At 37.2% G+C, this 106,575-nt stretch overlaps 1 protein-coding gene across 1 annotated transcript; it reads left to right on the top strand.

The window, feature by feature from the left end:
* The first annotated feature begins 999 nt into the window (after window positions 1-999).
* On the top strand, window positions 1,000-92,257 carry LOC100539913 (leucine zipper protein 2-like). Its single transcript, XM_031553359.1, has 9 exons — window positions 1,000-1,118; window positions 43,993-44,161; window positions 45,622-45,692; window positions 48,247-48,328; window positions 53,834-53,896; window positions 73,319-73,381; window positions 75,065-75,127; window positions 86,906-86,980; window positions 89,987-92,257. The coding sequence occupies exons 1-9, from the start codon at window positions 1,000-1,002 to the stop codon at window positions 90,236-90,238; spliced, it is 957 nt and encodes a 318-aa protein (XP_031409219.1). The 3' UTR covers window positions 90,239-92,257.
* The last annotated feature ends 14,318 nt before the right edge of the window (window positions 92,258-106,575 follow it).

Raw genomic sequence — 106,575 nt, forward strand, 5'->3', positions numbered from 1 at the left:
GGATGGGGCATCCACAACCTCCTTGGGCAACCTGCTCCAGTGCATCACCACTCTCTGTGTGAAAAACTTCCTCCTAATATCTAACCTAAACCTCCCGTCTGAGTTTAAGACCATTCCTCCTTGTCCTCTCACTATCCACCCTCGTAAACAGCTGTTCCCCTTCCTGTTTATACGCTCCCTTCAAGTATTGGAAAGCCATAATGAGGTCTTCCCAGAGCCAAGAAGATGTGGAGGAGGAGAAGAGAAAATCATGTATTTATGTGGAGTATAACACCATTTAATATATCTCTTTCCTATCACCCCTGTCTTTCACTAAGGAAATCAGTGCTAATTAAGAGTGGACTCTTACTTTAGGCAGACTATAGTAACTGAGCCTACTGTTGTGAATGATGCTCTCCTTTTCCTTTTACATGCTTATGTTAATTAAAGGCCTTAAATTCTCAATAAATCCAGAAAAAAATAGTTAACTTTTCAGAATTATTCTTGATAAATGCCAGGCACTACTGTCATATGTTTCAAGTCTGCGGGTCTTGGAAAGCTATGGAAAAGAACTGTATTACAATACTACGATGTATCTGGGGAACTGAGTTGAAAATACCTGTTCCAGCTTTCATTATAGGATGAAAGGAGCAGAGACAGAAAATGAGGTCAAATTGAGGACATAGAAGGCTGGTAATGGAGTGACAAGGACTGAGCTTGAAATCCCATTTATCTATCTCAGTGCTGTGATATTCAGTGATGTCTAACGTATTAGCGTCAGAAAAGATTCAAATGGTTTCATGAGACGGCTGACATACACTGGATACCACAGTGAGAGACAAAGTGCTAATAAACATTTTGATCTCTGAAAGTGAGGCTATAACTAGGGATTTTAATTCCTTTATGGGCTGAAGCACAAGGTGAAGAACAAGCACTTGCTGAATAACAGATAAATGCTGAAGAACAAATAAATGGTTCATTTACCAAGTTGTGTTTGATAAATGAAGCACAACTGGGACAATGGTGCTGCAAATGGATGTGTTTCGTTCGTTGCTCTCCTATGTCTTTAGCTTGATGATTTGTGCAGCTCTGAAGGGAAGCAGTGTGTCAGGGGCCTGTGCATTTGGAGGTTCTGACAGGTGAGTGTGAAAGGTTTGCTCAGCTGCTGCTTGGGAAAGGAATTGCTGCTGAAAACCTAACTTGTAGAAATACAGCTGTCATCCTGCAGTGGAATTGCTCTTTCAAACAGGTAAAAGAGAAAGAACAGCAGCACTTGTGGAGGAGCTGATAAGTAGTTAAGGATGAAGATGAACACTTCTTGACAGAAACAGAAACAATGGGCTTATAACAGACTGAGCTATAGTATTGGAGTTTCCTTTAAGATTGACCATAAAACTGTAGGAAGATTTACAGAAACGGAGGAAGAACTGAAACATGCATACATTTCTCTTAATTCAAATAATGAATGACTATGAAAGCCTTGCTATTTTCAGTAAAATGACTGAAGAGCCATCTCCCCCCCTTTTTACAGTGGGATTGAAATATCAGACCTGAAACATGCTTTTCATTTCTGTAGAACATTGTCTGGATGGAGAGGAGAAAAATAAAAAACAAGCAAACAAATAAAAATAAGGCCTTCTGGAAGAAAAAACATTAGGCAGATATGATCCACAGAAATTAAATGGGGAGCACTTTTAAGTCAACTTTGAGCCAAACTCACATCTTTGGGGAAGTTTCCACTCAATGATACAATGGAACAGTTCAACAGTTGGCAGTGCTGTCAAGTAATGCCTGTGTGAGTGAGATGTTACAAGGAATGGATTGTTTGAAGGATTTTTATCTTTTGAAGTATTTCTTTTTAGAGGTTCAGTAGGAAGGTGAAGCATAATAATATACAGTGACTTACAGAATTTACCAGACTTACTGGTAGAATAAACAGAAGGGACCAAATCCAGCCTCTTCTAACCAGTCATAAATGTTTGATTGTTCACTAGTTAATTCCTATAACTTCCTGTTGAAATTAGTGAATTGAAATAATTTTGTTCCTTCATAAAATGCTAATGTGCAAGATCTTTTACTGAAAACTCAGTTTCTGATTAAATTTGGTATTAGTATGCCACTGTTGAATTCTTTAATTAAAAGTGGTAAATTGCTTCCAGTGGAAACAATTTGTCATTATTTAATTTATGGTGATGTTGTTCAAGTTTTCTGCACCTCATCAGTTGGAACTTGGAGAAATTTTAGTTTACGCATGTAATTTTCATGATCAAAACTATTATGCTAGAAACAATTCTGTTCTGAACAGTAATTGCAAAATTATTTTTATTTAGCTGGTATAGAGTCATAGAATCACCAAGGTTGGAGAAGACCTACAAGGTCATACTGTCCAACCATCCACCTATTACCAATAGTTCTCACTAAACCATGTCCATCAACACATCATCTAAACATTCCTTGAACACCTCCAGGGCTGGTGACTCCACCGCCTCCCTGGACAGCTCATTCCAATGCCCGACCACTCTTTTGGAGAAGTAGTATTTCCTAATGTCCAGCCTGAATCTCCCCTGGCACAACCTGACGCCATTTGTACAGGCTAGTAATGTATTAGCTTCTGCTTGTGTGATCTCAAAACTTTCTTAGAGATTTTTAGGTCAAAATCATATTTCTTTAATTTCTTTTGATAGTTAAGTATTGTTAAGACTTGACAAGGGCAGATTTTTTTTTTTTTTTTAGTAGCTTCACAAATTCTACCCTTGTTGAGTCACTGTACTTGACTTTCAAAAATTCACCGTTTCATTAAATAAGAGATGTACTTTTTTTTTGGTGGTGTCTTTTCATTAATTCTTTCTGGCACTTTATAGAAGAAAATGTATGATAATTTCTGGGGAGAGATTTCTTAAGCAATTATGTAATGGAGGACTAGAAATTGGATAGAAAAAGTGAGACCTGATCCTGTATTGACCATAGCTGTACTATCTTAGTTCGTAAAAGATGACTTGTTTGTACTTCTGAAGTAAGGTGCTTCAGATTTTATGCATCTTTTCATTCTCTTTATAGGCCCTCTGTTGAAGCTTATGCTGTTATCGTAAAGGTTATGTTATCTTTAACTGTAGCACTGGTACAACTTTTTGATCTTCATGAATTGTTTCTTTTCTGTTTTATATTTACTCAATAATGATGGACATGGTATTTTTTTCTAGAAAAAAAAAAAAAACAGGGAAGGAAAGCTTGAAAGCAATAAATGATAATGTTTTGAATTTGGCAGGTTAATTTTTAGAGAGATCTGTAGGTGTCTATAAGCACTCATTGATGTGTAAGTAGAAATGATAAAAATAATGGAACTATGCTTTGAAAGTAATACTTAGTTTCTGTGTTTTATGCACTGAACATTGTTATGACTTGAAATCAGAATGAAACTATGTCATTTACCAAAATCAGTACTTGTTCATAGTATCAAGTGCTATCTGTGAACAGTTATTGGATTAATTCCTCCTGACAAGAGTTGAGCAATAGCAACACAAAACCTTGTTTCCAATTTTACTGAAAACAACACTAAATTTCAGCTTTCTTATGTGGTTAAGTTACATTTCAGACAGTAAAATTAGACCATTCAATTGATTTTGCTGTTGTGAATTAACGTCTACATGTTCCACAGAGTTTATATCTTAGATTTAAGTAATCTCTATGGAAGTACTTGATTCATATATCCTTTAATGTGTTTCTAGAAACAGTAAGGTACGGTTACATTTAATATTAATGCAAAGAGCAAGCAAGTAGTTAAGATGTTAAGTACAGCTATGCAAACTAATGCTTAGCTGCACTCTGTTGCAAGCCATAAGGAAATTTAAAATGCAGATTTTATTGCACATAAGAGCATTAACACAGGAAATGGTTACAGTAGCAGAGTTAAAGCTGAGGAATGCTTGCATCCACTCCTAGTGGGGATTATTGCTATCTCAACAGCTTTGGTACCCTTGGGTGCAAATGATGTTAAAAAGTTCAATTAGCCTTGTTAAACTCTGATGTGAGGTATGAGGTTAGCTTCCAGTTGTGAGCATATCTAATTCAGAGTACCATTCTACTGCCTCAGAAAGAGGGGTATAGCAGGTTTTTTAATTCAGCTTGCATGCAATACTTGTACTGTGAGCTGCTACAAGCAGAAGTTAGACTTAGCTCAAAGGTCTGTAGAGACCCTTAATGTCTTTTGTGATATCTAGCTTAAGTGATGATTTCTGAAGGTGATGGCACCAAGAGAAATAGTCATTCTTTTAAGTCCAATTGTTGTAATTTGGCTACTAATTGTATCTAGTCTCCAAGCAGGCAGAGATCAAATATGCAAAAATGTGAATAGAGATCTATTTTTACTTTTTTATAAAGAAATATCTTTTTGCAGTTAAGGAGATTTTTTTTCTGCTCTTTTTTTTCCCATTCTGTTTGTACTATATAGTAATCCATAGCTTGTTTCCAGACTTTTCAGAGCCATCTTCTACTGAAAATGTTTACTGGATTTAACATCATCTTTTCAAGAGATTTTGTCTATGACTGCGGGCAAATGTGGCTGCTTTGTCCCTCAGTTTTCTGACAGAAGGATGGTGGGAAGTACTTTCTTTCTCTGTACCTTTTAATTCATTAAGCCTATATTTAAACCTCTTTGGAAACCGGTATTCATTCTAAGTGTGTGAGGTGAGGTCAGAGCTCCCATATATCATGTAGTTCTGTATGCTGTACATTGGCGTGAAATACATTTGTGAAGTGTTCCTTTAGAATGATTTTGTCTTTAATTACATAATTGGAAAGTAAGCCAAAGGGTTAGCATTCCATAGTATAGCCTATATGGTTTAATACATATCTGCCTCTGGTGGAAATAGAAAATTCATTTTAGTCTTTTATATGGATAACATCTACAATATCATAGTTTGGCTACGAACACTTTATAAAGCTATTAAAAAGAAAAAAATAGTACATCTAATTTGGAAATAACTATTAGATGAAAGAAGCTAGTTTCAAAGATGAAGTAACCAACCAAATGACAACATGCCAACGAAGTCTACAGATGTGGTAATAAAATATATACAATCTACATGCACACTTTTTTCAATAATGGTATAGATTGAGGGAAAAATACACCCACAAGCCTGTCAAGCTAGTATTTGTGCTGTGCATTTAACCTGCCCAGAATTCATGCAGTGATGAGGACAGGGTAGGCCTCTTAAGTGAATTCACCATGGAAGAGTTTGCCTTTTAATATCAGGAATTCAATAGTTTTTAATTCACCCACTCACCTCATTAATTTTAATACCAATACATCTCAGCAAACTAGCCAGCAGTCAGAAAGATGCTTTCAAGTTTAGTTACTGTTAATGTTGCATATGCAACAGTGCCCAATTAAACAGCTTGTACTACTACATGTAAATGGAGTAATCTAGTGACAAAAGCAAAATACTGTGGATACTGTGAAATTTATAGAAGAGTGTTTCAGACCTGCTTTTTCTGGTTTTCAGCATTAATCAGGAGCTTCAGTTGTGGACACAGTGTATGGTTAATGATCTTTGATGGCAGCTAATTATCTTTTCAATTACAATGTGCAGTGCAAGTAATTGGAAGATTTTGTTCACATTATCAGAATAATTCCTTTTCCTGCAAATATAAAAACATGACATAAATGTCCATCTAATGGAAATAGAAAAAGGACTATGTGTATGAGTCACTTCTTTGTTATTTTCTAATGTCACATCAAAGCTATTTTTCATCTCTTCTTTTCCAGATATGTCAGAGCTGTAGTTAAGTTTTGCCAGGAAAGAAAAAAAAAAAGGAGGAAGATGTATTTGTATTTTCTTGACTAGTATGTCATTAGACCAACAAGTCATATTTGTTCAGTAGAAATATATAGTCACCGTTAAAAGAACTGCATGAATCACTTTGTTGTTTTCTATTCAAGTGTGGACTTAAATGATCTGATACCAATTTGCTTGGTTTTATCTACTGGAAAACACCAACTTCAGGGAAGATTAGTGAATGATAAATGACTCTAAAATAGACTTTCTGTTTGCATCATTAGCAAAGACTTCTGTGTCTGTTCTTGATGAATTCAGTCACATGCAACAGCTCTAGTGCAGTTAAGGAAATGACAACTGCATTTTTTCTTTTTGTCCATTATTCTCTGCAGCCCCTTGAACTGACAGCTGAAGTATTTGGGAGAATTTTTTCCTAACAGCAATTGCAGATATCACATATATTGTGATCAAAAGTGTCCAAGTCATGTCAGTGAGACCAATTTGACGTTGTGCATTTCTGTACAAGTGAATGTGAGTGTACAAATGTGAGAGGGGATTGGAATGTACAGGATTGTGAAGATTTTGGATGAGGTAGTGGGTTATTATTGTGGGAGTGTGCCTTGCTAAGCATCCCAAGAGACTTGGAATGGGCTGGAGTCCTGGAGAGGGCTAATGAAGAAAGGTGGGAAAATAGCTTTGTTGCATTTTACTTTTGTTCTTGCAGTCCATGATTCTTAAAATTGCAGCACAGATTTGTTCATTTTTATGTAGATCAACCACAATAAGTAACAAGGTATGGATTTTACACTGCAAAACTTAGAGCATGTTGAGCATGCAACAAAGCCAACTAACTGTATGAATAAAGAATAATCATAGAATACCTTTTTACAGGTAGGAACAGCTGAACTATCTCATGAATAGATACAAGTATTTGTTGTGTTTCAAACTGTTTCAATCCACGATAGAAATAATCATGATGTGAGTGTTGATGGATAATACCCCAGCGAGGAACTGGTACTTGTTTCATAGTGATTTCTAATAGTGTCGTTGTTTTTCCACATCAGATACCTGGTTGTCTGGAGACGATATAATGTATGTATTTAGGAACATCTTATAGTCACTGCTGTTGGATGAATAAATGTCAGTGGAAGAGGTGACTATCAGTAGGCATAACTTAAAGTTGGCTCTTCCTGTATTTATGAGGCTCCAGTTACCTGGAGATTTTCTCCCTTGTGAATATTTTCTTCTGTTGACTTTCATGTCAGTGGGAGAACATCTTGGAGTTTCTCTAGTCTGCAGTGTTCTCCTTAAAGAAGAAATATTTTATATTTAAAAATTTCTGTATGAATAAATGCTAGTGAGATGAGCATTAGGTAGTTTAAAGAATCATTTTGAGAATTTCTCATCTTCTTCTAGCGTTTAGTACTTGGCTCTTTCTTTTTCATATTTGAGAACTGCTCTAGTGAGAAGTTGCTAATATATGCATTTATGGCCTAGCTCTGCTGGGTATGAGTAGGAATGGAGTTAACTTCCTACACAGCAGCTTATATGGTGCTGTGTCTCAGATTTGCTGCTACAACAGTGCTAGTAGCTCACAGATGTCATCACTCTTGTGGTACAGTACTTGCAAAGTCCAAAGCACTTTTTAGTGCTCTGTGTGTTGGGGGTGGGCAGGAGGCTGGAACACACAGCATGGGGTGCTGACCTGAGTGGGGCAGAGGTGTTTGGTGCCATATAGTGTGTTGGTGTCAGTTCACTCCATTGTCACCAAGGTGTGCATCATGCTTGAATAATAAGTAGGATGGCTGTCTTCCAATGCAGCTGTTGCCTGGGGACTGGGTATGGGTCTGCTTGTGGAAGGCAGTCTGCATTGCTCGCCTTTGCATCACGTTTCATCAATCTATTTATTTGTTGTTGTTTTTCCCTTCCTTCCTTGCTTGACCTATTAAACTGCCTTTATCTTGAGCCACTGGTTTGTCACTTTAGCTTTTCTTATTGACCCCGAGGACTACGTGTGTGCATGGCTGCTGGTTGAGGTCAATCTACACTGTGGTCAAAATACTTGCAGACTGAATGCCTTAAGACTGCATTTAGAGATGGACATTTAAAGTATCTTATAAAGTGCATCTTATTGTCCAGGCCTGAAATACAACCTTGATTTATGTTTATGATTTTCCCTCAGAGATTGGTAATATGTCTGTGCTTTTTATGATGCGTGAAAATACTGTTTTGAGAAGATATATAGTCATCCATCCACTAAAAGGCAAACATGAAGAAAAAAGAAGAGAGTTGGTTTCCTAATCATTCAGGAGATTGTATCTCTCATTCATTTCCTGTAACACTCAACTCCATAATAATATTTGTTGTTACTGCTCTATGCAGTGTTCAGCAAAGTAGCTCCTGTTTTCAGTCAATAAATAAGAGACATTTTAACATCTTTCACTTACTGTCTGAACTCTATGGATTTTTTCTGAAGCAGATACTTTCCTCCAAGCTGCTTTGTTTAGATGGGGTGGAGGTGGGAGTATGGGGTATTTTTTTGTTGAGTAAAGGTTTTTTATGTTTAAGACTAAGCAAAATCCCTGTCAATTGTATTCTGAGGAATTCATGCTTAGGTATCATATGCACTCCTTTTAAGTTGTGCAAATTATTAAATTATTCTTATTGTAAATTTTGTGTATCTGCTGTTGTTCAGTGGCTTCTGTAGGAGTAGCATGCTCTTGTGATCTCTTAGGCCCGACCCAATGCTTCTTGTAATCTTCTGTGGACTAGGAATCAATAATGGGAAAAGGCCAACTATTCCCATTGTAAGTTAAGTTTACTCAAAAGTGTGTGTGTATGTGTGTGTGTGCGTGTGTATGTACTTATAGTATTCAAATACAAATTGGAAATACTCTTTGGGAATGAAATTCTTGTTTGGAAAAATGTTTTCAGGATGGTTAGGTTCTAACTTCAGTATTTGCAAATTCTTCATATCATATGGATGGCAGATGGTAGTATCACATGGATTTTGTTGAAAGAGCTTTCTTTTCCATTATCTTCCTGTTTGCATCATTCCTGATTTAAGCTTGTGCAGCACATGAGTGTTACAGAGTTGAAGGATTTAAGAACAGTGTAGTGTCCACAAGAACCTAAAAATAAAAAAAGACCATACATAAGCTTTTATCCTAGTTGGATCATATTTAACTCAAGTTAATTTGTTTTATTTTTAAAGATAGGATTTTTCTGATGCAAGATCCCAAATGCATCTTAAGTTATACCTTAAATTTATTCAAAAGAGAAAATAAGTTTTCTTGAATTTCTAAAATTTCATTTATGTTAGGCATGCTTATCATCTGGAAGCACTTTTTTTGCTGTCAGACTATATTGGAATACTGTGATACAGCAGCAATTCAACTGTATAAAAGCCTCTAACACATTGACTTGATAAGTTACCACGTAGGTATCTGAACAGCGTGTGGTTTCTGTATTTGGGAAATGGGCACATTACTTGATTGCTTTCATCATGAAGTAATTCTAGAAGAGAGCTTAAGTATTTTAAGCATGAAAGATGATATAATTTAAATATAAAGTTCAAAATAATGTAAAGCTGTATTGTACTTAAATGCATGATACTGTAGCTGCAGCGTTCATATAACACTGTTTACATGTTCTACTTGTGCACTGCACAAAGATAAATTCGATACCTGTGATCCTTCTCAGACGTATATTATGATTCTATGATGAGCAGAGACTTCAGGAATAAATCAGCTGCCTGAACTCTGAGGCTCATCGGCAGAGCAGAAAATCCTCATTCTTTCTCACTGGTTGACCTTACATCAATAACATAACTTGTATCTCAAATTTTCACAATAATGCTTAAAATCAAAATTAAGAAGCAGTATAGTAAGTTACTCAAAGTGAGGAATTATGTAAAAATTGGCCAAAATTATCAAATATCAATGGAAAACTTGAAGCTGTTGCATCTCTGGATTGGGAATGCTATTGAAACAAAAGGTGCCTTTTTCTGGTTTTAATATCAAAGATGTCTTGGGAACTAAAATTGCAGAATCACAGCAAGTAGTAAAAACTATTTTGTATCTGAGATCAAATCTTTGCTTAGAGAGGTTGTTGATGCCCCCTCCCTGGAGGCTAGGCTGAATGTGGCTGTGAGCAACCTGGTCTAGGGGGAGGTGTCCCTGCCTATAGCAGGGGGTTGGAACTAGATGATCTAAAAAGTCCCTTCCAACCTAAACCATTCTATGATTCTAAATCTATTTATTTATTTATTTCCCATAGAACTTTCATTATGTATGCTTTGGATTTCATTAGGCACCATTTTGGTTCATGCTATTGTGTAGGAATCATGTAATCTGCATCTGTAATTCCTCTAGATTGCTAAAAATAAATGTAACTATGAACAGACTGGGGGTTGCATCAAGTGCAAAAACAGATTTCTTGGCACTAGGGATACTTCAGAACTAATTTAAACATTATCTGGGAATCAGGAAATCACTTGAAGAGTTAGTACTGTATATTTTATTTAAAAATTCTGTCTAAAACCGCTTGAGGCAGTTTGTAGATCCATTCTCACGTGAGTATGTATTGGAATTTATTCATACTACTGTTTTACTGTAAGCACGTGCCTGCTCAGTAATTGTGGCATCTTACTTCAGCTTCCTGCCTCTTACCTGCTGGTGTTATTTACTGGCAGTCATATAAATGTTCCAGAAAGGAAGCAAATGAATATGCCTGAAAGCATCACAAAATTTCATTTCAGTGCTATGAAAAATTTTAACCAATGAAGAGCCAGGTAGAACCAAGCTTCATAACATTATTGTGTACTTATCAGTGTATCATCTAATACAGAACGTAATTATTTCAGCTTAGGTGCACAGCCATAAATTTACTTCTGAAGTTGCATGGTTGTTAAGCTACATTTGGTACTGACTAGGGGGTTTCTTTGCCTGTCTCCTCAGCATCAATAAGAAGCAACTTTCTGAAATTAATTGTGCAAATCTCAGACAATTTCTGTTTAAAGAATTGTGATTATTAAACTGTAATCAGGATTGTAGTCTTTGAATAATGGGAGTAAGATTTAATTTGAAGTTTGAGTCAGACTGAGAGATCCCCATTTATGAAGTCAGAAAACTTAGCAAGACTTTTTCCTCTGCTGTACTGTCTTCATGGCAGGCTCCTGTCTTCAAGCTTGTGGCAGAAGCAGCAGAGGACAGCAGATGATTTCTGTGATTTTGCAAAACACGTTCCTAGAAACGTATTTATACCTCAACAGGAAAATATTAAATCTGACTTGGCAAAGAGACGTGGCATAGAGTCATAGAATCATAGAATCACCAAGGTAGGAAAAGACTTCCAACATCCAGTCTAACTGTCCATGTACCACTAATATTTCCACTCTAATCCATGTCCCTTAGCACCTTGTTTTCACAGTCCTTGAACACCTCCAGACTGTGACTCCACCACCTCCCTGTTCAGCCCATTCCAGAGCCTGAACACTCTTTCAGAGAAGAAATTTTTCCTAATGTCCAACCTGAATATAGATAAACAGCTTTTTCCAACATGCTTTCCTTTTTTCTACTTCAGGTTTCATCATCTTGCCAAATGTCTCATTTAATTTCATGAAGATGTTTCATACTTGTTATTTTTTCCTAAACATAAAAGAACATTATTGGATTGATGTACCATCCTCAGATGAAAATGTAGTTACTTGAGAATAAAAAAAACCCAACCAAACAAAAAAGGCAGATGTTTATCCTTTGGTGGTTGACACAATCATTTGATTTTTGGTGGATTTACAGGGCTGTGGGGTCTCTTGTTTGTTCTGTTTTGGTTTTGTTTGCTTTGTGGAAGGTTTTCAGCCATGCTGAGGGAGGCTTTGCTGTCTGGTGGGAGGCAGAGTGTTTTACTTTCTGGATGGCTTTTATTGTTGTCAGTTATGGAATCCTTACAAAAGAATTTTTAAAGAAAGATTTCAATTCCTGAAAGCTCAATCATTTTCTTTTCTTCAAAGGAAATAACAACAATGGCATGTGGAGGTCATTTAACTCCCTGAAAGCATGTTTATGAGTTAGTATAAAGACAGTATATTTCAAGCCACCACTGAAAGCTTAAGCACCTTGTCTACTATGAATCAGTGAATGTAGGTGGGAAGTATCTGAACTGAACTGCTCAGATACTTCTGTTATTCCTGTTCATTGGAAATACCAGAAATATTCAGCAGTACACCTTTTGTGGTTCTCTGGTGTCACCTTCCAAGCTCGCTTTGGTTCCCTTGTGTGACTTGGCCTTGTTTTCGTCTACTACTTAGTTTCATCTACTATTCATCTACTATTAGTTTTAATATTACCATAAGAATGATCTATTAATATAAAACGCACTTAGGCTTTTAAATTCAGGTATAAGAAACAGAGGGAGGCCAGATAGCGAGTTTTGCTTTTAAATGTATCATTCTTTATGACCTTGTTCTACACTTTCTTTCAGAATACAACACTGAATGAAATTTATTCCAAGATTGTAAGCATTTTAACCTCTTGGGAGAATAATACAGCGCAGAAATAATAATAATAATAATCAGACATTTCACAAAAGACAGTAAAAAAAAAACGGTGAGAATTATTCCTATTTCTTTATAATTTTTTTCTGTAGATGTGGTAACGTCACTTCTATTTTTGTCATCTTTCTGCTTTCTTTTCTTCAGTCCTTTCTGCTATGTTGCTGAGTAATGTTTGAGTATTCAGTAGTATTAGCAAACCAGTCAAAATGCTCTACAGTGAAGAGAATATAAACTTTTTTAGCGGTAACATTGAGCTTAGTAGGCCAGTTGAAAACTGAACTATGAAACTACTTGAAAGCTAGAAGGCTAATTGGAGAACTAGAATCATACAATGGCTTGGGTCGGAAGGGACCTCAAAGATCATCTAGTTCCAACTTCCCTGCTGTGGGCAGGGTTGCCAACCAGTAGATGAGACTGCCCAGGATCCCCTCTAGCCTAGCTTTGAACACTTCCAGTGATGGGGCATCCATAACTTCTCTGGTCAACCTGTTCCAAAATGAGCACCCTCTGAAGAATTTGTTCCTAACATCTAACCTAAACCTCCCCTCTTTCAGTTTAAGTCCATTTCCCCGTGTCCTATCACCTGCTACCTGTCTATCCGACCAAAGGTTGGTCCTCTAGAGTCAAGGTGCTCTTTGATTCAATGTTTAGCTTGAAGTGTCTACATTACTATGGCAGGAAAGCTGATGTTTCTCATCATGATTCCATTCCCAGTACTTCTAGAATACTGTTTGGGTTGAAATAGTGAGAACGTAGTGCATAAGCAGAATGGGTTGGCCATTCTCTTCATACTTAATAAACTAAGAAAGCAAATGCCAGGAGGCTTGGTGGTAATTACTATGAACAATTGCTACCTTGCACAAAAGCTCATTTATTCAAGCAGCCTTTGTTAAAAATAGGCCAAAGTATTTCATAAAAATGTGTTATAAAAACTCTGTTTACTGAGTAGGTGAAATTATTTTATATTCAGACATACTCAATTCAAACCATATTCAGGCTTAGGATTTAGACCTTATTTTAAACCTGACAATCTGTTCAAATTTTCAGTTTTGGAAACTGAAGTAATTTTGGTTAAATGTGAAAAATGAAGTCTTCTGTTACAATGAGTCTTAGTACTGTATAAAATACTCATTCTTTAGGAAGTGCTCGAAGCCACACTGCAATCTGTTTGCTCCGTCTACATATATTGTGTGCACATGTGACAAATGAAAATATCAGACTTCCAGAATCCTATTCCTCTGTGTCTGTAACAACTGGTGTGACATCATGTTTGCATTAATGAATACAAATGACAATTCCAAATTTAAAACTTAAAACCATTTTGATTGAAAATTGACATATTGAATGCAAATTTAACTGTGGAAGCAAAAGCAATAATAATAATAAATCCTTTTCCATTATCTTAGAGCATAAAGATAGTCCTAAAAAGATGTATCCAAAGATGAGGTTTTCTGTCACTGGAGGTGTCACCAAAGCTGTCACAGTAGGTGTTAGCTTGCAGGGATTTATCTTGGCACTATCCTCAATCAGTGCACATGGTTGAAGGATTGAAACAAAAATGAGGAGACATGACGATTGTCAGTACAGTCAACACAAAAGTAATAACTGTGACCTCGATTTTAAGGTTAAGCATACATCTTTCAAACAGTAATAAGATTTTCCTAAACATTTCCAGTTCTGGACAAGCTGTTTCCGTTTCCTTACGTTGATTTGTTGAAACTACCTTGTGAAGACATTAGAAACATTTCATTTATGGGATGGCACTGTTTTTGAGTCCACTGAGTATCACTAAAGCATCCCATGAAATATGCACATGACATGCTTGCCTCCACAGCTCTACCAGCTGAAGGGTATTTAGTAGTTTGTATGTTAAATTAATAGTATATCCTCACTATGCATGGTAAAAATAAGTAACAGGTGACAGTTAACCAATCAAAGTAGAGGTAACTGCATGGTTTTTGCTATTGACAGTAGGAAGTCAATAAAGCAGAGCAGAGTACTTCGTAAACTCTTACTGAGTAGTGTAAGCTACAGAGTCAGATGAGTATGTCAGAAAAAATGGCACGTTTATGTAGCAATACTTGGCAGTGTCTCTCTATGAAGTACAAAAGAACTCGAAGTGTGAATCTGTGACACGGGTATTTCAGGGAGAAGGTCAGCAGCTATCAAATCAATAATGAAACAGGGTTTTTCTTCATTTATTAATGAGTGCATCAAGCCAGATGGCATAAGTAATTACTACAAATATAAAGCAACCGGTATTGGTAAGAAATATGCTAAATTAAAGATATTCACCTTGAATATTTTGTTTGCTTATGATTTTAAAAAGTTGAACAACTGTGTTATCTAAAATTCTGTGTGCTCTTGAGATTTTTTGACAGAAGAAATCAGCAAACAAAGCTAAAAGCAAGCAATGAACTGTGGAATGTAGTGTTATTTACTGAATGTTTATCTTTAGTGCTGTGAATAATGTAAGAGGAAAAAAAGAATTAAATCCATTGGTTCAATTGTTGAATTCCTACTGTCTTAGTGTCAAATTGAATTCTGAAATAGTCACATTATAAAATCCTGGGTAATGCAGAAAAGGAGTCCGAAAAACTGATTTGTGTAAATATTAGAGCAGCTTTCTTTACTCTGATCACTACTTTTCAAGCAAAAGTTTTCCACTCGTGAAACTTTGGATATATCATGTGTTAGTGGATACTTTTGTAAACTCTTAGCATAGGTGAGTGCTGAGATACAATTTTGACTTACTGTAAATAGATGTGAGTGACTGAAAATCAGTGCTAAGGCTCATTTTAAGAGATTAACCATTGTATTCTTACAAGAAACAACAAAAAAAAAAGGAGTTTGAAATAGGAGGATTTTGTAAAAACTTAATTCTAAACTTAGAATTGATGATGTGCTCTGATCTGTGTGCATACAGCCAACAGATCCATAGTTTTTTGAAGCGGGCCATTTGGCTGTAAAAAGAAACTCGCAAACCATTAATTAAGAGCATGCTATGTATTCTAATGTACTTCTAAAGCAATATATAGGTTTTAATGTGCAAATGGAATATGTTTAAAAAAAAAAACTTTCCTGAAAGGCAGAAATATCATGCAGCAAGAAAATGAGCTATCTATCCCTGGTGACTTGAGCATTATCATGTGAGAATCACAGAATGGGTTGGGCTGGAAAGGGCCTTAGGCCCATCCTGTTCCAATCCCTCTGACATGGGCTGGTTGCCACCCACCAGTTCAGGTTACCCAGGATTCCATTAGGGTGTACAGAAGGCAAAATTCATTAGCAGAATGATACAAGGATCTATCTACATGTCTAATTTTCTATGCTTCTGTTTCCTGTGTGAGAGCTGAAGAGAGAAGTTAATGATTAAGATGTTGAAGCTAACCAAGGGCAAGCACTTGCCTGGTGAGCCACTCTACCCTTGTTTTGGGATCAATACCTGCAAATAGCATGACTTTGTACTGCTATAAAGAATATATTTAACATATATTGGATCTTTCAGCAAATCTTTCACATGTTATCAGTAGTTGCTTAGGTTTTAACACTGTCTACCAATGTAAGTAGCCCTTCTAAAGTAAATCCAGCACAGCTGGTCAAGAAAGAACTGCATGTGCCTGCCACATGAATACACAATAAATGCCTGATGCTCTTCTCTTTCTAGAGAGGTGTGAAGGCAGAGGAGTGCTTTAGAAACTTAGGTCACACTTAGACTTGGCAGCTATAGGCAAAAGAGTATTGCAAAGACAAAAATCCCACTGCTGCTTGTCCCCCAGCATCTCTTGTCACTCCGATTTATAGGAGGGAGATGAGGTTCTTTTAATATTATATCCCCGGCGTGAGATTAAGAAACAACGGTTCATATGTTAGTCTAACCAGTTTATTATAATCTTAATCATGGAGACGGGGAAGGGAAGGAGGGCGATAGAAAAGGTAGGAAAGAAGCAAGGGATAGTAAAGCGGGGATAGTCACCACCAGGATCCACCAGCGGTCCCATTGCACGACGTTTCGATGGTCCGAGGTAGAAGCAGCGGGGGGGGAGAGAGAAACAGCGTGGCCGGCCATGGGCAGCAAGCAGGTGGCAGAAGGAAGTCGCGGAGCCGATCCAGGACGAAGCAGCAGGACTCAGGCAGCAGGCCAAGGGGAGTCCGTCAGCATGCAGGAATTCCGTGGTGAGGATCTGATGGCAGACACCTACTCTCATCGTTTTCGGTTCCTACTTTTATCCTCCTTTTCCTCCTGCCTACGTGACATCCCTGGGCGCTTGAGCAAGTCATGTGAGTATTCCCCGAGATGGCCATCATCCTGAGATAAGTCCACACAAAAGACCGCTTCACAGCTATTTAGCTGCAGCTTCTCTCTCTCTCCTTGCCCCTGGCCTTGTCCATCAAAGTTCTCCAGACAAAGGATTCCACAACCTTTGCCCAGGACTTGCCTGGACTCGGACAAGTCCATCTGTGTCCCCAGCAAGCTTTGAGACAAGGATGTTAACAGAATAATATCGTACATCTCTCAAGTAATCTCTCAGAGGCTGCTAGTGGTTACAGGAATACTACTCTATATTTTGAGTAAATAAAATTGTATCTTCATCCTAACGATGCTGCATAGAGAAGGGCAAGTACTTTGCATTCAGATGACTCCATAGCATACAGAAAATCATGTGTCGCTGTAGCAGGCAAACAAATCATAGAAAAATCCACACAGGCAGTCTGCCTATTCAGCAGTGCTCTATAAGAAGGAATGACTAATACTACTGTTTAGTAAGTTCCTAAGTCATGTGATATTTAGGAAAGTGACAAAGCAAGCATTTGTGAAATGCCGATCCATGGCATAATAGCATGCAAGGTTTACATAAACAGCAGTAGATGTACATGAGAGTGAGAGGATAGAACAGTTGTACAAGGAAATCATCCTACTGGAGCTAACATCACTTACAAGGAACAATAAATACGTAAATAGAAAAGTCAATTTACCTTCCCTTCATAAAAATGAGGTCTAAAGCATACATCATTTCTGTACCTGCAAATGAAAGAGAAGACTTCTTATCTAGTGGAGCTGTTGTTACTCCATCAGCTTGCTTAAGCTGCAGAAATAATTATTTATGATCATAAGCAAACCGTTGAAATGTTTATCTACTAACTCACTAAATAATTTCATTATTTAAAGGGCATATCCTTTTAATTCCATTTGAACATATCATTTTGGTAAATAGTCCAGTCCATATCAAGACTATTGTTAGCTCTGCCATAGACCTGTTAATCTGACCTTGAGTAAGTTATTGCACTTGTGCATGTCTTTCTTGCCCACCTGTATTTTCTTATTTGTGTGTTAGACACAAGCAGTGTAGAGAGAGTTTCTTTTTATAGTGTTTAGATAGTATCTTTCACTTAAGGACCTTAATATGAAAGTCAGTGTTTTGATCCTCTGGTACTACTATTATACATATAAATAATAGATAATAATTGAATTTTAGATAGCAAAGCAGAAAGAATTATCTGAGCTGTTAGTTTTTAGCAATGAAGCCTTTATCTTGTTTTGTGTGTTAGAATTCTTTGCCACCTGTTTGTCTGCAAAGCTTGATTATACTGAAAACAAAATAAATAAATGGCTTTAATCTCTAAAGCTGGGAAATAACAATATATTTATCAGTGGGGCACCTCATTCCATGGGTGCTTGTGCTAAATTTGTCCAATTAGGTTTTGCTTATCTTTTGAGACAATATAAACATTGTTTATCTTAAATGAAAGGCAAGACGAGCTAAGCTGTAATTGAAATGGCTTCCAGTATGAAAAAGGAATAATTCATTAAGAGATTAAAACTCAGCATAAGTTTTCAGCACATGGTGAATCTCCTCTTGTATTTCAATATAATCAACAGATTATCTTGAAAACTCCTTGACTTGTAGCATGAACTTGTTTTAGGTATATACTTGTTAGTTGTTGACTAATTAGTTGACTAATGGAAGAGTGCAAAGTAGTTAGCATTGGCATTTTCTTAGCAAAGTGTTCAGGTAGACTTTATGTAGCATACAAATGAATGTGATTTCATGTGGATTTGCCCCATTTAGATTCTGCCCCTATTTTCCTTATATCTAAATGTTTGAGTATTAGTACAGTTATTACTTTATTTGAGGTGGTGAATAATATTGATTCAATCAGAGCTATAAAAGATTAAATATAGTTATATCGGCATATAATAATATTGAATTGTTGTAAACCCTTGAACTCAGGAAGAGTCTTATTTCCTGTGGGACTTTTTGTTTTTCTCAATGGCTTACTCTGTAATACCTGCTTCGAATTATCCATGCCAAAATTCCTTAGAAAAAAGTCAATTGAGTTTTCTCCTATTTCGTAAAAATAAAAGCAAAAATGTGAGTGGCAGAAAGCCCTCGCTTACGCTGAGGCACTCTCTCATGTTTTGTCTCTCTCTGCAGGATATCACACATCTCTTGCATGGGCAAACCAAGGTTGAGAAGCCTTTGGTCACTATGTTCTTCATTTAGAGTTTGCTGATGTGAGTAATTGAGTCCTGAGTTTGAAAACATCTGTGAAGATTGGAAGTAAAGACCAACGTTTAGAGGAGCAGAGGTGAAAGGAAACAGATGAAAATTGCTTAGAATACAGCTTCTTATAGGATGAATAATTAATCAACTTAACAAGAAAAAAACCTTCCTAAGAAAGTCATGATACTGTGAGAATAGTACATGCAGAACCAGACACTGCAGGTGGCAAAAATGCAGGAACTGAACTGTGTTAGCTACGTGAAGAAAGCATCTAAAGAGAGAGTAAGATTATAGTATTATATACTTTTTTTTTTTTTTTAGCCAAACAACTTTGTCTTTATTCATAAGCAAACATGCAATTCTACCTTCTGCTGATAAATCTTTTCAGAGATTATTGGGAGCACCTCATGTGGAAGTAAGGAGATAGTTTCCAATATTTTTTCTTACAAGTTTTAGTAATTTAATCATAGAATAGTTTGGGTTGGAAGGAACCTTTAAGGTCATCTAGTTCCAACCCCCTGCTATAGGCAGGAGCACCTCCCTCTAGACCAGGTTGCTTACAGCCCCATCCAGCCTGGGTTAATTTATTTGTACTTAATAAATGTGCATATGTCTGGATTGACTGCATATGCAGCTAAACAAGCCAATATGTGAATCATAAAACATGAGCAAATCACTAAGATCAAGTATAATTCATTTCAGATAAAGATTGTTGACTACTTTTAGTCTTAACTACACAATATATTAACATTCTTTAGGACAATTATTGTCAAAGAGCACTGTTGGGTTTCTGTTATTATTTTTGTTTCTGTCATTTGGAACAAGATAGAGTAGAAATTTTATTATACATATCTTTGTAGCTTCTTTGATATTCTCTGAACTGAAAGGTGTTGTTAGATCTCATCATTTGGTACATGAAGCCCATGTTACTGGCTACTTCTCTTCTTGTGCGTGGTCATAGTTGAGCTGTGCTGTTGAGATGGTTTTCTTGACATCTGTTGTTAAAGAGCTTATCATTCACTTGGGCTGTGCTCAAGTATTACAACAGATGTTGGCAATCTGCTGTGATGAAGCAGCTTTACTATCCTGGGTAGCTCCTGTTTGGATTTGGAGCTCTGGGGAGGAAGTAGAATTTCCAGATCTCTATTTATAATTGACTTAATTATTTTATTTATTTATTTATTTTACCTTGGTAACTTCAAAAACTAAATGAGTTCAATTTTTGGGCAGTCTCAAGAAGCTATAACAAGAAAAGGAACTCGCAGCTTAGCTCCTGAAGCTTACACGTTACACTAACTGAAAGGCACCATCTGAGATGAAACTTCACCTACAAATGAATCTTCATTTATATACTATATGGTCAGTCATCTTAGTTTTATTAACACTCGTTGTTTATTAGTTTCTGAACTCCACCAAATCTTTCTCTGTAATTGATACCATCACCTTAGCAAAGTAGTGCAGGGGTAATTTACTCTTTTATTTCAGACTGAAAGCAGCATTTCTAATTGTTGAGAAACCTGTAAAGCTAAAATTATTTGTAGAAGAGCTGTGTGTTTATTACATACAATGCTGCAAATGTTCAGTTTCATTCTCCATTATCTGTCAGCTCAAATTAACAGCCTGTTAGTTTATCTATGATAAATGCACCATATTTAATGCAATGGGACAGTCTCTTAATTTGGACACCTAGCAGGGTGTCAGCTGAAATTTCCTTCAGCTGATTTAATTAACAAAGCTCCATGTTAATCAGTTTGCAATTAAACTTTTTCTTAGTAACAAAGAATGCTTTCATCGAACAAAAATTAGTATTAGCCTGGTGATAAAATATAATTTGCATGTTTTTATTGTAAATGTGTTAAATGGTTGATGAATAATGGTAGGTGTCTGTAGCAGATTTACAGATTTTAATGAGCTTTTCTAATTTCACTTTCCATACTAAATTGTACTATTTTTTGCATGTTTATTAGTTGAGAAAGTTTCATTGGCAAAATATGTTCATTGATATATTATCTCACACTAATTATGGCCTTGTTCTTTTCATAAGCAATGATTTAATCTATCAGTGATGCAAAACAATTTTTTCCTGCAGATTATATTTAACTTTTATTTTGGTGGGGGGTTGGAAGAGATCTCAAGAGATCATTAAGTCCAACCCTCCAGCTAAAGCAGTTCTACAGCAGATCACAACCCCCCTTCCCTTCCCCCTTTTCTTATCCCCCCTCCATGTCTATGAATGTTATCTGGATGTCCAGGTGGGTCTTGAGTTTCTTCATAGAAGGAGGCTCCACGGCCTCTTTGGGCAGCCTGTTCCAGTGCTCCATCACCCTTACCGTGAAGAAGTTCTTCCATATTTTTGAATGGAACTTCCTATGTTCAAGTTTTCTTTGTCCTGTCACTATGCACCACTGACAAGAGCCTGGCCTCACCCCTTTGCCTCCACCTTCCTGTAGATATTTATAAACATTGATCAGTTCCCCTCTCAGTCTTGTTTTCTCCAGGCTGAACAGACCCAGGTTACTCTGCCTTTCCTCATCAAGGAGATGCTCCTGGCCCTTTATCATCTTTGTGGCCTTCAACTGGATGACTTCTAGGAGATCCCTGTCTTTTTTGAACTAGGGAGCCCAGAACTGGACACAGCAGTCTAACTGTGACCTCACCAGGACAGAATAGAAGAGAAGGATTACCTCCCTTGAGCTGCTGCCCACACTAATTTTAATGCATCCCAGGATACCGTTAGCCTTCTTGGCCACGAGGGTACACTGCTGGCTCATCACCAACTTGTTGTCCACCAGGACCCCCAGGAACTTCTCCACAGAGCTAGTCATCCTCTTACCTGCATGTGATTATCCCTTTTCAGGTACAGGACTCTACACTTACTCTTTTTAAACTTGTTAACTGGTGTGCTAGTTCCTTTGTGAGGAATGAAAATGGACTTCTTCCTTTTGACTCCTATTTTTGAAGTTCACATCTGGATGTGTTCTGTGTTCATCCATATAGGAAGTATTTGTAGGTACTTTTTGTAAGTTGCTATCCTTCCAGCATGAAGGATATGTAACACTGCCGTGTTCGATGGAAGGGAAGGTAGTGTTGGAAGGCTGCTTCCCTGACATAGAAGTCCAGCCTTCTCCAAATCTGCCTTTCCTTTTTCAGTGAGATTCAGTGGGCTCTTCTACTTTGTAACACAAAGGGACTACAGAGTGTGAAATCATTGGTTGGTTTTATGTTCCTGTTTTGCCTGTTTTTCTATACACTAAGTGATTTGAATCTGTCCTGGCTGAAGCATGAAAAAAAATATTCACTACATACATCTTATAGGTCATTTCCAACCTTGTGATTCTATGATTCTATTGCATTTTTGGAGATTATATTTGATTTTCTTTCCCCTCTTAAAGCTTTTGTTGTATAACAGTCATATATGTTCACAAACGAGAAAACATCCTCTTTACTTTAAATTACTTTTAATGTTGAAAAGATGCCCGTTCTTAATTTTAAAGATTAACAAGTAACTCAAGCTATAATTTACTTTACATGAAAGAAATCTATACCTAAGCTTCTATCACTTCTAATAGAGCTAATTCCAGAACCTTGCTCCCACTGGTCTGTCTAAAAGAAGATGAATACCATAGTCCTAAGGTAGCATGTGATTTCATTTGTTTGTGAAAAGATGAAATATCAAGCTAATTTTGGGAACACAGTGTAGCTTTCTCCACATCCCACTTTGATATACCAGTTTAAGAAGTCAACATCTGAATTCATCCAGCCAATATGTTAGAACATAAATTTGACTCAGGAAGTCAGCAGCATTCTATTAGCATTCCATGTGTTCACAAATGATGAGAAAAGGATAAGTGAATTAAAAGAACTCATAGAAAATTTCTGTAAGAGATGAGAACAGAACCCTGTTTCCTCTGACTACTATTATTACCTGAGCTCCACCTGCAGTAGCATATGTTCCTCTTGAAATCATGGCAAGTACAAGGACATGCTGAAAGAGATATGGATTAAGATAAGCTTTCTGCCTAATATTTGAAAGAACATAACACAACTAACAATGTGCTAAAGTGGGATGTTCCAGCAGATTAACCATATGCTTCTATTGTTACTGATTTGAGTTTCGGTGTGAATTGTTTAATTGAGGATTTGAGCTCGGCATAGCTTATAGTCAAGATAAATCCACTCCAGTTAGGAAACTACACGTACACATGCACCAGAGCAGGCTTTTGATTTCTATAAAGGACCGACTCTCTGCTTATATTTGTCTGAAATGTGAAGAAGTAGGCTAAGTGCATACAAAGGTGTCAAAATGGCATAATTTGTGTTGCTCATACATCTGTATCTGCTCAGATTCCTTTGCTTTCCTGAGGTGTACAGAAATGAAATGAGGAGCTTGCTTGTAAAGCAGTTCTGAAGATCAAATGTGAATGAAATATTACTGCTAAGATTTCCTGTCATCTCACATATCACTGCATCGCTTGGGTAAACAGGCTTGCTCGTTTAGGATTTATAGATTTATTTATCTGGTGTGTGGTTGTTCCTATTCAGTGTTACCTGCATGGTAAACCACGTTTCCTTGTTGGTTCCCACAGCTTTTGTCCATTTCCATAGTCTTTTCTTTATTTTTCCTTTTGGTTGCAGAGGAGAAAGGGAGAATCATAGAATCACACGGTTGGAAAGGACTACAAGATCATCTAGTCCAACTGTCCAGCCATTACCACTGCTACCACAAGCCACTAACACACATCTCGTAGCTCCTCATCCAGACACCTCTTGAACACTGCCAGGGATGGCGACTCCACCACCTCCCTGGGCAGCCCATTCCGCTACCTGACCACTCTCTGAGAGAAAAAGTTTTTCCTTATGTCTAATCTAAACCTTCTCTGGTACAACTTGTGGCCATTTCCCCGGGTCCTGTTCATTGCCTGGGGCAAGAGGTCACACCCCTCTTCACCACAACCTCCCTTCAGGAAGTTATAGAGTGCAATGAGGTCTGCCCTGAGCCTCCTCTTCTCCAGATGAAACAATCTCAGCTCCCTCAGCTGCTCCTCATAAGGTCTGTGCTCCAGACCCGTCACCAGTTTTGTTGCCCTTCTCTGGACACATTCCAGGGTCTCAATGTCTTTCTTGTAGGGAGGGGCCCAAAACTGAACACAATACTCGAGGTGTGGCCTCACCAGTGCTGAGTACAGGAGGATGATCACCTCTCTGCTCCTGCTGGCCACACTATTTCTAATGCAGGCCAGGATGCCATTGGCCCTCATGGCCACCTGGGCACACTGTTGGCTCATGTTCAGCCGAGCATCAACCAATACCCCCAGGTCGTTTTCCTCTTCACAGTCATCCAGCCACTCATCCCCAAGCCTATAGTGCTGCATGGCGTTACTGTGGCCAAAGTGCAGGTCCCAGCACTTGGCCTTGTTGAATGTCATCCCATTCACCTCAGCCCAGCAATCCAGCTTATCTAGATCCCTCTGAAGGGCCTCCCTACCCTCAGGCAGATCGACACCACCTCCCAGCTTGGTGTCATAGAATCATAGAATTACTTAGGTTGGAAAAGACCTTAAAGATCATCGAGTCCAACCATGACCTAACCAAACTACCCTAACTCTAACAACCCTCTGCTAAATCATGTCCCTGAGCACCACATCCAAACAGTTTTTAAACACATCCAGGGATGGTGACTCAACCACCTCCCAAGGGAACCTGTTCCAGTGCTTAACAACCGTTTCTGTAAAGAAGCGTTTCCTGATATCCAACCTGAACTTACCCTCGTGCAACTTGTAGCCAATTCCTCTCGTCCTGTCACCAGTAAAAAGAGACCAACCTGTAAGCATGCTGCAGTCACCTTTCAGGTACTGGAAGAGAGCAATAAGCGACCTTTTCCCCAGACTGAACAGCCCCAGTTCCTTCAGTCTCTCCTCGTAGGGCACATTCTCCAAGCCCTTCACAAGCCTTGTTGTCCTTCTTTGGACCTGCTCCAGCACCTCCATGTCCTTTCTGGACTGAGGTGCCCAAAACTGAACACAGGACTCGAGGTGAGGCCTCACCAGTGCCGAGTACAGGGGCAGGATGACTTCCCTGGTCCTGCTCACACCACCATTCCTGATACAAGCCAGGATGCCATTGGCCTTAATGGCCACCTGGGCACACTACTGGCTCGCATTCAGCCGACTGTCCATCAGTACACCAAAGTGCCTTTCCATCAGGCAGCTTTCCAGCCACTCCTTCCCAAGCCTATAGGATTGCCTGGGGTTGTTGTGACCAAAATGCAGGACTCGCCTGACACTTGGTCCTATTGAAACTCATGCAGTTTGCCTTGGCCCATCGATCCAGTCTATCCAGGTCCCTCTGTAGTGCCCTTCTCCCCTCAGGCAGATCAGCACTCCCTCCCAACTTGGTGTCATCTGCAAACTTACTGTGGGAGCACTCAATCCCCTCATCAAGATCATTAATAAAGATGTTAAATAGAAGCAGCCCCAGTACTGAGGCCTGGGGGACACCACTCGTGACTGGCAGCCAACTGGACTTAACTCCACTGACCACAACTCTTTGAGCCTGGCCATCCAGCCAGTGTTTCACCCAGCGGAGGGTACGCCCATCCAAACTGTGGGTAGTCAGCTTCTCCACAAGAATGTTGTGGGGGAATGATGGAGAGTGGCTTAGCAACCACATCTGCCAACTCCCTCATCACTCTAGGGTGCAACCTATCTGGCCCCATGGACTTGTGAGCATCCAGCTTTCGGAGCAGGTCCAAACTATCTCATCATGGATCATGAAGGGCTTATTCTGTTCCCCATCCCTATCTACCAGCGCAGGGGGCTGTGTTGCCAGGGAGTAACAGGTCTTACTATTAAAGACTGAGGCAAAGAAGGCATTAAGTACCTTGGCCTTATCCTGATCCTTGGTCACCAAGTTGCCCTCCGCATCCAACAAGGGATGGAGATTCTCCCTAGCCCTCCTCTTGCTGTTGATATATTTATAAAAATATTTATTGTTTTCCTTCACCTTAGTGGCCAAGTTCATTTCTAGCTGGGCTTTGGCTTTTCTAATTTTCTCCCTGCACAGATTCACTACATACGTGTAATCATCATAAGTAGCTTGCCCACTCTTCTAGAGACATAAACTTTCCTTTTGTTCTTGAGATCCAGTCAAAGGCCTCTGTTCAGCCAGTCTGACTTCCTTGACCATCAGCTCATCTTCTGTGACTTAGGGATGGTCAGCTCCTGCACCTTTAAAATAACTTCCTTAAATTATTCCCAGCCTTCGTGGGTTCCCATGCTCTTCAAAACTGCCTTTCAAGGGACCCTCTCAACCATGGTCCTGAAGAGGTTAAAGTCTGCCCTCCAGAAATTCAAAGTGACAGTTCTGTTGACTCCCCTCCGTGGTTCAACAAGGATCAAGAAATCTAGCATCTCGTGATCACTATGCCCCAGACGGCTTCCAAGCTTTACATTCTCCACAAGACCTTCTTTGTTAACAAACAGCAGGTCCAGGATTTTGGCTTCACACACACAGGTGGAATCCCTGCCACCCTCTCCAGGCATTAGGAGGCTCAGGCACTCCCTGCAGCCAGAGACCTGAACAGCCACATTTCTGGGTAGGCCCTCCATCTGGGTCACCACGGTCTTCTTGGAATAAGCCTGCTGTCTGGTGGAGACCATGTTCAGACTTGCAGTCTCAAAGACCGCAAAGAGGAAAGTCGGCCTCCTGAGCAATGAGGGACAATACTTGCAGTTCTCACCACTTAACCCACCTCCCACACCCACAGCTGTAGAACTGTGTGGGCAGTATGGGCTGTGCTCACTCACTGAACCTCCCTGTTCTCAGTGGGGAGCCACCATAGTTACTCACTTGAGGTGCTCTAGGAGCTAACTTCCACCCTCCCCGAAGCTATTTAAAGTTTATAATCAGGTGCAAATGTCAAGGGTGGGTGATGACACGTTTGTAGGGTGTTTAAACCCTGCAGCTAATGTGCCAGCTCCACCCCTGCTGACTCTGGAACCCGCCTGCAAGGTGCCAGCTCCCTAGAACAAGCGCAGCATTGCTGCTGGCTTCAGAACAGCCTTAAAAAGAGCTTTTTTTGTTGGCCTTTTTGACTCCAGATCCCTTGCCCGGTGCAATCTTACCAGCTCTGAAGCAAATGGAGCTCTTGGATATAATAAGTATAGCAGTAATATTAACAAATGCCTTAAAAATAGCTTAGCTGTCTGAGTTTAGGGGGTATGAACATGAGGCCAACAATTGTCTGAAAAGCAAAGAGGCCCTATTTAGGACCTCAACTGTAACCTGCAGAACCATAGAAGGGTTTCAGGGAGCATCTCCACACAATGCCCTGTGCCTCAAATCCTTCTCATTACCTTGTTTCCTTGTGTGGAAACATTAAACTATATTTTCTCGTTGCATTTTGCTATTTGTGTGATTGCTCATTTTGTCCATATGGGCTTTGCTCTCAGACAGCATGGCATCTTCTGGGCAAAAGGGAGTAATTAATGGTGGCTAGGCTAACAAATAGCACAGTTTTCTCTATAAACTTTGATATAAGTGAAAATCCATTTCAAAATGACATTTTATTTCAGGAAACTTTGCTCTTCAGAAATATTTGTATGTGTAGCCTCCAGGATGAAATGCAAGCTGAATATGAAGCAGTGCATGTTTCAGCAAAACTGGTAGTACTACAGGGGTTCTGCAAAGAGCCAAGGATGGTCTCAGGCAATATGAGATAAATTCACAGGATGAAAGTGTTCAGCATGATCAAAACAGCCCAGACACGGAGCCATTTCTCTTACATGCAGATCCATTGTCCTATTCAGAGGGCACTATTATTTCCTCTTTATTCTTGAATTTACTCTGGCCTTTTCAGTTTACTTGCAAACCATGAGACAAAAAGTAAAATTCTGAATCCAGGATGCACAGAAAAAAATGTATTTTTCCAAGACTGTGAACTCTTAACTTCTGAGTAAACTTGCTCTTCTGCAGTTGACAGCAATGGGAAACGATGACATGAAAAATGAATGCTTGGGAGCCAGAACGCAAAATAATTCTAAATGATAAATAGGAATCCAGTTCAATTCTGAGCCCACCAGTTGCATGACTACAGAATTTGCATGAAGTGTGGAGAGGACACTGGGAGCTTGCAATCTTCTTTGTTCTCTTCAGCATTTAGAATACATGCTGTGGTATCTCTTAGTCATAATGCTCTTTAGATACTGTGTAGCTGAAGCCTGTGGGTTTGCTTTGAGTCATCACAATTTGGTGGCTAAAATGTTTTTTTGCCTTTGTTACGTACTGAATGAAAAAGTCACCCATACCAATTGTTGTTTTTTTTTTTCTACACCACTGGGTTTTCTCAAAGAGTCAGGTTTTTAGAAGAGCTCAGAGCTATCTGTCTGTTCAGTAATGCTCAGTATCCAGCAGCTACAGTTGCAGAGGAAGAAAGCTGGTGGGTACTGAAAACTGAAAGAAGCCCTAAATAACTGGTGCTGGGAGTCATGTTGTGGTAGGTAGGAAGGAGTGCTTCCTCCTGTGATTGGCTCACAGGCGGAGTTACTAAGGCAAAAGCATTGATTATATTCCTTTTCTTATTCTGCTCATGAAAATGATGTGTTTAATTTTTTTCAAAATCATAGAATCATTAAGGTTGGAAAAGACCTGTAAGATCATCAAGTCCAACCAACCACCTACTACCTGTATAGACCACTAAGACTTTTCCCTAAGTACTACATCTATCCTTTCCTTGAACATCTTTAGGAATAGTGACTCTGTCATCTCTCTGGGCAGCCTGTTCCAATATCTGACCACTGTTTCTGAGGAGAAATTTCTCTTAATATCCAATTTGAACCTCCTCTGAATCATCTTAAAGCATTCCCTCTCATCCTACCTCTGTTACCTGGGAGAAGAAGCTGACCCCCACCTCGCCGTGACCTCTTTTCAGGGAGTTGTAGAGAGCACTGAGGTCTCCCCTGAACCTCCTTGTCTCCAGACTGAACCATCCCAGTGCCCTCAGCTGCTCCATATAAGAGCCATGTTCCAAAATGACTCGCTTGTAAATCCTAAGCTGAAGTTCAACTGTAAACAGTTGCTTTTCTGATCCCAAAAACACGCCCAGCAACAGCAAAAACATCTTATAGTATATATCATGCATTGATGAGAATATGTCCTTTTATTACCAAGTCAATGCTATAAACAGAGGATAATGGCTGGAAAAACCACATGAGACTTTTTGACTGTGTATCTGTTGTGCATGTAGCATGCACAAGAGGGGAAAGCAGAGAAATGAGAAGGCTTGGTACCATCTATTTTTCACCTTTTCATTTTACAACAGCCTGTTCTGTGACTCAGAGTGCTCTGCGCAGAAATATGTCAGTTAGAGGTAGTTTGATAAGGTATGCTTCTACACTTAAGGATAATATCTTTACCTTAGGAATATTATTTTTATCTTAGTTGTCCAAATGTTGATGATGTAGAATGAAGTGCAATTTGTGCTAAATACTTAGCAGACTCTAAGCATTAGCTTCTCCATTTGTCTTCTCCAAATAACACCCAGAAATGATGCAGCAGCTTTTCATTTTCTCTGGTCTGTTTCATTAGCTCTGAATCTTCTCTATGAATAAAGTTGCTTTATGTCTACAGGGACACATAGGTCACGTTGCTCTCCAGTACCATGCTCTGTATTCTCAGCACCCAGGGCTGTATCCTTCTCTGCATAGCTGGGTACTATGCCATCTGTGTCTGCGAACTCATGGGAGCATCACGATGGGCTTTTGCATAGGGACCAGAATTGATACTGGTAAAAAGGCTTGGACAATCCCATTCCAGAGCAATACAGTCCAACTGCTGTTTCTTTCGTAATGTCACTGATAATTATGATGTATATTTACATTCGGGGCTCTTTACAGAGATTTATATAAATATTGAAGCAGGGGGAAGCTCTGAGTTTGAAAGGTGCCCCATTTTCTGTATTTCTATTTACATTTAACACAAACCATTCAAACTTGAGACTTTGCCAAAAACTGCATGAAAGAGTAATTATTTAGTGTAAGAGGATGAAAACAGGTCAAACCTTTCTTCATTTTTTTTTCATTTAGCTCTAAAACACCGATATCCATGTAGTTCAAAGAGTAGGTTTAAAGTAAAGAATCTGCATACTCAGCAGGATATTTTCATTTTAACGTTGCCATAATAATCTAACTGAACCGATTGAACTAAGGTGTCACAAAATCCTTGAATCTGTATAAAAATTCCATCTGAATGTTTTTGGTGAAAATGAAAGGCTTTTTTCAGGTGAGATCAACACTTAACATGTGTGGCTTCCTTGCTTGGATACCTTTGGGATCTGAGGGTTGTTTTGTTTTTTTTTCCTTGTAAGCACAATTCTCCCGTTACAATATTTAGCTGCTGACCCAGAACTATCACATCTGGAATGGTTCAGAGCAGTAGTATGGGTGTCCTGTTTTTTGCTCTGTTGATTTTGCTATTATGCTTCACCTGCTGTTTTCTAGAGGAGACAACAGCTCTTGCTTCAGTTTTAAATAAATCAGAGGAAACTGTCCATCATTAGCTGTATGCTTTGTGCCCTGCATGAATTCGTTCTATATGAAAAGGAAAAGAAAGGTGTACGAGGAAGCAGTCTGATTGGATTGGAAAATGGTCAGTGACTCAGACTCAGTGACTGCCTTATCTCAAAAATTATCTTTTTCTATATTTTCAGCTCTTTTCTTCTAAATCCTTTAAAACAACTTGGGTCTATGGTAGGTGATATTGAAATGTAGCAAAAAATACTCCAGAGGTCATACATAAGGTAGATAAGGCATGTGTTGGAAGAAAGACAATTCTGCCATGCTTGGTCAAGCAGTATTTTTCTCTGTTCTGAGATAAAGCAGTAGTTATGAACTCCTCAGATAAGAAATGACTGTACAAATCTCATCTAGAGGATAGATGGTTGTAATAATATTCTTTTATACCACGTGGTGTTAAATGTTGAAAAGAGTAACGGCAACTATAGAAAAGGAACCAGTACTTCAGGAAAAGAGGTTTTTGTCTTATATGATGCAATGGGAAGAAAAACCTCTATGCCGTGAATTACTCGGAAAACTTAGATCTTTAGTTTCATGCTGAATGGTTTTGTGTGTGTGTGATTTATTTTCATTCTTTTCTGTTCATTAAAATGAAAGAACCTAAAACCAAATGGATACGGAATGAACATCCTTGCATCTGTTGGCTAATGGTCTTTGTATATAACAGTATTGGCTGAAGCTCTTGGGATTTGTAAGCTCAAAGTACATATAACTACAGGCTGATTAAAAGAGTGGCTGAAATCTTGCACGTGTGCACAGTGCATTAGTGTGTCACATCAGTAATTGATTGCATTAGTACCTCTGAAATCATATCATGTACAACTTGACATAAATCTGACATTGCTAGATGCAGAGCCAGACCTTGCATTACAGAAATTCAGAGCTGTAGACTTGAATTTGGGTATTTTTATGATAAAATCAATGGGCAGCTTGCTGTAGGTCTTTATGCTGCATTAGCATAAGTATTCATGTTGTGTTCTAAGGCCAGTACATCTCAGGAAGTGTATTTTGTGGTGCTTTTCCACATATGTATTAAAACTCCTTGAGGATATACAAAGCCGTTATAATCAGCTGCAAACACTCCACAGAAGATTTTCTCCTCCCTGATCCCATTACATTTTAAAAATGATGTTTGAGAGACTGAGGAGCATGCATCTAGATGGGTGGAAGATTGAACTGGATGACCTGAGTGGTCTTTTCCAACCCAAATGATTCTGTGGACTGGGTGCAGCACTAGATGTCTGATTTGGAAATAATTACAGGGTTTAGGGGGTTTTGTTTGTTTGTTTTTTGGTTTTTGGGTTTTTTTTTTTTTTTCGTTGCTGCTTGATGGGTTTGAATAGCAAGGGTGACATTTGCAAAGAGCAGCATGCTTTCCTTAGGTTGTTTGCCAAAGAGAGTCTAGGAAAAAGAGTCAAAGCAGACCTCTGTCAAGGTAACCTTGAAGTATTTAGTGATGCTTTTGTCTAGGAAGCAAGCAAAGTCAGTTAAAACATGCTAAAATCTTCTGACTGCTAAGAAGTCAGTGATCCGTTTTAATTAGGTAAAAGTGTGGTGCAGTAGTATAAGTTATCTGAAGAATGATGTAAATGTAATAGTTATTGTAGTCGTATCATGAAGGAGAATTATTGTTCAAATGATAGGGAATTCTTCAAAAATATTGGTTTAAAACAGTGTGTGTATTACAGCTGATAACTGCAGGCAGTTATATGAATATAGTTGGCTTGTATCTGCAGTAACATAAGCCACTGATGGAAAATCACTTCTAAATGACCCAAACCTGACATTTCTTTATAGCTTTGCTTCTGTCAAGTGTTTCAAGAAGATTAACATATCCTTTATTAACTAGAGTCATCTTCAAGTGGGAAAAGAGCCAAAGATTTTTCAGCTTTCTCTGCAAAATTGCTTTCTTCCTCTAGGTCGGAAAATAGCCTGTTTCTGTCCAGATTTCAAGAAATAATCTAACAATCTAAACTTTACTGTTGTTTATGTATTTACTTACTTCTTCAAGTATTCAATTGCTTTCTATGTCACTATTTTTATTCGTCATGTTGTGGTTATATCCTGGTTCCTCTGCTTGCCTTCTTTTTAATACAAGTAAAAATCAGGTGTAAATCTCCTTATGTCAATAAGATCCATCTGCAGTGTTCAAGAAACTGATTTTCTGCTGCATTAGCAGTAAAGCTCTAAAGTGCTGTAAGCCTCACGTCTTTTTTGTGAAAGTTTATGTGTGGTACAAAATTGCATAGAAATGCAATGAGTTCAAGTCTTAGAAGCGAGGAATTGCTAAAGGAAGTCAACGTTTATTACATCATTTCCAATATGAAGCAAACTGGCTGAACAAGATATTTTTTACTTTGAATAAATATGGTTGCTTCTTGTAGTACAGGAAATGCACTTATAAAATATTGGCAATATTTTCTGAAATTTACTTGAATATAATTAACCAATGTCTCATTATAAGCACCTTACAGTTGCTGACCTGTGTTCCTCTTAGTGAGCAAAAAATCATCCATAGTCAGCTTAAAGGGATGAAATTGAAATAGGGCTCCATCTCATTTTAGTCAGCGTTCAAAAGTTGGGCTGTGTGCATCTTTTAGTACCACATCTGACAACTGCCAAATTGTGATTGCTTCCTCCAGAGGATCCTGAACACTTGAATAGGAGCTATGAATCTTGTGTATTTGCATTTACTGCCTCCAGTTCGCGTGCACTGCTGTATCTTGTGGTAGTGTTTTCTATTTCTGGCTCTTTTTCCTCGAAAATCTAGGATGTTCTTATCCAAAGTTGTTTGCCATTTCTAACTAGGTCTTTCTCTGAATATTAATGTTATCTGATTGTGCATCATTTGCATTTTGGGTTATCTTTCTAAAATAATTATGATTTTTATCCAGGTATCACAGTCGCATTGGATACCTTGATTTAGAGAGTGGAAGAATTAAGTAGCACGCTTCAATTATTAGACAAGCAAGAAATGAAATCAGACAATAGCAAGTCAGCTACTCTTCAAAAAATAGCTTACTGTGTTAAAGGCTGCTGATCTCTCTTCTGTATGCTGTATGCTCTTCTGTATGCTGTGCCTTTCACTAAGTTACCACTGTATTGATGCTGATAATGAAGGTTATGTATACATAACATTCATTGTTTTAAATGAATGTTCAGGAAATGTTAATTGTTAATTGTTTTAATTTCCAATCAGTAGAATAATCATAGAATCATAGAATTGTATGGCTTGGAAGGTAGCTTTAAGATCATCTAGTTCCAACCCCCTGCTATAGACAGGGACACCTCCCTCCAGACCAGGTTGCCCTCAGCCCTAACAAGCATGGCTTTGAATGCTTCCAGGGAGGGGGCATCCACAAGCTCTCTGAGCAGTCTGTTCCAGCATCTGACTACCCTCACAATGAAGAATTTCTTCCTAATATCTAGTCTAAATCTGCCCATATCTAGTCTAAATCTACCCAGTATATATACCCACGATGTAACTGCACCCTGAATCTAGAGCTGATAAATAATAAAGCAATTAATGAAGCACAAGTGACACCTTATATCTTCTCTAAATCTCCATCTGAAAGGCCCAGATATTTCTGCATCCTTATTAACACAAGAGATTGCCATCTTGTAACCATGCATGTGAGATGAGGAGATGATCCAAGACAGCCAAAGAGTTGTTGTCAGTAGCTCTATGTCCAGGTGGAGGCCAGTTAAGAGCAGTGTCCCCTAGATGTCCATGTTGACCAGTGCTCTTCAACATCTTTATCATCCGCATTAACTGGAATTGATTGCACCCTCAACAAGTTTGCTGATGACACACAGCTGTGTGGTGAAATTGACACAATAGGAGGAAGGAATGCCATCCAGAGCAACCTGGACACACAAGAATCTAATGAGGATTTACAAGGCTGAATGCAAGGTGTTGCCCTGGGATGGAGACAATCCCAGGTGAGTACAGAGAGCACTGAGATCAGCCCTGCAGAGAATGACTTGGGGGTCCTAGTGGGCAAGAAGCTGGACCTGAGCCAGCAGCATGCACTTGCAGCCAAGGAGGACAACTTCATCTTGGGCTGCATCAACAGAGTGATGGCAGCAGGGAGAGGGAAGGGATTATCTCCTTCTACTATGTCCTGGTGAGCCTTAGCTGGAGTACCGTGTCCCCCAGTACAGGAAGGATGTGGAGCTGTCAGAGCAGTTCCAGAGGAGAGCTTATGTAGCTTGGAGAAGGCCACTGGGAGACCTCATTGCTGCTTCCAGTACTTGAAGGAAGCTTACAAGCAGGAGGGGGACAGACTTTTTTTACATGGTTTGATATTGATAGGACAAGGGGGGAATGACTTTAAACTAAAAGAGGGGAGATTTTGGTTAGATGTTAGGAATAAACTGTTTACTCAGAGGGTGGTGAAGCCCTGGCACCGGCCAAGATGGGTGCCCCATCCTTGGAGGTTCTCAAGGCCAGGTTGGATGGGATCCTGGTGAGCCTGATCTAGTGGTTGGCAACCTTTTTTTTGGCAGGGAATTGGATCTAGGTGATCTTTAAGGTCTCTTCCAACCAAAGCTATTCTATGATAAGTGGAGATTCCAGAGTCTCTGCTGAATATCCAGGTTTTCCTGATTCAGACTTCTGTTTAAGCAAAAAGCCAAACCAAAACAACAAAAAAACGACGACAACAACTCACAACTCAAAAAGCCCTGGTGCTGTGATACCTTTGAGAGCTGAAGAATGAAAAGGCAACTTCAAGGTCAAGCTTTCAGTTCTACTTCTGATTCAATTTATTTACTTCATCTGAAGAGAGCTTGTGAGATGTAAGACATTTGACTTTTAACATGATTCTTGAAAGAGGTGATACATTCAAAAAACATTCAATATAAAGGGCAAGTGTCAAAAAGCTGTTATACTATATAATGAAATCAGGTTTAAAAAGAAAATATTGAGTTCAAATCTAAGATCCTTGTTCAGTTAAATGTTTAAATGGTGAATATTCTTGAAATCAATAGCCTTTTCAATCAAGGTGCCTTTTTAGAAGCTCTTTTTAATTTCCACAATGAAACTAAAATGTGAGAAGTAATGCTCAAAAATGTGGGCAAAATGTGTAAGCAATTCAGTTTTTTTTCCATTCAGTATATGCAGTTCTTTCATATTTTGCACGTGTTTTTTTCTCTTGCATTATAGAAACTTCTTTTGTATAGGGGAAGATCAATAATGATAGGATCATAGAATTGTTTGAGTTGGAAGGGACCTTAGAAAGTCATCTGGTTCATCTAGTGTTAGGACAAGGGGGAATGGCTTTAAATTAAAATAAAATTTAAAAAGGGAGGGGAGGGGGGAGGAAGGAATTTAGGTTAGATGTTAGGATAAAATTGTTTTTTTTGGTGAGGTATACACCAGTGGTGAGGCCCTGGTACAGGCTACCCAAAAAGTTTGTGGATACCCCAGCCCTGGAGATGCCCAAGGTCAAACTGGGCGCAGACCTGGGCAGCCTGATCTGATGTGGGGCTGTATTGTGGCTGGTGTGTTTTTAGGTATAAATATGTAGATGCATACATACAAAGGATTTCACTTTCTGCCATATACTGTCCTTTCCTTGGCTTCATGTGAAGAGGTGTGCCAGGTGGAAGGAAAAATTGGTGTGAAAATGCAGATGTTTTCTGATTTTGTTTGAACTGTTCACTGGGGACAGAGCAAAGGATGGATGAGCAGGAAGTCAGTGCGGCAGTTCTTGCTGTTAACACAAATCATGGGGAGGGGTATGTTAACTGCAACTTTCACCTGGAAGTAATAAATTATTTCTCCTATCTAGTAATACCAGTAAATAATTCAGTGTGATTCAAATTCTTTCATATTTGCTTTAGTTACACATCTGGTGTAAATACAGCAAAGCAAAATACATCACTTTGAAAAAGAATGGGCTTGTCCTTGGTAAGTGATCTTGTATTGTAATTCCCCTTGAGAAAACCATTCTCCAGTTCAGGTAGAAGAGAAATCAATAAGCCCCTAAAATTGCTGCTGGGATATACAGGCTGCACTGATTTTCTAACCTTCTTGGCAAGTATAGCGACAAATAGAAGTGCCTCCTTTACAGCTTCCTGAAAGACTGACTACTGTTCACGCTGATTGTGGGAATTTGTACTTAATCTCTGCTAAAGCTTGGATTGTTTCTCGCTGTCAGAGCATTCTTCAGTACTCCATCCAGGTGCAGTAGGAAAGGTGTGTCAAGCCAAGTGGGGGAGATATGATTTTCCTCAGGCCTCTCTCAGAGTTATTTGAGGATATTATTGAACCAAAGTGCATTTCCACCCCCAGCTTTTTCCTAACATAGGTAAGCCTGCACTGGACAGGAGCACAGATTTAGGAGAGAGGAAAATATGCGCAGGCTAACTGGACCAGATATTTCCATGACCTTTATTTTTCTTAAGTGGGAAATTAGAGAGGAGGATTTTGAACTTGTGTCTGGAGTTGTTCAAATTGTAATTTCTTAATAGCTTTTGACTTGAACTCTTTACTTTTTTTTTATTATATTAATTTTATGTGGGGGGAAAATCATCTGGATGAAATTGGATGTGTCCAATTCCAGTAGTATCTGTAGACTGGAAGTTGAACAGTGTGTTTGTGTCAGTATGCTAATAACCTGGGAAATCTCTCCAGTACAAGTATAAATTTGCATCATTTCAGCTCTTTTGTAGTATTACTAGAGCCTGTTCATTCCATTTTTTTTTCCATGGTTGTTTTTGAGTTCATATGAATGAGAGTCACAAAGGCAATACAACACCTCCCACCTCCCTCTTCTTTGTCTTTGTCTTTTTGTGTATGTGTGTGTGTGTGTATGTGTCTGTGTGTGGAAGCCACATTAAAATTACGATTAAGGAGAATTCCATGAATTCATATCTTGCTGAGTTCTGACTAAGCAAAAACTGGGCTGCATATAGATTGAAGGAAAGTCTTCTTTTTGGGAGGAGAGAAATGATACCCACCATACAGATCCAACCTCCTTAGTTTGCACATATGGTAAATTTCAGCACGTTCATGTGCCATTCTCTGAAACAAAACTTAGATCTCACAAAGTGCACTGACAAAGAAGTTTGCTTCATGGTATTTGCTTCCACTGATCCTGAAAATCTTTGCAACAGAAATATCATTCAAAGCACATGGGTAATGAGAGGAGAAATGTGCATGTTCACAGCTGTTCTGTGACAATTAGAAACTTGAGCAGGTTCATTTCACATAGCTGAAGAAGTGCTTGTAACACTGGGAGCCTGATAAAAATAAGAACTTTAAGATGAGAGTAAAAGGTACATTTTGTACCATCTACAAGATGTCCTAGATGCTGGCTACTGATGGAACCATATGTTGAGGGAAGAGTTAGTATTTGAGAATCTGAGAACAGGAAGGTCTTTAGGAAGTGAGATGGGCATTTGCTTTCAGTGTGTGCTTTATACATGTGTGTGTATCTATATATGTATGTATATACAAATATACAGAGATATATATGTGTATATATATATATATTCAAGCTGTAGTTTAGAAATCCAAAAGAATTTTCTCAGCAGCAAACACAGATTTGTAAGGAACTTGCAAAGAACTCATGAAGAAAAACTGTGAAATATACAGTTCTTTAGCACTTGATTTGTATTCCATAACTGGTGAGTTTAGCTGTTCACCCTCTCTTTCCTTTTCTGGTGTACTTCTCATGATTCAAAAGAGCAGAGTCAGAACTGTCAGGAACATTTATATTTGCACTTAATAATGCTTTGCATTATAATTTATCTTGTGACCTTTGAAAACCAGATAGCTGTAGTTCCCTTAGTCTCACTAAAAAGCCAAGGAAGGGAAAAGTTGTGAAGGTGGTGATATCACTTCCAGTGTTTCCGAAGTCACTTAACAATGAAGCTGCTATGGACTCACCATCCAACTGTCAGTATGGTGTATCCATGCAGGTTCTTCAGGTTCTCATTCCTTGCAGGAGCATCATGAACTTGCTTTGGACAAGAGTTGGGTGCATGTAGCAAGCTACTGGAATTTTGTGTGGTGAGCCTTGATATAGGCTACTGGCTGTGTATGGCTTGGATTGTGATACTTCCTCAGTTGCAGTCTCTCCCATGCTCAGTCCTCTTTAGTGTCTTGTTTCCTAGTGTTCCCTTTTGCCTCGTGGCACTCTGTTCACTAAGGACTTTTATGCCAATTCACTCCAGATTTTGGATCATTCAGATCCTGCTGTGGAAAATCTGTGGTGAAAACAAAAACAGTGTCTATGAAATGCTTTATGCACCAAACAAGTAAACTTGTGAAAATACTAATGGAAGGAAGGGAGAAAAATGCCTGCAGGTTTTGTCATAGATGTCCAAGTGTTTTCTGAGAAATGTAGCATGTTTGAATCATTCTGTTGCAGAAAAATGCATGTTATAGCAGCAACACCAACAAGTTCAGCAGTTCTCAGCAGAATAAAAGCCTCCTGTTAAACACAGCTTTATGAGAAAATGGTTTCTACCCAAAACAGGACTTTCTGGATTTTGAAGAAATAAGTCTGAAGTATTCCAAGTCAATTGCAAGTGCAGAGTGAGTGATCCTGCGTTTTTGTACAAGCAGACAGGATAGTAGTGTTTGGAGATGATGATCTGTTTTCACAGTGGACTGAACAAAGTTAGAGATGGCTTGATACTTTAAAGACAAATTTAATGTGAAATTGTTCAAAGTTGCCTTTCTGGCAGAAAATGAACTACGCAATTGCTTCTGTCTATTCTGTTTAAAGTTCTGTTGCCACTGTAACAGGTTGAAGTGCATGTGCAAGGACAGATCTGCTGATGGAATTGCTGAGCAGGTGCCCTACTCATTATAAGGAGATAGAGTTTAAACAACAAAACAATGAGGCTTACCACAGCCAGACTACCCCTGCACCCGCAGATAGTTTTGAAAAGTTTGCTCTGAATCCAAAAGAGATTCAGGGTTTCCCTGGATAAGGGTAAGACTGGAAGTCTTGGAAGACTAAAGATGAAATGCCATGAGAGCCAACTGAAATGAAAAATTTTCTACCAATATCTGGGAACCAAGATAAGAAGTCTGATATACTTCCATTCTGATGTAGCTTTCATAACAATCTATGTGCAGAAGTTGCTTTTATGTGAAATATCGTCTCTTTCGGACAGATGCATGCGTGCTATGCTAGCACTCATAGCCAGTAAGTAGAGAATTTAACATAGTGCACAGACAGAAATGTTAACCTGACTTTGTCAGACGTGTTGGAAAAAGGTGTTTTTGGTTATCTGCTAAGTCTACTGCAGGTATTGTGTATTTGAGGATAGTAACACTGAGGTCACAGTCAAAAGTTTTAGATTTGCAGTAGAAAGCAAACGCAGATGCAGTGTTGTGGATATAAATGATGAAGAAAATCAGAACTGAAAAATAGCAATGTTACCTATCAAAAAGAGAGAGGTTTTAGTGTGAATCTATTGCCTACTGAAGACCAAATCCTATTGAACTGATGTGAAAGGCAAAGTTTTCATGCAGAAGACAAGTCTATATTTATGTAGTCTGTATTTGAATAGTTGTGAAGAGTTTAAACCTTTCAGAAGGTTTATGTGCCTGCTCCTTATTACATTTGTATGAATTCAGTGAGGATTTATTGCTCTAGGTAAAGTTATTTTAGTGTGGAATCACAACATTTTGTGCTGTCCTTCCTCATGACATTAACCCTCTTTTCGTGATCTGTGCAGTTTAAAGTAGATAAATGAAAGTTGTTGTTTTTTTTTTTTTCCTCTGTGTCATCATTCTCAATATCAAGTTAAACACATCAACTTGCTGTTCCATTTCTGGGGGCCTTGTTTCTAAGCCAACTACATGTTTTCAGAAGTCTCTTTTTGCTCCTTTTGTGGGATCTGGCAGTTGTGTGCTTTCTCTGGTGGGTCTTTGATTCTACAGAGCCAAGTGTCTGCCAGAGAGAAGCCAGGTTGGTTTTGTTTTATTTAGAGTGCGTGCATTAACAAGTCAGAGGAAGTGGATGGCCTGGTTCTCCAGCTGCTAGTTGTGGAGAAACCCAATAAAACGCATCTGGGCTGCAACCATTTTGTGGGTTATTGCACTGAAAATACATAGGATGCTTAAGCCTGTTTAGAATTCATGTAAGTATTGACTAAGGGATTTTTTCTTTGAATGGTTAATAAACCACATACTTGTGCATGATTCTCAGTAGGTAGAGGAGGAACATTCCAAACAAATATTTTGTACACAAATTATGCAGGTCAGGTAGGTAAAAATGTTCCTTGGTTACCCCTAAATCCCAATTTTTTCATCTTCCTTTTTCTATAATGTAGTTTCTTCAGCCTGAAACACAGTGGTTAGATAATGCCTGAATGCAAAACATATTATGGAAATGCCATTTGAGTGTGCAAATTGGTTATATCTGGCAGACTGTATTTCAGCAAGGGCTTATCTGCTGTTCAGTGTAAAGCCTATATGACTTTTTCCCACATGTCAACTAATTCAGAATTGACTGAAATCAGATAATGTAGTCAAAGCTGGGGTTAGATGATATTATATTATATTCATACAGTATTATGTGTATTGCCTATTGCATGCTTTATTTAGATAACCAGATCATACTGTTTCTTGGTTGTTAATAACTTCCCTCCCCCTGAACTTCACGATCAAAAATGCTCATATTTATAAAGAGAAAAGGCAATGATGTGATGCTCTAGTGTTGTGAATGATTTCTATCTCAAGTTCACTCATTTTAGAGATTCTTTTCTTCAACTTTCAGTTACATTGATACAGAATTCTGATGAATCTTTTTCTCACTTTTGTTTCTCAGGAAACAAAATCAGCTTTCCTTTGTCCTGCCATTGTACACGTTATTCAAGGAAAAGTCTTGATCTTTATTTTGAAGACTAAAAGCTGAACTTCTGATATTTGAAGAAATAGTGGTCAGAGGTGTAGTGATGGAGAGATGGAGTTGATAAACATTTCTCCTTCTTATACAAAAATTTATAATCTGTTGAAATGTTTCCTGTACCCTGTTTGCTCTAGTTCAGATGGATTTGCTGAAAATGACACTTCATTTTGCTGAATGGACTAACTGGTGTAACCTAATATTCAGATAACAGATTTCATACATGTATAATTACAGAATGGGCTTCCTCGGAATGAATTTATGTTTATTTTTCCTACTTGTAATTATATTGCAAACGGAGTAGGTAACATTGATGGTTTGGGGGGATTGGAAGATTTCAGACAATCATTGGGGTTTTGTGCTGCTTATGGCATAAAATAGTGTTGCACATTATCCCAGAGTCAACTTGTGCCCACATTATCCCATACTACAAAATTGCCATTAAAATTTCTTATAAGTAAATCAGTTCAGAGCTTGTATTTTAGTTGCAAGAATCTGTTCTCTCTTCACACTCCCATAATTCATCAACATCTAAACATTTCCTTATTTTCCTCCTAAAATTGTTTCGCTTACTTTCTCTCCTATGGTGAGGGATGATGCCACACTTCTTGAAGAGCCACTGTTTCATTCAGTTACCTAGCTATAGATAAAATGTCCCTTCCATTCACATCTGATTTTAGAGAGATCATGCTGATTATCTCTTGCTGGTGTCTGATTTCTTTACATCTTTTACAATTTATTCCTTTAATAATCATCTTGTTAGTCAGATTTATAGGATTTTGTTAACAGTCACCAGAAAAATAATTCTAGTTGTTTTTATATAGTTTGCAATATAATTGTTTTCATATATTAAAAAAAAAATAGTAATAGTACTTATATACTTAGGGGATAGTAAAATGGGCCCTTCAGGAGACTGTAAATGCTCCAACTATAGTGGAATTATTTTGGGGAGAGGGGACTAGGGGGCAGGTCTTTGCAGGTCTTTAATTGGAAGTGATTATTTAAGACAGTGTTACCACTTGGACAGATTTTTTAATGCAAGGTTTTACTTAAACAAAAGCATGACAGTTCAGTGGCAAAAGGTCAATACATGCATTGTGCTGCTTAAGGAGGAATGGAAGTGGTGACCTTACTGAAACTGCCTTATTACCCCTTAGCAGGAGGAAATTCCTGCTTGACCTCTGTTCGTTATCAAATTAAAATGAGGGTATTCTCTGAAACTCATTAAGCTGGTTTTATATAATGTTGTCTGAGGCATTGAGATGAGACAGCTTTCTGACCATGGTATATTCCTTGTTAAAAAAATCAGATAGCTGCGGCAGTCACAAAAACTGTCAGTGTTTCCACATAAAGCTTAATGCTGGAGATTTTATTTTCATTGCATGCAACTAGAATGCTAGTATTTATCAAGTGTTGTTGCAGTAGCTAGGTTTAATTCATATAGCAGTATATTCTGTCATTCAGCTTGAGAAAACATGAACTAAACCGTGGGGTGTAAATGCTGCATTGTGCATTCAAAGGTTTGTATTCTTGGTGTATGGATTTTCTTGTAAATCCATAATTGGACTGTGACCTGTACTGGATTGTTTACTTTTGATGTATTATTACTTAGGTGACTTATAACAAGTCCAGATATTACCTCCTTATACGGACTCCCAGTGTGTCCATAAAGTCATTCTCAGAGGTTCCCAACAAGACCTGTGGTTTTTCCTTTTCTAGATGAGGGTAATACAACTGGTAAGAAATCCCTCACCCAGAGATGTGGTGGATGCCCCATCCCTGGAGACTATCAAGGCAAGGCTGGATCAGGCTCTGGGCAACCTGATCTAGTTGTGGATGTCCCTCTTCATTGCAGGGAATTGGACTGGATGACCTTTCAAGGTCACATCCAACTCTAAGGATTCAATGATTCTATCTGATCATAAAATAGCACCTGTGTGTTACAGGCTTGAATTTTGTTATTCCCTTGATAAAAAGAGTTACTGTGAGGACAGTAAAAACAAAAAAAAAGGTTTCTGATAAGTCTTCCTCAAGGCAACGATTTTACCTGAAAATATATGCTGTTTTAGAATTAGCTGAGATGTTTGGGGTTTTTTTTGCTTGAAATAGTTATGAAAGTTGGGTCTGTATTTCACTGAACCAAAAATGGAGTGTAGGATTGATGTCATTTGGGATTTCTACAGAAACATTAGAAAATACACTTGCAATCTAAGTAGGAATTGCTGGTTTTAGAAATGATAGGAAAAAAACGTTCTCCCTTATAAATTAATTTGCATTTGATTCCTCTTAGCATATTTTCAGCTCTATTCTGTACTGCAGTGAGTATATTGGGGGGAAATTTTTAAATGAAATAAATCTTGCAAAGTTCAAACAGCTCTGAATTGTCCTTGCCCAAAATTACCAGGTGACAAAAAACTTCATACCAAGTTTTACTTGGCTTTGATGGCGGGATGTCTTTCAGAACAGGAGAGATCTCACGCTATATTCCATCACACATGTTAAATACATCTGCTTAATCTCCTGCTTGCCACAGACAATATACCAGTGTTTCAGTCTGATTTGTATACTCAGATACTGGCACATCACTTTGTCATTCAAAGCATCTCTTGATCTGCATTGGGAGAAAACAAGCTGTTGTATATGTGGACAGAGATCTTTCCACATTCTAGTTTGGAACCTATAGATACTGTATAGTTCTAATAAATTAAATCTGGGCAATCTAATACTGTTTTGAAGTGCACTGAAGAATGTTTTGAGAGGATCTCATGCTTTTGTTTTCTGTGTTAGACAGGGCTATGAAGAACTGGAGAGACAGCTGAAGGAAGTCTTTAAGGAGAGGAGCAATATTCTTCGTCAACTGTCCAAGACTTCTAAAGAACTCGAGGGAATTAAAGTAAACCTCCAGGTTAGGTTATGTGTGGGTTTCTGGGACTTAGAATTACTTACTTTGTGTTTTTCATACTAATGTCTATCTACTGCTAATACATTGTTATTGTTGATTTTAGAGTGTGCATTGTTTACCTTGCCCTGAGGGTGAAAGGGATGGTCTCAAGGAAAACATAATCTAAATGAATTGGGTGATTAAAAAAAAAAAACAACAAACCAAAACAAAAAAAGAAAGCAAGTGTGCAAACAAAATGTAGCAGAACAAAAGAAGAAACAGAAAAGAATAACCTTAATGGAATCCCCACGCATTTAACCTGGCAGCTATTATGAAAGGATTTCCTTTGCTGTTGCAGGCCACATTTTTGCTGATGATTTGCACCTACAAAGCCAAGTGCAGCTGCTAACTTTACTTTGCAGACATGCAGTCTATACCAACTGACTGGATTTACTGCAGGGGATTACTTTACAAGTTTAACTGACAGACTGTGTTAGAAGAGCTGGCAGCCAGCATCCAGAGCAGATGAATGCTTCTGCATTAACTAAGGAAGTTTTTTCTGGGTATCGTGGGCAGGCTGAAAGGACAATAGTCAGATTAACTCTGCAGTCATATCAGCTCCGTAGAGTGAAAAGTAGAGATCTTGCTCTGGATCCTGTACTGAAATCATCAGATGATCACTTAAGAGCATGCCTGTCTGCCTGAGACTGTTTATCAGTCTAGTGATGGCCCTTTTTTTTTGAGGATTTTGGTATTGCATACCATTTTAAAGGATGGTATTCTCCTGCCATTGCATATGTACCCTTACGTTGATGTAAGCTAGGTAGGAAAAACATAAGGAGTGGCATCCTTATATCTTTGCACAGGAGAATAAAGACACCGTGTGCCAATACTGTATTGTAGTATATTGTTGTGCTATATTTTCCTATATTTTCCTATATTCCTGTACTCCTTGAAATTAATGTGTATGGTGCCTTGTAGAACATTGGGTGGTCTCCATCCACCCAACCCCACCCTCAGCAACAACAGTAGTTTCCCACTGCATTTTTTTTTTTACATATCTTCTTTTTGCTAAGGTAATTTAGAAGAGGATTTTTATGCAGCAATTTGAAGGTAGTACTCAGGAAAATCATATTGTGAGGTATTTCACACTCAACACTGCAGAGATCCAAAGATATAAAAGGAGTTCTCTGGAATTACGTACACGCATTGATCTCCATCATGCCTCCTTAATGCTTTCAGTCGTTTGTTTGTTTCTTAATCTATTTTACACAATCAAATGCAGTGTAGTGCTTGCTGCAAAATGATGTGTATAGTTAGCAGTGCTGAATTACAGTAAAAAGCATAATCAGGGTGTTCCTCCTTTTCTCACCAGTGACAATTCACTGGGAGCATTTTTACAAAACAGATCCCAATCAGTGATTTCACAAATGAGCAGAACTCAAGATCTCTTTGGTAATTGATTTTTTTTCTTTTGTTATCAGTCTTTGAAAAATGATGAAGCATCAGCCAGAAGTGATGTGCAGAAACTTCTTGAACTGGGCCAAAAGCAAAGGTAAGAACATACTTTCTTCCTTTCCTTTCACTTTTTAGACTGAAAATAACAATATTGGAAAACATCGTCCTTCCTTTTGCCTTAAATTGTAAACACTCACATAGCCTGGAGTCTACTGATCCTAACAGTAATAGTGAAATAAAGGCAAGGAATGCTATCTTGTGAGAAGTTTTTGAAACATATGAGACATATGAGTTGATATTGGACATCAGCTGGGGAGATATCTATTAAGAAAAAGGATTTTGTATTTCTCCCAAACATTTAAATATGAAACTTCCTATTCCTTAGTAGTATCATTATTCAGCACTCTCTGATGACCTATTTCTTTTTGTTATTGTAGTTCAGACCAGTAAATCATGACATTAATACAACTTCAATCACAAGTAAACATTACTACTATAGGAATCACTTTGTCTGAAACAGCATTATGTAATGAATGCATCTATCTCTCATATTTTTCTCTGGAAACAAAGATATAATAAATCTACCCCATTGCTAGAAATACATGACTTAAATCTCTCAATCTTCCTACTGCTGATACTGTATTTAGTAGAAGCACACATGAAAATGTGAGATGGCTTGTGACAAGATCCTTCAGTTCCTCAATACAAAGCAAGTTGGAGCCATAAGAAAACACTACAGATCTTCTCAATTTTGCTTCCATGGAGAAGGATTGAATAGATAAGAGTCTTTCGGATATTCCATATAAATCTGTTACATGATGAAAGAATTTGTTCAACTAATACAGTATTTAAACAATTACATGTTACATGACTATAATGAAAGCATCATAGCTATTCTTGCCATGTGGTGCGTCCTTCGTATATGATCCTTGTTTTGCAATGGTAGATTGTTGTGTAATTTATATAAAATAGTAATGCTAATTGATTAAAACCATTATTTAGTAATTTAAAGTATATTCAGTAAATAGGTTTTCCCAATTGCAGATAGGAAAACTGAGTCTGCTAAGGGAAAATTGTATTTCTTAGTTGTATAATAAAATGTAGTTTCCTGATATCTTTCTTAAATCTCCCCTTGAAGTCTCTCAAGGTCTACCTAAAAGCAAATGTGGACTTTTAAGCGTATCAACCACTAAGTATTCTGCACAACAGTAACTCACAGAGACTGACCCTGGAGCAATACAGTATGCAGCGTAAGATCAAGCAGCCTTTAGTTTCTGGCAGAAAATAAAAGGCTTTTACTATAGGCCCCAAGAAAAATGCCTTGGATCTACTGTGGGCTCTTGACGGCCATTTACAGGTTCTCATTTTTACTTTGAGAGCTATGAAAGTGCAGTATGAGAAGCCACTGTTAACAGTATAAATCCCCCTCATAGAATTTAACACTTTCTTTGCCAACAGATTCAGGTTATGCTTGTTCAGCAAGTGAAGAGTGATGAACTTGATACTGTTCTGCTTAAATCTGTTGTATTTGATCTACGATCCAAAATATATCATGACTTGGTTGGACAAATGTGAGCTGCATTTGGTCTGTGAGCACCACTTTGATTATGCTCTGCAGTGATGGACAATAAAGTTTGAAGTGCTAGAATCTCAGCTTGTGTAAATTAATGTAGCCCTTCTGACTTCATGTTATTTTTTTTTTTTTATTGCCTTAGTGTGAATTTACTTTGGCAAGTATAATTTGGTCACTTAGTATGATATCTCAAGGTTAGTTATTTTATGCACTATTCGTGTTTCAGAATGGTTGCACTTGTGTATGTAGTAATAAAGCTGGTCTGTGCTGATGATGCATTGTTTTCATGCTGCTCAGTCTCTATTTCAGATCAATATGTTTGTATCAGCATTTTTCAAACTGCGAACATAAAAGAGCTATGAAATAAAGGAAAAAAAAAGATGATTCAGCAGCTCACAATTTCTGTTCTTGTACAAGCCAGGTGCCTTCCACTCCAGACTGATTTTCATTGGGTTAAATTATCATCTCAATGTAAAGTCGGCTCTACGCTGCTCCTTATTCATGAAAGTTGATTGATGCAAGCAACAGCCCTGAAAATGCTCTGCAAATGTTATGAAATTTGTCAGTCTTGTATTTTGCGGCAGCTCCAAAATGTGTCATCTATGGGTAAAAGAGATGACCAGATGGCCAGCTGTAATCACCTTGGAGAAACTCTGATTGCATTAGTAATGCAAAAATATCTTGAATCCACTTCTGCCCAATCCAAACTATTACTTTTTCTTGTCAGTTGCATTCCAGCATCTTCTACTGACTTACCTGTTGTTTCTTTCTAGAATGAGTTGTTCTTGATAATAGTGTATCTCAAGTTCACTTCCCTTGCTTTTATTGTACCAATTCCTTTTTCTAGAGACTATACACTGGCAGATGTTTTGCACAACAGGACATTTGATAAATGTAAAATATATCTAATTTCCATCACAAGCAAATTTTTGTCTTGTTCCGGCACTATAGTTCATGAGGTCATTTTAATGTTATTAGCAAGATACTTAGTAAATACAACACATTCTCTGGAAACTGAAGAATGATTTTCTAATGGACTCTTGGGATGAAGTTTATGTTTTGTTTTTTCAATGCCTAGGGAAGAAATGAAATCTCTTCAGGAAGCCTTTCAAAAGCAGCTAAATGAGGCAGCTGAGAAGGCAGAAAAGCAGCAAGCTACTGTGAGTGAGTCTATACCTCTTCCTTTTTTTGTTTTTTGTTTTTCTTCTGTCTTTTTTTTTAAATCCTCCTCACCTGGGTTTTTTGCATTGTCTCAAATGTCTTTACATTTTAAAACAAAATCCAAGATTTCAGATATGCATTAGTACTCCATAAGGTTCAGATAAAAGGAGGTGGATAAAATTAGTATGTTGCATAAAATGCAGATGTTTTTCCACTAGTTTCTGTGGGATGTAGGTGTATGTATCCAGCATCTTGGAGATTTGGACCCAAGTCCTTATGCCTTATGAGATTATGTTTATGGACCTCTTGACCCATCTATACCAAAGTACGTTGTAATACTGACTTTTTTCTTAATTGCTACTAATTTTCAGCATGAAAATAAGCAAGAGAAAGTTAAGTCTCGGCAATACTAGATCTCATTATCACAATAGGAAAATACAAATTCAAGGCACAAACAGCCAAATTTTGTTATTGCAGGGAAAAAAAAATCATTCTTTGTTTATTTCTTGGATATAAATATGAAAGTGGTCCAGTGTTGTTCAGTGATAATTTATAACATGAATATTGCTGAGCATTAATCAAATAGATAATTTTTGGAGATTTATTTAAACCTCAAGTGTTCTATGATTCTTAACAGGTTTTGTGGATATATTTTTTTAGTTTCATATTTTGTAATTGATGGCTTATTCAGTATGTTCTCAGGCTTCATTACCAGTTCTCAGGCTCATAGTACAAGGGTACTTGTATGTATGTATGAATATGTAATTTAGCAAATATTCAGAAATGCCTTGATGTGATTTCTGTGTGTCTTTCAGTCCTTCGTGAACAAGAGACAAGTTCGTTATTTTAGTTATTATTTCAATTATTTAATATTTAGGAATTAAAGACAGTCCCCTGAAATTAATGGATATATCTACAGTGTGCGTAGTAAAAGATCTTTGGTCCAATTTGTGGACCAGATTGGCCCACACTAGGTAGTCATGACATCTAAACTATGTGTGAGGTGCTTAAAGTAGAATACTACACTATGCTAAAGTAATGTTCCTCCACAGCATATAATTACTGGATTGTTACTAGTTGTAGACTTCTCTAGAGAATAAAAGCCCTCATCTAGTCTTGAGGGGAAAGAAATAAGCAAGCAGTATTCTGACTAAACCTGAAAAGAATGAGGTATTTTGTATCTTCTTCAATAGTTTGAGCAGAGTATATATAGAAAAAAAATCTAGATTTCTTTGAAGATGTTTTGGACTGTAAACAGATATATCACTCTGAAATAAAGATTAGGGCCTGATCCTCTCTGTTATATATTCAAAACATGCTATTCTAAAGTTGTCTTTAATTGTCTTTTTCCAGATGCACTGATACATTCTCATTAGCTGTGGTGACACACCAAATTCTAGCCCTACTAATTAAATGTGGAAAACATGTTATTTAATTTTTATATTACTGTTTGTTACTCAAGATTATCTTGACTGTGGTAAAAATAAATATCAGCTGAGGTGAAGAGATTGTTGGCTCTGTTCTTTGCCATGCAGCACTTGTTTTTTTTTTTTAGTTTGAGGAATGGTGCTTTGCATAAATTCAACTCCTAGTATAATACTTTTGAGAGAGCACAAATCCGTTACAGAAAATTAAAGAAGAAATAAACAACAACAAACCCCCCTGAGTTTATAATATAATTTAAAGTAGAGGGTTATCATCTGGTTAGATAGTGTATGGGAACTGCTGAATCATGGCTGAACTCTGATTGACCACCTGAGGCAAGCAATGAGTCAGCCATGGGAGCACAGGTGAAGGCAATTCACCTGTGCTACCGAAAGGGGTGGAGCCTGGCTCCACCTCTCCTAGATCCCATTTAAGAGCTGACTGCCACTGAGGAAGGATCTCTTCTGGCGATCCCTCCTTGTGAAGGGTAATGTGAGCCTACAACATCAGTAAGCATTTTCCATTTATTATCTTTCTGTTGCAATAATCTTACTTAGCCTAACTTTCCTGTATATTTCTTAATTATAACATCTGTTTGTTAATTGATTATACAGATAGGGAAATGGAATTCTTGAACTGTTTTCTAAAAGTTGCTAATAATAGGATACTAAATTGACCACTGGTTTTAAGGAAAGCTGTGCTGGGTCCTTGATTTTTGACATTTATTTCTTTATGCCTGAGGATAAAATACATATATTCACCAGCAACAAGACTGAACAAATATTTCAAAAGTGCTTTGGAATCAATTTTTTAAAACTTCTCAATATTAGAGAAGCCAAGGATATGAGGACAGCTAAAAAGTTGCTGTCCTGTGGATTTACTGAGGTAGTGATAGGGCTCAGTGGACAACTCATGAAGCTGTTTTGAGGCTGGAAGGAGAGGTTCAGTCTTGGGGAACCAAAAGACATTCCTAGTCTTGACAGTTCTAGTTATGCTGAGGACAGACTGGGGGCCCTAAGTGAGAGTGACTCTCTCCCTTTCTAGGTCCTTTGTCATCTGCATTTGTAGCGCCAACATACAAAGAGCATCAGTCTATCTTGGGATGAATTATATGGCAGAACTATGATAAATTCATACCTCTTGTTCTAACTGCTCTGTGCAAGATGATTAAAAGTATAGAGGAAAACTATTTTGATGAGGATGGCTTGAATTTTTCAGTGGCCCTGTGTTGCAAAATTCAAGGTCAAGAAATCTTCCAGAAGGCTTGGAATTGTGAGGATCTTTTCTGGTCTACCAGCCAGCTCACAACAGAACTGTGGATTATTTGCCCGCCAAAAAGTGCTTCTAACATAAAGTTTGTCAGGAGTACTATACTGAATTTAGGTGTACAACATGTATATAAAACATTCATGGGGGGGATTAGACAATCAGGAATAACCTGCTGTCATCTTTAGCAATCAGTGAAAGTTGGTAGAACTCTTTAGTACTGAATACCATAGTACTAGTTCATAATAGGTTGCTTTGCAGTGAATACGTTTCTTTAAAAAGTCAAATCATAGCTTTATTTATATGTGAAAAGGAACCACTACTTAAAGCTCTTTCCCATTAATTTCAGTCACAGTGTATAGAACCAGCTGGTCTGTTTTTTCTAATGGAAATGAGAAATTACCACAGTAACAGGGAGGGGGTAGGAAAATAAATAGGGAAAGTAGGGTAGGTAGGCAAGTTCAGAGTGCCTTTTTCATTTTATTCCTGCTGCTGTTTTATATCACACTAACAGTTTTTAGAAAGATGTGGTGGTGGAAATGACAGTGTAATTATTGTGAGATTCCTCAAAATAGAGGAGAAAATACATCTGTGTAAAATCTTTTTTCCTAGTTGCTTAGTGCTTGCTATGAAAACTTAGAATTAAGTAACTCATTGTGCTTGACATTTTAAAAACTAAGCAAAAATGATATGGTTAATTGGATATCACCAGGACCTTCTTAATAATAAAACACAAATAGAACATGCAGGGTTGAATTGTGAGAAATCTATTGCCAGATCTCTTACCACCACTAACTCATAAAGAGATGGGATGTTCATTTCACTCCAAAATATATTATTTGCTAATAGTTCTTATGACAAAGTCATACATGTCTCTATGACAAAAATGTTTTTTTAATTAATTTACAAGTTACAACTTAAATTTGAGTTCACCTAAGGAATCATAGCAGGCATAAACTGTGTTTAGCTTTGCTTTCAGAAATATTGAACAGGTTGTGGATTATTCTCTCATTTTCTCAAAAGATAGAATATTTCCTGTGTTTATAGTTTCCTATTCTCTTGGCTTTCAGAGTCAATTCCTATGGTGTAACTTGAAAATTAGACTATGAAAATTAATACTGAGTATGCTAGAGCTAATGGATGTTAACAGTGGTATTATAGATATGCCAGTAAAGGTATTTCAGTCCCATCTTAATCATTCCTGCCTTAGTCCTAAGCAATGTAAAAGGTGTCTGGAGGTGAGCAAATAAGTGTACAGCTGAGCTTTGACTGTGCAGCGATGACTTTATGTTGGTATTACTTCATCCTTCCTCTGTGGTGAATAACTAACTATTGTCTGTCTCTTAGAATTAGATTGCAGCCATCTGCTAAAGCATTCTGTATTTCAGTGGGGGAAAATTTAATTTCAGCATTTCAAGGTCACATTCTGCTGTTGAGTAAAGGCTACTGGATGGAAGCTGTTGCCTTTAATAAATGTAATGAGCTCTGAAGCACACAAAGCTTTGCGTACCTTGAATGTCTGTCTCCAGGAGACAAAAGCAGTGTCCTTGCTTAATATTGTAGAGTTCAGCCTTAGAACACCAATACATTTTCATTATATGTTTTCATAATTACAGCTAGATAGTAATTAAAGCCAACACTAGGAAAGAGTTGAATGTCAAACAAGAACAAAAAGTGAGTAGAAAGTGGGAAAGATGTAGAGAGTTTCATAGTTAAATCAGCTCACGTGCCTTTGGTAGAGAAGAACTCAAAAGCCCATTCATATATTACACTACCAGGATTTGGAGGCTGAAAGCAGAATTTGTACACTTTGAAGAGGGTTTGTGCACTGTTATTTGCTTTTTGATTGTACTTCTCAGCTTGAGATTCTGAAATAATATTGTAGTCATTATTATATTAGGAGTGGTTAAAATCATCTTGCAAATTGCTGGCCAAATTAACTATCTCTTCACCAAGCTGATGTTCACAAGCAGTGTTGTATGGGAACTGCTGAATCACAGCCTGAACCTCTGATCACCTGAGGCAAGCAATGAGTCAGCCTCAGGAGCACAGGTGAAGGCAAAAAGTGGTGGAGCCTGGCTCCACCTCTCCTAGACCCATTTAAGAGCTGACTACCAGTGGGAAAGGATCTCTTCTGGAGATCCCTCCTCTGGAGTTTTGCAGCGAGCCCATGATGTGGGTAAGCACTCTATCTATGTTCTCTTTTGTATAGTAACCTGCTTAGCCAAACTCTGGTATATTCCATAATTATGACATCCATACATTCATTGATTATACAAATGTACAGAGAGCACAGTCAATAAATTCAGTGCCATATCTTTATCAGTATTTCATATGTATCCAGATCTAGAGCTGATACATTTTGAGGGAGCGTTGACGTTCTCTTAATTAGGACTAGGAAAAACAGTAATACACTGATGGGGAGCATGGATCTGTTCTCATTAGGACTAATGACTGTTAGTCCTAAAAAAAAAAAATCCTTAGTTCTCTGAAGATCTTCATGGACTTGATTACAAAGAAAGCTATATCTACTAGCAAGAAAGTCAAATGAGGGGTTTTATATAGTGATTTTCTTCCTTCAATTCTAAGTTACCATGATATTTATCGGGAATCCTCTTATAGGTTAATCAGGAAACAAAGTGATGACCTATACCAATCTGGTTTAACAACAATAGTTTTCCAAGATAGGTTGTTATTAGGGATGGCTTATTACTTTTTTTAAGCTATGAATAAGGTTAAAATTAAAAAATAAGTTTAAGGTGGTGTTTAGCTAAGTTTCAGAAATTAACTCAGTATTTTTATTCAACTTGTAGATTAATTTTTTGAAGACAGAAATGGAAAGGAAGAGCAGAATGATCCGGGACCTCCAAAATGAGGTAAGAGAGGAGTACTGAAGTGCACTATTACCTGTGACAGTGGTGACAACAAATGCTATTTTCATAGAGCACATGAGCCTGCCTCACTTTTCACATCATCTGCAGTCACTGGAATTGTGGAGTTCAAGGATGTATCCCTGCCTATGCTCTGTAGTGTATGCTTTTATACTGGTTAGTTTTTCTAGGTTGTTACCTGATAACAAACACCTCTGCAGCTGATACTGTTGAATTTACTATCAAATTCCTTCTTGCATCACTCTTCGTTTAACTTCATTTTTTTAATAGCTTTTCATTATCTTTTCCTCTCAGCATATTTTTCTGAATTGTTTCCTTTAATAGTCTTAGCTTTATAGATTCAGTCAGGGCTTTGGGAATCTCTGATACACTGTATTTGAACAAATTCCAGATATGTTTGGGTTGTTTGACCATTCCTTTCAGAATTGTTTACTATTTGCCTTATTAATGTAGTAGTCTTTCATGAAACTGAATTCTGTACACAGGATTTGTGTGGGTTTTCCTCTTTTGACTGACTAGTGCTCTTTATTGTACTTTACTAGCAGTTGCACATAGTCTGCCATGAATCACTTCCAATCTCAGTCCAAGAAAACCCATGAGAAGGAAGAACAAAAAGCAGTTGTGTAGCTTCTTTGCAGCTTCAGCCTGACTGGGTCCTCTAGATACTATGCTAAAAGAAGGTCATGATTTTTCTTAAATAGCTTGTAAAATGCTTGGAGAATGGATAAATGCTCAGGAAAGGTATGTAGGAAGTTGATATTCATTTTAGGCACTGTTTATTTTGCATATATTTTAGGAGGAAGTACAGAACAGTACTTCTTATTAAAGAAGAAATATGGCCCTAGGGTGGCCTGGAAATCAAAAGCTCCAGCATTCTTATTGTTATTTAGGCAACTAGATGTCACTTGGGAGAAACTTGATTTGAGAGCCCTGCATCATCCTTCTGTGCATCAGCTAGTGTGTGGGAAAGGAGTTACACCTACCAAATAGCTAATCCTTAAAAGTCTGTTAAGCTTTCCCAGAGTTTCAGTAATTGTTATTGGAGTTTTCAATAAGGACCTCATATTTTGATCATGAAACTAACAAAAAGAATGGAGTGATTTTTGACAATACATTGTTTATCTATGCCCTGCTTCCAATCACTGAATATGCTGTTAGTAAATCTGTTTGTAAGTGGATATTGTGTATATTTAATAGTTAGTGTTTCCGTATAATTTTAAAAATTCTGTATTCATACAAATGGATAGAGGCATAATGTAAATGGAATTCCTTCCACAGCTACTGTTGCCTTTTTTTTTTTCAAATATTGCATTTACCCTCTACTTGTATTGTCAAATATTGAATGCAGCAATCTCAGACTCTCTTGCGACTGTAAAAACCCCATTTAGTTCTGTCCTTTCAGCATGTGCCTGACTGCCATTCAGCTTGGCAATTCAGAGATAGGAATAGACAACAGCTTTCCACCTGAATGTTGCAGCTATGGTATAGCATATGAGGAGAGGACAGTGTACAGAAAAGGCAATTTTCAGGCTATTCTAGATTTTAACAGCAAAATTTGCCAACTGAAACAACAAAAATCATCCCTGGTGCGGAGGGGGAAAAAAAGTGCTGTATGCAGTGCATAGTGACTGTGTCTATAAATTCCTCTTTGTTAGAGGTCTCTTCCTATAATACCAGAAGCAACCTGTAAGGCTTCCAGCAGATGTGCACGTGTGTATAATTTCCTTGAGATAAATGAGTTAGGATTTTTTCCCCCAAATTAATAAATGGTATAATTAGCTATGTGGGTGAGGTAGCAAAATGCTCTTTGGCTATATCACATGGATGCTATAGTTGCCTCACGTTAGACTTAGTTAAAATATATATGTATTTAAAAATGATGTTATTAAACAGTTGCATTACATATGATTGGAGAAAATACAACTACAGTTTCTTGTATTATCTGTAGGCAAGTTCTTTTATCTCTGCGTATGCCTATATTAAAGTGTACTAATCTCTTTACGTATACTATTTACAACAATTCCATGTATTTATTACAGTGGTTTATATCAGACAGTATATTTCTTGGCTGTTTATGCTGTGATAGAACATGAATTACATACAAGACAAAGTAGTACAGTCAATACAAAGTAAACCAGAAGTAGAAAATGAATTTGACTGTGGCTTCCAGTAATGTGTTCTTTCTGCTAAGAAGCATAGTTTCAAATAACTACCTTGTAAACAATACTTTTGTTCTGTTCATGTATAAATTGTGTTTATAGCTTTAGTGTCGAGTAAATCATACTAAAGCAGAATTTTCTTTAATCTTTCTGTGCTTAGCTGCACTAATAAAAAGTAAAGTCAAAGCGGTTTGAAGTCCCACCTGATCTATTGGGAATTTCATGCCCTGCAGGGTGAATTCAATTGAATTGCATTGAATTATGGTGGAGGGAAAAAAATGAACTCCTGTAGTAAAGTAGAAATAAAATTTTAAGGTATTGAGTCTTGACACTGTTCTGTAAAGGAGGAATTGTAATTCTTCTCTCTTCATACTCTGTAGATAAATTTAACTGTTACCTTGTGAATTTTCTAAGTCTGTTCCCATGTAGATGAAAGGTGAGTTAAGCCTTGTTTCCTCTTTGCATATTGCACTGGTTCTACCATTCGGGGGGGGGAAAAAATCTATAAAAATCAGAGGCATCAGCACTGTCAAGAAAAACGTAAATAAAGTGGAGGTGGCTCTTAGTTCAGTATCTGAGTGAGATATATTTGTAGTAGCTGTAACTAGCAGTAGCTGTAACTGTATATAATATGTTAGGCCAAGCTTTGATTTCTGAAAGTTCTGTTTTCTGGTCTTTAGACCCAAATGTGTAGGATGCATTTTTTCAGTAGCTGGTGAATAATAATCAGAATTTTAACGTCAATTAAGGAGTTATAATGGATCTGCTAAGTCTGGACCTCTCTTTTCTAAAGATAGTTATTTTATATTTCATTCTTTAAGTCTGTGTTCAGGATTTAAGAAATCCTTCCTATTGAAGGCCATGTTTAATGGGACCTTGGGCAGCCTGGTCTAGTACTAGATATGGAGGTTGGTGGCCTTGCCTGTGGCACAGGGATTGGAGCCTGATAATCCTTGAGGTCCCTTTCAACTTGAGCCATTCTTTGATTCTATGAATCTGATTCACAGCTATGAACTTCAAGACATTCAACTGTAAATATTTAGGTTAAATAACTTTCATCAATATGAAGATGGAAAAAATGAGATATGCACCTATTAGGGCTCTCTTTTCATCCTCTTAGTCATGATGTCTTGGCTGCCTACTTGGAATTTGTCCTATATTGTTTTTATGTTGTCTTCTAAATTAGCTGTGGCACTGAGAGTCATAGCAGTGTTCTTTTTGTAACCTTCTGGAGTCCTTCTGATGTCTTTACTCAGTTTTCCAAGTGCTCATTTCTGTTATCCTCCTTCATTAACTCTGAAATTCCAAAATGTTTGCATTCTTTATTTTTGTTGTACTTATTTAGCATCAAGACTGTGTAACAGCATTTTTATTCCTGAAGCTTAATCTTTTTCATTTGTCACTTCTGGCAATATACTGTCTGCAGAGAAGAGAGTCATTTCCCATCTGCGCCTTCATTCCTTTTTGTAGGACATGGGTATTAGTAATTAGAGCTCCTGCTTATTGATACTACATAACATGATAGCGGTTAAAATAAGCTTTTCTAAAGATCACATTGTTTAGGCCCTTGGGGTCTGGGAGTTGCTGGGTTTGTCTGATATTCCATTTCATCTCATTGTTCAGCATGTATGACTTGATATTAATGAATTAGCGAAATTATTTCACTTCAGGAAGGCAGCAATGCATGAAGTATTAGAGAGTATCTTGATTAACAGACTTAAAAATAGCTGTATTCTGTCCTTTGCACAGACAGCTCTCAATGATATCCATTGTAACTTCACCAAGCAATGTGGGCAGCACTGAATCCTAGTTAGAATCTTTGGCTCTTGAACTTGTGAAGAGAATTTTGTGAATCTTGGTGTTATCCAGATCACTACTTTCCTGCATTGGAAATCTCAAAGGCAAGACAGCTCGCAGCCAAACTCCAGAGAACTTTAAGCGTGGATGAAACTTTATGATCAATGTAAAACTTTCCCTGAAGCTAGTGCAAATTTTGCAGAGCAGGAAAATAAATGTTCTGATCTAATTTATTCATGTTATACAGATGAGTGGAAAAGTTGGCTTTTAGTGCAGTGATGTTAAAATCACTTTGTGAGAAGATCACTGAAAAGGGAGCAACAATACTATATGTCATTTAAAAAAAAGATATAAAATGTTACTTGATAAATTTAATACCAGACAATTTTTTGTGAAAACACCACAGAATACTGAAGAGCATAAGAATTTAAGTGTATGTGTGACATTAATATACATTTGGGTTATTTATTTAGTACGTTGCTTGATAAAGTTGTGTAGCACCTGGAATACAATAATCCTGTCCCAGGATGAGGGTGTTCAGAGGCTAAAAAGCTCTGACTATAAGGTGAGTTAGCAGGAATGTCTCCCTCACAGTTATAAATAGACTTCCATGAAAGTCAGTAGGAAGTCAGAAGAAAGATAAAACAGCAGAAGAAACCTAAATTAATCAAGCTGTGGTGTAATATACAGAAATTCCTTTGATTTGGAGGGAGAATCACAAAACCAAAGAGTTGCAGGGATTGGAATGGACCTCAAGAGATGGTAGAGTCCAAACCTGCTGCTGAAGCAGGTACCCTACAATATGTTGCACAGGTAAGCACTCACACAGATCTTGAATATCTCATAGAAGCAGACTCCACAACATCTCTGGGCAAGTGCTATGTCACCCTTACTGTAAAGAAGTTCTGCATGTTTGTATGGAACTCCCCATACTCAAGTTTTAGGCCATTACTCATCACTACACACCACCAGGAAGAGCCTGGCCTCATCCATTTGCCTCATACCTCACTTTAGATAAGCCTTTATAAATATTTATCAGATCCCCAGGTCTAGGGTTTAGTGCTTGCATTTTCTTCATAATCGTGCTGTTGAATAAAGATGAGCTTATTTGCTGAGTTTGAGGGAGCAAAAAGTGACTTTGAAAAACAATTTCTGCTATTCAGAGGTTTAAATTAAACTGGACTGCTCTTGTTTTGCAGCTTTTAATCTCAATCAATATCAAGTTTGGTTGGAAAACTTCAACTTTTTACTGTGAGGTATTTTTAAACTGAGGTTTGATAGCTTGTGACATGATCAAGATTACAGTCCTCTCCTGAGACTCGTTATACTCTGGTCTTAATTTGATCAAATGAAATGCAATATTTGGCCTGATAATTCCAATTATATAGAGATATTCAAGGAAAATGAAATGATTAAAAATAACAAAGTACTTGATTGTAATTCAAGGTAGGACTATTCCAGAAAAAAGCTTCAAATAAAATTCCTCACTTATCACCACAAAGGTGATAAAGAGCTAGATCAGCTCTCCTATGTAGATAGATTGAAGGAGGTTGGCTTGTTCATTCTGGAAAAGAGAACGCTGTAGGGAAACATCATTGCAGACTTACAGTTTCAGAAGGGAAATGATAAACAGGAGGGAAATAATCTCTTTCCATGGATAGACAGTGACAGGATAAAGGGGAATGGTTTTAAACTAAAGGAGGAAAGATTTAAATTTTTGTCAGTGGGAAGTTTTTCACTGAGAGGGTGATGAGGTACTGGAACAGGCTGCCTAGAGAGGTTGTAGATGCCCTGGCGGTGTTTAAGGCCAGGTTCAGTGGGGCCCTGGGCAAGATGATACACTATTTGATCTAGTGATGTGCAACTCTGCTTGCAGCAGAGGGGTTGGAACCTGATAATCCTTGAGATCTCTCCCAACCCAAGCCACTATGTGATTTGGCAGTAACTTTAATCATAATAAATGCATTGTATTGATGTTATTTAGATGTCATTTAAGTGTTGATGTTAAGCTTATTTATAACTATAATCTTAAAATAGTTTTCATTAAACTGCTACAAAATGGCTTTACTATATCTGTTATAATAATTGTGCCCATTTACCATTTATCTACAGGATTTCCTATGCAAAGTATCTTCAGTTCTGCAGAACTCAATTTGACAGTTCTCATAATTGAAAATGTTTTGAGCAACAGGCAGTAATAATTGGATTAGTGTTGTAAAATAATCTAGGTTTTTATTTATACTATGCAAAACGTAACAGGAAATGCCCCTTAAGCAAAATCAAAAGTATTTAAAGCAAGTAGGTGATGTTTAATATTAGTCGGTAAGATCAAGTCTTGTCTCAACTCAGTATTCCCTCATGAGATCGGATGTCTAAGGAGTGTTTTGTTCTATCAACTAAAAACTTGAGCTCATGTAAGACTTCTGCAGATGTTTTTCTAAAAAAAAAATAGTAAAAAGCATAGATAAATAATAAAAAGCAAAAAACACTGCCTGATTATTATGGTTCATCAGCCAACTGTATAGTAATTTAATGTTGTTTGGTAGACACAGAGGAAGAACAACCTGATTACCTTCCTGAGGTAATTACCACGTATTGTTTGCATTAAATCCACTGCTCGCTATGTTGGAGATAGCTCAATTTATCTACATAAGAGAGTCAGAAAGGAGAATATATTTCAACAGGCTATTTAACTGATTTCCCAAGAGTATAATTGGTGCTTGATGAAAATGTTTGCATTTGTAGAAGTCAATTGTGAGCTTCAGTGTGCTTCTTTTGGCCAATGCAAAGCTCTTTGCATTTAAAAGTTCAGTTTTATGGTACTGAATTAAGTGTCAGGTCAGGGTAGGACCCGCCCCTGTCCTACGGTGAGGTCAGGGTAGGCCCCGCCCCTGTCCTACGGTGAGGTCAGGGTAGGACCCGCCCCTGTCCTACGGTGAGGTCAGGGTAGGACCCGCCCCTGTCCTACGGTGAGGTCAGGGTAGGACCCGCCCCTGTCCTACGGTGAGGTCAGGTAGTGTGTCCTATGAGTAATAGAGTTGCTATTAGTCTTTCTGAGCCATGGTGATGTGGTACTGAGTGTTGTGGTTAGTGAGTGTAGTGGTGGTGGGTTGTATTGGACTTGTTTTTCTTAGTAGTTTTCTCCAACCCTAATGATTCTGTGATTCATTCTGTCATGCTGAGGCTGGATGGGCATTCACTAAGGTAGTGTTGGGGAGGTAACTTGTAAAATCCTATTTTTTTGTGTGCTTTGGAGTTTGTCTATTTAATTCAGAAGGTGATGAAAGTTGGCATGTAACTTCAGTGTGGCAAGCATGTCACTTTTAGCAAAAAAAATAAAAGCAAATCAAGTCATGTGGGAAAGGACCAGTCATACCCAGAATTGCTGATTATAAGCAGCAATTCAAAGCTTTTCATAAGCTGCTTCTGTGAAGTCCCCCTATCAGTTATATGTACCTCTTTGGTGTTGTTTACAGCCTTTCTTTCTTTTATTTATTTTTGGGTTTCATGCTGCTCCTTTATGCATAGTTTTGACAACACTTTAGAGTTAGCTCATTGAATTGGCTCTTCTGACCTTAGCTAGTTACATCTTTTCTGGTTTCGGAGGGTGACTGTTTTTCAGTAGCTGCAAAAGGAAAAGTAGAGTTTCTTGAGCTTTCTGCTATTGCAGAAGGGTAGTTTGATACCCTGAACATGCAGATGTTTGCTCAGGTGAAAAAAACCTGTACGTCATTCTCTCTTGATGCAGATTCCCGATGACTGTTGCCAACGCCTGTTTTTATCATTTGGGAAAATTTCCAAGTTATTTACATTTGAAATAGCTAAATGTGTATGTGCAGTTTGCAGTATTTGAGTGGCATTGCCTCCTTCTCATGTTCTCTGCACAATGTTTGTTGTGTGGAAAAAAACATCATTTCAGTTGTGCTTGGTGTGCTAAGGATTTCATGCATTATATGTTATAAAATAATACCTAATTTTTATGGTGGCTTAAGATCAATAAATGATGTCAAAATTACTCTAACTTGAAATTAATCATTTATAATCATTTAATATCCCAAATTTGTTTGGAAAGTATTTCCTTTTAGTCATTCTGGCCTTTTAAATAGAATTAAAAATGGTTCTACCATTATTAAAAGGAATGAAATGAAAACGTAATTTTACCTTGACCTTTGGAGCTGTATTCTGTAATTGTCAGTGGTGGTTTATAGAATGTATTTCTTAGACTAGTTTGTATTTTTGTACAAGTTTGATTGCATACACTTTCTTTTGTTCAGTTGACTTTGAAACTGTTTTTCACACTGTAACTCTTACTTGCAGATGTGACACCATGCTCCATGCTGTAATGGGAAGTACTGTTCATCTTTGCAACTTTGTGTGCAGGGCCATATTTCTGGGGAGTATTCAAGATGATTTGCTTAAAGGAAAGTGACTTTTACTGTTTAGTAGGTAGTTGAGATTGATAAGCATGTCTCCTATAAAGCTTAAGCCTTTTGTTTTGTATAAATCTAACAAAGGTTTTAAAGCACATAAATGTATTGATTTCATGACTGATGAACGGACAAGTGTAAATGCTTAGCTTCTATTCTTCTTTTTTTCCTTAATTTATTTTGAATCTCAGGAAGTGGGCTTTGTTTTGTTACAAATACCAGCTACAAACACTCACTTTGAACAAATACTATTAACAAACCACTAATCGAATCTGCAGCTCTACAGCTCTTCTGCTTTCAGACCTCAGCAGGGATGATTAAGCCAGTTCAAGTCCCAGCAGAACTTAGTGAAGTATGTGGTCAATTAGATTCAATTTGATCAGCTGAGCTTTGCATCAGGCTCCCTAAAATACACAAGTGTTTTCTGATTTTCTAACCTGATAAAGCTGTAATACCAGAGTTAGCTCTGAGATGGATGCATGTGCTGCAACTTGGATGGAAATGGCTCAGTTGGCAGTTCCTCTTCACTGGCCTCATTCACACTGCTGATTGCTTTGTGCCTTACTTTACCCTTTCCTTATTTAAATCTACATTCTGCTGCCAGTTTTAAAATTCCAAAATGTGACAGCCAGTTCACTTAAGAAAAACAGTGCTTGTGGCCAAACGAACTTGGTCTAAGGAATATGGCTGATAATTAGGATTTATAATTATGGGCAACTTAAGAGCGAGTATCTCCTTTGTTTTCATTAATTGTTGGCATTCCCAAAAACATGAATGGCATGATGAACCTGGTATGCAGTGTTCTTAAATCCTTGGAGAAGCGCTAGCAGGGCTCATTGGGAGGGTTTTAAAGTAGTTCAGAAGTGGGGTATTGGGATAGTGAGCCTTCCCATGATAAGGTGTTGAGGTTCAGCAAGGCCAAATGCCGGGTCCTGCACTTTGGCCACAACAACCCCAGGCAATGCTGCAGGCTAGGGGCAGAGTGGCTGGAAGACTGTGTAGAGGAAATGGACCTGGGGATATTGATTGATGCTCAACTGAACGTGAGCCAGCAGCGTGCCCATGAAGGCCAATGGCATCCTGGCTTGCATCAGAAACAGCGTTGCCAGCAGGAACAGGGAAGTGATTGTACCCCTGTACTCAGTGCTGGTGAGGCCGCACCTCGAGTACTGTGTTCAGTTTTGGGCCCCTCACTGCAAGAAAGACGTTGAGGCCCTGGAGTGGGTTCAAAGAAGGGCAACAAAGCTGGTGAGGGGTCTGGAGCACAGACCTTATGAGGAGCTGGGATTGTTCAGTCTGGAGAAGAGGAGGCTCAGGGGAGGCCTTATTGCTCTCTGTAACTACCTGAAGGGAGGCTGTAGTGAGCTGGGGGTTGGCCTCTTCTCTCGTGTAACTGGATGGAACTAGAGCGAATGGCTTTAAGCTGTGCCAGGGGAGATTTAGGCTGGATGTTAGGAAATACTGCTTTTCTGAAAGAGCAGTCAGGCAGCAGAATGGGCTGCCCAGGGAGGTGGTGGAGTCACTGACCATGGAAGTGTTCAAGGAGCATTTGGATGTTGTGCTGAGGGATATGGTTTAGTGAGAGCTATTGGTGATAGGTGCTTGGTTGGACTGGATGATCTTGTAGGTCTTTTCCAACCCTGGTGTTTCTGTGATTCTGTAATTCTGTGAAGGCATAGCAAGATTAGAGGGACAGGGTGCTATCGGGGCCTTGAAGGCTATCATTGCCTTGAAAGGTGCTGACAGCACTGCAGTACATACAAAACTACGATGATGAGGCAGTGACTGTTGAGGAATTTCAAAGGAGATCTTTAAAAGTAATTAAGGAGTTATTCTTTAAGGAAATGACAAGACCAGCTCCCCAGCTGATGTGCCTCTTCACCAATGCACACAGGTTGGGAAATAAACAGGGGGCGCTGGACACAACACTGCTACTAGAAAACGGTGATATAGTTGCCATCATTGAAACCTGGTGGGATGATTCCCACAACTAGAGTGTGGATTACAAGCTGTTCAGAAGGGACAAATGAGAAAGGAGGGGCAGGGGTGTTTCTATCTACATCAGGAAAGGAATACAAAGAGAAGAGCAGTCCCTAAAGAATGGAAGAATGGTCATATACTGATGCATTTCTAAAAGGACAGAATATCTGGCAGAGTCTCTTCTGATTTTCTAGTTGTTAATAGATCAGGATATAGCTTTATCTTCATTTTGATTTGGGATTTTAGTCCTAAAAAAGATGTTTTTAAAGCATTTGTGATACTGCTTCAAATGTATGATTCTTCTTAATTTGTTCTACTCCATCAGTATGTAGTGTTTTCTCTCTTAGCTCTGAATCACCAAGGAATCTAGAGTAAGTGCAACTCTGATGCAATTCTACATATCAGTTATCACACCCACCAGAACATTTTATGTAATGATAATCTCAAGTAGGAATAGACTATAAACATTCCTAATGTACAATGCTCTGAATATTTTAGTCCAGTCCCATGCTGGGGTGGGAGAAGGAGAGAGCTATCTCCTTCTTACTGTGCAAATGTTATTCTACTTTTGCATGGATGTGTTAATGAAGTATATATCAAAATAATTGCTATTAAGCCCTTTATTCCTATTTTATATCCGACAAAATAACAATCATCTTGTATCTAGGAAATAGGAAATCTGTTTCTCTTAAGGCATTTTTCCAGTCCTAGAAATACCATGCCAGTATATAGAGAGTGCACGTCCTTAAGCTGCAGAAAACACAGCCAAACACTTTTTGAGAATATGATTTTATCGAACAGTGTGGTTAAGTCCATTTTTGTCATAGTTTATTGACAGTTGAAACTGACTTTCTTGCAAAGATTTCAGTAAGGAAAAGAAGACATTGAAAGTTTCAAGGTCAAGCCTTTGAAAACAAGGTCTTTTGGGGTTCTGTCTGATGAAGCAATAACTCCTTAATCTTGCCTTGCAGGTACTAGCCATGGTCAAGAGGTGAAATGCATGTTCTGAGCTCTGTTAGTAGAGTTAGTGGAAGCAGTCTTTGTCATGGAACCGGTTTGGAACTAAATGAGAGAATGAGCATAAAACAGCATATTGTGCGCAAGGATAACTGAATTGTTTGGGGAGATGTCCTTTCTTGTGTCATTCAGAAATGTGTTGCTTTGTGTGATTTCACCATACAACTTTTCTTCCTTGCACTTGTCATGATAATCTTTAATACCCTGAAGTAAAAATTTCACTGAAACCATTTTTTTCTTTTTTAATGCAAATGTTTATTTTATAGGTATACGTTATTTGCTCCCAGAAACTGATGAAGTTAAGCTGTTCAGTTTAAATTGAATATAATTCTTTCCTCCTCCTTTGCAAAGAGGTGTGATCCTCACAAAGGCTTATTTTCACACGATGATTCATGCAAAAATAGCATTAATGACTCAAAATATCACTCCCATCCTCTGAACTAGATCCTACTATGGACTATTTTGCATCTCACTGAATGAATTTTAGGAAATATTTAGTGATTAATGGAGCTTTGACTAGAGTTCTGTTCCCATGGAGTAAAAATACCTTAATCTATGCAAACTGTTCTATGCCTACATTTTCATTATAAAATGAGCCTGTTTACTGATCAACTCCACACTGGTTACAGGGAGCACCGTTACTCTACTAATGCAGTCTGGCCTCTTGAAGGCTAGAGAGATCTCATGCCAACTGGAAGCTTAGGTATTGCTTGTGTTGCGGCTGATGTGTCTGGTGGGTGGTTGCACCTCTGATGTTTTGAAGGTAGAAGAATGTGGAGAGTTGGACAAGGTTTCCTCACGGGAATGATAGTCAGTGTCCCTGGAAGTGTTGAAGAACCCCAGAGACGTGACACTGAGGGGCATGGTTAGTGGACATGGTGAAGTTGGGTTGGGGTTGGACTTGATCTTGTGAAAACCACTTTGTATCCTTTAAGTGAGGATAGACTGTATCAGGACAGAGGCAAAAAGTTATTTAATTAGTGTATATTATCTAGGCTCCTGCATTGAGTGGGCACAGAACAATGGAAATTGTGTTTAATTTGTGAATCAATTCAGTAGAATTGCCTCAGGGTTATCTGTTTTCCCAACTGAAAGATACTGTGGCAACATCTCTAAAACAACAGATGCATGCCTTTAATATTTTTAGATTCCACTTGCAGACTGCTACCTTTAAAAATTTAATATATTGGCTAAAAGTTCTGCAACAGCAAGACTCAGGACACTGCTTCTGAGAATTTACAAGACAGAGCCTATTAATATTAAAGCAAACTTGAGTGATACGACTCCACTGAGAGCACAATACATGTATTCCTTATTCATCTTCTGCCCTTCTCCTTTCATATCTATGTTACTTATGTTTTAAGACAGGTGTTGACAATTCTGAGATGCAAATGTCCAAGGATCTGAGATGTGCTTAATGCAGCATTTCACCTCCTGCTGCTGGTACAGCAGGGAAAAGGAGGCTGTATGGCTGAATGTGACCACTGTGACCCTTCACTCTTGCAGTGAGAGAGTTCTTTGGAAGTCAGAAATATATTTAGTTTATTTTTGTGGTCAGAATTTTCATTTTTGTCATCTTTATAGAGCTGTCGATGGTTTTAGCTTCTTTTCACCCTTCTGTTCACTAATATCAACCTGATTTCCCACAGAGTATCTCTGGGGTGCTCAGCCAACTTTACCAAAAGGAGATATCAAAGAGTTGTCAGGGTTCTGTTGTAGATAATACTCCCTGACATAGGCAGTTGCTCCTCATTTCAGATAGATATTCTGTAAAATTGGATTTCATGTTCAGTGTGCTGCTGTGTTTTTAATTAGAACATCTGATGCGTTCCTGGGCAGCCTGATCTAGTCACTGACAATCCTGCCCATTGCAGGGGTGGTTGGAACTGGATGATCTTTGAGGTCCCATCCAACCCAAGCTGTTCCATGAAATGGCCTTTTCTTTCCCATAAGGAAAGTCCACTTGAAATGACTGGAAAGGTGTAATTGAAAATTATGTCAGTCCAGTATATATTTCTCTGTATCATTTTCTCATCATGAACTTGTCTTTACTCAGAGATTAGGAAAATAAATGACCCTGGTCTCTTGGAGCTTAAAAGCAGAAAACACTGAATTAAAAAAAATTACTTGGCCCAGTACATTGATTCATTGCTGTAACCGGAAAATATGCTCTGAGTGATGAGAGATTGAGGGAGCTTTTTTCATTTCGCTACTTAAGACATACACAGAAAAGACTGTATGCACCCCTGCGTCAGTATTTGTCGCTATACCATAGCTTTATAAGTAGTATTCATTCAGGTTCTTTTCTCTAAAAAATTCAGCTTTTTTATTGTGGTTTTTTTTTGGGTGGTGGTGGTTTGTGGAAGTGCATATTTGCAAACTGTCAGAATATTAAGATTTAGATGTGCAATTTAGTAAGTCTAAAATGTCATCAAATTTCATTTATTTCAGATAAAAGAAAAAAAGGATTAAAGAAGGGTGAAGCAAATGCCTAAGAATTAGAGAAATAACAGTGTTATAAAACCATAAACTTCCTTTTGCAGGAAGGAATCTATTTGCAGATGTATTACCTTTGTGTGTGTGATGTACATGGAGGTGACTACAAAGGGGGATGAGATGCTTACTGGTCACATTGATGACCACCTGACAAAAGCAGGAATGGGTATTACTCCCAATTGTCTGTGTTCATGGAAATCCAGACTAGCATCACTGTCCAAGTGATTTTAATTTGAAGGGTGAACAGGAAATGAGACTTGTCTTAGATGATAGCTATAGCAAGCATCTAGAGTCATGCAATTGAAAATACAGGCTACAAGGAGTGGGGGAAAAAAAAAACTTTTATCTTCAAATAGTAGTTTTAATATATTACTTAGTAGTTCTCTAGCTCTTATCAATGAGTGATGACTAGGGTTTGGTCTGCAGTTAGTTATTCAGGGAGTTCAGTGATGAAGTACTAGTATTACTGAAAATAATAACTGAACTTTCCTATGAGGCCATTAAGTAATTATTTTAATTTTAGCTGATCAATGATATGCTCTTTACAAACATAAATGCCACTTTATTTATTTATTACTTCTTGCAGGAATGAGCTTTTTTCTAGTAGCCAGAGCTTGGTGTTTGTGTGGAAACATGAAAATATTCAAATATGTGAAAAGATTCTGAAAGAAGACTGCACACACAGGGAGGCTAGATCAAACATGAGTAGCTTTGGATTTACTTAACAGCATTGTTATGCAAAAGAAGAAAGTGGAAAATTCCCCAGTTTTCAAAATGTGTTGTTTTTAAATCATTTTTTTTCTGTACCTCCTTCTGTGTCTGCTCATGATGGCCTCAAGTTGCATCGGGGGGGGGTTCAGTTTGGATATTTGGAAGTATTTCTTCTCGGAAAGAGTGGTGATGCATTGGCACAGGCTGCTCAGGGGGTGGTTGAGTCGCTGTCCCTGGAGGTATTCCCAGAACTGTGGAGATGCAGCACTGAGGGACATAGTCAGTGGGCATGATGGTTTGTGGTTGGACTTGAGGATCTTAGAGGTCTTCTTTAGCCTTATTGATTCTGTGATTATATACTTCTTATGCTGACTTGTTCAATACCATACTATTATTGTTACAGAAACTCTTTTGTCATAGAATCACTGTTGTTGGAAAAGACCACACAGTCCAACAGCTCATTGCCCCCATGCCCACTAACCATGTTCCCAAGTGCTCCCAGGTGCCACAGTGATGCTGCAGAGCTATGGTTGTAGTCACAACTGTAGTTGTGGCTATGATTGTAGTCTTGGCTAAGAGTTCTGCAGAAAACCTTCATACTACTTCATTAGTGCAAAACAAATACATTAACAGAGAAACTCAGAGGTGATGCACGGCTTCAGAGTTCACTGAAGTCAAAACTGGAGTAGCAGCAGTGCATGTAGAAACAGTTGCCTAAAAATTATTGGTGTTGTCATCTGGTGACTGTTAGCTGGTAAAGTACAGATAGGAGACAGTGAATTTGCATTTCAGTTTTACAATGGTATACATGTGCAATGGTATTATATGTGGCACAAGTGCAGGAAATGTTGTGCACCAGATGTGAGGAATTGCTTATGTGGTACAGAGGACATTTTTTCATAAGGCTGGACACAACACTTCTTGACTACTCGAGAAGCCTTTGCTCCTGTCACTAGAAGGATGATTGGTGACTAATTCTCCCATGTGCTTGCGGACCATACCACCCAACACAAAACCCTTGCTAAAAACTCGGACTGTTTTCATAGGTTGCTCTTCATGTCCTTGAGTTGAGCAGAAATTCTAGAGGAAGAAAGTAAATGTAGGACTGTGGTGTATAAGGTCATATCTGAAAATTCTCAGACAGTAGAGTGTGGGAAACTCAATTTATCTGTCTTAGAAAGATGAAGAGCTGAGTCAACCCTGCTGGGATTAAAGTTCTCACATTGTTTCATGCTATATAAAACACTTTTTCATCATATAAAACACATCATCATATATTTCAAAAATATATATTTTTTTATATTTCACCTTGAAATATAAAGCTAATATCTGAAGCAAAAATGGGTATCAGTACATTGTGATATCAGTTAAGTCGAGGTATTTGATTTTGGTCGGTTGCTGCCTTCTGATTTTCCCTCTAAAGGGCTCAGTGAACAGCTTTTGCTTAACAGGAAATGGAAAGCACTTTTCATCTTGGCAATTGGCCCCGGCGCTCTCACTGAATGCAGTCCAGGGTTTTGTTTTTTTTTTTGCTGGAGTGGTTTTCCTGTTGTTGCTTTTGTAAATGGTTTTTATAGGATGTCCATGATAGAAAAATGTTGCAAGGATGAGCAGGAGCTTGGCATGGTTTGATTTGTGCCATTGTCATAGAGTTACTTCTACATCTATCTGTGTCCATGATGGGGGGCAGCAGGCCCACTGGCCTGAAAAGGGGAGGGAGTGTCAACAATTTACGGGCTGGTTTGGCCCAGTTTTGTGACTAATAGGGCAGGGGACCCATGGACCCACTCCCCTTTTTCCTGGGAAAAAGGGAAGGGTAAGGATATGGGAGATGGGCCTAAAAACAGAACAGTGACAATGATCTGAGGAGGAAAGTTAATTTACTGAATATGATATTGGAATATATACAGGATAACATAATATAATACAATGTATATTTGGAACTGAGGCTAATAAATAAAATGAGAGAGAGTGTCCAAAACTCTGAATTGAAAGTGAAATGGCTGGGGAGCACACCCACACACTGTCAGGCAGAGAGAAACAGAGAGAGTCCTGTGACTTGCAAGTTTTATCTTTCCCTCTGAACACAAAGTCTTTTGGGGTATATGTAGTTCTCTTCTGAGAACCTGGTACCCAGAAAATTGTCAGTCCATGGAACTGGAGTATTACCTCTTTAATTCCTCGTGCTTTACATGATGTTATGATGTGGAATACCAATAACAAAAATCATAAGACCGTAGAATTCATGTTATCAATGGAAGGCAGAGCCAAATATATGTTGTATATATCCAACTATTGCTGTCAGATCTCAGGTAAAATGTTTGAAGTGAAGTTGATAATTTTCTGAAGGTGCTTTTCTGTGCTTTAACTTGTTCTGTCCCTACACTTACAAAGACCATTGGTCAAAATAAATCGTCTTAAATTGATGATGTCTCTACTGTATTCTTTGTTTATCCGTGATAGAGATCCTGATGCTATTTCGAAGAGGTAATATAGGTGTTATAGATTACAAAAGATCAGTATCAGAATATTAAACCACTCCTCTGTGTGGCTAGAGGTCAAGATAACTTGTCTTTCAAGAAAAGACATCTGAAAATTTGTGTGCTTTCCATAGGTGTTATAAATTTATCCTTCTGTAGATCGACTGCAGCTTATACCAGATAATAGTTAAACATGTACAGATTTAATATGATGATAAATCCCTTCAAAATAGATGCAGATTTAATTTGTCAGGTAAATGATGTCTATAAATGGCAGTGCTTGCATTATGAGGTGCTTATTTATGTTGAATAAGGAGAATATGTTTTAAAAAACACAATATAAAGCTGTATGATGATTTTAAAAATGAGTTGGCAGAAAAGTAAGGAATGAATACTGCAACTGCAGAAGTGTTTCTATTGAGTGCTTAGTTTGTGCTTTGATTTTTAAGTCTTCTAACAGGAAGATGAAAATTAAAAAAGAAATTTTACCAAAAAAATCTTATCACACTTCTCAGCCAATTGATATTGTAGGGGGAAGCTGATGAAGAGAGGTAAAGAGACCTGAATATTACTGATCTGCCAGGTAGTAATATCATCAGACATTAAAATTAAGGACTGTTGGCATCATGCTTCAAATTTCCTAAGGATTCTTAGATGTGAAGAATTAGATATTTTTCTATTTCTTTTACCTTTCTACTTAAGAGGGGTGATGTGCTCAGTCCGTGTTGGTAGGGTTTGCTGCTTTAGTGAAAAGCAAATACCTGGTGTAGTGAACCTGCTTTGGCAGGGGGGTTGGACTCGATGATCTCCGGAGGTGCCTTCCAACCCCTACGATTTTGTGAAAACATGCACATGTCTCTTTAGATGTTCAATCATTGTTCTGCTTTACTGCTGATGTTTTATTCAGGAGAACAAAGGAGAGAGATGAAGGAGTTATTTTCAGAAGTTTGGAATGGAGAGATATGGTGTAGTGATGGGACTGGGTGTGCTGATGGTTGGACTTGATGATCTTGAAGAACTTTTCCAACCTAGTTAACTGGATCAGATATATATGCCTCACTACTCAGAGAGCAGGGTTATGTTTTTCCTAGCAGTTCCAAAGGCGCAGTGTCAAAGCAGGTGTCCCTACCGCTTCTTCTATCTGCTTTCACATCAGTCTCCTGATGGGGATTTTTAGGCAACCTAATAATAGGTTTACTTGCAGTGTTCATAAAAAAAAAATGTTGGCTTTCATTAAGCCTGATCTCACGTTTTGAAAATAACATCAGTGCATAAACAAAATATCTGAGTATTATGTCAGTATGAATGGAGAAGAAAAGGTATGCACAGAGACTGACAAATCTACCCAAGAATAAGACAGAAAATTGTCTTGTGGGTTCTACCTGTTTTTGAGCATATGTACGTCCAACTCCATGGGGAAAAAAAACAATAGGCAGCAGGTTTCTGCACCTGGATTTAGAAATGCGCTGAAACTGCTGATGCAGATTTAGTAAAGAATTAAATACCACCGTAACTTGGCTGAATGATATGATTCAATGCAAACACTGAAGTGAACAGTTCGGGCTGTAAGCTTTTCAAGTTTTTTAAATACATTAAGCTACCAGCACTGGAATGTCTTCCTGCCAAATATTTAATTTCTGGACAGTTTGTGAAGATGGTTACACCACTGGGAAATCTTACTGTTGTCTGTTAATTTTGGGATGAGTGTAGATGGCTGAAATAACAACCAGACTATTAAAATTCATGCTATTAAGGATTATGTATTTTTTTCTCCTGAAAATGAGAAGAAATATATTGGAAACTTTTACATGAATAAGAACACCAAGAGGTCAAAATACAGCTAGCTGGCCTCTATCAAAAAAATTTTGATGACATGCAGTACATTAAGTTGTGAATTTTAATGGCCAATTCCCACGCATTTCATCACCTTGGCAAGTGTTGACATCCTTCACCTTCATACTCAATTGTTACAATGATTTACTGAAAATGATATTGAGCTATGCCCTTGACAACAAGTGAGGATTAGGGTGTTTTTTCTTACCTTTTTTGCTTAGTACATACAATCTAAATTGTTGCAATTGCTAGTGTGGTTTAGAGATTTTCTATGTGCTTTTCACTTCCTGCAAAAGCATGTTTTAATGTAAAGTTGTAGGTTTTCAGAATTTTGTAAGAGAGGATATTGCACCATGATGCAACTACCATATCATTTTATTTGTGTCTTTTCCAATGACTTGGAGGTGTTATCCATGTGTAATATAAAATCGGTGTGATAACATAGGTGAACTATTCAAATGGTCCTTTAAAGTGTCACTAAGTCTCTAATAAAACTTCTTTCCTCAGAACAAAAGCCTCAAAAACAAGCTGCTGTCAGGAAACAAGCTTTGTGGTATTCACGCAGAAGAGGTAAGGAAGGTTTCTCTCTACTTCAAAGTTAGCATACCCAGAAGAATGTCATGTCACTGAGATTCTGCATAGATTATATGTTATACGTGCATGATCATAGAATCATAAAGGCTTGAAAAGACCTCTAAAATCATCAAGTCCAACCATCAACCCATCACCACCATGATGTTTATAAACAATTCAAACTCATTTCTGTGACTACACTATGGGCAATTCAAATATGTTAGCAAGCTGCAAACTCAAGTTTTAGACTAATAAATTTTGGGAATGGTTATTTCACATATATAAAGCTCTTTAAGTATACATTTTGCTCTATAGTGTATGTTAAGCTGATTTTATTTCCCTGGTCTTCATGCCTAGAATAAGACTGGAATCGTTAAATGCCTTTTTGAAATAACTCGTAGAAACACGAAAGATTTATTATTATTGATCCTTATAGCATTTTGTTATTTCAAGGAAAGTGTCATACTAGAAAATATCTCCTCTACAGAAACACTAGCAAAAATGATATAGAAAAACCTGTTTTCCCTAAGTGCCAAAAAACTGTATTCGTAGGAGCAAGCCTTTTAGCTATTTACCTTTTTTTGTAGAGTGGTTATTTCTACATATGAATCTTACTCTTTTACATGACTTCTGTCATGGATTTCATCTGCAGAAATAACTTCTGTGAAGTCCATTTCATGTTGCTAGAATTGAACAGAAGCATAAAACTTCTTTACTAAAATTATCACAGTTAAGGTGGGCTACGTTTTCTTCAAAGACTCTGATTAGCTGAGATGACGTTCTGCAAGATATATATCAGATATATCCTCAACTTCAGATATATCCTCAACAGTCGGTAACAGTAGGTATTTTTTTGCTAGCTTTTCAGAATCTGTTACCTTCCTTTATCATTACTGCTGTGTTCAAACATGCCAGAGTATTTGAGTACAAGTATAAATTCTCCCCTTGTTTACTGCTAAAAGAATTGTCAGTGTTCAACACAGCTTGCTATTTACCCTTCCTATTTGAATTTGTTTTTCCTAGTTGCGTTAACATCTCGAATATTGGGTAATTAACTTTTAGATATTTTCACTGATGATTTACTATTTACAGCATGTCTTTTAGTCTAAAGGTGAAGTCTAAAATTAAATGAAATTTATTGTTGCATGAGAACCATTGCTGTCAGAGGACTTTAGGAAACCAAACCCTTTTCTCACCAGTATTCAAGGCAGCAGATAGCGAGTGTATTTTAAACCTTAAAAATTTTAGACTTGATGAATCATCCTGACAAATTTATGGATTTAAAGTGGGTTAGTGCCATTAGAATAAGCAAAAATGTTTCTACAGGACCATCTATTTATTTTTTTGTCATTTTGCCACATTTAGGTTGTATAGGCCAGAGAAATGCAGTGTATTTGCTGCTCTTTAACTAGGTTCAATACTTCAAGCGTAATAACTATGTGAAATCAATCTTCTTTTAATAATGAGATCAAGCATCTTTCATGGGTAGAATTGCCTACCAGGAAGCTCATGCCTCGTTCCTCTCTCCCAAACTGTGTACAAACAGTTTCATTATGCTCTGAAGACTGTTTTGAAGGTGATGCCTTCAGTTACGCTTTCATGTTCTCAGAACTTGCTGTCTTAAAAATAAATATTTGAAAAAAATCCAAAACCCACTGATTGTATTATCCTTACTTTCAGTCAAAAAAGATCCAAGCCCAGCTGAAAGAACTTCGTTATGGCAAAAAAGATTTGATTTTCAAGGTGAGTTTTCTTTCAACATAGTTTAGCTAAGTTATTAGAGTTGCTGTAATGTTGAAGTCATCTGTGAGTATGATAACTGCATTTATTGCTATATTTTAAAGGAATCATTTACTTCTCTTGATACTGAAAAGAGCTGACACCACCATAGACAAGAATAGTACCACAATTTCAGAAATGCTATTTTCTGTTGTGTTGGGTTTTGTTTTTCATTTGCAAACCACTCTAATTGGAAAAGTGTTTTTTATTAAACTGCTTTCTGGGTCGAAGAAGAAAAGCTTCAAAGCCCAAATTTGTATGCAGTGTATTCCAAAATATATAGAAATAGTGTAAAATAGTTTTTGTTATGATCTGTTTACATGCTGAGATAAAGCAACATTCCAGTTCCTTACTGGAAACCAAAATGTATTACCCTTTTCCATAAATTGTGTGATGCATTTTATAGTTTACAGGTGGATCTTGGCTGCTAACTGAGTAGTGCTTTCATTTCTTGCATAAATGATGGGGATAAGTAGTCATCCCCCAAGTGCCTAGAGCTAGACTTACTTAAAAGGTAACTGAACTCAGTGTGAGGTCCATATTTCTTTTGGAAGGCATAGGATAGAATATTAGAGCCACCAGTTACAAAATGTCCCCTGGGTTATTCAGGGTGAATTCTGCTCTGAATGCCCTTACTTGCAAAATAGTAAAGATGTTTACATTGCCTTTTGGGGAGACGATGAGCTAACTGAGTTAAAAACTATTTGAGAACTTTAGGTAAATATTGTTAGTAAACTGGGAAATGGATTCAGAAGTTCTGTCTCCTGAGAAGTTCATATACAAATATCTAAAATATCTCTTCACTCTTCAGTTTTGTTCTGTGATAGACTTCTGATTCACTCATTTGTTATATTTTCTACACGTAGTAAGAAATACCTTTGTTAGACTTCTTCCTGACTAAAGGAAATTTCATTTATGGGGAAAAAAGAAATAAAAATGGAACTCTGGAATTTATTTTGAAGATATTTATGAAAAGAGGGTTTTTTATTTTGTTTTTAATAATCAACACTGAGAACTGTTTTCTAATAATCAACCTTAATGAGAACCTTCTTTAAGAACCTTCTTATGTTCCGTTAACTGTTGTCAGTGAGACTTCTAGTTAGAGCTTTGGGGGAAGTAAGTGGGAAAGAAAGAGGAAGACCTGGGGGAAAGACAGTTCTTTCTTATAATACTCCAATGAATTGGTAGATTATGTCTGGTTTTAACATTGTGAGACAGTAACTTAAAAAGTGGTAGTAAATACAACATGAATTCTTCATTTTTTGCATGTATTTACTCTTCCTATGTTTTCAAAGTGCATTGTAGTGTATTGGATTATGTGACATGTCTATACGTATGTATCTGTCTTTAACATATATGGATACATAGGAATATAATGCCATTTGTTGGAAGGAGACACAACAGTTAGGTGATGTGCTGAAGACTATATTTGTTGTCAGTATATCTGTTGACATTAGAATCTGAGTTCCTAACTCTTTCTCAGCTTTCAGTCCCTTAAAACATGTAGAGTGATAACACTGAGAAACTGACAGAACTGGAAATCTACTTTGTGTTATAACAAGGAAAATAAGGAAGAATTAATGTTAAATTTTCAGTCACCTTTTTAAATTTTATAGTTGCCTTTGCAAGTGGGTACCTAATAGTTTTAAATGAGTCCATTCTTAGTTACAACAGTTACCTATATCCTCAATTCAGTTAAAGTACTCTTTAAGTTTAAATGCTTTGCTAAATTGAAATCTACGTTTATTTTAGTCACTCATAACCACTTGTTTCCAAATTTAGTTTTTCTCCAATCCCTGTTTTCATATAATTTGATTATATTTTCCTTGAAGTTACATTTTTACTAAATTAGAAAGGAATTACAGATTTTTTTGTTGTTGCTCCTGAAACACAATTGTATGAATGTTTGATATGAATGTCAGATGAAAGTCAATGCTGGATTTATTTTTCTTTGATATCAGCTTGTCTAAGTCTCTTGTACTCCTGAAATTTTTGTTCTTATCAATGTACAAGATGCAAGTGGTTCACTATTATGGCTTTAGTGTTTGTTTTCTTTGTGATGTATTTCTAAGGATTCTGCTTAAAAGTTTCAGAAATAAGTATTTCATCTGCCATTTAATCTGTTTTTCCTTCTGTAATTTTAAGTCCTGGAGCAAAATATATAGTAAACCACTCATTTATGAGAACTACCTAAATATAACGCACTAACCAGTGCATAATCAACTTGCATCTTACATGAGCAAGATAGGTTATAAGTATGGACCTCCTTCTGAAGTGCAAACCACACCTACTCCATTGGTTACACATATGTGGTCCATTACTGATGTGTAGTTGTCCTAACCCTAGTTGTAGTTGACCTTTGCTGCTTGTCACAAAAGTTTGTTTGTTACTGTGGCAGTACTCTTGGGCCCAAGTAGTTCTGTGAACTCTGACATCACAAGCAAAAAGCAAGATGTAAATTTTGCTTCTGTTTTCTGTGCTTTTAAACAGTTTTTTCAGGTACTTGAGAACTCAATAACTCTGACAGTCTAGAAAGTACTACGTCATTTGGACTAGATGGCCTTCAGAGGTCCCTTTCAACTCTAAAGATTCCATGATTCTATGATCTTCTCAAACTTGGGCTTGTCTAAAAAATAGTTGCAGAGATCTGCATGAAAAAGAGAAGGCAGGTTAAAAGTAATATTCCTTTATATCAAGCATTTGTTTCAAGAAAGTATTTAGGAAACACCTGAACTGACTTTATATGGGAGGGGCAAGGAAAATGTTTAAAACTTAGTATTAACTAAAACTATTTAGAGTCAAAATGGTTGTCCAAATTCTTTGAAACACATCATGCTACACCAATCATTTCATTATTTGGGTGTATGGAAATCATTCGAAACCATGTTCTTAGAATGGTCGTAGACTTAAAAGAAAAATGAAATGGTGAAATTGCTTTTACCTCATACTGACTGAATGTGCTAAATGTTTATATCATTCCTCTCTGTAAAGAAAAAGTGATTCCACAATATGCGTTTTCCTCCTTATTAGCAGTATGTCATTACGTGCCACTGTAAACCTATTTCCTAGAGTTGCATAGTCACGTAGAGAAATAAGTAATTTGCATTTCCAACAGAGGAGGAGGTGAAATGATTAAAGAAAACGGGGAGGGGGGACAGATACTGAGGTCCAAATTTAGCAGAGAGCTCTTATGTTTAAACATTTAAATATAAACGGCATTGTTACGTGGGCTTGGGAAAAAAAAATACTTCTCTACTTTTAAACCTTTGAGAACCTTTTGTATAATATTTGATTAAGTGCATGTTATTATTTCACAATGTTTATGCAATTGGTTTTAGGAAGCCTACAGCAGTTCAACCTATGTATTCAATCATAGAATCATAGAATTACTTAGGTTGGAAAAGACCTTAAAGATCATCAAGTCCAACCACAACCTAACCATACTACCCTAACTCTAACAACCCTCCACTAAATCATGTTCCTGAGCACCACGTCCAAATGGTTTTTAAACACATCCAGGGATGGTGACTCAACTACCTCCTTGGGTGGGAGGCTAGGGAGACCTTTGAATGTTAACTCTTCTTCTTCTGTAGTCTGCAGCACTATTTATCATGTAAAACATTTGCCAGTCTGTGGTTGCTGCCATATCGCTTTCTATTCCTTTTATGCACAAAATTTCATGATTGCTATGCCTGTGTTATTGCCGTCTACTCAATAGCACAGGGGTAGCTGCAGTACACTAGTGGTTCTGCAATGGTTTATTCCTCTGAGAGAAAGATGGCCATCTCCCTGTTCAGTTGTTGCAATGGTGTTCAAGGCACCAGGCTCAGCTTCAGTTCCCCACTTCCCAGTTCTGCAGACCCCTCTTTGAAGTGACTAAGATAGTGTTGGGTAAGGTTATTACTGACATAGACATCGTCTGGTTTCAGCTTTAATGCTGAAGGCAGAGAGACCAGGCATGCTTCTCAGATACAGCTGTTCCCAGGATCAATCCAGTTGACATTTGAGGATGGATTCAGACCATGTTTCTGACACCTAGTTTGACTGCGCAACACTGGCCCGCATTCAGAAGGTTATCTTCCTTGGGCACTTCATTAAAAATGCCACAGCTTTAATTCTGAAGAAGCAGCCAGTGAGATGTTGATAGCAATCACTGAGCACTGGCTCCAGCCAAGCTCTGCAGACACAGCTGAGTACTGGGTGCTACTCAGCTGGAAGGACAAGCAGGTTTTAAAGGGGAGGGGAGCAGTGGCTAAGCAGAGGCAGACTGTGTGAGACCCGTCTGTTTCTCCTAATCTGCTGTTTCATTGTTTCCCTTGGCGAGGAGCAGAAGTTAGAAGGCCATGCAAGCTTTTTCCTGCTTTGGTCTATTAGCCTTAAAAATAAGAAATGTCTTCTCTCTTGAATCTGCCTTACTGAAATGAAAATCAGCATGTTATCATACCATTTCACATAGACTTAAAGTAATTTTATTTTCCTTTCCCTTCATAGCTATATTTTGTAGCTATTATCCTGCATACTAAAATAATAGATGTAGGGATTGGGCTTGTTTATGTTTTTTTTCTCTAGTTCTGCTTCTCAATATTAGTTCTCACACCATTAAGGCTGCGCATTATTCTCATCTGAACGTGTTTCCTTTGGTCTGTGCCCATTTGCAATGCCCTGAAGTAGCCACAGAAGTCTAACTTAGTGTAGGTCATTTCACCCACACTGAGCAGAGTAAAAACATTTCTGTACTCTGTGCCCATGGTTTTCTCTGCTTTACAAGTGCATGACATATTCTGTGGTGATGTCATCTTGAGTCATCGATCCCTGCTGTTTTAGATTCTGTGTTTGTTTCAGTGATTATTCCTGTCTGTACTTAATATCTTGCACTCGTCTTCAGGAAACGTCATCCTATTTTCTCCGGGTTGTCAAGATGAATGTAGGAGAAAAGCTATCATCTGTGACTCAAGGAGTTTGACGTCACCAGAGCATTTGATGAGTAAATGTTTAGTTCATTGTTCTGTTCATGAATGATATACAGTAAATAAAACTGTCCTCTAGAGAGGTGGCTTGATTACTCTTCCCAGTATTTTTTTCAAAAATGAGAGTTATGATAACAGATCTGTAAGTCGTGATCTCTTTCTTCTTTTTCTGAACATGACCATCACATTTGTTCTTTTTCAGTCTTCAGATTTTTCATCTCTTTGCTGAGCCTGTGAAGGATTAGGGCCTTAAAGCCTGGTACCACTACATAAAGCAATAAAAGCAATGATGCACAAACTGAACTAAGGAGAAATTACAAAGTGAGAAGTTTCTATCAGTCTGTAATTACACAGCGATATTAGATGGAAAAATAATCTTTTGCCTAAAACAATACTCAAAAAATTTTAGGAGGGACCAAAATTTGGAGAGAGAGGCTTAAGTAATAGGGTGTCAAAGGGATCCTGTGAAATCTACCCCTGACCTGAGTGATAGTATTTTGAGTCATTATTCTGAACTATGTTTTGTGCTCTTGTAGTGAAGATCTTTGAGAGCAGGAGAAGGAGTCATTACTACGAGTGTTGCACGATGCTCTTCTTCATCCTTAGCTCAGGAATGATTGCCTTTGTATTTTCATTGCTAAAGATTTGTGAGTAATAGATAAGCCATTTGGTGGTTGCACATGCAGATCAGGTTCTCTGTAAGCCTGGGAATATGGAGTGGTTTGCATTTCATGCTCTGGTTCCGTTTGTGTACATCAGTTTATGGAAAGCCAGACAGTAAGATTGATGACATTTTACTTTCAAAGCATTTGCAATACAAGGTAATTACACAATCAGTGAAGTTAAATATTTAATAGCTTAATGAGTAATTAATGCTATTCTACAGAAGTTGTTGTGTCAGGTGATGTATGACAACCAGGATGGTGTTGCTGAGGAGAGCTAAATCTTCTTGATAGAAATGTGATAATTTGTAGTTACTGTTTTCATGATTTGCTAGAAAATAAGTGGATTTTTTCTAAGGACTTTTTGCCAAAAGTAATCATAATGGTAGGAAAAAAATTGTAAGTGTATTCCTAAAAGCAATTGCACTGATGGCTGAAAAAGTATATTGTAGGTTTTCTGTCTGAAGCTGTTATCACATGAAGGCTGGTCTATTTATATATTGATTTCTGGAAATTACAGAATTCAGCTTTTGTTGTCTAGACATATTAGGATTGAGCATGAATTTGGTGATCAGGTTGTTTTTCTGTTTTGCCAGTTTAGATGGCTGATGGTTTGGGCTGTGAAGGATTCTATAGGATAACATGTAGAGGGAGAGGTGGAAGGTGCGAGACTGTGGGGTCTTCCTTGAGATACTTCTACTCTAGTAGTTGGACTAATACAGAGCTAGACTAAGTGCTGAACTAAAACTATGTGGCTCAGGATCTCTGTTGCTCTTGCAGTATATATATGTATTTCAGTCTTTGGAGTTGCTAGATATTTTTTTTTTTCCAAATGATGAGGCTTATACTTTAATTATAATGCTTCTGTTGATTATTCACTGAAGGATTTTTTTTATAGTGCTGTGAGTGCTTCTAGTGGATATTACCACTAGTGGACATAAAATTTTATTTTTCAGTTTATCAACTGTTTGCAATTGAATCTGTCTTCTTATTGGATGTAGGAAAAGACTTTAAGGCAAATCATTATTGAGTTGGGTTTTTTAGTATTTTAATTTACCAAGACTATAAAATTACACTTGCTAACTTGATTTTTGTGAAGCATATTACCTCTGCATAAATACCTGGCTGATGTTTTCTTGGTAACTGATAGATTGATTATGAAAAGATTAATTATTTTTGAGATAACTATCTTGTTGAGATAGGACAGCTAGCAGGGATATTTTGCTGTCTTCTATCATTGTAGATTAAGTACTTGCTTTCATGAAGCACAAGATTTTGATTCTTTTTTTTTTAGTTTGTTTTAATTTAAATCCTTTTGAAGTAGGGCAAAAAAACACTGACTAGTTGAGTTTTGGAGGTGGTGGGTTTTATTATTTTTTTAATTATTGTTCTCATGAGTAGCAGTATAGTGTTACTTGTAAGCCTTCAGAAAAGTATTTAGAAAGTTTTATCTAGATTGTGGCTTTTCCTTATGAAGTTTTCACTGTTAAACATATATTTTGCTATTACGTGTTTTCTACTTCAAATGCTGTATTTTTAGTTATTTGTATATATTTTTTTCAGTAACGTTAGAATTGTTAAAAATGTGTTAATGTTAGCAATGTGGTAGCAGACTAAAGGTCCAGGAAATGTTGAAAAAATATTTCCAATGCCATTTGCATACACAGGAAATTTTTTCATATAACGATATATGACATGTAAGAAAGTGGAGAGGTATCCCTTTATATATTTCCTGGTAAGGATGTTAGATGATCATAGAATCACAGAGTGGCTTGGGTTGGAAGGGACCTGAAGGATCATCAAGCTCCAACCCCACTGCTGCAGGCAGGGCTGCCAATCTCCATATCTAATATTAGATCAGGCTGCTCAAGGCCCCATCCACTCTGTCCTTGAACACCTTCAGATGATGCATTTGTATCATCGTTTACTGGTGACTTTTATTCAACCAAATCTTCTACTGTTCTGTTTTTTAATAGTTTCATGCAGTTTGGGAAAACACAGGCTCATGAAATGTGAATATTATCTCAGTAATTAATAAGTCAGGTGCATTAGCTCGTTGTAGGATTTTTTTATGATGTGGTTATAAGCTTAAACTGTTATGAATTTTCTAATGAATTGATAATTTCTTTCAGGAAAGTTTGTATGGCCCTTAGGGTATAGCTTTAAGAACGTGGATTTGCATTAGGTATTAATGCAATCTTAAACAGCTAATCTGAGTTCCTGTGAGTGACAAGGCTACTCAGTAGCCAGCATGAAAGAGAGTTGAATTTAACTAAATCTAGCAGTTGCAGCTTTAGATTTAACAGGCATTGAATAGCATTCAGCTACTCAATTGATTTACAGTCCTGGTCCAGCTTTCACCAAAATGAGCAGAGTTTTTCTATCAATATCAAATTGAAGTGGATTGGGACATTGACATTTTCTAAATAGTATAATAAAGCTTTTATATGTGCCCAGTAGAGTTTAAAAACTTAAACATATTGTCACGTAAAGCGTTGAATAAGTCCAAACTGCCCAGGGGTCAGAGAAAGTAGTAGGATTGGTACACCTCATGTAAGTATATATCAGGAAAAAGAGAGGTTTAAAATTAAAAAATAAAAATAATAATAAAAAAAAATTAAAAAGACCACGCGTAAACGTCCTTAGTGGTGTTTCGTGTGTGTGTGTGTGTGTGTGTGTGTGTTTTCTGAGTTTGTTTCTGCAGGGAAATAATTATTTGCCTTTAGTTAAATCTAAAGTACTTCAGTAACACCCCAACAAACTTCCATTTTGCTTTTATTGTAATTAGATTTATGTCAAGGAAAAGCATGAGAATTGGGGAAGATAAAGCGAAATTTCCACTAATTAAACTGACAAAGGCCTTATTTCCTTTTTAGAATGAGAGATTAAAGTATTGTGGTAGCAGTGAGCATCAAGAAAACGTAGAATCTGTGGGATTTTATAGAAATTCTATTTGTAACTGATTTTTATTCTTGTTTAAAAGTACTCGAAATACAACTCAGTGTTCCTAAATGTCATACGTAAGGTTCACATGTAATTTAATGGTGTAGCTACCAAAAAGTGCTATTCTTTGTTACATTTATCCTCTAAGAACAGTACAGTTGTGCAATAAACAGTAAAATTCAGAAAGGCAAATCTGTGCATTTCTAGGATACTAATAATGCTTACAGAATAAGCGCAGAAGCTTCAGTTTACTGGATAATTTATTCAATTAAGCAGTTGTTCCATCTTCAGGTTAAGTGATTTCCAATTAAAAAGTTGTCCTATTTAAACAATATAATGAATTATTAAGTAAAAATTTGTACACTAAGTATTTTATTTTTCAAACACTTCCTTAAGGCTTTTTGTAAAATAAAATGGAGTTGAAAATATTACATCTATTTGTAATAGATGTGCATTATTTGTAACCATGCTGTTTTGTCCCTTACCTCATCTGAAACTTGTTGTATAGGTATTATAATTGTAAATTCTTGGACATCCAAACACATACAGGCGTTGTCTTTACATTGTTTTGGTATTTATAGAAACTCACTCAGGTCTCAATTATCTGCTAGAAATACATTTGATATCACTTTGGATTTCTCTCTCCTTGAAATCACATTCGTTCTCTACTTTTTCTTCTTTATTTTTTTAATATTTATTATGCCTGGAAGAATTTAAGTATAGGCACAGTGTGTAATGTAATTCACGGTGGGTAAATACATTCCTTTGATCTGTAAAAGTACACTTCACAGACAGTAATTCCTCATCGCATTCTTTCAGGGGATGAAGAATCAATTTATTTCAGTTTTATCAGTAAGACCTGATGGACCATTGAATATTCTACAAGAATGCCCAAGAGAAAAGATATTTTTAAGTTTTCCCAGACAAAGCTTTGCAAAAATTTTTACCTCTTTATGAAAACTGGCCTTGTATTTTGCACTTGTTCTTTATGAAGGGCCTAGGCCACATTCATTGAACAAGCTCCTTCAAAATATTTTTAACTTAAAATAGCAGTGAAATCATTGCAATAAGAATTCAAACTTCACAGGCAAAAGAAAAAAAAAAATCAGAAAAAAATTGATGATTTTGCAGTTCAGGGATCAAGATGTAAATAGGCATCACTACTTTTAAGTGAGCGTTCCAGAAAAGAAACATTTTTAATGCTAGAATTTTATTGTCACTTCATTTCCATTGAATCAGTGGCTTTTTGATTCAGTAATCTGTGAAATGAAACAAACATACATGCAGATAAAGACCATTCATTCAGATATGTGTGATAGCACAAAAAATAATAAGATTTGATAAATGATGCCCATGGGAAGAGTATTAATACATACCTTTGTCCTTTCCTCCATAAACAGAATATGTTTTGCTTAATGTGAGTAGTGTTTTCGGTCCATGTAAGATTACTTCATTCTTTCTAATGGCAGGCACCCATTAAATAAATGAAATACTTCCCCTCAAATTTTATTTTGATATGACTGCATTTTCACCAAGAATAATGTCACCATACATTGCTGTGATACGAAAGAAGCAGTAGCTTCTTCCCTGTAGCTCCTGGTACCTTCTTCGTATCACTACCTAGATTTCCAGCTACCTAATAATTCATGTAAAAGAAAACCAAACACCTGGGAATTTGTATCTTCTGATTTTTCAGAGATGGTGCTGAATGGATAAGTTGACTGACCAAGTAACAATCCATCATCCTCTATATAATCCTAAACCTTTTGTGATGAACACCATCAGAGATGCCATGCTGGCCTCTCATCTACCATGAAAATTTTATTTTGCATAATTTCCTTCTTAATGGAAATTGAAAACATTTAATTATTATACACGCTGTTTTTCAAATATTGTTTCTCATTCTGTGAAATTGAAATTTGTGTATCTAGGGAAAAAATATTTTCATAAGTACCAAGAATCAAAATGTTAATGAAAAATTAAGAAGTGTTTTCCTCTTATGTGATGTCAAGGCAAACTATGCAAAATCAAGTTAAATCAGTGAATTCTTTTATATTGGCTGCTGTGTTGTGTGCTGATGAGCTAAACCAGTGGTCCATTCTCTTTTGCATGTGTGGCAGTGACCAGTGTCAGCTCAAAGAAATGTAATGCAATAGAAATTGCAGGGAAGTCCCTTGTGAATGCATTCTGTATCTGAGCAAGAGGTTGACTTTTGCTTGAAGGCAGTATGGTGTAACCAAACATACATTTCTTAGTAATGAAAACGTGGCTCTGATTAATCCCCAAATTGAGGTCTGATCCTGTTCTAAGATGTGACTAAGTGGTTCTTTATGTGGTCAGGGAAGTACGAATGGCAGGCTTTTGTTCTTTTGTCAGACAGTGCAACCTATGCCTAATGCTGGCAAGCATCATCTCTTGATCTCTCCTCCCAAAGGACCCTGCAGGCAAATAGTATTGTGCCGTGTAAAAGGCAGCAGTCCTCCCACACTGGATGCGGACTTGGGTGCCCAATGCTGTGAATCCAGAGCTCCCTAAATGCTTTTTCTCTGTATAGCTGCATAACTCACTATCCTGTGAATGTTCCTTTTGTATCTCAAGGGAAGAAGGTGGAGAAACAAATTTGGAGCTAACCTTTTGTGTACCAGCAGACAGTGTCATCTCATAAGGGGCTCAATGTCTGTGAATGTATGAGGGTGATTTCTCTGTTCTATGTCTACATTGACTTTTTAATATCTAATTTAAAATAACAAAATCATGTGCTTAATTAGAAAAAGAAGTGAGATAAATAAATTAATTAAATCTTTGAATATTATTTTTTCAGAATAATACTGTGGCGCAGTTGTAAGTACTTTATATCATGGAATTACTTTTGCTTCTGGCACAGAAATTAAAAAGTAAACTTGCATTCATACAAATGGTGCGGACTCAAGTTTACACGTAAAAATACACATTTTTCTTTGGGGAAAATAGTATCCTTTTGTCTTTTGGCGAGCATTTCTGAATCAAATCATATATTTTACCCACAAAGTTTACATTTTTTTTTCTTCTCAGGTGCTGCGTGAAAAATTATGGGATGAAAAGTTACAGTGTAACTTTCTTATTAAATATTATTAAATTTTACTATATTATAAAGCCAAGATTATGTTGCTTTTTCTTTTTTATTCCCACAGGCACAACGGCTAACAGATCTGGAACAGAAACTAGCAGCTGCAAAAGATGAATTGGAAAAGGCAGCCCTTGACAAGGTAAGAAGTGTAACGTGATGTAAGCGTGTTTATTAGCTGTGAATGTTTGTACGTAGCTTGACAAAAACAAGTGAAAATGTTGTAGAAGTGTAGGTGTGTATTTAATGGCCCGTGCTTGGGAGTCACTTGGTTTAAATCAGTGGAAATAATCATGTTGTGTGATGTTAGATAAAGCTGCAGATTTTTTAAGAGAAAAATCAGGTTGAAAAGGTCTCAGAGGCTTCTAAAGAACTATTACTTTTCACTAAAGTATTTTTCTGCTTATCAGTATCGCAGTAACTGAAATTCTCCTTTTGACTGAGGATTTACCTCCAAAATTTCTTCAACGTAAACAGTAATCACAGAAGCATTATCTAAACCTGTGTGCATTGCTGGCCATGTAGTAGCTGTTTCTTGCAAGTACATTCAACTGACCTGCTCCTCATATTAATTGGGTAATTAAGTGTGTTCACTCTGCACATGCATACACACTCACAGGCATGTTCTCCCACTAGAGCCAGTTGCTGTCTATGGCAATGACAAAGGGAGAATACTTGGAGGAAAAAAAAAAAAATCTTCTAAATGTACCCTTCTGTAATAGTGTGGACAGCTGTGAAGGAGAAAGTAAAGAGCATTTGACATCAGGAACTTCTAATGAGAATGCTATTAAGGAAACCAGTCTGCAAATTAAATGGGGGCTTGCAGCACGCTCAATTGACTTCTCTGACCCTATGTTTCTTTCCTAGTAAACATTATGGAATTTTAATTTATGAGTAGGTTATAATTCTTTAGGTTTTCTTCCAGAGGACTGGAATCATCTTCTGGTAAATTACCACTGAGAAAGTCCTTGGATGGCATCAATAGTTCGTTTGGTTTAGGGGGCATGGTGGTGATGGAATGGGTTGAAGGTTGAACTCAATAATCTTACTGGTCTTTTCCAAGGTTTATGATTCTGTGATGAGAAAGAGCCATGGAAATAGAGAACGAAAAGTCCAAAGCTCATACATGTGGAATTTTGAAAGAGCTCGTTGGGGCACAGTGCCCATGCTTATTCTCACTGCAGAGTAGTAAGATCATTTAAGTTTTCAAATACCTATTCTGCCCTGGTCAAAAGTTTTTCTCTATGAACTAAAAATAGTTGGAGATGAGTGCAGTGAAGATGTTGACGAAGTTAGCATATGCAGTAGGAGTGGGGTTGATGTAGAGAGAGCAGTGTGTTTTTAGGACATGAGCTGTATGGGAAAAGACTAATTGAGTAACCAAGTCTCAAAATGTGACTATAAATTGGCATAGAATTATATTGTACTTTCGGGAGGGTATCAAACTTCTGTTTTTATTATTTGCTGTAAGTATTGTTTTTGCAGACAGTAGATTTAATGTCTCACATTACTGTAGTCTCACATTAGTGTATTTGCACTGCAGCATTTCTTTAACTCTCATGATGGGATCCTGGGAAGCCTGACATTTTTTGCTTTGCTACAGCCCCGTTTGTTCTATATTGAGTCCAACTCTGTCTTGTCTCAAGAGTATAAAGAGGAAAATATAAATACATGCATATCATCTTGACAGTATTTACGACTGGCCATAGCCACGGCAAAGCAAGCACTGAAGGACAGGAGAAGGGGGTGAAAAGATAAGTAGGAGAGGGGGGTGAAAAGATAAGTAATTATCTGGAAGAAATTATCTGGAGATAAATTTCTGAGGACCAGCACCCCTACCTTAACTTCTTCCTGGGGTCAAGAGTCTACTTATCCCTCAGATTCTGGAAGAGCCCTTTTCATAAAAGTTTCCCTACAGAAGTAGGGAAGTATTCCCTACTAAATGTTTGCTGATTTTTCTCAGAGCCTCTCAATTATAAGATACATCCCGTATTCGAATTTACTGGAGGTTTATCTGACATAAAACATAGGATCTAAAAATATTCATTTAGCAAGTAAACTAAAACAAGATTTTGTGTACCGTATCTCATTGCTCATGATTCATATTTGTGAAATATTTTTACATTGTATACATAATATTTGACAAATCTAGCATGCAGTATTTTACATATACATGTATTTCCCATCAGCTTTAGGCATGGTATACCTCAGAGTCCTTCAAAAAAATCTTTAAAGGCCAAAATGTGTGGTTGTATTGTTTATAGGCAGATTTTTAATACAAAAAAGCAAGATTTTTTAAGGCCAAATGCTGTTCAGCTCCCCTGAGACAATTGTGATGAATGAAATAAATAATATTTGATTCTCCAAACGACTTGTAGTGATTGAACACAGATTTTAAAATGGGACCTCCTCAGTGAGTAGTTATCTCACTGCTCTTACTGCCTCAACTTTGTTCATTGTCAGACTGCTGCTTTCATGAGTACATCTGTATTTATGAGTAAAAACAGCAGTATTATGGCTCAAGCTGCAGACACTATCATGTAATTATGAGAACAATTCACCAATTAAAAGGTATAGGTTGGCTTAAAGTACAGTAATCGATGTGGACAAATCAGTCTTAACAGGTGGGTAGGCCTGTGGCTTACTATAGAGCGTAAAGGCATAATAGGCACATGGATAACTGCTCTCATGTATATACTTCTGTGGGATTAAAATCAGTCTTTATAATGTAGAAAAATACTAATTATCCTGAACATTGTAGGCAAAATTCCGTGCAAAGTCTATGTCTTTGCAGTACTTGCAAGTATCTACTTCTCTCTACTAAATATTATATGTAAAAATCTGAACATGATGAGATTTGGTAGGTGGTATATTTGTTCCTTTGATGATAAAATGGAATTCAGTAAGTATTTGCAGTAACCAATATAGATAAAATGCAGTCATGAAAGAGAAGAATGCAAGGATTTTTTAGGTATTTTGGTGTCTAGTGCACAGTAACTTAATATAAAAAACACATAATTCTGCTAGTAGTAATAGAAAGAAATAGCAGCTGTTGTTTGTAAATGTTAGCCTTAATACAAAAAGATAAAGGAAGTGGTTCCATTCATAATAACACATCTCAGAAGTGATATTTTCTTGTTTTCCCCAGGATTCACAGCTGAAAGCTCTCAAGGACACTGTGCAGCTTTGCCTGTCCTCCATTCTGCACAATCAGCCTCCTGCTATACATCGAATCCCTTCAAAACCAGCAGAGAAGCTGACATCCTCAGCTACAAAGGGCTCAAAAGTTCAATTTCCAGTGATAAGCACCAAGGTATTGTTTCTCCCTCACTTCTTTTTTTTTTTTTTTTTTCAAGCATCTTTGAGAGTTTGTCCTGTAAGAGCATCAAACTGGAACTAAGGAGGATTTAAAATTCATTGCAAGATTAGGATGAATTTTAAAGATAATTCTAAGCCAATTTCTGTTATCAGTAAACTTTCACAGAGTTGGGAAATTAGTACTTTTGTTTGCTGAGAAGCAAAATTCCATCTATTGCTTGCTAAATGAGCTGTGTCCACATAACAAATCTACGAGGAAGATGGATTTGCATCTAAAACAAGCAAGAATGGAAATCCACGGGATTATTTACCTGCCAGATACTGATAATGTACTTGTGGTACTACAGCACTGAACAGTGAGGCACTTTTTGTTTTTCACAAAAAAAGCCATGACAAAGGCCAATATAGAAGAGTAAAGCATGTTGGTATGCTCAAACAGAATTTGCCAAAAGGGCTGCAATGATAGGCCACGGAATGTTTGATTTGCAGAATACATTGAGGAAATAGGAACAACAGTTTAGGAATAAATATGATTAAAGAACTGGTTTGTAAAGCATTTTGATTCTATAAATTAAAGCATTTTATCACAGTTGAGATGTACAGTGATTGACGGATATTCAGAAAATTTCCATTTCCAGGGTTGCATTTTGCTCATCTATTCATGTGATTCGATACATTTAGACTGAGCCTAAGGAAGAAAATTTTACAGCAGGATGGTGGAGCGAGAGTTTCATGTTCCCCTTAAATTTCACAACTCTTTCATGAAATATAAAAAGAGATTGTAATTTTTATAGCAGCTGTTGATACGCACCATTAGTACAGAGATTGAAGCCAAACATCAGAAATCTTTCTCTATGTAATTAAAATTGAACTGTAATGTCAGAAAGTTGAATATGATTATAAAGCTGGATCTCATGTTGCTTCTCTTACCATAACAACTGTAGGTTCCTTAACTGTTTCACAGTGAGAAGCCTTTACTTCGTAAACCATTACCTCTAGAAAGAAACCAGCTTATTATTTAGTAACAGCCCATGAGTATATTAGACATCACTTAGATTAAGACAGCTGGTTCTCCATTCTGAAGAAAGATGGACTCAAGGATATGTAGACTGAGATTTCAGGAGCACGTAATCCCTGGCACAGCAAAGAAATATAGCATAGTGTTTGGAACTGAATTTATGACATTAGATTGAAACGCAAAATTATCTTCATTCTTTTTCCATAATCAAATTGATTTTGTGTTTAATGTTCCAGTTTATGAAATATAGCAATATTTCTGTGCAGCAGTCTGAGTCCTCTGTATCCCAACAGTGCTTGAATAACTTATGCTCCTGCTTTAATAGACATTGTTCACATTTCTCTGCACATGGCATATGCCATGAAAATGTCTGCAAAACTGATGGTTCTGAGTCCTGCTCTTCCTCACATTGACACCTCATTATTATAAATCTGCATTATCTGTGATTATAAAACCACTGAAATCTGCTACTGTAAAATAGGTTGTCAAGTCAGCATAGCCAGTCCAGAATGTCTACATTTAAGCCTTATTATGGAAGGCATTTTTCTTATTTTTCTAAAAAGAATAATATCCATTCTCATATATCTTTTCCTTGTTGTTTTTTTTAATCTTGCAGACTAAGTCAATCTAACTACAGATATTGTTCTAACTAGACAGTGTTCTTTCTCTATTACATTTGCATAAATATTTTAATATACCAAGCTTGTATTCTGGTGAGTGTAATTGTGTTTGATTACTTTTCCTATGTGAAAATGAGAACTTCATATGAGCATCTTGTAACTGAGAGGCAGTTGAACTTTGAGGAAAGAAATTATCAGTGTCTGGTAAATACCTTCTCATGGTAGGATATCCTCATCCTACATAAGAAGTTTATTCTAAAATAGTCACATTTATTTTAAATCCATGGAAGTGGATCTGCATCACTTAAATATGCAGTCATCTGTGAGGTTGGGGCACTTCTCACTAAAAACAGTGGCAATAAGAAGGTTGTATTTTTGTATTGAGAGCTGGAAACCACAATATGAGTGCTTGCTAATGAAGATGTTTAAGACAAGAACATGATGCAGAAAGGATAATTAGAAAAGTAAATTTCTTAATTTCTTGTGAATGTTCATTATAAAGATTTGATTTGCGAAAGTGTCATTTTCTTTTTTCAAGAGACTGTAAGATAAAGAGACTTGCGTAGAGATTCAAAAATTAGTGCATAAATGCACATAAATCACTAAAATCAAAGGTCTAGTTCCCTTGAACTGATTAATAGCAATGCATTTTGCTACACCTTAACATGGACAATTTACGAAAACATAGGGAGTAGGTACTAATATTTCAGACAAAATCCATTTTATCCATCCTGTAGCCACCATAACAGATTTCACTGGTGAAAGCACTTCCCAAAGGCTGTCTGCATGCGAGTTCATTGATACTAACATCTCAAAGGAAACCCCACACAACTGAGAAAGATGGTCATTAATCCTGAACTATGAGGTCTTGATCTTTCTAGATTGTTGACAGTTCCTTGTATTCCATAGTTTCTTTTCACACCAAAATGTCCCAGCAAGTAACATTCTGTCTCCTGGAAGTGGAGAATGCACCCAAGTGAATTTGGAGTTGCCAAATGCAACAGCTGCAGCAACTGTCTTGTGTCATCCCTGTGACACACTAGGGAGAAGGAAGAGGGCTAGAAATCTTTGAAAGGAAAACTTCCAATCTCTAGATGACTGCCTAAGGACTCAAAGCTTTACCATTTAGGTACATCTAGGTAGGTTATTGTTAATGGATGAAAATTGCCTGGGGTACCTGCCGTGGGGAACATGGGTTGGGGTCATCTGTGAATCAGAGTACTGGTATTGACATCCAATTGAGGCCTCTTTTACTAACTGTAGCTTGGCATATGGAACAACTCTGACGTTATAGACGTGTTTTCAAGTATATGGATTCACTAGGTGGAATGCTTGCTTACTCAATTTGTTCTAATTTTCCTTTCTGGAAAAGGCTAGCATTACACTTAAATTAATAAATGTTTTATAATGACAGCGATCATTCAAATATCTTTGGCTCTATGGCTGTGCAGTGTAAAGATACCTGTGCCCTAACTGCAAAGAAAAAATGAGCTTGAGTCATTTGGAATATTAATGAAAATGAAGCAGAAAAACAGCTTCTATTTGCAGTAGCAAGGTTGGATACACAAGTAATGGGGAGTGCAATTAAAATAATGGCAACTAGTTTGCTCTAGGGTGTTTTTGTCTAACATTGTTTTACATATTCCCCACGTGAATTCTTTCATAAATGCCCTGTGACTTTGTGTGTTTTGTGGAGTGCAGTGTTCTAAGAAGAGAAATAGCAAAGAATTTCAAACTGTGAAGAAGAAAATAACACCCCCCCCAGTCCCCTACTGCACATTGCTAGAAGGAAAGACCACCAACAAACACCACGTGTGTCCAAATCCTGATAGAGGAAACAGGCTGAAAAATGAGAACTGTCCTTCTGTAGAAATGTAGGCGAACTACCATTCCCATGTGGCAATTGTGAATATGTTTTGAAAAGATTTAAAAATCTACAAGAAGTTACATTTTCCTAGTAATAACTGCTGCAAGAGCTGTTGCTTCTGCTTCTACTGCTGTGACTATTATAGGTACCAGCATACACTGATCAATGTAAAAAATCCAGAAAAGTTGGAAGTGTGGTGGCCCATCTTCCTTTCATCTAGAAATAATCATTCCCCATCAAAATGAGATCAGGAAACGTTATATTGGCATTAAGCCCACAGAAGTGTTCTTGTAGGGTGCAAAGGAATGAGAGCTTGTGAAACTCTTCAGAGAAGGTACAGGTCTGGAAATGTGGTCACTCTGAAAAGCATTTTGGAATGGCCGTGTAGTAACTCAAGAACCTGATTTATTGTGTTGGTATGTCTTAGTATTCAGGTTAAACATAAGTTTACTGTTAGTTGAGAGCGTAGATACTGAGCATCTACTGCAAGGTTACTGAAAGCAGAAGATGATGTTACTGCTCATACATCTTTACAAATTTTATCTGGGCTTTAGATTTTTCCTTTGTGGGGAATTTTTTTGGTAGTTGTTTGTTTGTTCTGTTGCTGGTTGTATTAGTGTTGTTTTTTTGTTTGTTTGTTTTTTTGTAGCTGAGTTTTTGTATTTGCTGTTGACCTTTTTTAATCTAGAAATGATCCATTTGTGAAATCAGAATACTTATTAGGCTCTAGGACTTATTCATTTCATTCTACAGAAATAGAAACAATTGATAGAATGATTCTCTATGAAATACTAAGTAGTTAAATATTTGTACTGAATACTAGTTATTGAAAATCTCATATCATATAATTGATAATACTGTATAATGATAATTGACTAGAAATGTAAAAAGAATTTGATTACGCACTTACATTTCTTCAAATGCAGAAATATTTTGAAAGAATAAAGATGGATTAGGAATGTGTAAATTGGGTGCAGCCCATGTTTCTGAAGACGGAACAGAAAATTTTTTAGTCGTATTCTAAATTACTATATATTATAGCCTAGAAAATTGATATAATACCTTCAGGTTCACAAAAATTAGCCAGCTGAATATGGAAATATATTATCTTTCACTGTATCCTCCTGGATGAGGAGCTATGAGATCTGGCTCAGTGCTTGTGGTAGCAATGGTAATGGGTGAACAGTTGGACTAGATGATCTTGTAGGTCCTTTCCAACCTTGAGATTCTATGATTGTATGAAGTTAAATTAGAACAAATTATGCAAGAAAGTAGTCTGTTTTCTAAAATTAGAGCTATTACTAATCTGGTCATTTATCATGATATTCCAGTTTAAATGAAAGTTCAGACCTTTGAAAAAAAAAAAAAAAACTTGCATATTCATTGCTCAAGAACCTATGAAACAACAAAAATACAGCTATGAATTTGTTTTCATCATTATAAGAAAGATTAAGACTCTAAAAGATTCTCTAATGCATCTGATTATTTTTATTCAGGGTGGCCTCAGTTGTTACAACACGCTGAAAATGTAACTTGACAGTTATTTTTCTCAAGGCAGTAAATTTCAAACTGACATTCATAGAATCATAGAACGACATGGATTGGAAGGGATCTCAGGGATCATTATGACATTAATGAAAACCAAGGTTCTGTAAAGCAAAATTTTTGTGACTGTTCTTTTTCAATTTTGTATGGATTTTGCTGAATACTTACTCACTGTTACTGAAATCTCTCTCTGCACCTATCTGAATGTTTGGTCTGCAGTAATTCACAGTCAGATTTTTCCCTCTTACTTTGCTTTCTTTCATTTTCACCCTCTTCAGTGCTAAACAAACACCTTTTCCCCTAATGTAATACTTCTAAGCATTATTCTTTCCTTTATAGCTAAATAATCTCTTCTGAATCCTCTATTCCTTCCTCAAGCTTAAAAATATTATAAATCCCATGATATTTTTATTCAGAGAAAATGAACATTCTGATCTCAGTGTTGTATGAAATAGGTTGATCAAAGGCTTTTGTTTTGAAAATATTGTACAACGTATGACCTACTTTTGATATAGACCTGAAAAGGTGATTAAAAATGTGGCTGTTCATGAGTACGTGGAAAGAACATCAAGGACAGTGAACAGGACTGTGCTCCATTGAAGCCTTAGGAAGACCACTTTCGTGGTTTTCCCACATACGTGTTTTCTCAACCTTTGCTTCTGATAGCTAATGAGGTACCACTGGCATGTGCAGTTTCAATGGCCTGCTTTGGTTGCGTTTGGCACTGAGATTGGGAAACAGTAATTAAAATAAGCAATTACTAAATGCAGAGGAAGCCATGTTTATAATATGCACTAGTGATGTAATATAACCCTTTCCTAACATGGGAACACTATGAGAATAAAATAGTGTTGAAAAATGACACCCTCCACTGTTATAGATTTTAATTTCCAAGCAGTGAGTAACACTTGTGTCCTCCAAAGGTACTTGCCATAGAAATCCCAAGTACTGAGTATCTGCAAGCCTAATGTAGGAAGAAATTTCTCTTGAAAAAAATGAAAGGCAGTGTAATTAAAAGAGCATGACTAGCATGACCTATTCCTTTATGAAAGTCTTTCCTATTCTGCTTTTTATGGCTCTCTTTTGGCTTTTATAGGCTTTCATTACCTTTAGGATCAACTGGATGCCAACTGTAGTCTTGTATTACTTTTTCATTAATGATGGTTCATAAGAGCATGGCAACCCTTCCTCGTATCTTTTATTTCCTGAATTTGCCTCACATTTAATGATTTTTTTATTTGCTCACACCTTTTTCTAGAGCTCTTCAGTGACTGATTTTTAATAAAATTTTATTACATGCTGGAAAACATTTAACACTGGAGATCATTAAATTGAAAGCTGAAGCTCTTTGATTTTACTGCTTACTTTAAATAAGTCTTCATTATTAGCACATTATCTTGACACTAAATTAGTTTTAGAAGTTTTTTTTAACTAAGTACAGTCAAGGGAAAGTGGAGGGGAAAAAATAATAGCACATGGCAACTCTTACTTACTCCATGTCCCAAAACAACATCATTCTCATTTAATAATGTGATTATAAACAATATCATTCAAGTTTTAGTGGCATGATCTTTCTCATTATTCGCATTTCATAGATTAGCTTTCTGACCTCTCCCCAGCTTGTTACAGGGTACAAGTAGCTGAACCAGACCCTAGTGCCTTAGAAACCTTAACAGGTTTCTGGATAAACCCTTTTTTCCTTTTCCCTATCAGAAGGGAGAAAGAGGTGATCCCTTGATGGCATTCCAGGTGTTACTGTCCTATGCTACTCATCTCTCATGTCAAGCCATGACCTTTTTTTAAACATATTTTTAATTACTGTTCTCTCCTAGATACAGTGGAGATAATTGGGAGAAAATATAGCACTTATCATTTTAGTTCAAGTTGCATTTAGCAGAAAGATAGTAACACACTGCCTTATCTTGTGACTGTCTACTGGTGTTTGTGACAGGTTCCATTAAAAATATATGGATATGTAAGAGGTTGGCCATTGTAAGACTTCATTTTGTTAGATGAGAGCAATTAGAAAGAAATTGAATTTACTTGCGTTTGCAATTCCACTTAAGGATATCTACTTCAAGAATTATTAGTATTAATAATTTTCTAACAATATTACATGTAAGAAGATTTGAAATGTGTGGAGGGTCTAATTAATAACTTTAAGAGGCTTTCCAGTTTGAATATAATTGTGAAATGACTCCCAAGAGAATTTCTCTACCCGAGGATGTGTTCATGGTGTAGATGATAATTATTAATGTGGGTATCCTCTGTACAACATCTATTATTAATCTATTGTTACAAAGCTTCACTTTAAATGTATATATGAGACCGGATGGGAAACGTAAGAGATAGTTAAGTGTTCTTTTTCTTTTATTTGAGGAAAGATGTGATTTGGGAAATATCAGAAAGATGTATCATCAGTTGATTCTCGACAACTGAGTATTTTGGCTATTAATAAAAATAGCATTTTCTAGTAATTTAATTAGAGCCATTGCATTGAACTACCAAGCATAAGAAATACAGAATAGGCTTAAGGCATTCAAATTCAGTTTAGTTTTGAGCAATTTAAGAAATAGCCTACTGACCTAAAACCGAGGAATCTGTTCTTGGAGAATACTTCATTTGGTGAACCCAGATCCTAGGAGAAAAGTATTCTTTATTACTGGATTGTGACCCTTACCTTTCTTGGGTGATCCAAAACTGGTTTAATGCAACTATATCTGCTTACATTTATTCATATATTTATTCATAGATGAGTTTACTAACATGCACATTTATCTATAATGTTGTCTGGCTTTTCTCTTTGCTGGAGAAACTGTTTGCCTTTCATTAAGCACTGAGAGTTAACAGTTCATTTTTCTGTGCTTATTTACAGTGAATTCTTATGTACCTATATAGAGAACATCTTTGATTGATGTGTGTATCAAGGAAAAACTCTATCCCATTGTCAACAGCAAACTTGTCATGGATTTTTGGTCATAGGTTATTTGGGAGAGAAGTCAAATGAGAGGAAAATTTTTTGTTAGATAATACAAGGCAGCAAAATGTAGTAGAGATAATCCTGACTACAAACTATTTGAAAAAGAATCAAAGTATTTCGTGCCAGGCCTGTAAAAGTGGCAGTGTGCCACAGAACTAATCCTTTAGAAAGCTACGGATTAAAGAAAACAGTTATGTCTTTGCTATGTAAACAGTCATCACTTCTCAAGTTGTCCCCAGTTCTTTTGCTGGAGTTAGAGAAACAAAACAATAACATTTTATGATTGAAACAGAAATGAGTAATGATATGAATGCTAGAAGTCTATTAGAAAGTCCCTCAATAGTACAATTAATTCAGGATAATCTTGATGCGCTATATGACAAATCCATTCATATTTTTAGGTCAACTATTTAGAGTCTTGAGATAATGTAATTGTTTTCTTGGCCATTTTAAGGATTGTTCTACTCTACCTTTTAGCTTGATCATTTTGGTGTGCTGGGTGCAATATAGTGCCTTGGAAGCAGTTCAGCAATGATATTTTTATACTTTTAAGTGTATACAGTGAGATACACACATCTATGTGATGTAAATGGAGGTTTTAGAATCAACTGCTGATAAATTTATGGAAAAGCATTCTGTAGAGGTGAAATGATAGAACTGTAAACATAACTGAATTGTAGTGCCATGAGATCTAAACTCGGGACTGAAATTCTATAGTGCTACAGAAGTGTATTCTCTAAAATCCATGACAGGGCTGGTGGTTAATTTAAGGGAAATGTCCACACAGAAGGATCATAGGATTTAAAAAAGAAAACCAAAAGCAACAGAGGAAAGGATCTCTAATAGAAATGGTACCTTTTTTTTTTTTAGTGAGATGCTGAGCAGGTTCAGCTTACCCTGAGATGGTTCCAGTGGTGCCCAGGATTTTGCAGGAGCAAACTCATAATGTGTTGCCAACATCTTCCAACAGCAGTCAGCTCTCCTCAGAACGCTCACTTTATCTTTAGAGGCAGAAGTAGCTTCAGGGAATGTTGGTAGTTTTACCCATGCTGATTTGAAAGAAAGCAAATTCCTTAGCAAGAGAGCGCTTCTTTCACCTATTAATAAAAAAAACAACAGGATTAACTAAAGCTAGGCCTGCTAATGGAGAAGAGGAGACCTAGTGGAACTGCATTAATTTTCTGACTGGATTATACAAAGCATAACTTCTAAAATTAAGGCACAAACTTTTGGCTGTTAGTACACACTCATGAAATATGTTTTTCAAAAGATATTTTTCTCCTCTTTACTTATCAGCCAATTGATTAAAATGAGACAGAAGCTGTAGGCAGCTGTCAGAAACACCTCCCTGCTAACACACAAAACCCAACAGATAATCACACGAAGCTGTTATTTTGGCATTTCCATTCCATGCTCATTTAAAGACCATGGAGCCTATTGCCAGCCTTGGCTGGACTGTCCTACCACATCTACTATATAGTCCAGATTTGGCATCTTCTGACTTCAATGTGTTCAAACTGATGAAAGATGGGCTACATGGACAAGATTTTCACAGCAGTGATGCTATCATAGCAGCTGTGAAACTGAGAGTCTCCTTTACTGGTGCAGATTTTTACAAGCATGGGCATTCAGGCTCTTGTTCATTGCTGGCAAAAAAAAAATATGCATAACTAACAGCAGAGACTGTGGTAAAATAGTGTTTTGTAGCTGCCAATGTGTTCAAATAGTGTAACTGTGCTCTTTGTATCTGTTGCAGTTTCCATGGAAATAAATAGCATTATTTTCAGGGAGATCTTCTACTGAAGAGCAAACAACCAATGGGCTAACCTCAGATGAGAAATTATTAGACTCTCAATGCTAAAAGTAGTATTTTTCATTGAATTTTCATAAATATAACTGGATGCAGGTGTTTTTTGTAGTTGGGACTCATTTGGACAGTTTTACAGTGGTCACTGACCCTCAAAGTTGAACAGCTGGGGTTTTTGTGTTCCTGGGATGCAGTGCCTTTTAGAATAATGCTGGAATACCATCTGTTCTCAAATCTCCTAGTTTTTTTAATTGTGTATTCCCTCATGCATCTAGCTGCAGTCTTCAGTTCTATTATCTAAAGAAAATTATAAAAGTCGTCTTTATTTAGAATTGTTCTTTTAACTGCACAAGTTGTCAGCACCTAAAAGTATATGGCGGTAGAATTGTCCTGTACACAGAAAATGCCTGACTATCCTCTAGCCAAGCATTAGTAGATTTCAGATGAATATAGTTTAGTTCCTTTATCACCAGTGTCAAGATGCACTTTAAAAAGCTTTTTCTGCTTAGTCAAGTCTTTATTCATAAGTAGCCACACTGCAGAAACACGTAAGCAAGAGCAATGTGGAAGCCCAAATGATCTTGTAGTGCAAATTTAGCTTGTCAGAATGTACTCAGAATTAAATGTTACTGTATTATTACTGGATTTTGTATACATATATTTTATATTTCATAGTAGTAAGAGCCTTAAGAAAATGCTGTCGGATTGGCTTCGTCAAAAAAGCAAAATCCATGCTTCAGAAAACTTGCAGTGACCTTCTGATCTGAAAATAGCAGCAAGCATAATAACAGTTTGTTCAACAACAACCGTGACCGCTAGAAGAAAATGTAGGAAAAATGCATACAAAAAAGAACAAAGCCATTGCTGCCTCTACCAAAACTGTCACGCTGTGAAATGATCAGATGGGTTTTGCCATAAGAAAGGCATTTTTTCAGCATTTCCTTAAGTGGCTGTGGCTATAAACATGGTACACGCAGCATTCAACGCAAGATGTCAGCATGTTTTTATAGCCAATATGTAAACAATATGCAAAATGCTAAGCATTCCAGGCTATGTCCTCCTTAGTGTGCTCCCCTTCTGACACACTACTATATCAGTTTTTACTGTGTTCTCTTTATATCTTACCAGTTAGGGAGATTAAGAATCAGGTTATTATCATGTCCTGTTTAGAGAAAATATAATAATTAGTAGTTTGACTGATTCCTTTAATCTCAGTCTTGTGTTCTCTTTCACACGTGAGTGCGCACACATACACAGGCACACAATTATATCTCAATCAGTGTGTTACATAGCATGAAATATAATCTTGATACAAATTATAATAAACTATAATATGTAAGACACTTGTGAAGTACGCTATTTAGGTTCTTGCATGACGGTCATTATTGATTTAAACTTCAACTTGGACTGTCGAAGCTTAGCTCTATTAGAACCCAAAACTTTGTGTGCTATCTTCCTAGCGCTTAATTTTCCTAGGCAGACTATCTGACAGCTGTCTACAGTAATTTTCAGTGTTTTCCATTCTCAGATGTTTCATACAAGCATGTGTATAATTGCTATAAGGAAAGAAGGTGGTGGTGTGTATTGTCTTCATCTTACGGCCATTACTTTTTGTTGATTTCACAAGGTCAGTATGAGGGCAGCAGATTGTCCAGAGAAGCTGTGGTTGCTCCCTCCCTGGACGTGTTCAAGGCCAGGCTGGATGAGTCTTTAAGCAACCTGGTTTAGAGGGAGGTGTCCCTGCCTATAGCAGGGAGGTTGCAACTGGATGATCTCTAAGGTCCCTTCCAACCCAAATCATTTTATTATTCTGTGAATAACATTTCTAGCATTTGTTTTCATTTAAGATAGGTAACTTTTAGCTCTTCTTGTTAAGTCTCACTGGAAAATGTTTATTTTTTTCTTAATCTCTTCAAATCACATAATTGAGGTATCCTCTAACATGAGCCCTGGTTTGCAGTTAAAGTAAGTGCATCATTTTGAGAGTCTTGAAAATCAATGTACAGTGAATCATTACAGAACGCTTCTTATTGATCCTAAAAAACTTGATTGCATACATTTTCATGAGAGTTTTTTGTTTTCTTTCTTTCCCCAAATGCAGTTGATACAGGTTGGGTGACAGAAAAATGTCAGTTTAAGGTTCTACTGGAAAGCATTTGGTTAAATCATGAAATATGCAATGCTCTCAAAATGAGCTGTGCTAGAAAAATTACAATGGAATTAGAGCAAAATAACACAGTGGACAGATGTGGCTTCTTTTCATATGCATGTAGCATATGAATTTTGTATTTTGGTAACTGTTTAAACATCCATCGCCTATTTAGATGCCCTAGAATAGCTACCCATCAATTTCTGTAGAAGGGCTTTGCTCTACCATTGGAGGTATTTCAGCATCAGCTTAAGGTCTAGTTTGCTGTGCATTGGTAAAGGAATTCCACTCCATTCTGAAAATGCAAGTATATTTTGTAAATTACCAGAGGAAGATAAACTGTCATTATTTTCAACTACTGTGCCTCTTTCATGTCTGTGCTTCGGGTATTATTTTCCTGAGGAGACTCACTTTAACTGGAAAAATTGTGATGTATTAGGAAATGCTCCAAATGATGCTAGAAATCGTAGAATCACAAGGTTGGAAAAGACCTATAAGAACATCTAGTCCAAAAACGTTCAGGATACCTTCCCTGGCTCTTTGCACTGAGACTTTATGAAGTCTTTTTTTCTTCTTCTAGAGTAGTTTTTCAAGAGAAGAAGAATCCCATATCAAAATCCCATAAAGAAAAATGTAAAAACTTTAGTGCCCATATTGTGCTCCAGATAATATAATACTAAGAGAGGCAGGTGCATATGTGAGGGAAAATAATGCGCTCATACTAATGTTCCGAAAAGGATGCTTCAGGAAATTAGCCCATCTAAATATAACTCGTATCATCTCAAAGATCTATTTGAAAGAATAAATCCTCTCCTTCTGATGGATGTTCAGCCATGTGAGCTTATCATAAACATTAATCTCTGAGAAATTCCATTATAACCAACATAAATACTCATGAAAAGTGAAGAAAGGAAAATTTTATTTCATTATCCATGTTAAAGTTGTGCTTACAATTTTCAATTTCATTGGAACTGAGTTTTTCCTGGATTCTTTGTAAAAACTTATAATTGTTACATTTGGTGTTGGCATAATGTATATGAGAAAGCAGATATTCTCCACCTCAGAGATGTTTAAGTATAGTGTAAACAAAAAGAAATCAAGGGAATTCTGTTGGGTTAAGAAACAATATGTAGAAATTTAAATATCTCATATGCCATTGGATTTGCAGTCCTTTGAGACGAATTGCTCTATGTAAACATAACTCTGTAGTTGTGATGTGGAAATGAGTAGAAATGAAAAGTGAACTATGTCTCTCCTCTTACTGGTGAATAATATTGACTGTTTAGTAGAGAAGTTAGTGTATGCATATATATATAGTATAAATGTGTATACAGATGTACACAAATATATGTATGTATATGTGACCATCACCATCATAGTAATACATAGTGCAACGTTTTGTTATTAGAATTGGACTTTTCATGTATTTCTGTGTGTGAGTTAAACTGTGAAAGAATTTATAGTCAGGATATTAAAAAATGTGATACAGTGATTTGCTTTATTTTTCTTTGCAGGCAGTCATACATATTTATCTGTGATTTCTGCTGTGGAGAGATTGGAGAGATTTAACAGATTACCCCTTTAAAATGTCTGAAATTCATAGAGCTAGGAGAGCAAGTAAAAACTGTACTGCAGTTGCAAAAAGTGACTCTACTTTTGCAATGGCAAAGGTTGGGACTAAAAAGAGGAGGAAAGGAAAGATGACAGGCCAGTTATTCAAGAAAAGGAGTTGATCCTGTGTGTGACTGTGGTTTGCAGATGAATTCCTTGGTCTCTAGGGTTCAGGTTGGATGTCAGAGAAAAATTGAGGAGTGGTACTGCATTGGCACAGGCTGTCCTGGCAGATGGTGGAGTCATAATTCCTGGAGTGTTCATGTAATATGGAGATATAGTACTTAGGGATATGGTTAGTGGGCATGGTGGAGATGGGTTGGGCTTGAACTTGGGGATCTTAGAGATTTCTTCCAACCTTCATGGTTCTATGGTTCTATCAGAGTTCAGGCGTTGGTTGTTTCATGTTTCTAGTCCCCGCAGTTAGCAGCCCCTCTGGAAGAAGGTGAATGCCAGCACCCCCAGTCTGGAGGGCTCTGCTGCTGATCTTGCTCCAGGCACCAGTCTGATGTAATGAAGTATAGCCAGGTAGAGCAGACATGCCTACTAGCTTGCAGGCTTTCTCTGTGTTTTATTTTGTATGTTTGGGCTAGTGCAAAGCTGTTTCTGGAAAAACTCCAATGATTCCTGGACTAAAAGTCCAGACTATGTCGTGCTTGTCATAACGGTATACGTCATTGTAAAAAAAAAAAACTATCTTGGTTCTTATACAACTGATTTATTTATTTTATTAAGTTATCATAAACCTCTCTCTACTCATCAAGAAATTGCTTAGTTTGTTTTTCTAATATTCAAAATGCCATACAATTTTTTTATTAGATCCATATGAGTATCCTTAATTGAAGTACTTCTTTAACGTGAAAATTGAATATCAATAGAAACTCTAGTGTGGAAAAGAATGACCTGATAATCTAAGTGACAGGACATCAGTGTGCTGGTTTGTGTGGGCAGATCATCTGGCGAGTAGACTTGTTAATGGAACCGTGACATCTCCTATCAGCAGATGTTGACTAGAGAAGGAGAGGTGCAGTGATGCTGAAAAACCATGAGGAAAGATGCAGGATTGGATAACATGATCATGCAGAGGGTTGAAACTATCTTCGAACCCAAGCCATTCTGTAATCATCTCTGCAATAGGAAAGAATTCAACTGTGTATCAAAGTCAAAAGATTATAGAAGATGGGATTCTGTTGGTTTAACTTTCTTTAGCCGTAAAGTGAAGCTAGTACAATAAAAATACAGGCTTTGAGAAGAACATTTGTAAGGCATTGGAAGAAAAGAATGTACAAAGTATAAGTGAATGAATGCCAAAGGTTTGTAGCAGGGATTGGCTCTGTCACTTCTTCCAGTACAGACTTTGGAAGAGAACTGAAAGAAATAATCAGTTTGGCTTGCTTTTCAGCTGTAAGTATTCTGAAACTTTGACCACTAACCAAGCGAACACCAGTGGGTTTCATGAGCATAATGTATTGTAAAAATGTAGCTTTTTTTCAAGTATCTGAAACACAAAGCTTATTTTCTAATCAGGCTTGTAAAGTCTCACCAGGAAGATTTTTTGACTTTAAAAATATTTACAAGAAAAAAAGGTTAAAGGACTGCTGGTCCTTGAAAAAATATTCACATATGAAATCTTGGATAGAAAAGCTTTGAGGTGAGTTCAAAATGCTCTAGGCAAATTGGGAAGGAATTCAGAATCTGTTTCCAAATCAATTTGCTCCAGAGTACTTGGTGGCATTTTCATTAACTTAGCTGTCAATCTAGTAAGTGGGCTTCATTCTGGCAGAGAATAGGATATTCTTTTCTTATTATGAGAGACTTCTTTTAATAACAAAGAATTGTTATTCATTCAAGAAGACTTTTGTTTGCGAAGTCGTCTTGAAAACTTCCTACATAATCAGCAAACTTATAAGCCTTCAAAAGTATTGGTGTTTTATTTTAATATTGTTTTTTTTCCCCTTGATTGGTGTAAGAAGTCAATCTTAGCTTTAAAATGTTATTGATTAAACGTGCCTGCATAAAATGTAAGAGTGTTCTATGCCATTCTGGCTATAAGAACAGAATTCAAATCTACAGGAACTAGCCTGGGCCTGGCAAAACTCCTTCCCATCTTCTGTTCCTTTTTGTTTTTATGGTTTTGGTAACCTTGGACCCATGCAAGAAGTGTCGTGGCATTTCAACCTATATCTCAAGACATACAGATCAATGTTGGCATTGGATAACAATATGAAAAGTATTTGGAGATGATGGCTGTGCAGTAGCTGGGATGATGTGCTGCCTGACAAGTAGAAATCATACAACAAATGAAGCTTCTAGGATAAAGCATTACACTCAGATAGTAGTGTTATTGGATGAGAATGGAAAATGGTGGGTTTTTTTGTTTATTAGCAGTAGTATTTGAAAGCAAGACATGGGAAAAATGCTTCCTTGGTGGCAGTCTCCCCTAAATATCTCAGACTTCCCTGGTTTTGTAGTGTGACATGCTGAGAAATCTGATATCTAGGCAGAGACGTTTATTTTCTCCTGTTAATAAAGGTTCAAGCTGACTGGTTTTCCTGGCCTCCTGTGTAAATTTACTGCTGTAGGTGGTCAAGAAATCAGAGTTAATATTGCTGTACGTGTACTGTGAATCATTCAATGCACATATACTCATCTTACTCAATAAGAGGAAATTTAAGTTTGCAGAACTGTGCTGTGATTGCAGCCCAAACAGGCAAAGAACCCAGTATAGATGAAAGATCAGTTATGAAATGATAATCCATTATTTCACAAGAAGCAGAGAAACATGAGTTTGGAAAATACTTTTTTTTCTCCTTTACACTTCT

The sequence above is a fragment of the Meleagris gallopavo genome, chromosome 5, assembly GCF_000146605.3.
Source record: "Meleagris gallopavo isolate NT-WF06-2002-E0010 breed Aviagen turkey brand Nicholas breeding stock chromosome 5, Turkey_5.1, whole genome shotgun sequence".
In the NCBI taxonomy this organism is placed as follows: domain Eukaryota; kingdom Metazoa; phylum Chordata; class Aves; order Galliformes; family Phasianidae; genus Meleagris; species Meleagris gallopavo.

Excerpts from the sequence above, each read along its gene's own strand:
- LOC100539913 (XM_031553359.1), top strand. The coding sequence starts at position 1,000 with ATGGTGCTGCAAATGGATGTGTTTCGTTCGTTGCTCTCCTATGTCTTT. Across the intron at positions 44,162-45,621 it reads GAATTAAAGTAAACCTCCAG|TCTTTGAAAAATGATGAAGC; the intron begins GTTAGGTTATGT and ends TTTTGTTATCAG. Across the intron at positions 53,897-73,318 it reads TCCGGGACCTCCAAAATGAG|AACAAAAGCCTCAAAAACAA; the intron begins GTAAGAGAGGAG and ends TTCTTTCCTCAG.